General features: G+C 46.0%; 3 protein-coding genes across 4 annotated transcripts; 2 read left to right on the top strand and 1 right to left on the bottom strand.

Moving 5' to 3' along the window:
- Nucleotides 1-30,812: 30,812 nt before the first annotated feature.
- On the top strand, nucleotides 30,813-112,741 carry GALNT10 (polypeptide N-acetylgalactosaminyltransferase 10). 2 transcript variants are annotated; one of them, XM_086851268.1, is made up of 12 exons: nucleotides 30,813-30,834; nucleotides 69,344-69,446; nucleotides 70,313-70,451; nucleotides 73,536-73,702; nucleotides 89,938-90,123; nucleotides 91,633-91,816; nucleotides 92,736-92,853; nucleotides 100,886-100,993; nucleotides 102,743-102,964; nucleotides 104,232-104,348; nucleotides 106,044-106,193; nucleotides 106,914-112,741. In XM_086851268.1, the coding sequence occupies exons 3-12, from the start codon at nucleotides 70,342-70,344 to the stop codon at nucleotides 107,079-107,081; spliced, it is 1,530 nt and encodes a 509-aa protein (XP_086707394.1). In that variant the 5' UTR covers nucleotides 30,813-30,834; nucleotides 69,344-69,446; nucleotides 70,313-70,341; the 3' UTR covers nucleotides 107,082-112,741. The 2 variants fall into 2 exon arrangements, with proteins under 2 accessions (XP_086707394.1, XP_086707393.1); XM_086851267.1 differs by lacking the exon at nucleotides 30,813-30,834 and adding an exon at nucleotides 30,886-31,242.
- A 3,396-nt stretch (nucleotides 112,742-116,137) lies between these two features.
- Nucleotides 116,138-127,788, top strand: SAP30L (SAP30 like). Its single transcript, XM_023935758.2, has 4 exons — nucleotides 116,138-116,589; nucleotides 118,389-118,511; nucleotides 120,144-120,242; nucleotides 122,180-127,788. The coding sequence occupies exons 1-4, from the start codon at nucleotides 116,404-116,406 to the stop codon at nucleotides 122,306-122,308; spliced, it is 537 nt and encodes a 178-aa protein (XP_023791526.2). The 5' UTR covers nucleotides 116,138-116,403; the 3' UTR covers nucleotides 122,309-127,788.
- An 8,654-nt stretch (nucleotides 127,789-136,442) lies between these two features.
- HAND1 (heart and neural crest derivatives expressed 1) lies at nucleotides 136,443-138,389 on the bottom strand. Its single transcript, XM_086852028.1, has 2 exons — nucleotides 137,708-138,389; nucleotides 136,443-137,092 (listed from the first exon to the last, which is right to left on the bottom strand). Exons 1-2 carry the CDS (start codon nucleotides 138,212-138,214, stop codon nucleotides 136,991-136,993), a joined length of 609 nt encoding a protein of 202 aa, XP_086708154.1. The 5' UTR covers nucleotides 138,215-138,389; the 3' UTR covers nucleotides 136,443-136,990.
- Nucleotides 138,390-139,803: the final 1,414 nt, after the last annotated feature.

Genomic DNA, 139,803 nt, shown 5'->3' with positions numbered 1-139,803 from the left:
CTTTTCAGCAAGTTTTTGTCTGAAGAGCCACACTTTACCTTCCCCGTGACAGATCCTCATCCCAAAGGCTTCTTTGCAGATGCACTCCAGATGTGCCTGACATTCTGCTCCAGCACCAAAAGATACCAGCTCTTGCTTAAAAAAATCTCCAGAAGCCAATGGCAAAGAGCCCTGCACAGCACAGAGACCCTGCAATAATAGAGGAGAGGGAGAAGCCAAAATCAGTGTATATGGGCCAGACCAAGGCTTTCTTCAGCCCGACATCCCAGTGCTGGTTCTGGAAGAGTAGATGTAGTGAACAGACAGTCTGGAGGGATATTTCCCTGGCATCCTCCCATCTGGGTCCCAAAGCTTGTCTTGATGCTTAATAGCTCTTGATGGATTTCTTTTCTTCCTAGGATTTGTCTAATCACTTTTTGAAGCCTTGTAAAGTTTTGGCATGTCCAGTATCATCTTGTAATTAGTCTCTAGCTGAAGGACATGCTGTGGGTGGAGGTTGGTGAGCTTTCAAAGGCTCAGTCTGTGACTCTGGGATCTGAGTCATGTCTGAGGGTGGGAAATGCAAACACAGGGGCCAAGAGTTTACTCCTCATCACCACCGAGTGCCCCAGTGGGAACTGATTCTCTGAAGTCTGAATTGCTTAAGAGGAAATAAAACCAATACCAGCTACATTGTCAGAGTTTGTCCTCAGCTCTCTGCTCTCTCCCTAAAAGATGTGCCACTCCCTAGAAGTGGCACGTCCCAGATAAAACAAGACACCAGAACGAGCCACGATTGCTGTTTAAGCATTTTAGATGAGGAAAAAGCCCAAACCCCAGACTTTGACAAGCGTGCCTGTTGGACTGGGGTGAGCAGTGCCTCTGCCTGCCTTCAAAGTGAAGCACATGGTGAGCACTCTGCTGAGAGGGGCAGTCTGCTGAGGCCGAGAGCTGCCACACAGAAATGTGGCCAGCCCAGCAAAGCCTCATCACAGTCCCTCCCATGGCCCCTCAGACTGGCAGTGCCAGCTCAAGCTGTTCTTCCCCATCCCATGGCCACAGCCAAGCTCCAGGCTGGGGCTGTCCTTGGCTTCCCCAGCTCTGCTGGCACAGTGGCTCCCAGCCCGAGTTCCGTGCAGGAGCAGCTCCAACTGGACATGCGCAAAATAAATCCCATTAAGCCACAAACTGCATGAAGTGAAGGCAAATCAGCTGCAGCAATAACCATGAACTTTCCCTGCTGGAGGCTGGGGACAGGGTGCAGTGGGGCCCCCAAAGTGCCCAGCGAGGACACGGCTCCAGGCTGAGCTAACGGCACATGTGTGGCCGAGGGACTTTAGCATTGTGGTTAATTGTGATGAGCAATAAAATTCCAGCTGGGGATGAAGGTCCCAGAGCCTGCCAATTAGTCCTGGCATCCTGAAGACAGGCTGTAATGGGATTATTGAACCAGTCCTATTATGCACTAAAGTGTTTGGGGAAGCTCTCCACAGTGCCTGGAGAGCTGCTGGGAGCAACTGCACAGAGCTCCTGCTGGGCAGGGATGGAAGCAGGCACCCACCCTCCCTCCCCACAGAAGATAAACACTTTTCTTACTCCCTGGCTGAAACATTTATCATGCCAAAGGGGTTTGAGTCAGTGAGTCTGAGCAGTGACCAAGATTTTGCTGTTCAAAATAAAAATGGATTTGTTTTCTCTCTTGAACAACAAACCCAAAGAAGCTGCATCAGACCCCAGCTGAGAGTGCTTAAAAGGCAGCGCTGGTGCAAGAAGCTGTTTGCTTGGCCATCTCGCTGAAATGGCAGGTATTTGTGATTTGGAGCTTTTTCCTTGGCAGCCCTGATGAGATTTCATGTTTATAACATTATGGTTCAGGGTGTGAGGATGGGCTCAGCCTGCCAAAGGAGCCACTTGCTGCCTCCAGCTCACAGAAGACATTTGGAGCCGGTGGGTTCACCAGGGCAGATGATGCAGGAAGCTTCCTGCAGACTCCTCATCTCAGCAGCTGCCAAAAATACGTGACCCTCTGGCTGTGCTCGCTGCAAATGGAGAGATCTCTCTTTGATGCAGCAGAGACCAGAAGGGCTGTTTGGGTGACAGTGCAGATGTGCCTGCTGGGAGTGCTGCCTGCCCAGTGCCTCCCGGGGAGAGCTCAAAGGCAGGGACCACAGCTGGGTGTGTCAGTACCAGGGCACACACAGTGCCACCCTCCACCCCTCCTGGAGCCCTGAGGCCACCAAACACCCCAAACAGCCCCTGGCCTGGACTGGAGCCTGAGTCTCTGAATTGTCACACAGTTCCCACGGCCCCTGTCCCCTCAGTGCCACCAATCACTGCTTTTGGCCAAAATGTGGGTCCATTTTGCATGCTTGGCCAATGAGATGAACCAATTCTGCACTGGGAGAGGTCATCTCCTGATCATGGCTCACTCAGAAACAGCTCCTTCTCTGGAGCAAGGAGCTGGCTGTCAAAGGGCTCTTCCACCTCCTCAGTGGAGGGATCCAGGAGCTTTCTGCTGCTGCTCCAGCCCCTCCACTTGGCCTCATCCCCTCGGCAGTGCTGCTCCTGCAGGACTTTGGAACAGGAGCCCAGACAAGCCAGGGATGGTGCCTGTCCTGGGCAGGACCACCACCATGGCAGCAGATTCCAGAATTGAATCAGACATTTATTAGGCAATAAGGGATCAGAGAAAGTGGAAAATGAGTGAGGTGGGAGAGGATGGGTCCTGGGTTGTGTCTGTAGGAAGAATTAGCAGGACATGGTTTACAGAGATGAAAAGCTTTTTGATTATTAGAGCAATATTTAGTGGCTGCAGGAGAGGAAATGCTGCTGCTTTTCCCCTGCTAAACAGAGCCAGGACTCCTTCAGCTGACCCAGTGGAGGGCAGCCACCACAGCTGAGACTGTGCCTCATCCAGGGAAAAGTTAGGAAAGGTTCTGCTGCCGGATCAAGGCTGTTCTGCCCACGCTGAGCTGCAGCCAGCCACTCTTTAAAGAGCTTCAACAGGGTCTCACTTTTATCTGCAGTTCATAAGGAGCTTTGCTTTTCTGCCTGGAAGCCTAGGCACGAGGTGCCTGGAGGTTGGGATTTATTTCACCTTTATCATCCTGGGCAGACATGGCCAGGCTCCTGGTCTGCATGAGCTGTTTAACTTCAGCCAGCTCAGCCAAGGTGATGTGCACATCCCAGACAGATTCAGGGAGCTGCCTGTGACCCACAGCTCTCTCTGCTGTCCCCACCATGACAAGCAACAGTGACAGCCCACAGCCACACTCCAAACTGACTCTGAATCCATCATTTCCAGTGCATTAATTCCTACTCATTATTGATCACCTTGTAACACACTGGGACTGTGCTGTGCTCCCTGGGCCCTGAGTTATGGACCCATCAATGCCTGGCTGCAGGAGAGGAGAGGAGAGGAGAGGAGAGGAGAGGAGAGGAGAGGAGAGGAGAGGAGAGGAGAGGAGAGGAGAGGAGAGGAGAGGAGAGGAGAGGAGAGGAGAGGAGAGGAGAGGAGAGGAGAGGAGAGGAGAGGAGAGGAGAGGAGAGGAGAGGAGAGGAGAGGAGAGGAGAGGAGAGGAGAGGAGAGGAGAGGAGAGGAGAGGAGAGGAGAGGAGAGGAGAGGAGAGGAGAGGAGAGGAGAGGAGAGGAGAGGAGAGGAGAGGAGAGGAGAGGAGAGGAGAGGAGAGGAGAGGAGAGGAGAGGAGAGGAGAGGAGAGGAGAGGAGAGGAGAGGAGAGGAGAGGAGAGGAGAGGAGAGGAGAGGAGAGGAGAGGAGAGGAGAGGAGAGGAGAGGAGAGGAGAGGAGAGGAGAGGAGAGGAGAGGAGAGGAGAGGAGAGGAGAGGAGAGGAGAGGAGAGGAGAGGAGAGGAGAGGAGAGGAGAGGAGAGGAGAGGAGAGGAGAGGAGAGGAGAGGAGAGGAGAGGAGAGGAGAGGAGAGGAGAGGAGAGGTCATAGGTTGCAATCCTAACACATTCTTTGACAGTACTTACCTGTTCCAGGCAGAGCATAACATGCTCAACACAACTGATCTGTAGTGGATTCATAGGTGGAACACAGCCCTTTGTTCATGCACTCCAGAGGTATCTGGGAGCCAGAGAGGAGAAGAGGTCCAGGGCATATCAGTTGTTTATGCTTTTAAAGATTTTAGGGTTAGCAACCAGGATTTATCCTGACTCACAGGTGCCCTGCAGGGTCCCCTCAGCCTTTGCTGCCTCACTGAACATGCAGGCAGCAAGGGGACAGGGGGCAGGCTCAGTCTGGAGAAACAGTACTTTGATTTCTTAAAAATTAGATGGTCAAAGGCTCATCTCACACTCGGGACTCGGGTACAAGAGGAGTACAGGAGGGGTGACAAGCAGTTTTTCATGCACCAGGGAGCAAAGGGATGCCAAACACAGACAGGGATACTCAGTGAGATGAGGAGCTTGAGGTAAGCAGCCCAGAAAATACTGTGAGTAGCAATGTTGAGTGCCCAGACCCATTGGTTGTAAAAGGGTTTCCTTCTGTCAGAGGAGCTGATGTGCCTCCAGATGACCTGCCTGAGACATGAGAGAGGATGAGAGGCTGGCTCTGCTCCCTTTGGGACCATCACCCCCTGTAATTCACAGAGCTCACACCCAGCTCTGTGGCTGTTCCATCACCAGGCAAAATCTCCTGACTGGAGCAGCTGCTCAGCTCTGGACAGCTGAACAAACACTCCAAGAAAGCAGAAATCTCCGTTGTGGGACACCGTGCTGATCAATGGCTGCATGCACCCGCTTCCTGTAGGTAATATTAATAATTTTTTCTCTAAGTAATTTTCATGAGCTGCAGACTGAGAAATGGCAGTCTTTTGCCTTCGTCAGAAACCAGAGCAGCTCTGCATATGCATTAAAACCCAGCACACGCAGTTTATCTGAAACCACCTGAACTTCTTGTTCTAGTGCAGTGTCTGCCAGCATCCATCCGCCCTGGGAGGTGTTACCTGGCATTTCTCTGCTCAGAGACCTGCTCCCTCAGGGCCTCGGTGGTTCAGATCATAATTCCTCAATAAGACACAAGCTGTTGGAAAAAAAAAGAGTAAACACACCACAAAAATGACAGGGAGCCTGCGAGCACATATGGAGAAAAGGCAGAGCAGGTTCTGGGTTTCCCACCCCTGCTCTCTTGGGTGTTGTGATAAATTCCCAAACCAACGGCAGGCAAAGCCATCCAAAGCCCAGATGTTTTGCAGATGTTCAGTGGGAATTGTTCTTGTCTCCATGCTTCCATCACATTTTCATCTTTAGAGGCTCTTAATTAGCCACTTCATCTTCTGCCAAACCCTCTTCGGTTTCACAGCCTGCGTGCTGGGATGGGGCCAGCCTGGGTGCAGAATCCCAGCAGTCCTGTTCCCACAGGACCATTGCAGTTCCCTCTCTAACCCCTATGGAAATACACAGCAGCACATCCCCCCCAGCACCCCAACATGTTTTCCAAGTAATTTATTTGTATGGAACTTAGCAGCAGGCTTAAAACTTTCCATTTTGACTCCATAGCTCTAAAACACTGATGCTATAAACAAATGGCAGCACCTCAAACCTCTGGGCAGAGGCTCCTCCTGTGGGGTGATCCCCTCTGGAGCCAGGCTGCTCCTCAGGGCTGAGATGTGCTCCCCCAAAAGGGCATGGGGCACCTGCAGAGCTCTGGAGGGCTCAGAAGGGCTCGCACAGCCTCTCTCAGCCCGTGCAGGAGCGGGGATGGTGATGTCCCCTTCCCACCAACATCCAACCAAGGAGGGAAAGCACAGGGATGAAGCAGGACCTGAAGCATCACGGAGCTCCTAAGTGACTCAGAGGAGGAGCAGCCAAACAGAGCTTCCTTTATTGATTTATTTATAAAGAATGAGATATTAATGCAAGACCTGTTGTTTGAACAGGTTTCTCCTGGCTGTGCTGGGAGAGGAGCCCCGTGGTGAGGGGGGTTGTGTGGGGAGGTGTGTGAGGAGTGCTAATCCCTGCCCGGTCCCCTCCTCACTCCATCTGTTCCTTCAGATGATTCACTGCGACTCTTAAAACTTCTGATTCCCCTCTCCCCACCCTGAGCAGGGAGTAGCTGGCAATTAAAATATTAGCAGGGGGGAAACACTTCATAACGCATATGATTATTTCTTTGTCCGAGGAATTTTAATTAGCTGAACACATGGAAGACCAAGTTTTGCCAGTCAGACCCCAACTGATGCTGAAACCTCACTGGCTGCCTTCTCCTGCCCACAGCGTGCCTGGGATGCTCTGTTATTGCTGGGTCAGAGCTTGTGCTTCCAGATTTCCCTGCAACTTTATTATTATTTTTATGTCTTGTGTTTTACAATACACAGGCTTTACAGCAGGGCACTTTTTGTGATGGTTTTTTACCTTGGCTTTGTTTTTTGCTCAGGAGCATAACAAGGTGATTGGATTTATGGGCAGCTCTGGGTTTTCAGCTACAGTTTTTCTTAGCAAGATCATCACTTGTGCCACTATCCTTGCTGGCCTTTTTCTCTGGCTTTGGTCGTCCCCAAGAGTCACAGCCCACATTAGACTCCAGCTGTTGTTCAAGCAACCCAAGCAGGGGTCACACAGGAGCTATTGTAGCTAAATAAAAGTTTCAAGAGCAGCAGGGTTTTAAGAGTCTTCTGAGATATTTCTGCTGTCATGTTAGCACCAGTTTGAGCAAAGCCCTGCTTACTGGGGACAATGGCAAAAAGCACCCCTGGCTGGAGGGCTAAGGATTAATGCAGCAGTCCTGGATGACCAGCTGGGGAATGAGAGAGCAGCCAAGAGCTGCACAAAGCCAGGAGCTATAAATTGGGGGTGGGGGAGGAAATATAAAAAGAACCAGGGTATTCTTTCTTAATGATGCCAAACCCCGCATTCAGGTGAGGAAGGTGTGATCCAGCTCCAGCCCAAGCTGCTCCAGGAGGAGCTGCCTCATGGCAGGGGAAGCAAAGGCTCCACCCAGATGTGAATTTGGGTCTGTGGCTTTGGGGACAGCAGCTGTGAAGGCTGAGAGATCCCCAGAGGCCATCGGGGATGAGCCTGCCTGCAGTTTTCTTACAAAGGGAAGCAAAGAGCATCCTCCAGCTGAGATCATGGTGAGAATTTGGGAGGTCCCTGCCAGGCAGCCAGCAGGCTCTGCAGGCTGAGTCTGGATCCAGCCCCATCTCAAGCAGGAGTCTCAAAACACAGCCTCGTCTGCATTTTACTGTAACTGGGCTAATGAGATTCACCCGCCAGCCACAGCGTGAGGAAGGAGACCCATCAAAAACCTTTACCTCCTCGATTTTGTGGAGTTAACATTTGAGCTTTGTGGGTTTATTTAGTTGGAGTCCCAGACTGAGCACCAAAGGTCAAAGGGATGCTGGTACTGCAGCCTTGCTCCTTCAGCATCTCTCGAAGGAGGACAAGGCCACAGCTCCCTTTCCACACCCTCATTTCTGACAGCTTGCAGAGATGAGGATGTTTCAGTGCTTTTCCTTACACTTTGCAAATATTGCTCCACGTGTTTGGCCAAATAGTGGATGTTTCCCCCTCAAGGGTAAATGGAAGGGATTAAAAACAGGGGAAGCAATATTGATCAACACTGGTGTTGAGAGGGCTGGCACTGCCCCAGAGCTGAGAGGGTGATCTCTGCTAGTCCCTTCCTATGAAATCTGCCTGTGGAAAATAGAAATAGTGACACCCACCTGAGATTCATGGGCAGCACGTAACCTCCACCAGCAAGGTGTTACCACCACACTATAAACCTCCCCAGAACTGTGCCCAGCCAGGCCAGCAAGACATTATTCCATTACATTTGGGAGCAAGATAAGAAATCTTGTATGGTTTCCCAGCAAGGGACAGAGCAAGTAGGGCTGTTTTTTGGGGGTTTTTTTCTGGCAGAGGCACAATAAAGGCCAGAGGAAGAGGGGACCAGCCTTTGCAGGCACTGGGCAGTGTGAGCTGGGAGCGAGGGATGCTGATGGAGCACGGCTGAGGCCATCTCCTCCCCACACCAGGTGTCTGCAGGACACAGCTGCTGCAGGACCAAGGCCAAGCTGGGCTGGTGCAACTCAAAAATTATATCAGGAAAATGACACCTCCAGCTTTAGCAGAGACTGAAGGGAAATCTCAAAGGGGTGCTTGCTATCAGCAAGCAAAAAAAAAATGAGGGCAAGGGTGTGGGATGGAAGCAGAGCTGCAGCTCCTCTGCACCTTCCACTCGGTATTCATCTTTCCCAAACTGTTGGAGGACTCAGTCTGGGCTGGGCACATCTGTCCTTCATCCCACAGGGGAGTCACAGCAGCCCCAGGAGGAACAGTGACTGTCCTCAGCAGCTGTGGTCAAAATAATAATTAAAAAAGAGGCAGAAAGCAATCGAAGCTCAGGTGAGTGAGGTGAATTTCATATCAGGTAGGAATTTCCCATGGTTGCAGTTTGCTGGCTCTAATGCCACTCTCATAAAAATGAACATTTTTTTCCTTGGGAATATTTCAAGATTGATGAAAAAATATGAGTTTCCTCTGGGAGAAAGGGTGGGAGAGCCAGAGACATTCGCCTAGTCCCATTTCTGCCTTCAGGGAGAAAACAGAATTAATGGGCACTGGTTGAGCAGTCACATGTTGAGCTGAGAAACCCCACTGAGCTCTCCTAAAGCTGTGCTGAACATCTCCTCCCATGGAAAAAAAATAAAAATCTGATATTGCATTTCACCCCAATTCAGGCTTCAAAATGGCTTCAAAATCCCATTTATGAGTACTGGGTGGGGTTTCATGTCCCAGCTGGCAGCAGATGCATTCTGTCAGCAAGACCTCTGCTCTCTGCAGAATGCCCTGCCCAGCCTGCCCCAGTGTCACCAGTTTAATTAGCCATTGTTCCCAGTGCCTGTGGCTCAGCTTAACTTCATGTGAACAAACCCTGCTGTGCTCCACAAGCTGGACTCCTGCTCGCCCCAGGGAGAAATCAGCGCCTTTGTCTCTGTTTTTTTCCCTAGACTTCACACCTGGCAGAAATTAAAACTCAGAAACTGGGCCCAGTTGGATTCATGTATGGCTTGGTCACTCAATCCTGTCTTTTATCTAAGGAGGAAAATAGAAAAAAAAAGGGACTTCAGGGAAATGAATCCTCCACTGAAGTTTGATGTGCAGCCTTCCAGGCTGCTGCTGTGTGCCTGGCAGTGGGATTATAACCCATCAGAGGAGCTCATGCAGGGAAGAACATCCTCACCAGATGCAGGAGGGGACAGAGAGGGCCACATGGGGCAAAACCCATGTAGACTGGCTGGAAAAACTGGGATTCAGGTGCAAAAAGAGTTTAATAAAAAGCTCAAAAAGGTTATAATAAGGAGATAATGGGAAAAGTGATGTCAAGAAAGGGAGGGCCTGTTCTTCATGCTCTGCTGGACTAGGCAGGATGGGCTGAAGCAGCAGCAAGAACATTTGGGGCTGGAAATCAGGGAAACCCTTCCAGGACAGCAATTAAAGCTAGGGCAGGCTGGCTGGGAAGAAGGCAGGTGCTGTCACTGTGGGGAGCAGCCCAGCTGCTCTCTGTCTCTGGGCAGAGCAGAGGGAGCTGATCCTGTCTGGACATGTGGCTCTGGACCAGAAAAACTGCTGAGCTTTCAGTGGCTCCATTTTCCACCGGGCCAGCCCCTGCCTGACTCCCTTGGGGATACATTCACAGCCACTTTTTGTCACTTTGCCACCTGATTTCCCAAAAAGCAGCAAGACCCACCCAGGGCTCGGGTGCCCAGCTGGGCTGGGGGGCCACCCCTCCTGTGAAGGGAATTGGATTTACTGAGCTGCAAGACAAACCTGTGCATTCCTGGGTGAGCCAAGGGGCTGGCAGTGTGCAGGGCAGGGGGACAAGGACAACTGCCTGCAAATTTGTCATGGGCTCAGACCGCAGAGGGGATTGGGAAAATACCTCACAAAGATTTGCTGAAGTGGGGTTTTTCTTACTTGGCTCCATGAACTGGATCAGGAATCACAACTGGCGTCCCAGAGCACTAAAGTAATCTCTTTCCCTTTGGATACATGGCCAGAGACTTCTCCAAAAAGGTAGAAGACTGGTGATATTCTTTTTCCCAAGAAGAAGTACAGCACAAATGGGACAGATTGCTTCTACCAGACTGACCTGCATCTCCCTGCCTGCCTCAGCCATGTCCTGCTCCTTCCCCAGGGCTCAGCCAGCAGCCAGACCTGCCCCAACCACAGCAAAGCCCCCTCCCCATGGCAATGAGCAGCAGTGACCCCAGGAACAGGGTTTCATCTCACTCTCAGGGTAGAGGAGGGGAGTGGGAGGGATGTGCAGGAGGGGGTAACCCTGCTGCTATGGAGTTTACCAGCTTTTTATGGTGTCTGATTTTTGTCATCTGCAAAGCTATCAGCTGAAAACGTCAAATTAGTGCTGTTAGTCCACTGCACAGCTCTTATCTGTGTCTCTCAGGATGGAAGACACTTCAAGATGATTATTGTTCCCCACTGCTCCTGAAATGAAATTGGCCCTCCCAGAGTGCTAAAAGGGAACCGAGAAATTGTTTGCCTGAATTTGCATGAAAAGCCCTGGAGACGTAATGAAAGCGGGTGACAAGCCCAGTGTCACCTTCTGCCAGCTAAATAACAGAGAGAAAATTTCCTTTGTGTTTCTGCTTCACTTTAGGGCCTTGGTTCCCTCTCCTGCCCTTTCCCCTGGCCGGTCCCCGAGCTCCTGAGCCCTGTGCCTCCACCTGCCCCATGGGGCTGCCTGTTTGGGAGCCTGGAGGGTATTTTGCCACCTGAGAAAGGATGGTCTGTCCTGCATGGAGATCTGGACCCTACTCCCAGCACAAGAACAGTGTCTGTGTGCCCAGGGCACAGCTCCCCCTCCTTCATCCCAGGCACAAGGTGTGGCTCCCCCTGTTCTGGAATATCCCATTGTGCTGTAGCTTTTCCTCAGTTTAGGAAGTCCTGCACACTGCAAAGAGGCGCAGTGACACAACTTCAAGTCCCGGCCATTGAAGCTCGATATTTTCTTTTTGATCTGCCTATTTGTCTGTGAGTAAACAGAGTAACACAGTCCCTCAGGACAGACTGTGTGCTTCCAGGGCTGCTCCTGACTGCCACGGGACCATCAACCCAAACCTGCTGCACCCTGGATGGGGCAGGAGTGTAATGATGGGGTTCTTCTTGTTCAAAACCCACAGCATCGAGGAAGGCAGTGCTGGGGAGGGGCTCCTGGCTGGGCTCAGGGCAGCATTTCAGCAGCCAGCTCCTGCAGTGCCCAGATGGGGCTCCAGATCCAAGGGTTGGCCCAAGCTTGCTCGTACATTTGTGTGTGTGCTTGCCCAGGCTGGGCAGACAGCTGGCTCAGGGAGAGCTGCAGCCAGCTTCCAGCTGGGAATTTGCTCACAAGTCATAGTTTGTGAAATTGCTAATTCCCACCAGCCTTGTGGTGTCTGCTGCCTTCTCCCTCCAGCGCTGGTTATTCCTTGCCTTGAGGCTTTCCTTTGTAGCAGGAGCACCTTTTGAGATTTCATACTCCAGGAGGAGGCCTGGAAATAACGACACAGACAGGCAGGAAAGCTCAGAAACCCGAAGGAGAATACTGAGATCACAGAAAATGTGAATAAATGTAGAAAGTCACTGTGTGTTCGGTTTGGGTTTGCTTTGTCAGGGCACTGCTGAGCCATCTCCACCCTGAGGACTGTGGAAGTTGCTTCCTGAGGGTCCAGCCTCTTCCCAAAACTCCATCCCAGTGGTTTTTCCCTCTTGTGCCTCCAGCCAAAGGGCTGCTCCAGCACCAGTACAAACAACTGCATGGGTGGAAATGCCTGGAGGCTCAGGGAAGAACTGAGCTGCAGAGACCTTAATCCACTTTGTTTCTCTTCTAATTCCCACGCAAGGAAATGTCTTGGAGGCAGGACCAGTTTATCTGGGACCCCCTCCTGAGTTTTCTTCCCCTCCCATCAGCTGGGGAAGGCAGACATAAGTTCCTGCTCAGCAGATGGGAGGAAACAACTATTGCAAAGATGGAGAGTCCATCAGTGAACCCCAAACTGGTCCCAGGGCAAAGCAGGGACAATCGCCCAGGATCTGTCACAGGGCTGCCACCATGGGGACCGAGTGGGACATCACCATCTCCATATCACATATTCTCAATAACCAATATTCTGATTGGGTTTAAACCCCTGGGGTTTCTCCCTTGCTGTGTTCCTAGTGGTCCCTGACCCTGAACTCCATCCTGGTTCTGTCCATCAAAACCCATCACCCTGCCTCTGTTCGGGGCTCTCTGTCTCTGGATCTGAGTTTGTTCCCATGCTGAATAAATGGTTTCATGGACAGAAGCCTGTCTCGTTGGTGTCCCATGCTAGTTCCTAGTAACTATAGCTTCTCTGGACACAATTCTGCAGTTGAAGAAGGCAACACCACGGGGTGTTTCCTCCAGGTGTGTCTGTCTGCCTTTGGCTCCCTGCAGCAGGCTCTGCCCATTTGTCCTGGCAGCATCCCTGCCTGCACTGGCTCATGGGCACCTCCCACGGGAGGGAACACAGCCAGAGTCACACGAGTGTCTTCTTGATGCCTGCAGAAACCGTGCTGACACGTTTTCTCTCTTCCCCGTTCTCCCACCTCCAGCAGTGGGAGTTCTCTCGCTGCTTCACCTCCCACGGCCAAGCGAAGGTGGGGTGTTGTGTAACAGAGTCCTGGGGAAGGGAAACTGAGTCCCAGCAGGGGGACAAGGGAGGACAGCCAGTGACTCCTGCTCCCCTGGGGACCAGAAGAGCCTCTTGGAACAGGGCTCAGGCACAGCAGGAGCTCCCTGCAGCTGAACTCATTGCCCTGGTGGGAATCAGCGTGCCCAGGGTGAGACAGGAGGATCTGTAAACAGCCATCACAACCCATCACAACCATCACAGCCCTGGGAAGCCTTCTGTGCTCTGCCTCCCTGCGAGAGGAAGAAACCAGATGGAAAAATACACAGCTGGGAATTCAGAGGGGTCTTTCAGAGTCAACAAGGGCTGGTTTCAGGGTCAGAGAAAGAAGCTTGTGGGTCAGCAGTGAAATGAAAGCAGCGATTACAGTGGGAAAATGTACATATGTATATGTGGCCAAGGAAAACCAAATAGTGGTTCTTATGTTATGTTATGGATGATATGAGCTGTTAAGAATTCAAAAAACAATGAAAATACCAGGGAAAAAGCATACCCAGAAGGGCTAAGGGCAGTAAGAATGGAGTTTTTAAAACTGTATTTGTATTGTTACAGACAAATGTTTAATAGAGATGGCAGAATTGCTAATGATACATAACAGGCAGCAAATATTTCTGTTTGGTATTTGGAAATGAGCAGGCAGCTATATTTGTCTCACGTCAAGCTGCTGAAGCACTTTCTAGTTCATTAATTATGTGGCCTTATTAAATATCATCTGCCAGGAATAAACACTGGAGAAGCAGTAGGCCAGGGTGCCTCAGCTCCATGCCCTGCCTGAGCCAGATCCTGGAGTGAAGCCCAGAGCCAGGGATGCTGCAGGAGGTAAAGGTGAGTTGGCTCCTGGGGAGAAAACAGGGGGTGACCCAGATCGGTGCTGCCTGCTCTGCCTGGCTTTAATCCTACGCAAAGTAAAAGACAAGCTGATATAAGATTCAATTAATAAAGAATTAAAGGATAGAAATCTAATTAATGCCAGTCGACATGGTTTATGGAAAACAATGTCTTGTCAAACAAAGCTGGCTCGTTCTGTGGTTAGTTGATGTTGGGTGAACAGAGGTGGTGCAAGGCTGCACCAACCCACAGTTCCTGGGGTCTGGCTGTGAACTGGAGGGTGCCTGGTCCCCCAGATTTGAGGTTGGCACTGTCAGCAAAGGGTGTGCAGTTAGGGGTGAAATGTGGGGTACGAGCAGCTCACAGCATTGCAGGGACTCTCCCCCTGCACAGGCTCCTGCCCTGCTGGCACACTGGGGCTGTGGTGACACACACAGGGACCCTGCTGCCACCCCCTCAGATCCTGATGGTAGGAGTTTCTGAGCTAAATGAGGCAGAAGAAGACCCTGGGTGGCTGCCCCTCCTGCAGGAGGTACTCTGGCTGTCCCCACTGATGATGTGTGAGGTGGAAAGACCTCACCTCAACTCTTGCTCTTTGCACAGTCAGCCCACCAGCTGGTTTCCTTTTTTTTTGTTGTTGTTGGTGATTCCCTTGTTGCTTTTGTGCTGATTTCTTCCTTCCCCTTTGTTTCAATCAGGGATTAGATTTTGGAGGCAAAACAGACCCTCAAACAAGGCACAAGGAAGGGGACAGGCATCTGTGTCACGTCCAGTAGTGTCCTGCACATCTGGTAATCTGTCTTCACCCTCAGTGCAAGGGCATGCAGGGCTCTGACAGGCACTGGACAGGCATCCCCCACGTGCCAGGAGCAGGGGTTTTTTATTCACATTTCTCCCATTCTGCACAGCACTCTGCTTTCACTCCTGAGGAGGAGTTATCCTTAGAAGAAATGCAAAGATGCTCTACAAAGGCAGGTCCCCAAGTAGCTGTCACGTCACCTTGAGGTGCAGCACCAGAGGGGGACTGCGAGAGCTGCTTGGATAGGGGGGCTTGAAAAGTCTCTTTATCAATGGGAAGGAAATGGAGAGAACAGCTTCTGTTCCAGGTATGTGAGCAGAGGAAAGAGGGGAACATCGTGGACATCCCAGTGCCCTGGTGAGCTCTGGTGCCTCGAGCCTGGCTCACCATGAGCTGCAGCGGGGCCACATCGCTGTGCAGCTGTCCCCTGCTGGGCAGTGTCCCCTCTGAGCAGTGTCCCCTGCCGGGCAGTGTCCCCAGATGGGCAGTGACCCCAGGTGGGCAGTATCCCCTCCAGGGCAGTGTCCCCTCCAGGGCAGTGTCCCCTCCCGGGCAGTGTCCCCAGATGGGCAGTGTCCCCAGATGGGTAGTGTCCCCTCCAGGGCAGTGTCCCCAGGTGGGCAGTGTCCCCAGATGGGCAGTGTCCCCAGGTGGGCAGTGTCCCCTCCCGGGCAGTGTCCCCAGGTGAGCAGTGTCCCCGGGTGGGCAGTGTCCCCAGATGGGCAGTGTCCCCAGGTGGGCAGTGTCCCCTGCCGGGCAGTGTCCCCTCCCGGGCAGTGTCCCCATGTGGGCAGTGTCCCCAGGTGGGCAGTGTCCCCTCCAGGGCAGTGTCCCCTGCCGGGCAGTGTCCCCTGCCGGGCAGTGTCCCCTCCCGGGCAGTGTCCCCATGTGGGCAGTGTCCCCAGGTGGGCAGTGTCCCCTCCAGGGCAGTGTCCCCTGCCGGGCAGTGTCCCCTGCCGGGCAGTGTCCCCTCCCGGGCAGTGTCCCCATGTGGGCAGTGTCCCCAGGTGGGCAGTGTCCCCTCCAGGGCAGTGTCCCCTGCCGGGCAGTGTCCCCTCCAGGGCAGTGTCCCCTGCCGGGCAGTGTCCCCTGCCGGGCAGTGTCCCCTCCCGGGCAGTGTCCCCAGGTCCTGCCCCAGCCCCATCCTCGCTCCGAGGCTCAGCCCGCTCCTGCCTCATTGCCATTCCGTGTCCCCGCGGCGTCTCCTGACACCGGATCATTTACAATGCCCAGGAGGCAAATACAATGACTCATTATTATTAGTTAATGAAGCATCCAAGCACTAAACCCACAGTCTGCGAACGGATAAAGAGCTCAGGCTGAATCCGATTGAGCAGCATCTCCCCGGCTCCGGCGGCAGCGGCGGAGCTGCAGCCCCCGGCCCCTTCCCACTGCGGCTGGGGCAGGAGCCGCAGGGAGCGGCGCCGGGAGCATCCAGAGCCCTGCCAGAGCCGGGAGCGCTGCTGGCTGCTCCCCCTGAGCCACCTGGCACAGCAGAGACCCCCAGAAAGGCACTGGGATCCCCTCCTGCAGCCGCAAATCCCCGGCACGGAGCTGGCTTCAAAGCCACCGGCCTCAGGGGACAAGGGGCACCAGGGGACAAGGAAATGTTCTGCATTTCGAGGGGTCAGGGTGGAGGCACGAAGGACATGACATGTCCTTGGCTGGCAGCACGGATAACATGGGATTTCTCAGGCTGCATCTCCCTTCCCAGAAGAATAAATATTTGATAACAAATTACTTTGAAGATAATCCACTTAATCCTTTGCCATGTCTCCAGGTTTCAATATAATTAAAGTGTGATTAATGTTCTAAAGAAAAGCTAAAACCCCATGCCTCTTCTTGCCCCCTCTCCCCAGGCTGCAGGGGATGGGCACTTGACAGGGATGATGGGATCCTACCAAAATCACTGCTGGTGGCCAAGTAAAGTCCAGAACTGGACCTACACACATCCTGCATGGCTCCAACCACCAGGCTTGGAGCAAGGACAGGCAGGCCAGATGTGCTAGTGGCTCTGGGAAGGGCTGACACAGGCATGCACTTCCCAGGAGCTGCTCACACAGATGGATCCCTGGACTGGGAAGGGGCTTTCGACTCACATCAGCTTCCTTCCAATTCCCCACCAGCCTCTCACTTCCATTAACCCTTGTCCCACACTCTGGGCTGTTGATGTCCCTCTGGTGTCCCAGTTTAAGGCTGTGGGGTGCAGAGCTGGTAGGATGCTCTTTTCTGCATCTCCCAAGGGCTGATGCAGTTCTAAACCAGGACTTTCAGCTCCTCAGCCCCATAACCCCACCTCCATAGAGGCAAAAATACATTATAGTGGTGTCTTGGCAGGGATACACACGTGACAGTGCAGAGCTGTGTGGGCCGGGGAGCAGCACAGAGGGGAGATGTGTGGGCTGTGCCCTGCTGATGGAGTGGGATCACCTTTCCACTCCTCAAACACTGAAACCAGGGTTGAGTCAGTTGATTAAAAATAGAGAGTGAGGGGAGGTGTGAAAGCCACGGGAAAAAAAGGAAAACAGGAGAAAAATAAAGAAAAGCCAACCAACCTAAGACAATCTGCATTTGCCTCCCTGAAGGTCCTGGAGCTGGGAGGTGGGGGCCTGGCACCTGGGGTATTTCAGAGCTGAGATACCTCCAGGGAGCCAGGTGACATCTGCCTGGTGAGCCCAGCCGTGGCAGCACTGCTCCCCATGGGGATGGTGGCAGCTCTGACTTGTCACACCTCACAGCACACAGCGAGGGGTCCAAGGGATGGCTGGGGGTGGTGGCAGCAGGTGACACCAGTGGAGTTAGAGGACAGGACCTTCCACTGCTCTTCACTTCCCAGCACAGCTGTCAGGGACTCTGATGTTCAGAAACACCACAAGGTGCATCCTTCATTCCCAGCAGTGTCCCTTGTCCTGGAGCTGTTTGCAGCAAACCCAGGCTGGATTTTCTGGATTTTGCTGATCAGTGTTGAATGAAATTCCCTACAGACCATCACCACAACGTGTCTGGGGCAGCACTGGCAGAGCTTGTCCCAGCCACACGTGTGTCCCCTACCCTCAGGGTGGAGCAGAGGAGAGGAAAGAGGCAGCCCTGGCTTCTGACACTCATATGTTCCACTTCCCCTGTGGGAAAGCAGCTTTCCCAGCCAGCACTGGGAGGATGGATGTTGTTGCATGCAGCTCTGCTCTTGGTCCTGCATGACTGATGCCACCTCCTTGTCATCCCCAGGGAATTCCCCAGCTCTGAGCCAGCTCCTTTCAAGGCTGGGTGCCCTGAAGAGTTCCCAGCTCCAGCAGGGGCTGAGGGGAGACAGACAAGCAGCCACAGTGGTAGAGCTGAACTGGGGTTCTTGTAGGAGATGATTCTGCCAGGGGACACTGCAGCATAACACGGGCACAAAGCCTTGGTGCCAGGCAAGCCGAGCTGGCCGTGCCAGCCAGGGGAACGTCACTCTGTGCCTGCACCTAACGAGGACACGGATCCTGGCTAAAATTAACACCGTGCTTCCACTTAACAAGTCCTTTTTCACTTGCTCCAGCCCTGGCAGGGCTTTCCTTGCTGTGTGCCCTAGGATAGTTGTGTCTTCAGGTCAATCCTGTTAAGAGAAGCTTTGTAGCTCAGGACCATTCATCAAGAAGTTAAAACCCGCCTTAGCTCAGGGAGCGTGGGAGAGTGGCACAGGGCTGTGCTTATCAGACAGCTCAGCCCAATCAATGTGGGCTCTAAGGACACTGATAAAGCTGCAGTATTCAGAATATGAGGTTTAGCTATTGAATGTCAATAGCTGGCCAGTGCTTTTAAGCATCAAACACAGCAGGCATCTCACTGCGAGTCAGGATGCTGCCCTGGAGCTGCTTCTGCAGCCGGCACGCAGGCAGGGACAGGAAAATCTGCTGAAGAGAAGGAGCCAATTGTCAAAGCCTGCCAAACTGTCAATGGAAAAGGAGTTACACTGCTGAAGGATCAGTTATTCAACAGAGATGGCAGTTTCATTGCTGGGATGAATCACAGAGCCGTGGCAGCCGTGGTGGGGGAGCTGTGCAGCCATCAGGGTCCGTGCTGCTGGAAGCTCTCAGCGCGATGCTGGGCACCAAGGGCAGGGTGGGTTTCCAACAAAATGCCATCAGTTTTTGCAGGGCTTACATTAAATGTTAATGATAATGATAAGGAATAAAACTCAGCACGTTCTAAATTTTTCTCTTGCAGGTGCTCAGCACAGCACAGTCTGCAAGGCAAGAGAGCTCTGCTCCGTGTGCTTTGCTTTTGCTGTACCCCGGGGTAGCCCTGAGGAAGGGAAGAAACAATTGCTTTCACAAGCCTTCCTCCCTTCCTCTTTCCTCCTTCTATTTTCCGCACTGAATCCAGACTCCCAAACAAAACCAGGCAAAGAAACTCTCCTGCTGGTCTCTGACAGAGTTCTCTGCAGCAAGAGGTGTTTTAGGAACATCCTGCTGGCCTTTCTCTCTCCCCTTACAGGACCTGAGCAGCCATAGCTCTAGAGACCGGTGGAAAAGGGGTTAAAATCAGCCCCAACCAGCACCTCCAAAAACCACCTGGCAGTGCAGGAACCCCAAAGTCCCTTCCCTGGCTGTCCCTCCCCACTGTCCCCTGAGCCCTGGGATGCCCCTGAGGACTGTGCACACACTGAGGCACCTGAGGGCTCACCTGGGGCAAGGCCAGCAGGCAAGTTTTGTATTTATTTCCCTTGAAAATATGTCCTTAACGGGCAGTTAACATTATGCTCAAGTGACAACGAATTACACATTTCATTTAAGAGCAGGCACAAGGAACAGTGTAATTCCCTATAGACTAATGGTGCATTTCTCCTCACAGACAGTCAATTAAATATTTAATCAGCACAATAGCCAGTTAAGTATTGTATATGGCCATAAATACAACCCAATACATTTCCATGCCACATTAAGCTGAAGCTTGTAGACACTTGTCTCCCCAGCATCAGGCACGACAGCTCGGTCAACGCATCCTTCGAAAGCAGATTCTATTTATTTTCTGTCATATTAAGCAGGCATCATTTCTGTCCTGTCCCAGCCAAGTGTATTAACTCCTCAGCAGCACCATGTGAATAATCTGCATCAAATTGTGGACTGGGGGAAGATTCCTGCCTTCCTGCTCAGCAGCTGTTTGTGAGGTGACTGCAAATTTATTTGAATAATTTCTCTTGGGGTCACATCCTGGAGCTGCAGCAGTGGCTGGAGGGCCACGGCTCTCTGTGCTCCTTGGATGCTTTAGAAGAGATGAAAGATTCAGCAATTAAGAACATAAGCTAAAAAAAGAAAGGGAAAAAGGAGAATTCTGCTTCTCCTCATTTAATAGAGAGGGCTGAGGTTGGAAAAGCATTAAAATTTAGGTTTGCAGACAGGGCACTGCCAGAGGGAGGGAGGGAGGGAGGGAGGGGGCTCATGGAACACTCCAAGGACACAGCAGAGTGCTGGCTGTGGGTTCTTGGTGGCAGCACAGAACGGGCTGTGGGCACAAATGTGCCCCATGGACAAGGCCCCAAAGGAGAGCAGTGCTGGATCTGGGCATGCAGGGCCATTCCAATGCAGTGTCCAGAGAGAAAAACATTAATTCCTCTTTCCCACCGTCTGGGAGATGTGTTCATTCCATCAGTGTCTTCTTTCAGGCTTGGTTTCTGCTCTGCTTGCTTTCAGTCCCCGCTTCCCAAGCTCTCATCGGCTCAATTATAACCGTAAGAATAAATCTATTTACGGGGCATTGTTGCAAAATGAATCAATAAACCTGAAGCAAGCACAAGGCCAAATCCTCAACATCCTGAAAGGTTTTGTGTCAGCTGCAGCAGGGGCTGCCTCCCACATCCCCTGAGTCTCTCAGGTGAGTGCTGTTTGCAAGCACAGGGGTCATTCCTGGGACAGAAAGTTAAGCACATGGAATGACAGATGATTTTCTTTTCTGGCTTCTGAGCAGCTTCAGATACAACTCAAAATCCTCTTTTTAGTTTTGGCAGCCACAGTGATCAGCACTGGTAAAGCAATGACAGGAATATTCTCCTTGCTTGTGGAGTGCTTGGAAAATGGGGTTTTTACTTTATTTCAAGCACATATCAAGGGCACAGCACCTAAACATGGCAGAGCTCCCAAAAATCGGGGACCATGTAACTAGAGGGGTGTGCCACAGTAAATCCTGCAAAATGCTGCTGTAAAAGGCTTTTCAAGGGTTGTGAGGCACCCTTTGGAGAGCTGGAGACTGTGCAAGGAGAGGTCAAACTATGGGAGGAACACCAGATTTTGGTTCATTTTTCCTGTTTTAGAATAGTTTCTGGAGAAATCTGTTACATTACATAAAGGTTTGGGAAAGTAAGGACTGTAACTCGCTGGAGGCCAATGCACAGACAAGGCACCCCAGGCTGAGTGGGCTCACACTTTCCCAGAGAGCTGTGGGGAGCAGCCAGAACTGTGAAAAGCAGCTTCATGACCTCACAGAGCTTCATTCTGACACAATTCCATCCTCAGCCAGCCTAGCAGCATGCTTCTGCTGACTGCATCATCTTGGCTGAAGCACAGTAAGGCTTAAAGCCACATGAGTGCCCTCAGTTCTGTGCCCCTTGCCTTAATTATAACCTGAATTTCATCAGGAGTCAGTTTGGTACTAGGCACAGGGAGAAATGGAGCTGGGAACCTGCCCACAGGTGTCCCCAGCCGCCCCCATGGGCTTCCTATTAATAAATCCCCTTCCATTAGGAAACAGCAGGCAATCACCAAGGGTGGTTTACACTTTTCTGTCTCTGTTGCTCTTAGTTCAACCTCTGCAACAGCTGCCAGGAGCCATAAATCACCAGGCACAGTCCTGGAGCTGGGGATCACTGTCTTGTAAAACAAACATCTTCCAGATTTTGTAGCACCTGACGCTGGTTACAAACTGCTGGCTGTCAAATTCTTCCTCTTCCATTTATTTCCCAGCCCCTCATCTCTGCTACTCCTTTTCTGCTATATATCTTCTGTTTATTGTTATTTCGTTCCCCCCTTTGTTTTAATAACTCTTTTACTGTGGATTCTTATAAAAACAGCTGCTCCAGCCAGTAAAAGAAAAAAAAAATAATATCTGGAAACAGATGCCCTGGCATTGCTTCAGCTGTAATCTGCTAGATTTATAATTCCTCTTCAGTTCAATATTGATTCAGAATAAAGCAACTCAAAACACACTGGCAGCTCACATCTTTTTGTAGTCTTCTCCAGTCTTTCTTCTTCTCTGCCACAACATTTCTTTTCTCTTCCTCCACACAACCAAAATATGTGGAGAAGCAATCCAATCCAAGCTGATGAGATATACCCTGGTGCCCGTAGAGCAGAGGGTTTATGTCTGTGGAAGCTCAGAGGAATTATGTAGCTCATTTTTTATTGTTTTAATTTCTTTCCTCTTGTCCAGCATTATCTGTCTCCTTGCAGCACTCCCCCCGAAGTCACTGCCCTGTATTTCAGGGACTTTGGGAGCTCACAGGGAGGCAGTGGCAGCCTGGCAGCCCCGAGCCAGAGCACAGGACCTGCCAGAGGATACAGCTGGGGCCATTCCCCTCGGGCTCTGGGTGCAGGAGCCCAGGGAATGGGCACTGAGGCTCCTGTCAGCCCATCTGCCACTGAACAGCTCCCCAGGTGGGGAGGTGGTTGTGGGTCTGGGGGTGCACCAGAGCATCAGCACATCTTGAGCAGGTCAGCAGGGGGACAGACACCAGGAATGCCTCCCTGCCTCTGTGCTCAGCTCTCAACAACAGAGGTGGGGTTAGCAGCTTCAGTGTGTCACATCTTCTGTGCTGTCCCCTCCTTCCCACAGGAGCAGCACCAGGATTGAGCTCTTATGTGAGCTCTCAGGTCTGTCAGCCAGAGAGCTGGGGCCTGTGACCTGCCTGAGGTTTGTCACAGCATCCTTGAAGTGTGCCGGTGCAAAACAACTGGGATTTAACAAATTGGCAATCTCTGAGGAGGAAAAGAATAAAAACTGTTCTGTTGAAGCATTTCCAACCAGCTCTGTGGTCACTGTATTTTTCTTTCAAGAAGTGATGCGTTGGCTGAGATGCACAACCCGCACACAGCCCCCCAGGGTGGCCTCTCCCTGCCCTTCATCTCCCGCCTCTCCAGCTCATTTCCAGCACAATTCCCCACTGCTGTCCATCACCACTGTTAGTTACTGTGCCCCTCAGCACTTCCAGGAATGTGCAGCCTTTCCCACACAGTCCCTGATGCCCATGGCAGGGACAGGTCCTGTCCAAGCCCAGGGAGCGATGGGGTCCCATGGGAAGCAGGATGGTGTGGGGAGGGCTTGCTTGCCCTGACAGCCACTGTGCCAGGAGCTGGCAGAGCAAGCTGGGATTGTCCTAATTTGATTATTTGTTGGCTGCCTTCAGGGTGCCAGAGGACAATGCACACAGCCAGGACACTCCCGTGGGCTGGTGATGGAGATTCATTAAGATTATTGCATACCCCATTACAGTTGCGAGACTCTCTGGGGCTCTGGCATGGCTCTCTAGATTTGTAGTCACATTGCTCTTCCTTGGTCTGTATTTCAGGGAAGAAGGGGGAGTTAGGCATGATGGTGGCTGGAGAAACAGTCCATGTGGAACTATTCCCATAGGAGAGTCCACGCTTTTGCAATCTCTGTGCAAGGAGCAGGGAAATGTGATTTCCCAGATGAGAGCATCTTTTCCCCAGTGCTGGACACATTTGCTGTGTTTTCCTTCCCTTCTCCCTTCTCAGACAGCCCAGCAGCAAAGAAAAAAAACCAAAAAACATTGCTGTCTGAACTCTGGCTCACTTGGTTCCTCCCTTGCTTTCCTGGGCAAATCTATGTGTCAGCTTCAGGCTGAAATCCAAGAGCCCCAGAACTGACTTTCTTGTTCAGTTTCCAACAAATTAAGCAAGCAAACACCAGAACTGTACAGGAGAGTTCTGGGGGCACAGAAGAATATGAACCCCTTTGTCTTTGCCCTGGTAATAGGGGGACCCCCGATACCACCCCTCTGACCCTGGCCCACCATGAGAGTGACCACACAGCTCAGGCCAAGGGACTTTTCTGGGTGTTATTTCCTTTCTGCAGTCTCTCTGTGATATGGACAGGGTTCAGCCTGAGGTCTTCCTGGGTGGAAGAATTTTCCTGTCTCCTCTGAAACTTTTTGATGTGTTTCCCAGGAGGGAAAGTCTGAGGGAATCCCATGGGAAGTGCTTTGTCTTACAGTGCTGTGTACTGCAAGATGATGGTTATTAGCACGCTCAAAGCAGCTGTCAGTTATCTTTCATCCTGCTGTATCCCCTGGGAACGAGGCAGAAAGCTCTGCACAGGGCTTTGCTCAAGTCTTTAACACAGGGCTGCTGAATTAACAATCCTCAGCAGCAATAACAGCAATGGGATGTGACAGCCACGGCCTGGGATGTCTCTGGTGCCTCGTGTCAGCCCTGCAGAGTCACCTGCTAAGCAACAGGGATGTGGGACACGCAGGATTTTGCTTCCCAGGCTTCCTCCAAAAGCAGCATCATCCCTCCTCTGTTCCTACTCCCACCCCAGTCCAACATTACTCCTCCCATGTCATCCCCCCTGCAGAAGGAGCCAGGGAGCACTGAGAGCCTGTCACAGTGAGTGTTCCTGATGGTCCCAGGTTAATCACTGCCTCTCACCAACACTGACACTTAAGGTTGTTGTTTGCTGCCCCAGGAGACTCATTACTGGCTGCCTGACAGGGCAGGGGGAGAGGGAGGAGGAGGATGGGAGGGATGAACTGCAGACTACAGGGGGAGGAGAAGAAAGGACATCTGGGATCTTCAGGATGAAGGCAGTGCTGAACTTCACCTCTCCGAGTGCAAACGTCTGGTCCGTGTAAGTCACTGTAGCATCTTCCCAGCCAAGGAAGGGGAAAATTCCTCCAGAGGAGAGGCTGCCTGTTAGAAATGCCTGTTGGGACAGGGCCTCCCAGGGAGAAAACTGCCTCTTCATTAACATCCAGATAATCTCTATGCTCTTTTGTATATCAGAGTTAAAATATAACAGAATTTCAGTTGAATTACAAGATTCAGCTGATGGGAGCTGTACAATTCCTTCCACAATGTCTTTGTGTGTCTCAGAGGCCAAAAGCTTTATCAGGCTCTGAAGAAATAGAAAGAACAAGATCAACCCTGGGGATGTGAATAAGAAAACACGAGGTACCCAAACCTCTGATGTTAAGATACGAATTCACTTCTAAAAGATAAAAAACTGGTGAAACACACTGAGCAGCTGAGCAGCTCCATCCCTGGCTGATGACTACCTGCAGCCACAGGGCAGCCTGGAGGAGTGAGGCTCCCTGAAGATGCAGAGGGCAATGACTTTGAGACACAGTTGAAGGTCTGAGCTGGCCCAGTAGGACTCATCCCACAGCAAGCTCCTGGTGCCACAGAGCTCCTGGCTCCCCTGTTTACCACCATGGATCAGCACCAAAGCTCCAGGGAGCAGCTGCCCTCCCAGTCTCATCCTCTCATCCCATCCCACACCATATCTGCCTTCCTTCTCTGCTTCTCAAACACAGCTTTTTCTGCCTTTCTTTTTAGACACAGAATATAAAGGACAGAGGTCCTGGTTTCCCTCTAGCTCTTGAACACAAGAGCCCTTGGAGAGGATCTATTTTAAGAGAGGAGAGCCTTCTCACTGCTGGCAAAGCAGCCCAGCAAGGGCAGGCTCAGCGCCGTGCCCTCCAGTCGGGCACTTGAGACACCTGCTAACAGCCACTCCAGCTGCCAAATGCTCCTCCAGCAGTGGCAGAAATCAGTGTCTCCACTACAAACTCCAGCAGGATCCATGGGGAAGGTGAAGCCCCCACTGCACACCTTCTGCACTGGCTCATAGTACGGGTGGCAGCAATGCCACCTTTTCCCTGGAGTGGGCAAAAGCACCTGAGGGTGGCTCAGGCCCCCTCCAAGGCTGACCATGTTGTGTTTATCATTCCAGAGGGCTGAAGAAGCAGGAGGCTCCCATGGGAAGAGCTGCCCAGGCTTCCCTTGCTGAGGGCAATCATTTTTTCCTCGATATGAAAAATCCTGAAGCTGATTTTGTCAGCTGCAGAAGGCAGGGCAAGGTCCCACAGAGGCCACTTGGCACATTTTGTCCTGTGCTCAGAATCGTAGAACCATTTAGGTTGGAGGAGACCTTTAAGATGATGGAGCCCAATTGTTAACCCAGCACTGCCAAGTCCACCACTAAAGCAGCCCCAGGCTTGTGCTCCAGGGTCACATCTCATCTTGGAAAGCCCCAGTGTGTCCATTCCAGCCTTTCCTGGTAGGTCATTCCCTGCTTTTTTGTTTCTCCACTTGGGAAGGTGCTACTCGACATCTGTTCTGAATTTGAGTCTCCTCTATTTAGGTTTTATAGCCCTTTTTCCTCTCCCCTTGATAATTCAGATGATATTATCCATATAACTTAAGTTTTTAATCACTTTGCCTAAATTTTCTTCAGATCAGTACTATTTTCCCTTTCCATATTTTTTTAGCAGTGGGTTAAGCATCTTTATCCCTATTTCCCCTTTCCACATGGTTATTTTCTGGTGGTGTAAACAGAGTTTTTCACACTTAGTAAATAATCTGTTAAAAGAAAGCTTGAGCATACAAGCATTCTGATCCACTGCAGATCCACCCTAAAAAAGACTTTGGACCCCAGTGATGCTCCTCTCACCCCAGAATGCACCCAGCACTAGAAGAAGAGCAGACCCATCCTCCAGGTTCAGCTCAGTGATGTATGAATGAATGAATCCTGTTCACAGGAAAGCTGCAAACCTCCACTGAAATCAGCTCTTTGTTGCTCTCACATATTCATTGGAGAGTCTCTTTAAATTCCTCCTTGTCAAAACCATGCAAGCCCTTGGCGAGCCCATTTTAAGAGCTGGTACCTGTTCCAAGCACTAATGGCTGCTACAGGGAACAGAAAAGCAAGGCTGAAGGCTACGATGTTCAAAGCTGCCTTAATTATTAGAGCGTGAGCTTCCAAATCCCTTGAGAAGCCCAGAGAGTGTTGGCCTCAAAATTCACAGTGTGCTCAGAGAAGCCAGGGAGTTTTGGGGACATCTTGACTGCAGTCTGTCTGCCTGGCTCCACCGGACTTGGAATGAGTCCGATTCATTGCAGCAGCTCTGAATTCAGAGCAGAGGGAGCAGACAAGGCTCATTGCCTATTCCAGCCAGAGAGACTGCAACAACATTTGTGGTTTTCATTTTTTCTTTAAAATAAGGTTACTTGAGTAGACAGCCAGGAACAGACCCTCTGTCTCCTCATTCCTAGATTGAGCCCCACTGATAATTATGCACAAACTGTCAGGGCTGCTTTGGAGAAGCAGTTCTAGAACTAAAGCAGCCTGACACAGCTTTGTGCAAAGCTTTGCCTGGAGAAGTGGTGTCCTCGATGACCACCAAAGTCCAGCGGGCAGAGCTGGGACCATTCAGACCCTGCACAGTGCAGCAAGAACTTTTTCTCTCAGCCACTAATTTTCCTGAAGGCTGGGCAGCCTGGCCAAGGGGGGCATGGATTCATGTTACTCCCGAGGAAAAATGTATTCCTGTGCAAAGGAAATTTCTGGATATGTCAGTGCATCTGTTTGCAATGTGAAATGCGTGAGGCTCCCTCCTTGCTTCGTACCCTGCTCCACTATTTATCCACCCAGCAAGCCATCACTGCCTCATCTTCCAGGACTGTGCTTCAACTTAGACATCAGCAATTTCCCCTGCCACAGGCAATCAGTGAAATTACCTGATTTAAGGCCAGAGGAGTCAAAAATGTCACACTTTAGAAAACTCTTTCCACAGCTTCATTGCTTTTGCACATCTCCAGGCTGCAGACAGACGCAGTCACTTCTTCCATTTGCACCAGGCTGGAGGACTGACCATGGGTGATGGCATCACTTTCCAAGCAGGACCCTGAGCATCCTCCTCCAACATCCAGCTTCAGCCACTCTCTCCTGACCTGCACTGCTGGGCTCTGTTTGTCCAAAGTAAATTCAGGCAGATTTTCCTGTTGATCGTAGGGATTTTGCTTGCTCAGGTGGATCACTGGTTTTATTTTATTTATTTTTCTGCTAAAAGTCTGTTCTATGCAGATAAAACCCCAGGTCAGTCACGCCACAGGTAACTCCCAACCAGGGCACAAGGATTCATGGATGTTGGTGCTGTCTTTTCATTTCTTGGGAGGGATGGGGAGAGGGTTGGATGCTCTCCCGCAGTGACAAGGTTTGCAATTTCGTTTTAAAAGCCTGTAATCATCTCACTTCTGTGAGCTATTCAGGCATTTATATTGTTTTTCAGCATCTTGAGTGCTGGCTGGAAGCAGCTCCAGGGTTTGGGGGAGTGCAGCAGGATCGCTGTGGGGGGCTGTGCTGACAGGCACCCCCACACTGAGCAGAGAAGGGCTGTGCTCCTGCCCACAGGTGAGCAGGTTCCTTAGCATTGTCTTTTATCAGAAAAGAAAAAGGGGGGAAAAAACCCCAACAGATCAATTCTGTTCACATGAAATTTTAGCTGAACTTCAACTAATAAACACCGAAGGATAAAGAAATGCCACGAAAACAAAAGTCCTGTTGTGACACAGCCATGGCTGAGGTTCATTCATTTTTTAGAGATTGTTTTTCCTTTTCTCCTCCTGGCTAGAAATGAGATTTTCAGAAAAGAGACAGCATCACCAGCATACAAACACATATCAAAAAAGGAGCTGACTTTCCCTGTGGGTGCAGCCATCTGACACAGGACGCAGGGTGGACGCAGAGACCTGGATGGGAGCTGCCTCACTCCATCCCCCATAGTGGTAATGTGTATCTGCACCATCTGGGAACCCAGGGAAAAAACCTAACAGGCTTTTGGGTGATATTTTCCCCATTTCCCCCTTGCAGATATGCCATCCCTCTGGCAGCGTTTTCTCCCCGTAACCCATGCTGGGAGGCTGGCACTGCAGCTGGAAGCATGGAAAGCCAGCTCTTGTCGCACTTATGACCTTTCACCAGGAGAGAGGGGATCCCATAACCATTCACCTCACTTACAGGGATCCAAAGGACTCCCTGCTTTCCATCAGCCACCCCTGCAGAAGTTCCAAGGTCGAAATGCAGCCCTTCACATGAGTCAGTCCTTGCCCTGAGGAGCTGCAGTCGGAGGAGACCAGAAGGCAGGAGAACACTGATTCCCTAAGTCTGTGCCATCTCGTCTCCATGCTGTCATGCCATCTGTGGGCTTTATCCCAGGAACTCCTGTCACATCCACTCCCATTAGCATTTTTCAATGCTCTCCTGCCCTTTCCCAGCATCTGCTGACCAAGTCCCTCTGGTCAACACTGCTCCTCATCCTTCATCAAGGCTTTTAATTTTCATGATGCTGTTACCCACTTTTGCTGCACTCTGCCCTGCAGCAGCTCAGCACATGAGCTGCAAACCAGGCAACCCAGCTCACTAGCAAAGAGAGCTTCCAGACGGGGATTGAGCTGCTATTAATTTATCCTATATTTGTTTTGAAAAGATGCCTGGGGAAGGTACACCATTTCCCTTTCCAGTTAGAGGCTTAACAGCCACAGGCGTTCTCCTTTCTCAGAAATGTAAATCCATGTTTATTTTGCATGTACCCAATCAATCCCCAAGGAATTGCATCCAACAGGCCAAAATCAGAGTTCTGTCTCCACCAAAACACTTCAGGACAAAGAGAAGAGGTAGACATGCTCTACCTTTACTTTCGCCCTAACAACATCTTTACTTTAGATGTTTAGAAACATCTATTTCTTTGGGACCGAGGCAGCTGCATGGAGTATAAATTATTTTAATTGGTAAGCCCAACAGGACTCACTCCCTCTTAAAGCAGAAAGTGAAGACCTGGAACATCCATTTCCAGAGTGATCACTGAGGAGCAGCCAGACTTCAATTCCCACGAGGCTCTTCAGAGGGCTTAATCATTCAGGATGCTCTCACATATACAAAATACTAATCTACCTGCTGCACCAGCCATAATCTGTTCCCAGTTAAAACTTGTGCAACTCTGCTGATGCAAATTTATGAAGCAAACATTTAATTTAGCGAGCAGGCTCACAATCCTAAATTTAAACATATGTCAAGCCAGCTAGTGGCTTTGTTTTAATTAACTCTCAAACTTTGTGGCTGTCATTTCTTTATATAAACGGGGATGTTCTGCCAAGGGCAGCCTGTGAGCCTGTGTGCATCCCTACGAAACCTCCTGCTATTTCACAGCCACTTTTCAAAGAGCTCTTGCAGAGGCAAGGGGATGTGGATGTTATTATAAGGGTCCATATGGCAGTACACTGGCACTGCAGCATTAAATCAGAGGTATTGTAGCTTTCCAGCCTGGATTCTCACAGTACCAGGTAATGTATATGTAGCTTTATTGTTGTACAATTTTAGTGGCTATGCATTATTCAGGAGCAGCCTAAGTCTCTGCACTGCCGGAGGTGATTCAGTGATGATAAAGGGAATACGCTTTGCTCTAAAGGCAGGAGTGAAGGGATTTCACGGGTCGCTATCTTCTCCACCCACGGAGAAACAATGGAAGCGTTAACACTCCGGGTAAAGAAATCAGCTGGCGACAAATTCTCATCGATAATTAAAATGAAAGCACAAGCTGCCTTAACATGTAGTTAGACTTAGGAACTGTAACCTGCTCTCTAAATTAAATGCTTTCCTTGATAATTTGGCTCTCGCAGCAGACACTGAAATCTGCTGGAAGATGCCATCTAGTGGGTTATGGAAGTTTATTTAAGTTTAATTCCACTCGCTGGTGTGGGGCGAGGGTGGCAAGAGCTGCAAACGTGGGGTGCACAATGGTTTCCGTAGACTTTTTGCTGTTGCTCCAGGAAATTAGGTATTTCCCTGCGGAGGTTTGCATTGGAAGAGAACTAATATTTATTTTACCAGTGCCCAGCAGGGCACCGGATTGTCACAGCTTCGCTGTTGACACAGCCGAGCCTGACGGCTGTTGTGCTGGCAGAGCATCTTCCTGAGCGCCGGGGCTGCTCTTCATTGAGGAAACGGATCTGCTCCCCATTTTTGGGAAAGCTCTGCCGCCATTGTTTGTTTTTTTTCCCAAAAAGGCCCTTCAAACACTATCCTATGCCTCTAAATTATGTGGTTTACGTTATAGTTGAAGCCACTTAATTGCTATCCGAATGAACAGCACTGTTTTTTAATGCGAGCCACGGCTGGGGGTGGATTTGGAGCGGCCGTGGCTGCTGCTGTGGCCGGCGATGGCATCTCCATCCTTGGTGGAGGAGAGCGGACTGTCCCCTCCTGGGTCTTGTGTGCCCCTGGGGCGAACCCCAGCCCTTTGGGGACCACCTGGACCCTTCGGGAAGCAGCTGCAGCGTTAACCTTCATCCTGCTCTGCTTCTCCCAGCCCAGTCCCCGCTCCCATCTAAGGACTCTCCCCCATTAAGGGGTTTTTAGCCAATTAACCACCTTAACTCCCCCCACCACCGGCGGCCGGTTCGAATCCCGCTCCGGCGGCGCCCGCCCAGACATCCCGCCGTGCCGCGGCATCCTCGGAGCGCCGTTCTTAGAGAGTCATTAGCGGGGAGTCATTAGCGGAGGGTCATTAGAGGAGGGTAATTAGCGGGGAGCGGGGGCGGGGTCTCCCCGGGCGGTGGGCGGGGTTTCGGAGGCCACGCCCCCCGCGCGCGCGGAGCGGAAGTGCCGGAGTTGCCGCCCGGCGCCGCCGCCGAGCGCGGGCGAAAGTTGCGCTCCGGGAGCGCGGCGGGGGCGGCGGGACCGCGCTCCCTCCTCAGCCCCGGCTCCTCGGCCCCATCCCGCTGCTCAGCCCGCTCCCGGCAGCCGCTCCGATGCGGCGGAAGCAGAAGCGGCTGCTGCAGGCGGTGGGGCTGGCGCTGGCCGCCCTCGTCTTCTTGCCCAATGTGGGGCTCTGGTCCCTGTACCGCGAGCGGCAGCTGGAGGGCGGCGGCGCGGCCGGCGGGGACGGGGCGGCCGCTGCGGGGGCAGCGGTCGGTGAGGCGCCGGTGAGTGGGGGGGCTGAGCTGCCCCGAGTGTGCAGGGGAGAGCGGTGGCAGCCGCTGGGTGAGGGTCGGGGGGTTCCCGTGACAGCCGCCGGGTGAGGGTCGGGGGGTTCCCGTGACAGCCGCTGGGTGAGGGTCGGGGGGAGCGGTGGCAGCCGCTGGGTGAGGGTCGGGGGGGAGCGGTGGCAGCCGCTGGGTGAGGGTCGGGGGGGTTCCCGTGGCAGCCGCTGGGTGAGGGTCGGGGGGGAGCGGTGGCAGCCGCTGGGTGAGGGTCGGGGGGGTTCCCGTGGCAGCCGCTGGGTGAGGGTCGGGGGGGTTCCCGTGGCAGCCGCTGGGTGAGGGTCGGGGGGGTTCCCGTGGCAGCCGCTGGGTGAGGGTCGGGGGGGTTCCCGTGGCAGCCGCTGGGTGAGGGTCGGGGGGGAGCGGTGGCAGCCGCTGGGTGAGGGTCGGGGGGGTTCCCGTGGCAGCCGCTGGGTGAGGGTCGGGGGGGTTCCCGTGGCAGCCGCTGGGTGAGGGTCGGGGGGAGCGGTGGCAGCCGCTGGGTGAGGGTCGGGGGGAGCGGTGGCAGCCGCTGGGTGAGGGTCGGGGGGAGCGGTGGCAGCCGCTGGGTGAGGGTCGGGGGGTTCCCGTGGCAGCCGCTGGGTGAGGGTCGGGGGGGTTCCCGTGGCAGCCGCTGGGTGAGGGTCGGGGGGGTTCCCGTGGCAGCCGCTGGGTGAGGGTCGGAGGGTTCCCGTGACAGCCGCCGGGTGAGGGTCGGGGGGTCTCCCCTGTCGCACGGGGCGTGTGCGGGGCTGGGTGCGACCCCCTCCCCGTCACAGAGGGGGCCGAGAAGCGGCAGCCGCCCCCATAAGAGGAGGGGGCAAGGGAGGGAGGCCGGGTGGGCTCCCGGCTGGGAAGGAGATGTTTTATGTCTCCTGTGCCCGCGTTGGAGGGGGAGCGCGAGTACTTCCTCGGCAATTCACGGGTGCGGGGACGGGAGGGTCTCCTTGCCTTTTTTTGGCTGAGCGTGGTAAGGAAATAAAGCAAGGTCTTTGCTTGTTGCGCCAGGGAGCGAAGAAGGGGAGCTCGTCCCATCCGTGCACGGAGAGAACGGCAGCTCTGTTTCCCTAGGGAGTGCCTCCGTGCCATTTCTCTTCACCTGCCTTGCAAGGGCGTGGGGCGCAAACATCACCTGTTACTCTGCGTCCCTGCAGAGCTCAGGGCCAGGGCTAGCAGCGAGTACCAGGTGGAGCTGGAGGATTATGTCAGCGATGCTCCTTTGGGAAAAGAGAATAACTCTTCCTGAGAGGCAGAGGATGCCTGCCGGATACGTGGCCTGAGGATGTTGCAACACATGGCTGCATTCCTTTCTTGTGCCACTGGTGTAGTAGTGAATTTAACATCCAGACCTGTGTAGTGAGTGAGTGAGGATGGCTGGATCAGCTAAATTAGACGATTGGAAGCACAGTTTAGCTGCACTTACTTTTGGCTGTGTAATTGCTTTGTCCCCTTCTGGGTTTAGCTTTGTGCCATTAAGAATGATTGGGACTTGAAAGCTTGAAATGTCATTGTGTAACTATCAGTTCAGCTGCCACTCTAAAAGGCTCTGCTTGTTCAAAACCACTTAAAACTCTTAGTTGTCTAAATCTTTCCCTCCTTGGAGACTTCCTGCTGTAACTGCACCGTAAAGGTGGAGAAACCTGCTGTGACAATTTCTGCTCTGAGGGAGAGAAGGCTCTCAAAAAGCTGTACTCAAACTGGGGCTGAGCTCTTCTTTCCCCAAGAAATGCTTTTTCAAATCAAGCTTTTCAGTGTAAGTCTGGATAAAACCATGCTTGTGTCCCATGCTACTGGGGAAAGGGCTGTTGCCTGTCATAAAACATACATTTGCAGCAAATCCTTAAACCTGTGCAGAAGCCCTTTTGATATGATCACACAGTGATCATTACATGCCTGGAGTTCCTGATGTTAGTGCCTTATGCTTGTATTTCTGTGAGATGCAGGGAATCTATTTTGCATGACTGCATGGTGAAAATCAAGCTCTGCTCCATAACTCCATGTGGCATGGTGTTAGGGCAGAATGAAGACCTCTGTAAAATCATGTGTCCTCCAGAGATAACAAGGAGAAAGTTGCTAATTATTCTTTAAGAGGCTTCAAAGTGACAAGTTGACTTGAACGGTTGTGGTCTTCCAAAATTGTCCTTGTAGGCTTTGGGTGGGTGTAAGCCAGGCAGTATCTCTCTGCTGATTTCAGTGTCCTTGCAGTGTTCTCAGTGTTTAGGTATCCTGAGCTGCCCGTGTTGTACACAATGCCTGCTCCATTTTTCTTTGTGTCTCTGTAAAGTATGGCAGCTGTCAGTGAATTGAGATCTGCTTTTGTTTTGATGGTGTGTGGAGCTGGGCAGAAAACGCCTGTGCAGCTCGCAGGAAAATTCGCAGTAAAACCTCTGCACTTGTGTAAATCAGAGTTGCTGGGTTTTAGGTTGAAGGCTTCATCTTCCAGTCTAATTAATGTGGAGTTATGGGCTGCAGGGGGTCTGTGAGTGAAGATGTATTTGTGTCATGTGCTTATTTTTTGAATGATTTGGCCCTGCAATGATAGCTCCAGTTGCATTGAGCAAGGAAAAACATAGCCTAAAGGACAGCAGGCTGTCTTGGTAAAAATAATTTCAGATGAAGCAGAATAAAAACAACTCGAATGTGATTTTGTTTTTCTGTTTATTTGTGTGGGTTTGTTTTACTGTTGTCATAGAGGTATCTGCCAGCTGATTGCAGAGAGTTTTTTGGGCATCCTCACAATCAATGGTTCCAGCCTCTCTTCCTTGGTCCCAACAAGCATTCATGGGTTTTGTACTTAATAATCAACTTCCAGCTTGTAAATGAATATGCTGTTTGTCTGCTTGTTCCCGATGCCGTTTGAAAGAGCTGACTTCTTAATACAAAAACTCCAGATGATAGGAGAGAATATAATGAAAAAATATATTCAGAGCAGTCAGAAAAGATTTTCTTCTGTTTCTGGCTTTAATTTGCCTTTTTGTGCAGGCTAATCTTTGAATTGAGGACATTTCCTATGTACTTCAGAATTGAGCTTTTCAATGAAATCTCTGTCCAGGCTCATTCTTTCTCTTTAAATGGTGTCTGCTGTTTCAGTCGGTAGTTTTATCCCTCAGAGTAACAGCAGAAGGGGGAAGAAGGTTTTAAGAAACAGCTGAATTAAAGCTATAAAACAATCCTTAGAACCTTGGCATGATGCTAAAATTTTGAAGTTTGAAACCATCCAGGAGTTTTTGTTGTCAATATGTGCTGCATGTTACCTTCAGTAACATGGTAATATACATCACTAAAGGTGATTTGGCTTTATTTAATCTTTCTAGTGCCTAAAACAAATGTGTCAGAAAATTAAGCAATCAGAAACGATGTAAATATATTCTAGGAAAGATTATTCTAAATGGTTTCTGCGGAAGTGCCTAGGCAGCTAATTGCTTCTGTATTTACATGTTCAGGGGAAACATTATGGTGGCTGAAAATAGTGTCTTGCTTTAATAAGGAGGGTGAAGTTTCTGCTCTTTGCTTCTGCCTTTGGGTTTGCTCTTTTGCAGCTCTGTGGGTGCTTCCTGCTCCACGGAGGAGAGTTGGAGAGAAGTCATCAAGGTCTTGGCCTCAAGGTCGTGCTGCAGATCTCCATAGAAAAGCTGAAGCTTTGAGTTAGTCCTCATTTAACTGCTGTGTGCTCAGAAGTGGCCTCTGTCGCTCTGTACAGTGGCTCGGCAGAGATGATCTGGGATGTCCTTTTTTCCTGGGGTGTGTAACAGGTCTGGCTTCAAATAGGGATGGTGGCATCGTGGTACTGAAGTGTTTCTGCTGACAGCTTAGAAGCTGCTTTCACTTCATGACTGTACTGTTTGCTCACCACTACGTGTGTCTCGGTGTGCTCACGGAATGCAGATTGACTTTTCTGTAGATTCATCTTTTTCTTTTTTTAACAACTATTCAATAAGTAAAAACATACGATCTGTGGGTGTGGGGGTAGGAAGAAGCAAAAGGAATGCAGCTATTCCTTTTGTCTCTTGGATCTCTGCTGTCTGCCTCAGAGGCTGCTGAGCATCCTCAGCCGAAATGTTTAATTGATGTGGATGTAGCTTTGCAGTGTGTGAACCCTGGATGAGTTAGGCTGTGGGCTGGTGGTTTATGCTTGGGCTAATGCAAGTATTTATGTGGCTTCCAATGCTCTGCAGAGCTACTGCTCTGCACTTCTGTGTTCAGGCTGGAGATGTGCACTCTGTGTGAAACCTGCTGTTCTGGGAATGTGGCATTTGAGCTCGGAGAGATACTAAGCTTGAAGGTTTTTCTTTGAATTGCTGGCTAAAAGCACTGTAGCAAATTAGCTGCCTTTCGTAGCAGCGCGTTTTTATCTGATATGATGAATGCTTTATGGAGTCACCCTGTAGCTTGTTGTAGCAGTAATTTGTGCTCTATAAATTAACTCGGGAGCATGATGGAAGTGTATAAATCACATCGGTGATTGTGTGGTGCCCTCTGCTGCCGGCTGGCTAGAGTGATGTGGGGTACACCCTCCTGCTGCTTCCTTGGCAATAGGAAACCAACTGCAAACCTGGGATTGAAAAATGGCTTGGGAGGATGCTGCTGTTGGAAAGTTTGGGGCGATAAACTTTGGCTTCAGAGTCATTGAGCCTAAAGTTTGCAGCCAGCATGGCTGAAAATGCAGCCCTGGTGATGATCTGAGAGGGGAGCTATGCTCTGCCTTCCAGGCTGCCATTGCTTGTGTCCTTCTCAGCTGGGGAAGGGGACAGGCTTTGCTCTTCTGGCCTGGGGGCAGCTGTGAGGTTGTCAAGGTTTGTCACCATCATGGTGTGGTTGGCAAAAAAACTAATAAGGAAGAGGATGTTTGTTAAAAAACAGGGTCAGGGCTGAGGAGGAGAGGAAAGGGGCTTGGGCGAAATTAGAGGAAAACCTTTTCTGCTCTCTGCCAGCCAGAAGGGAATTGGACAACCAGCCCGCTGTATTTGACAGGCAGAGTCCTCTGGCAGGTGGACTGGTCGTGTCCTAGACCTTGCTGCTGCTCCTGTTGGGGCCTGGCTCTCTGCAGACCTCCTGGGCACTGCTGTGGTGGCAGCTGTGTTTGCCAGCACTCATCAGCTGATGTAAAGGGAGACTTTGAAAAGCTTATTTTTGTAAGTATAGTGTAAAACAATTGGCATCAAAGGACTGGAGTGCAAGTGCTACAGCTGAACAAGCCTGTTTTAATTTAAGAGTGACTGGTTGAATGTGGGCTGCTCTGAAGTTTATCATTTCAGTGAGTGCACTTGTAAAATGAGCAGGGCTTCCTGGGCTAGGTAAGCATGTCCTGTACTTGTGATTGGCAAAGAGAGCTGAAGTGAAGGTGAAGTTTCTAAACCATCTCACAGCTGTAAAGTGCAAAGTAAAATTTGAAAATACATTTATAAAGAAACTGGAGTTTTCAGTGGCCTTTACTCAAGGTCTCATTGTGGTAATCACCATTGTAATGGCAGCACAGAGTTGAATGAACAAATGGGCTGTATTGTAGGTCTCCTATGCTGTGTGAAAATAAAAGGTTTATTATGCTTTTTTATTCTTCATCCCCAAGCAGGTCCTTCTGTTATTGGAAAAGTTTTTCTGTTTCACTGTTCAAACGTGCTCCATATGCACTTAATTGCTGCAACAGTGACCTTTCTTCATGGAAGGAAGATTTCTACTGCAAAACTTTTTGACTCCTGGCACCTGGACTATGCTTTAGTTCACTGGTGAAAACCATAATCATGTGGTGATCTCCAGAGCTGTGTGTTTTTCCTGAAAGAATATGAATCAAATTGCAAGAGACAACTGATCTAAGAGCAACCACAGTTATAAATCTCCTGGCAGATAAATGCCAGGTATTTAACTTTAGAGGATTGAAAAACTAACGGGAAGTTACTTATTACCAGTGAGGAGAGTTGGTGAAATTAGGCAGAAAACTGCTATCAATCAGACTTTGTTATATAGTGCCACCTTCCACTAGCTGTTTGAATACAGCTACAGGCATCACTGGGAAAAGATAAAGAACTGCAGTTTACCTTCCTGTCACTCTGTATTTGCTTCCTTGTGGAGCCAGCTGTAACCCTGCTTACTTTATGTAGGAACAGACCCTGTCTAACTCTGAGGAAATTGTATCCAGGTGTTAAAACAACTCTGCATGCTGCTCCTGTTTGTTTGCAGCCTTTTCCTGCAGCAGGTGAAGGCAGGCAGCCTTCAGCTTCCTTCTGGGAAGTACAGAGCTGGTAGGAGGGATTCCGCTGTATGCTGGAAATATCAGTAGAAGAAAAATTGTGCTGCTGGAATTTGTTTTGATTCTTCATGAAAGCAGCCATTTCCACCTGTGAGCTTGTTATCCCGTGGGTTTTAGTGGAGCTGCCAGTGGTAGGTTTTATGGAGTGCACCTCAGCCAGAGTGCAGCGAGTTCCCTGGTACTTCAGCACTGTGTAAAAGCTGCTGTGATATCTGCCATCAGGACACTCTCTTTCTCTAGTGTCCATCCTGTTTCATGCTTCCATCCTGTTAAATCTGGGGAGTAACCTGAGTTAACAGTGCTTCTGTTTAATAGTAACATGAATAATGCACAATTCTGTGTACACTCGGGGAGAGAGGTGGCTGCAGTGATTTTTGTGCATATGAAATTTTTTATTAGTAATAGGTGTCCTCAAGTCAAGTGACCTGAGTGTGTGTGTGTAGATTTTTCTTCTGGATTACATTGTCTAGAAAACTGGAAAGGCTGAATGGATTAAAAACTGTCTGCTGTGATGGCAAACAGACATTAATGATTATTTTAATAATCACTCATTTAAGTATTATTTATATGTTGCTTCAATCAGTCTGAGCTAGATTGGGAATGGTTACTTTCTGTTAATTTAATTTGCTCTCTGTACTTATTCTGAAATCAAATTTCTGTCTGACATTTGCACTTTGTCTAAACTTGATCTGTCCCTGAACAGAAAGATTTTGGTCAGTCCTAGACCAGGCTGGTCACTTGCATATTCCTTCTAGATGCAGCTTGGCCTGGGATTCCTCTGCTTCTAGAGACTTGTATAAATGACATTCTATCTTGCCTTCAGGCCCCAGATTGTTTGCAGAACCAAAAGCTGTCAGTGGAGATTTTTAGCGGTTCAGGGGTAGTGTGAATCTGTTTATCATGTTTCACAGACTCCTGAACAAATTCTGGTGCCTGAGTCACTTTCAGGAGTATAACAGTGTGATGCTTAATTTCCAAATCCAGGGATAATAGCTCCCACTTTCTAATTTTAAAAATCCATGTTCTGCTTTCAGACTGCCTTTTGTCTTCGTGGAAAAAACTTAAATATTGTCTGTTATCTCTTGAAGAGCCTGCTTGTGGTTTTCCCTTCAGGTCATGACTTCTTACAGCTCAGGGAGCCAGTAAGAGCTACTGGTCCTGCTTTACTCCACATGAAGCCTGGCCTCTCAGCCGCAATGATATCTTTTCTATCGGTGTAACCAACACCCCTGGTGGTATTTCCTGCATTTGTGTTATCCTGCGTGGGTGATGGATAGGCAACAAGGAGTGGAGTGTTTATCTACACAGCTTTGTTAAGAATATAAGTAGTAGTGGATATCAAATTATGGCTGACTTGTCAGACTCTGCCTCTTTTGTTAGATTTACAGGGTCTGGCAAACGATTGGAGAAAGCTACAGATCAGTAAATCAATATGAGTACAAAGAGTTGCCAGGCAGCCCTCCTTTTCAAATGCCTGGTTAGAAGAGTAACTTTTACTGTGTCTGAGATCTGCTGGCAGCTCTGCACCCCCTAAAGTACAACATATGGGTTGTTTGACACGTCTCCTTATTGTTCCTTGTGTAAACTTGATAAAGCTTTAACTTGCAGCTTCAAAGAAAGGAGGTCCACCATTTTTTTGGTCCTTAAATTTGCTTTTCTTTTTAAATAATTACCTCTCTTCTCTGGCCTTTTGCAGTTCCTCCATTTTCTCTAATCTTAGCTCTGGGTTATAAGAGAGCTCCCCAGAGTATATATCTATAATTAAAGCTTTTAAACCACAGTTAAAGTGGAGCATCAGCGGCGCTCTGGTGCAACCACTATCCAAGGGAGAAACTTGCTTCAGTAGAAAAGTTGTTGATTTAATTGCAACCAAAGTCTCTCCTATCCCACTCATGGAGTTTCCTCTGATACTACTTCATGCCTTCCTGCTTTGCTAAGTTTTCTTTCTGAATCTGATGACCATTAATGGCACATCTTCTGTAGCTCACAAGAATAAAAAGGTTTTATTTAGTCCGCCTGTCATTTTCTGGAAACACAGGCTGCCAGCTACTGCAAATCATGTCCCTCACGAGTACATTCAGAGGCCTGGAGGGTTTAAAATGGAAACCCTGTTTTAATGAGCAGACTCGTGTAACTCATGTGGATATTTTGATTCTTTCCTTGGCCAGAAATAGAAAGCAAAGGGAAGGAGGACAGAGTCTACCAAGGCTTGAGTGTGTTGTGCTTCCCGGCTTGGTGGAGAAGCTCACCCTTAATGTCACCAGATAAAATGGCTATATTTTCCAGCCTCAAATTCTTATTAATTTTCCAGCTTTGATAGCTTTTTCCCTCTCAATTAGCACACATAGCAGAAAGCAACTTCTAAAAAATGTCTTTCAGAACAGTGAGTGCTGACATCCTTCCCTGTTAGGCTGAGAATTGCTTCTGCCCAGAGGTAACTAATTTCTGATCAAAGCATCTCCCCTTGCTACTAATGTGTATTTTTCATGTGCATGCCATCTGTAGCTGATCTGGCAGTGACCTGACACCTTTCCCTGATGGAGCTTTCAGAAAGAACTTGTCCTGTTCTTTGTGGTTGCAGATCACAAGGCAACTGCTAAAGTGAAGCTTCCAAAAGTCAGAATATTTTTTAAAATACACAGAAAATGCAGCTGCTTACTGAAACAATGACCAGCAAAGGGGTTAAATTTCAAACAAAAAGAACTCGTGTCTTAAACTTGGATGCCTGTAAATGAAGCCTGTCTTCCTGCTGTAGAGCTATTTGGTCATAAAAAGATTCACAGAACAACAGTAAATCAGTCTGTCTCCTGCAAGAATTTAAATTTTCTGGATGCATGAAATGTTTTTGTTTGAATACTCTCCCTTTCAAAAAATCTGATTAGACTGGCATTTTGTCTTTGTTAGTCAAGGTCTTGTGATGTTTTGTGACTTTACCAGATCTTATCTGTAAACACTGTCAGCTGTCCCTCCTCCACACAGAGCTGCCTTGCTTCAGCCCTCCTGAACAACTGGGGTTTTTTTAAAAGCTTAAGTTGCTATGAAAAGTTCTGCTCTGTTTGATCCCTAAAGCCTGAAATCCTTTGCTTGCAGCTCTGTGTGCAAGCTAAGGTGACTTTTCAAAGGAAAGTCATTTTGTTCTCTATCTGGATATGATTATTCAGAAGATCTAATATTTTAATCCCTATCGTAGCCAGTCTTGTTTTTTTTCTCAGTGGAAGATCACATAGGCTTGTTTTTCTATAAGTTGCCTTTACTTGTGTTCAGATTCATTTGGGAGGTTACTATTACCTAGTTGATCAGTCTGGGAAGGAAACAATTTTTCTCCATGATGGCAAAGAACTAGATTTTTCTTTCTTGAGCTTCCCCAATGCTTCCCAGCCTTCAGATGAAGTCCAAAGAAGAAATGTTCACAGGGACTAGTAAGGATGAGCTGTTTCTTAATAAATAAAACAGGTGAAACAGTTTGAGTGTTCTTAACACTTAGACTAAAGTTTTCAAAGATGTCTTAGAGTATGATGTTCCTTTGAAAAATAAGAGTCTTATTGACTTTGATCTAGGGTATGGTATAAAAATAACCACAACCAGTACTGGCATCCCATAAGATTTTTTTGTTTGTTTGTTTTCTGGGGGTTTTTATAATCTTTTTAAAAGACTAAGAAGCTCCTTCACTTCTGCTCAGACTGACTTTAATCTTAACTCTGCTTCCTTGGAAGCGGCTCTCTTTAGAGACTGTAATTTCAGCTCAGATAAATACAAGCAAAATATATTCCATCACTGAAGAAAATCAGAACCCCAAAAACTAGATAAATACAGACATAATGATGTTGTAAAAGGCTCTCATTGGGCAAGTAAGTAATTTTCTTTAACATTACAGAAGGTCACTGAAATTTAGCCTGTCAGTCCATGTTAGCCACTGTGTAACAGGCTTATTCAGGGTCTCAAAAAGAAGTGAACCCTGTAATTATCTTCTGTCTTCTCATTTATCTCCCAGGTGGCCTGTTGCCAGTGTTTTATGTGTGATAGCCAAGTAAGAAGGAATAACTCTTTTCTTCACTCCTGTGCATGTTGGTTTTGCTGATCCACCAAATACTCTCTGGGCTGCCACTTCCCTTTGATTCTCAGTCTGTGGCTTACTGTGTCAGAAATACTTCAAACTCCTATGGATATCTTGCTGTTGCGTGCTTCCTAATTTTTTTATGTGTGTGACTGTTTTGGAAACTGATTCAAGGCACTAATTTAGCTTAGGAAAAAAAGTCTCCCTTCAGAAAACCAGCATCTGCTCACAGGTCTTATTCGCAGCAGTGAAGAAGTTATATTGGTACAGTTAAAGTGTTTGGAGTGAGATTTCTCAAGATTATTTTGCTTGCTTGGTACTGAGGGCATGGAGGTAAACTGCAAAAATATCTGCAAAGTATTAGAGGACCTGGGATTTTAATGTAGAAACTGGCAGAATTGTATCTGATTAGGTGTCTGGAGAGCAGAGAACTATCCAGGTTATCATTGTTGCTGTCGCAGCTGATTTTTGGAAAGGTGATTCTTGACCCATTGTGCCCCAGGCTGTGTCTGATCTTTGGATGTGAATTGTGTGCTCTGCTGATGAGGATATGGAAGGTGGGAAAAGTCTTATCTGCAACATGTGAAGGTCCTACTTGTGTTGTCCTTGATTTTGACTGCTGCAGAGAATCTGTGTATAAAAGATAACAAATTTTCGTTTATTGTACTGTCATATTTTCTGCAAATAGGAACTTGGACCTGCTGATTACAGAAAAAGAGTCCTTGGCAAAGCAATTGCAAACTAACAAGTGTCTTGAACCTCAGTCTGTACCAACATGATTTTACGTGCATCTTGGCCAAATCTGTTATCAGCATAAACTAATACTGGTCACTCTGGGTGAAAGGCCTGAACTGTGGAAACAACTGATGGCTTGTGGCTTTTCAGGTGCTGATATTTTTATAATAAGAGGCTGCTCCTGGTAGAAATGCATCTGAGAAGCCATGAATTATCATGAATACGTGAGCAGAGAGCAATGGCATTGCTGATAAATTAGCTGGGAATTGTCAGTTGTGTAGAAGAACTCAAATATTGGTTTAACCTGAAAATGTGAAATTAAATAGAAAAGAACAGATTTTCTCTCTGGATACTTGAAAACAATAGCAAGTCATGTGATAACTTGTTTTAGAAATTATTTCTAGAGGGTATGAGTTTTCAAGCCTAATGCAGTGAAGTCTATTTTTATAGTCCTTGAAAACAAAACCTGACAGACCATATTTGCCAGCACTTATATTGCTCTGGTGACAGTGCTTCTTTTTAGAGCATGCCAGAGGAAATACTCTGTGCTGGAGCATATGTCAGTGATTAGTGGGACCAGTGCTGCAGGATGAAGTGGAAGAAACATGGTTGTGTGAAGAAAAAGCTGAATGGACAGAATGTGAGAAATGTAGCGGTTTATGGGTCGGGTTTAGGGTAGGAATGGAAAATAGCTATTTTTAGGGATATCTGTATGTATCTGACATGCTGTCTTCCAAATCATTGAGGTTTAACTGAGAGGATAACTGCTGTCTTTCTCTGTGTGTTCCCCTTAATTTCTTCCTCATGTAGAGAATGGTTTTCCCTTTGAATTGATCACTGTATTATGCAGGTGTTTCATAATGCAGATATTTGTATGCTCAGGGTGAACTGAAAACTTCAGGAAGTCAAAGACTTTGGTGCCCAACCATTTTGTGAATTTGTGGATTTAAGGCAGAGGATGATCCTCAGAAACCAGCTGAGTCCTTCCAGAGCTGACATCCTGGGCCCAGAATTCTTACCAGTCAAGCCCGTGAGGTGTGTGCTCATGTTTGGGTTTGGGGTGGCATTTGTCACCTCCTTCTCCCCCAGGGCTGTCCTTGGCATTGACCACCCTGTGCAGGATGCTGAGGTCAGAGCACAGCTCTCAGCCCAAGTCCTGCACAAGCCATCTGGGACTCTGGGTGCTTGTGTTCAAAGTCCTGGGGTGCAGGGAAGAGGATGGAGCCCTGCTGCCCTTCTCAGGGATCACTGACAGCTCTTCCTCAAGAGCTGCAGGGCAGGAGCTGCATCCTCAGCTGACTTTGCCTCCCTTCTTTGACCATATAAAATAACAAATATCCGTGTTCTTTGCGTGCAGACAGGCACAAGTGATTCATGTGCAATATAGAGGCACCACTGTACATAAGCCATGCACCAAAACCTGGGAAATCAGGTGAAAAGCCTGTCATACCCAGTTGTTTTAATGTGATCCTGAAAGTGCCCACAGACCTCACTCAAGGACACAGACCCCACTGTGGCAAACACAAAGCTGCAAGTTGTGCAGCCTTGTGATTTTTCAAGTTTCTTGTATATTTAGCCCTTGACATCATAGGTTAGTCATCAGTCAAGTGCTGTAAAAATGTTCTGCTGCTTCACCCTGTTTTTCCTATCTTGTCACTTATATTGGAGTGCTCCAAAATGTTTGCTATTCAACATAAATGGGAATAAAATGGAAATGCTCTGTTCTCTTTATCACAATTGATGCCTGTACTTGAACTTTGCCAGTATTTGTTTATGAAAACTGCTTGTTTTCCCCTCTGAAATGTTTTTGTCAGAGCAGCTCAATACAACTTGTATTAGGGGAAGTCAGAAGAGGCTGGAGAATCCCTGAAAACCAGGAAAAGGATAGATTAGACTGCTACATAGAATGACCCAGCTGGTATCAAAATTAGACTGCTGCTGCAATGTGGACATTTGGCTATTAATATTCAAAGAAATAATGCAAGAAGCCAAGCAATATTTAATTAAATGCAAGTTATAAAATAACTGTCTTGAGCTCACTACACTTGTGATTTACATTAGATTTCTTTTTGCAGATTTTTCCCTCATATTTAAGTGTTTTTAAAGCTGTTTTCAGTCTGGTTTTTTTGCTACCCTGGAAAGTTCTTGCTTTTGAATAACTCTTGAGATAATTGGAAAAACAGAACTAAATTATTTGGGCCCTTTAGGGAAAAGTGAAGGCTTCATGAGATTTGATTTGTATTTCTATAGCACACAGGAGGCCTAGTCAGAAATCTGCAAGGAGAAAGTAAAACACCCAAAGGCAGGCTGCTTCACATAAAGTAACCCAAACTGAAAGTATATATTTATTTTCCTTCCCTGAAGTTGCTCTGTAGAAAATACATTAAAAATTGGATTGTTTGCTGGTACTTGTACCAAAAAAAGGAGTTTTTCAGCAGTGTAATAATTGGATTTTGTACTGTGTCACCAGTACTGCATGGAGTTCTGAAAGGGACATTTGGGTTTTCACTGGTGACTGAATCCAGTGTTTAAAGACCTTGGTGTTTTCAGTCTGATGTGTGGTGTCTCTCAGTTCTGTAATTGCTTCATACTTGAATCTACTGGCTCAGGCATGAGATTTATGGATCCAGTTTCTTCTTCCTTAGTTTGTCAGAGCTGTGAAAGGAACTAACTTTGAAAACTCGATTATAGTTAATCTTTGTTTTCTTACAGCTCTTAAGGATCTAAACATTTAAGAGGAGCACCAGTTTACCTCACTTGGGAGTCACAGCTTCACAATGACAGGGTGTCTTGAGCAAAATGTTTTCAAGCTCATGGAAGCTGTGTTTGTTGATTTTTTAGATAGGAGTTTTTTCTCTTCTGCTGGAGGGTGTTGAAAGCTGTGGCTCTTGAAGTGTTGTGATGTTACTGTGGACTTGTTCATCATCTGCAGTGATTTTTACTCTGGAGGTGGAAGAGAATACCAAAGGAAATTTCCTTCCATCCTGCTTAAGAACTTTGTCAATTTGACATGAATGAGTTTGGGTTTGTGCTCAGTGCTGCTGGATTACGCAGTTGGGATTCTGTTCTGGCTTCCTAAACGAGAGCAGCATGTAACACATCGCCATTCTGTGTGTGCAGCCTGCTCTGGTTCTGTGCTGTGTGCCATCAGCAAGAAGGGTCAGGATTTAAATAATGAGATCAGATCATGCACCTGGGTCTTGTTTGAAATCACAGGGTAAAAAGCCTCTAAAACCTCTCAGCAGCTCCTCAAAAGAGGAGACTGGTTGGCAGACAAGACCCTGAAAACTGATTGGTTTTCATGTACTCTTAAAATTTAATGAAATGTAATCTACGGTTTTAATTGCATGTCTGGGTTTACGCATTTAATGTTGACTTTAGCAATTCTGCTTAGTATCTAATGAGGCTGAACTGTTTGTGTAACAGTGAACCTCCTTCAAAAGATCTTAAGATTAAGAAATACTTAAAAAGCAGGGAGGGAGAGACGGCAGTTGCGAAGATATCACCTAGTTTCTTGAAGCTTCTTGAGTTTTAAGTGTCCTTTGTGGTTCAAAGTAATCTTGGCTTCAGTTTGTTATGAAAATTTCCTCCTTCCTGGTCTGCAGAGTGGCTTGGGAGATCCATGGCGAGTGTGTAAGAGATTGCTGTGATCTGCAGCCACAACAGTGGAAGCATCAAGCAGGCTCTTTAGCAAACGTAGTGCAGAACAGCTTTCCAGAGGGATGCTAGAAACATCCATTTCTTCATCTGCTCCTCAGGCAGCATCCTAATCCCAAACCCAGCAGACAGAGTGGGCTGCAATGGGCAAACACTTGGCACTAACTCTAGGAAAGCTGATGGGCTGTGAACTAGAAGCTGGCATCCCGTGGATCTGACACAGTGCTTGACATAACTCTTAATCTGTGTTAATGGAATTTCCTGAGCAGCCTTAGTTCTTTCACTGTCAGCAAAGGCAGATGTTTCAAGTCTGTGGGGTTGAATATTTGCTCCCAAGGTTCCCACCCAGCTCCAAGGTGGGAACTGCATTCTGGCTCAGCAGCTCAGTGTGCAGCTGATGCAGAAGGTGGTTGCAGCACTCTGGGGTGGTGATTATGTGTCCTCTCTTGCTTTCATGTGTCAGAATAGCTCTGGTTTCTCTCCTGGTCTGCACCTTGAAAGGAATGTAAACATTCCTGTGTATATATAACAACCTGTAAACACTGAGGTGTTTTGGTATCTTGCAGTGTAAGGGACCATTTAGAAACAGGGGCATTGGTTGGATGGGCAGCCTTCAGAACGAGAAAGGTGTCTGCTGTAGCTTTTGCTGCTCCATCTATTTCTGTCATCGTTTCTATTGCTAGAATGGGACTGGCTGTACTTCAGAAAGGCTATAAGTTGAAACAAGTTACAAAACAGCACCCAGCAGGGTATAATCTCCTCCAAATAAGTACTTGATAAGGCGTTTCAAGACATAAGCCTTCTTTAAAGAGTAAAGGAAAGTTCATTGGTATCCAGACAAAGACCCTTTGGCCATCTGGACTTGACTTACTGTTGTCTGCTCTGGCTCTTGGGTGAGGAAGTGCTGTCTGAGCTGTGGATATGAGGTGCTGTGCAACACTTAAGCTCCTTTGACCTAATTCACTTGCTTTTTTGCTGGAGCATGGATTAGCAGTGGCTTGCTGGTGCAAAAGTAAGCAGCAGTTAATTCTTGTAAGTCAAGTATGACTGTGATTTGGGTAATGCCATCTTTGTGGAAAAAACAGGACAAATTCCTCAAATGAAGTGATAGAAGAGTGGCAGGGGCGATCCTGGAGGCAAATACTGACACGGCAGATAAGTTGTGTGTTCAGGTTTGGATGATGCTGGCTGCTTCTGACTGCTGCTTTCCCTTTCTACATCATGACTGATCTCAGCTCAGCCAGAACAGGCTTCCTTGGAGGCCTTAACACATTCCACAGGATTCCAGATTGTTCTGAAAATGCTTTCTAAATGCTCTCTTAATTAAAGATTTCTCTAAGTCAGAATTAAGTTATTAAAATGTTCCAGGCATTTTCTAGAAGTCTTTTGAAAGCTGGCTGTACATTCCTTTCAAAGTTGATCTACTGCCTGAGCTACAGAGTAATATTGTACTGCTTGTGGGTTACAGATAAGTTCAAATAAACAAATTATTAGGGGTTTTTGCAGTAGTTTGCCTTTTTGTGAACTGACACTGCTACTGAGTCACTCTTTAGGATTTTGCAATTGTGTAGTTGTGGTTCTTTAGCAGTTATGGAAACAAATGTTTCATGTGCCTAGCAAGGCATTTCTAAAATCCCTGGGTATGTCAGAGCAGGTAGTGCTGCATAAGACAATACACTAACAGCCATCTAAAGTGCTTTTGTTTTACAGAACCTGTGTCCACTTCTTAAAGACAGGGTGATTACAGATGATAAATTTTGATAATAAATCATACAGAAAAATTGCAGTGTGGCAAGTTTGCTCACCCAGCTGTGGTGCTGCAAGTATTCAATGTGCTGCTGAGGTGATCTGAAGGTGACAAGTGCCAGAGAAAGAGAAGCTGTGCTGTTCTTGGTCTGTCCCTGCCAAGTTCTGTGAGAAGAGATGCTTCTCTGCCACCAAAACAGTGGTTAGAGTATCAAAGCCAAATCCTGTTCTGGCTTCAGATACATGTACTGACATGGATTGAGTACTGTTCTGGGTTTTAATTAGACTTTCAGTGTTTTAAAGACACACTGCAACCAGAAGTATTCTGTGTATCAAACTGAAAAGGGTGTGTATTGGAGGGAAGTGGATTTCTGTAGCAGTAAAATGGAGTTCTCAGCTTAAAATAAATGTTTGTAAGAGAGCTCTGGTTCTGCTTCCTTTGCAAATGCAAGTTCTGCATAGATTATATTCTTGCACTTTGCAGGTAGCTTGGAGAAGCTTCAGTGGAGTTGTCACCTTTTCCTGGCTAGCACAGTTAACTTCTGCAGGAAGATGATAATCAGTGTCCCCTTGACTCAGCCAGTGTTAGGAAACCTTGACTGCTGGTTCCCAGATAAAGTCAGTGTACAGGTCTCTTCCTGAGCTTGCAGTTGGCTTTGGCATTTTGCTATTCAGCTCTATGAAGTTGCAAAAGGTTTTATAAAAAATTAAATCAGAACCTTGTCAGTTTATGTTGCTTCTGCTGGGAGTCATGAGCAGCTGTGAAAGAGCTGATAAAGTTGATGTTCCAATTCTGACTGGAATTTGGAAGAACATTTCAGGTTAGAGCTTTGCCTGAAAACAAATGTGTGGTTGTAGAGAGCACTGTTGTCATGTACATCATCCCAAAATCTTTCACAGCAAATGAAATGTTAATTGTTTTCTGTTTGCTCGGCAATCTTTTGGTGAATCAAAAGCTGTGTAATTATCCTTCCTTATTAAAAATTCAGCCATGGGAATGGATGACTGTGTCTGTTTGCTGTGCAATTTCTATTAAGTAACAGGAAAGCCTGCTGAGGGGTCAGTCAGCAAAAGCATTTCTGGGAAACTGCATCTACGGAGCACATGGGAGCTGAAGACAAATAAGTGTATTTTGTGTTCTGAAAGAAGGATGAGAGGCAGCTCTTGCAAACTTTGCACTGAGATCAGAGTCTAAGCAGTGAGGGTAGTGAGTGCATTAATCTGTGGTGCTGAGAAAAATGTTTCTTTTCCTAAGATAACCAAGTTTGACAGGGTTGTTTATCTCCCTTAAGTTTCCCGGGAGGTATGAACACAAAATATGTTGTGCTCTGCCTCCTCTATCACTGTGCTGGATAATTCCTTTGTGAAACATCTTGCCCAGAGAGGTCAGGTTTTTAGTACAAGCCTTGCTCCTCTGTTCCTGCTCTGTTTTTGAGAGTGTTTTGCAGATGTGCCTGGTTTGTGAGAGGTGCTTTCTCCAGGGCAGCAGAGGTAAAAGGAAGTTTAGAGCTGCTCGCATTTAAAAGACAAGGCAGCATCACGGCTGTGTGAACCGTTGCTGCTCTCTGACCCACAAAACAATAATCATTGGGAAGATGGAGTTTTTGGGGAAGGTTTACAAAGTTTTTGGACCACTTCACTGCAGTTTGGAGCACAATTTGTGTGTTTGTTTAGAGGATTTCCATTTGCAGCAGTCTCCCTGTGCTCTTCGTTGCTCTTGGTTTGGGTCTGGCTGGTGGAGTGTCCTTAGTGATGCTGAGCTGTGCTCACAGTCCATTTGCTATTTAAATTGAACATTTTTGCCTATGTGTAGCACAAGCTGTTGAAGCTGGCTTTAGCCTTTACATTCAGGAGTGCCTATTTGGGCCATAGGAGCAGCAGCTAAAGAACCTTTGCAGCAGGAAAATCCTATCACCTTGTTTGAATAGCTTTCATTCAGAGAGAATGGAAGACCTGGGTCAAAACTGAGTTCCTGACTGATTTAAAATCCCTGCTCTCATGTACTTCTTTTGAAGCAGTAAGCCACTATTTATTTGAGATGAAGTTGAAATTTAAAATCCACAATGTAAATTACTTGGGAAGGGATGTCATTTATGCACCCATAATGGTGATAAGCTGAATAAAACAATTGCAGGAAACTTATTTCTGGGGGAGAAGCCAAGGGAGGTATTTTAGCCGTGGCACTTTTATGATAACTTCTGGAGCTTGCTCCTCTTAACAGAAAGATTATGGATGTTTTACTGGTACAATCAAAACCAGCTGGGTTTGGAGAATTTTAAGGAGTTGTTTTTTAAAGCATTTTTATAAAAACCCAAGAAGTCCAATTAGTAGAATTCAATTCGTAAGAGTTTAAAAATTAATGGTAACTTACCTTATGAAATATGGATCACTTGAGACTAAACTAAGAACAGACATATGGTTTTGATTTTTTTTTTTTTCTTCTTTAAACACTGGCATAGTGCTAAGGCCAGACAACTTTATTTTCCTGATGCATTATAACCAGCTGCAGATGTTTTAGATGTTATCGCTTCTAAATGGGCTCTGACAAATGTCTCCTGGAAGCCAGCAGCTCTAAATATTACATACACTATTCTGAGGAAATGTTGAAAATAAAGTTTTAGGAATTAAATGTTCAGTGTCTGAATCAAGAAAATTTACTTTCTGCCTTTCTCAGGGGGATTTGCTAGCTGAAAACATTATTTTGTGAGACAGACACAGATGTTAGTCAAGACACATGTGGAGACTGGAACAAATATTGCCACAGATGGTCTTGCGTGGTGTTATTTACTGGCCCTCTACTGCTAATACTGGAAGGTGGACACTTGAAAAAGATACCTTGACGTATAGCTAAATGCTGACCTAGAATTTGTAACAGGTGTACAGCTATTCAGCACTAAAGCAAAAAACCAACTGAAGTATTTATTAAAACATATGGAAACATTGTGTTTTGTGCATCAGTGAGCAGGGCATGGCCCTCTGCTACAGAAACTTTTGTGATATTTCACTTACTCTGTTCAAAAAATTAAAGTAAATAGTTTTAACTAAAGATTTTTTTGTGCTTCTTGTCTTCTGCATGGCATTGAATCCTTTGAATCACCCAGAAGGACATTATCACATATATATGGGATACAAAATGTTGCTTGCATATGAGATGTGTGGCTTTGTGGGGGGAGAGGGACCATGTGAATATTGATATGGGAATTACACCTGATGTCCTTGACTTGCAAAACTCAGGCAGCTTGATTCATCACTGCATAAACCATTCACATTCATTTTTTTCATTCCCTGAGAGTGGGAAAATATCTGTGCTTTGCTGTAGACACCTCATTAACATGTGATTCCATATGCAGCTCTCAGAGTTCTCAGGTCAACACAGGAGAGGAGGAAGGAGGTGTCCTGAGGGGACAGGCTGAGTGACTAAAGGCTGCAGGCTGAAAACTGAGTAGTAGAAATACCTCTTCAGGCAGGGATGTGCCAAACAGGCACTACATCTGATAGGGCTTGTTCATGTGTTAACAGTTCACCAAGTAATGGTGGTCCTAATCACTTGAAATTTTGCTGGTTGTCTTGCCAAAAATCTTTATAAAGTTGTAAGGGAAAATGGGGATTGCTGAAGTGTTACCATAACTTTTTCTTTTGTGTGTGTGTGAGAGCTCCTTTTGGTAAAAAGGTATTTTAGAACATAGTATGTGCTTATGATATATATATATAAAAGGTTAATGATGCATCTAGTTTGTACCACACAGGGTGACCAAAGGGAATCTCCTTCCCCTCTGTGTTACCCCTAAAGAGCCTCGCTCCAGCTTTGGTCTGGTTTAAATATAAGCCAGCTTGTGCTCACTGGAATCCCTGGAGTCTGCCTGGCACTGGGGAGCAATTCCAGGAGCAGATTAGGGCTGGAAGCATCAATGGGTAAGTGCTTGAGCAGGGACCTGCATGCTTTGCTGGGAGGGACATGGCACAGTGCCCTGGGCAGGAGCCGAGCCCAGCAAATGCAGGTCTAATGATTTGGATTTTGCTATTTCACATTAGTGTTTAAAACTGCTTAGATATAATCCCCCCAGCAAATCTCTCTATGCTCTGGGATGGTGAACATTTGCTGCTGCACACTGATTTTTGAGTATGAACTGGTTACACTGAATTCTTGTGCAGTTGAACAAAGGCTCTCTCTGGTGCCTGGCAAAGAAGAGAAGTTTTCATGTCTGATTTTGTTTGCACAGGATCATAAAATGGGTCTTTGTATTAACATGCTATAACAAATGAAACATTCAGGCAGAGGTTTGGTTTGGTACTTGCCAGTTGTGGTGGCTCTGGAAAATCACAGAATATATGTATAAAATCCTTGGAAAGGAGGAGAACTTCCACTGAGTTCAGAGTCCAGAGCTACTGGTTGCATGTGTTGAGTTGGACGTTTTTTCTTGGCTTACAAATTACTACAAAGAAAGTTTATACACTGAAGGCTAATGTTCATAATACGAATCTTTTCTTAGTGGTTGTTCACCTGAGCCACAAAGAAGTTTCTTCTTCCAGTCACCCAGGAAATTTCCACTATCTCTTGAACTTGCTCTGTTTTCTTGCCATAATTTCATCAGAAAAAAAAAATCTCAAAGATAGTACATGCCCCTCAGCTGCAGCTGTCTGAACATACTTAAGCTCAGAGGTCCTTTTTCTTTACTGTGCATGGAGCCTGAATCCTTCACATTCCTGATTAAAAGACAAGCCACAGTTCATTTTTTGAAATATCAGTCAAGAGCATGCAGTATTTTTATGCAGCTCTCAGAAGATTGATCTGAATACTCTGAAATCCATAGAAGCTATGAACTTTGGCTTGCATCTTCTTAAGGAAAAGAAAATTATCCTACCTTTGATGGAATTTAGCAGAAAGTTGGCTTCTATTTAACTTGAAGGAATTTAGGGTGGTTTCTCATCTCTGTGGTCTAAGTGGAATATCTTGGCTTGTTTGAAACAACTGCTGCTTTTTTTAAATGCATTTAAAGGAATTTTGGTGGTTAAAGTATTTGATTTTCCCATGTCACTCATCATGTACTGTGGTTTCTTCATTTTCCCCCTCTTGGAGGAAATGTTCAGTGAGAGCTGCTGCAGAAAGTGTTCCAGACGGTCAGGAGAGTTCTTAGAGGATAGAGGATTAAGTGATGAAGGCTTTTATAACTGCATGAGTATTGGGTTGGGGTTTTTTGGGTTTTTTTGTTGTTTGGGGTTTTTTTATGCAATGTTTTTTCTGAAGCTTGCAAAGAAGATTAAATAGAACTGTGTTACTGTGGAGTTGTTTAATCAGGCTCTTCTTTGGCGGTCACTGAGATTAAAATGTTAACACAGGCTTGATGCAGTTCTAGAAGCTAAAGCAAGTACCTGTTTAAAGTTTTATATATGGAAGGTGGCTTAAATTGCAGCAACTAATTAGATTAAACTGTTTGGAGATGTTAAAGTAGGTGTACTAAGCAGACAAAAATGTGTGGAATTTCCCACCTACTAATAATTATTTTTTGATTCCTTTAAGGCTGGCACTGAGGTGTCCCTTCTCTTTTGGCAGAAGCAACTTTCTGCTTTAAAACCTTTTAAACCTTGAAAAGGTTTTTAAACCTTGAAAAGGTTTTTAACCTCTTTGGTTTGATAAGCCTGAAAGTTAGAAGGAGGTAGAGATTGATACATGTTCCTGTATGAGGAAGTATGAATGTGAATTTGACTTTTGGAGTGGTAGTTATGGCAGGAAGAATAGTAAATTAACTGCCTGAATGTGCTTTGCTGCCTGAAAAATAAGGATCCAGTAACCAGGCCCTGTTAAGGAGGACTTTGACTGGAGTTGTCTCAGTAATAGAGGCAATTTGATGATCTTGCCCCCATTTTCCAGTCTGCTTTCTCTCCATTGTGCTGGTACAGCCCTGGCTGGGGACTTACTGCAACCAGATCGATGAGAGAAGTTGGATTTGAGACAAGAAAAAAGCCTTTAAACTGAGCTCTACTTCCGAAGATGATGTGTGTAGAACAGCAGTGTAATTCAGCAAAGTGTTTTTGCTCTGCTGGTCTCACCTCTTCAAAGAACTTGCAAGGATTTACTTCAGACCATGGACAAAAGTATCAGGATTTATGAATCTAAGATTAGCTTTACTTGAAAGTACAGAGCAGCCTTGATTTTTGTTCTTTTATGCAAATTGGAAATGAATTCCACTAAATTGCATATAAGAATCTTACTTTTTACTTTTCGGTGAGATTGACATCTTGTTATTACAGTAAGTGTTCTGGTCCTCCCTCCTGTTCCTGTAATTTGTGAAAATCCAGTCCTACATAGGCTCTTCTGAGCAGCTGTCCTAAATGGGATTACTGAAACAGACATTTATCTGAGCTTTTTGCTTTTATAATTCATAATAGCCAACTGCTCTGGCTTAGGCTTTTTGGGACAGTGAACTTGTCTTGCCTCTTTGCACAGTGGTAAATTTATGGAAATACATAAATATTTCCTAATCTGGGAGCATCATGTGGACACTTAAATCTTCAAGTCTCTTTGCTTAATTCAAATTTCAAAAGCTGTTCTTAGAAGTAAAAAAGACTAGTTCACTTATGTGTGGCCTCTAGTGTTTTGTAACATGAGGCATGGGAAAATAGGTCTGGTTGAAGTCATCTGTGAAGAAGTACTGAGAGAGAAGTGACACTTCTCTCTGAGGTAGATACTGAGGAGGGGTGAAAGTGTTTCCTTGCTCTGTCTGCATGATGAAGTGATTTTAGATGCATCTGAAAGACCATTCTGGTTAGCAATTTGCTGTGAAGTACCAAGGCTGATTTTTAGTATGTGTTAGATGTGGGTTATATATATGGGTCCTCATTCAGTGTGCATCTCTTAATAGCATAAAATTATTCAAAGTTGACTTGTTTCCATGCATTAAATGTCTGGCATATTTATGATTCTCTTGCCTTGCTAGCAAAGATGGTAACTTCCACATCTAACACTTAGCTCGTGTTCCAGGAAGGCAAAAAAAAAAGGGCTTTTCTCTTTTTTTCTTCTTTTTTTAATATTACCTGAAAATATGTAGCTTGTCTCCCAGTGGTCTTGCATGTGCTGACACCCAAAACTGGCACTGTATGTAATGGATTTGGGATTCAGACAAATGTTCTTGGGCAGAAAACACTTGCCATATAGCATCATGTTTCATGATCTCATGGGGTGAGACTGCTCACAGGATTAGGTGTGGCTGCCTGTGGTTTGGGCTAAATAATCTGCCTGCTTATTACTGCTAGTTTTGGTAACCAGTGTGGTGTTTTTTTTCCTCCCTGAAGCTTGGCAACCACCCTTCCTGTGCAGTTCCACCTTTACTTAAAAAGCCATCCTTCTTACCACAGTCCATCTCATCTATGAATCCTTACCCTGAGAGCAGCACTGCAGAGGGGATGTTTTCTACTAGAGGTTAGCTGATTAAATGCTATGAGAAATTATTACAGCTACTTGAAAGCAGTTGCTGCTGTCTTTAATTTTACAGTGTCATGTTACTCTGTCTTACTTAAGTGCCAACACTCTCCAGCTGCCTTTTGTCGAGGTCATTGTACATGGCTCACCTGTAAACACGTTCTCTTCTCTGGGAGGGCAGAACAGATGTTTCTGCCTCCAGAAGATGCTCCAGGCACTTGCTGCAGGAGATGGTCAGCAGGCTGTCAGAAGCAATCTTTATGGGCAAGGTGGTCTTTCACAAGGAGATGTGTTTACAGAGCATGAAATGAACATTTTTGCACAGAGGCAAATAATTGCTTACAACGGAGACTTTAGTAGCAGATTTGAAGCTTGAATGATCATTAGTAAGGTCAGCTGGAGCATGCACAATGTCCATCTCCTGAGCAAAGTCATTCAGGACTTTTTAGCTGTTCTTTTGTGCTGGAAGGTTTTAAGATGTAATGTTCACGCCATGAGCTTGTCACTTTTGATAATAACTTGTGATAGGCTGTGTTGCTACATCTGTGTATATAGTATAGTTTCTTTGTAATCATTCTTGAATGAAAAACTAGTTTTTGACTTGCAGGAAGAGAGGAAGGAACCCCCATGCCCATTATCTCAGTCTTGAATTATTATTTAATAGTATTCCAGCACTGGCAGGGTTTTTAAGATTCTCTGCATGGAGTGTGTGTGTAACAGGCTGTTGTCACAAGCAAAAGGGATCTCTGTGAAAGCTTTCTGTGGTCAGGAGATGGGTCTGAAGGGCAACAGCTCTCAGGCAGTGTTGGCTGCCCAAAAATGCTCTGGGTTAATGCTCTCACTCCTCAGGTCAGAGCTCTTTCTTGGGCTGTAATGAAAAATGGTTTCCAAAGAATGGCTATTGGCAAAATTAACCAGATTGATTCTTCACTTATGACACAGATCAAGACTTGAACTTCAGTCTTCTATGGTAATAAGACCAGTTCATCATCACTAATTGCATCTCCTTTTCCCGGCAGTTTCTTCAGCCTCCTTACTCTCCTCCAAGGTCACTTCCTCATTCAACAGATGTGCAAGTCTGACAGAGCATTTAAAAACCACAGAGCTTGAAGGAGATGAAGTTTTTGTTAAAGCAGTTCTGTGTGGTTGCAATTCACCACGTCACAGAATTCGGGAAGTCTGACTGCTGTTAATTGTGAGTGCAGATAAACGTCAGGGCAGAGGGAGCCTCTCCTCCCTGCACACCACAGCTGGAAATGCTTAAGGCTCAGAGTGCTCCATTTTCAAAACATCTGTGCTGCTTCAGGGAGGGAGGAAAAATTGCTGGTGTCACAAAGGCTGTTGTGAAAGCCTCTTTAAAATGCTGTGTGTTACACCCATGATCTTCCCATTGCTTTTCTGTAGGACATCATTCTCCAGAGGGCAGTGGCTCTTCCTTCATTCACATTGTGCAGAACAGCATTAACCATAACCCCTTTCTGCAGAGTTATCCTTGTCTGTGCTGAAAGCCAGAGAACGTGGCTCTTAAAAGGAACATCTGAGCATTGCCTGAATACTTCCAGAACTGTCCTTGAGTCCAGGGAACACACAAAATCTAGGATACAAGTTGTGTTCCCATTAAAAGGAGGCTTTAAAACAGTTTATGCTGCTCTGTACAAGGCTGAACAGAGATTCACCTTCAGAATTCCTCCAAGGAGGTGAAGTGGAGCTCCCTGTGTGAGCTGAGCAGCCAGCACTGTTTTGCCAGTGCTGTTTTTGCCATGAGGTGTTACACCATAAATTTTCAGAGGACTCGAGAGAGATGAACACACAATGAATTAGTCAGGCTAACACGACCTGCTAACAGCCTGCCCTCTCTGAAACAGTCCCAGCAGTGGGAACTTAATTCTTTTTTCCTGTTTAATGAGACTTGGTAGAACAAACACCTAAGCAAATCTGAGAGACTGTAGCTGTCATTCTCTGCTGCATCTCATGTATAACCATGCGTTTTATTTCTTTATTGATTTTTTTCCCTTTTTGTTGATGTTTAAGCATGCTTGCTTCAATATGAAGCAAGACTCATAAAAATATTATATATAACATATTCAAGTCAAATTGGGTACTTCTTTATTCTGGTATGAGAAGCTACAAAAACTATTTCAGAGAATGTCCTGCTGTACAACAATTTTTCTCAGTCCCATGGAGCTTCATTACAGCGAGGTCAGACTATGCCGTAGAGAAGAGAATTTATATTTTATCATAGGGCTAACTTCTACACTCTTGTAATGACCCTGAAGGACAGTAAATGTTCTAAATAATTCAGCTTCTTTGGAATTCAGTTCTACTGTGTTATAGGAGCTAGAATAGATCTAGGAAAATAGAGAATATTGTGATATGTTTTAATGTGATGCCTAAAGGATGCTCATGAGGATGTTTGGCTGCTATAACCCTATCTGGGAAGTGGACACTGAAAATTTCAGGAATTCAGTGTGTTCTCAAGGGAAAGACCTCCCTTAAAATCCTTGTGGCGAAATGAAACTCCTCAAAATCTAATTGCCTCCTGGCCCAGGAATATATTAATTTCACGTAGTTGAAAAGCCTCTTCCATAATTTCATGTGTGGTACTTCTCATTTCATGTCTTGGCCTTTTCTTCTTTGCAGCAGTGTGGAGAAGTGAGAGGGCTGTTTGTAATGCATGCCCTTCCTTTTCTGCCCAGTCATCTCTGCCCTCATCAGCATCCATTATTTTGTATTTTTCTGTGTGTGATGTTTTTGTAAATATCTCAGGATGAAATTAGCTTTTTTCAAACAGCAGGACAGAGTTCCATACAGTCATGATGATAGAACAGCTGCTGAACAGCTGCATAAAAAAATCATTGAAGTCTCACATTTGTACAGCTAATGTCTTCTTTACCCTTTGAATTGGATCCTAAATTTTTGATGCTTTTTTCTGTGGCCAGGACTGCTTTTGAATTTTAATTCCATTCTCCAGTTAGCGACATCAGCAGATTTAACAAGCCTGTTTTCTATTCCAGTATTGAAATCGATAGATAATTTTACAGGGTCTAGAAAGATTCTGGCAAAGATTGTTTTGACACATGACCTGAGTTTGCATCAGAATGTGTAAGTTTTGATGAGATTTGAGTGAATTCCAATTAGGATATTAGCAATAACAAGACTGAGTATGCTCAGTTTTACATCACTGAGTGACACGTCTCTTTTCTCTCCTGTCTGCCTGGTTGTTACATGTCCCACAAAGCAGCTGCTTGTTTCTTCCTTTTTAATCCTGACACTGCTGTAGTTAGCAGCAGTTTGTCACTTTTAAGATGCCATCCAAAAGTGATTTGTCACCTTCTAGACATATATAATGTTTTGGTGTCTGCATCCCCAGCCCTGCTCTTCCTCAATTCCCTAGAAGTGTTCAGCATCTCTCAGTTATTGGAAATACTATCTGCCTTCCACAGACAGCCTAACACTGTCAGCCAGACTCAATTAATTTGTTTATCCAGCCTCTATTTTCCCCTATTGCACCCAAATCAGTGGTCACTGCTAGAGGGCATCTCTAGAAGGGACCAGTGGTACCCACACAGGGTCTGGCCTCTAGACCGAGCATTCCAGTGTGGATTATGTGGTCCTTTCCTGGCCTTGGGTCACCCCAGGGTGCAGGCATGGACAGTTAAGTCTTGGGGGGCACAAAGATGTGTGATATTCATAATTTCATGCAGTGTTTGAAAGGGGTGGAATGAAGCCTCGTGAGCAGCTTGCTTGGGAGAGGAGTATTAAACTTGGGAAGTGTGAGGAGATGATGCACATACAGTGCCCAGGAACAGGAGTGCTGCAGGGAGCTCTGCCAGTGCTTTCCCTGTGCAGGGAGGAGTGGGGAAAGGGTGCCAGACGCTCTCCCTTGCTGGGTACATGTGCTTGACACCTCAGCTTTCAACTGCTGAGAGAAGCCTCTAAACATTACTGTAAATTCAAGTTATTTTTAAGGTGCACAAAACTTGTCCATGGGATAACCTTCCCCGAGTGGTTCCTGGTGGGTTTTTAGTCCTTAGTTGTGTGATACGTGTGTTCTCTGAGTCACTTTCACCACCCATCAGTGGTGACCTGGTCTCCTAGGAGAGGTTAATGACTGAATTTGGGATTTTTGTGCAGTAACTCTGATTTTTGAGAATGTGGGAATTTTGTGCATTTGCTGGGTACAACATACTAGTTGTGTGAGCAAAAGTTAAATAACTCCTTGAGAAGAAGAGCCCTGTTAAATGTTGCTTTTTAGTGCTGATGTCTTCAGTTTAATATAACACCATCAAGAAGCAATAAGTTTGCCAGGAAGGTGGTAAGGAATTGTCTTTAAACAGCTAGAAGGGAAATAGGGGTTTTCTGTTGATGAAAGCCAGAAAATTATGGTATTGCTGCTAAGAAAAAGCTGTGCTGAGACTGATGCTGTTGGTGGTAATCAGGCAGCAAACCTGTTTTGGAGCACCACCTGAAGTAATAGTAAAAGTTTATTGAAAACAATGATTTTTTTGATTTTTTTTTTTTAATTTTTTTTTCCCTAAACTAAAGCTGTCAGAGTGATTGTTGATTTCCCAGTGTCTGCAAGGCAAATGAGCAGTGTCAGCACTGAAGTTACTGCCTGAAGAGTGTGGAAATCAAAACAAAACAATGTTTGTGGCTCTTTTTTCTTTATTGGAATTAGTGGGAACGATTTGGTTCAAGATGTGGGTGTTATGTATGCAGGCTAATTGTTCCTGGTAGCAGGAGATAAATGGGGGAAGAGTGCACTCTGAAAATATCTGTAGGCCTCTTGATGGCTTAAGTTCCCCCTGAAATCCTTTTGGCTGAGTATTTATTGTGTGACCTGTGTGCATTTCCAGGGACAGTTCAGGGTTAAGCTGCAGTCATGGTCTGCTGAGCAAGGTGAGCTGGCAGAGCATGTCTGGGCATCCTTCCCTGTGTTGGTGGATGCTGTTCATAGATGTTCTGACATCCTCTGCTTTTGGGTCTGACTTTTCCATAGATGACAGTCAGATTGTGCCTCCTCTCAAATATCTGGCTAGAGATACTTCATTAATTTTATATGTAACTCCTAATGATGGGTGAAGGCTCAAAAAAAAAACCCCTAAAATACAGATTTTTATTTTTTTTTCCCCTCCTAGTAGCTTTCAAAATTCAGGGAAGAAACAGTTTTTAAGCATGATATGCAACTTGCTGTGGGAGGCTCTGTGCTGACATAAAACACATTCTCAGTACCTGGCACACAATAAAGTGGCAGCTACAGTTCTTATTCCAGTTTTTGAGTCATATCTGTCATGTAGGTTTTGTATGGATTGAACATATTTTTCCATTGCGCTGAATGTTGGGTATTTTTTCACCTTTTTGGAGATTTCAGGAGAGTGTTATTAACCTTTCTGAAGCCAGTGTACTGTGCTTGCTGACAAATCTTTGCCCCTCACCAGGCATCAAACCTTCCATAATGTGCCCTTGAATTTTGTTTGTGTAAGTTTGGCAGCAGCCCAATTTCCATGAGGAAAGGTAAATATCTGATCTACACTGTCAGCTGTTGCAGACTGCAGCAGCTCTGTCAGGCTTATGGATGCCTTATGGTGCTCTGCCTGCTTTTTTGGGCAAAATCCTGAGCATTTCTGTTTACTATTATGAACTATAACTGTTGGCAAGCTTTCAGACTGCCTCGCTCATCTTACCTCAGAAAACATGTTCTCATGCAGTCTCGCTTGTGCCTTTATCACAGAGTGCAGGGTGTCCTGGTAGTATACTTTGCACATTGGTAAATCCCCCAAATTAAGTGTTTTTCTCTTGAAATGTCAGTCTCTGCGGAAAGTACTTAGAATTCTTCTTTTGCATGTCTAGCAGGTAGGTTTTGTCCTGTCCTTTCTTCAGTTGGAGCATTAGCAGCCTTATCTTTTTATTATAATTTGATTTCTTTTTTCGTACCAGTTATGCCAGTTTATACCAGGGTTTCTCAAGGACCTAGCACCCAGTCAGGTAGATTCCACTGAAAGAAAGGCACAAATTGCCATATTTTATCATTCAAAAAGTTATAAATGCTGTACATTTTTTCCTGTATACTGAAGAAAGCCAAATTTGCAGTCACACATTTGCCAGGTCCACATACATGCAGCACCACCTGAATTGTCATTTTGTATTGGTTGAGTACTGGGAATTTCACCTCTGTGTCGTATTTCTGTACTGAGGATATTCAGGATGCTCATTGTGAGGTATTTTTAATGAGATTTCTGCTAATATTATACAGAGTTTGCCTCTATGCTCGTGTATAAAATATTTGGAAGTTGTGTTCATCTGAGCAGTCGTTGATTGGCTTAACATCCCTGTAATCTGATCTGGAATTTATAGCTCGAGTACAGAGAATTCACCAAAATAATGAATTAATAGGTTTTGTGTCCTGCATTTTTATTAAATCTTAATGCAGATTATTCAACTATTTTTGCAGATGCAACATAATCTGTAAGTCTTACTGGAAAGTCAGGTTTCAGGATCAAAGTGCTCCAAAGTTTGCCCTTGTAGGAAACCTTGTGGGCTGTTCAGTTGAGTTAAATGGAGTGTGGATATCTGCAGACACGTGCCAGGTTCTGCTTCAAATGGTCACTTCTCAAACTGATCTCCAAACCAGCTTGCTCCCTCCTTCTGTGAATGGAAGGCTGTATTTTAAGAGCTTCAGCTAGCACTAGATCCTGTGGAAAGCAAAGTGCATCTCTCTGGATTTCAGGCCCATAGCTTCTGCCAGGAGTTGCAGTCCAAAACCAGCTCTTGGACATGTGATAAACCAATAAATGTACCCTGGTTCCTTGGGAGAGCTCATCTAGTTTTATATTTCCAGCAAGTTGTAAAGAGAAAGGGAACATGGGAGGGGTGAGAAGTCCAATCTTATTTGGAATGTCAGTTCAGAGATTACTTTTGTGTACATCTTCATTTTGTGTGTTTATTGTCCGAGCCTCTCCTGGCTCTTGTACCTCAGGCGAGGTGAGGAGCAGGCTGTCTCCATCTCAACCAGAGGCTAGCCTAGGGCCTGATATATTCTCTGGGAATTTTGTAGGGTGTTGCTGTATCTTAGAGCAATGTTCTTATTGCTTGAGGGGAAAACAAGGTGGTTTACCCCAGCTAAATGCCTGCAGGAACTTATTCCACAGCGTTCAGCAGATTCAGAGACAGGCTCAGTGTGGGAGGTGGAGCAGTTCTGTAGATGGAAAGGGCTGTAAACATTTCAGTGAACAGAGAAGATGAGAGAGCTGTTGTGGGCAAATGAATTCTAAAACTAGGCCAGCTGGGGTTTTAACAGCTGAAAGGAAAGTCTGAGACTGAAACTGCTGTGCTATCACAAGATGTGCTTAAATTCACGAGGAACTCGCTGCTTGGTGCTCTGTGCTGACCTCGGAAGGTGCTGTGCCTCTGCAGGCCTGGGCTGAATTAGTCAAACAGTAAGTTCAGAACAGCAGACATCACAAAACTATAATATTATATCTAAAGGTAAGCAAAGAACCAAGTGTGAGATGTTTGGCAGAGATAGATGACTAAGCTGGATGTCATATCACTGTCCTCAGCTGATGTCTGCAGACTTTAATCCACTGGTGAGCCAGGACTTCTTGCGAGATGAATTTTATTTTTTTTTTGTGCTAAGGGGTTTTCAGCAATTGATGGTGAATAAAACTCATTAACTGAAGGAATTTAAAGGGAGGGGGGAGTTTCAGTTCAAACAATTACTGTTCTAGCACTTGATACAAAAAACTTATTACATTAGAAAGCAGAGTCAGCTAAAAACAGCGGGATGTCCCATCCACCAAGGAGCTGGTTCTGCAAGGAATATATTCTTTAATAGCTCTACAGCTCCCAAATGTCCCTGGGCATTCTCCACAAAGGCTCTGCTTTGTGCCTGGCTGCACTGATCCCTTCAGCTGGTTCTGGTCCAGCTGTGGTTTCATTCTCTGACACAGGGTAAGGACTGATCCAGGAGTGCCCACAGTTATCTGGGCTCTACTGCTGAAGTAAACAGACAGGATATTTCCATGCTCCAGAGTCTGGCCTCCTCAAAAACAGAGCACAGATCTGAATTTCAATATTACTGCTGTTATAGGTGGGAAAGAAAATGATGGCCAAGGGATAGCATTCTGCAGGAGAAATTCAGGTCTGCTTGGATGTGAGTCCCAACAAGCTGTGAAGATGAACTTGGCTTTTTTGTCTTTGAAAGCACTTAAAGATTCTGCATGATGTGGTGCCATTTAGTCCTGTGTTTCCTTTTAATAGTTCCTGAAATGTTGAAGGTATAGATTATGTTAATGTACCTTTTAAATTTTTTATGGACTGAAATAGCTTCAAAAATTAACCTTTTGAAAACACTTGGGTAGATCACTCAACAGGCTTTTAGCAGCCTTTCTTTCCAGTATCGTGCTGCCTCCTGTTCCAGTAAACGAGGAACTTTGATTGACTGAGGTTATGTTCAGCTTCCTGGCCCAGGAGCAGCCTCCAGCTGATGCTGGTGATATTTTTATTTTTCATTAGTTCATCTGAAAGTCTCAGCTGTTTTCCTGCCAGTAAAAAGGATGAAGTCTGTTTATGCTGCGTGAGTGCTGTACCAGTTTGTTGTTCAACACTTGCTAATAGAGCTCTGACAAACCAAAACAAGAATTTCATTTCTTCATGGTGCAATAATGCTGTCTATTTATCAAAGGGTTACTTACATTTAACATGGATAATCCCACCATCATTAAAACCTGAGTTTTCTGCAGTGAGAGGGAGGATTCCTCCTGTTTTCTGCTAGACCTGGCTTCCCTCACATTTTGCTTCCTGAGCCACCTCAGGTACTGTAGGCTTTGGAAGACTGGAAAGAATCTGCCTATGGAAGTTTTCTTTTTCTGCTTTACTGTGTCACAGAATGTGACAGTTGGGTTGTACCCAAGTGTGTACTCTTGAGTGTTCCACCGAGTTCACCTCAGGTTGCAAGTTCCTTTAACAAACAGAGGAATGGGTCTTATTTGCTGCTTTTCCTTTCCCTGTTGTTTTTCTTGAATTGTTTTTGCATCCTCAACATCTTGTTGTAGCGTATAAGTGCAGAATAGACTTACTGAGGTGCTGGGGTAAATGAAGAGGTCTGGAGTGAGCAGATGCCCAGTTTAACACTGCTGCCAAAAATCATGGGTCTGATTATAGCTCCTTGGTTTGAAAGAAAACAATAAATCAGCATTTGAAGAGGGTTTGAGATCTGTACAGCGTTATGGTTAACATATATGCTTCAGCAAATCTTTTTTCCTCATGTGTAGAAAACTCTTGGCTTATGTCTTCATCCACATCTTTTTTTTTTTTTTGGCTGCAGCCAGGCACACTAAATAGTGATTAAACAAAAAATTAAATTTCCATTTTTGTGCATTTGGCATTTGAACGCTGATCAATTGCTTTGGCGGCGTGTTAAGCAACAGTGTGGTAGACAACAGAAGGGGCTTATTTACAGCAATCTGTCTAAATCCATTTTCAATGTATTGCTTAATATGCCTTTTTACTTTAGTTCATTTTCAGTTTTTAAAAAATGAAGGCTGGAAACAGGAAGGAGAACAGTTTAAGATATTGCTGGAGAAGTAATCACTCCTTAGTGGTAAACAACTTGCAGCTCCTAAGGAAAAGAGAATGTGCTTGAGCTGAAATAGAAGTTATGGGCTTGTTGGAGGAGTTAATGGATGGAATTCAATGGCTGGTGCACTTACACAGCCTGACTACATGATCATAATGAAGCCTTCATGCTTTAAAATGTGCTTTTTACATGCTGTTTACAATTGACCATTTAAAAAAAAAAAAAAAAAGCAATATTTTTGCAAAATGCAAAGCTAACGCAGAGCAAAAGTGAAAATTGCTGACCTCTTTTATAGGGATAGAAATTCACGTCCATAATGTGAATTTACCCTAACCATGCAGAATTGACAGCTCCAATGTTCAAACAATGGTCACTGCTTTCCACAGATAAAATGCACATAAGGGGGGGATATGCTGGAGGGTTTGGACAAAAATGTTCTACCTCCTGCTATGCAGTTAGAATTAATGAGAAATTAGGATGAGAGTGGCAATTGAGATGAAATACAGCATTACACATATGACATAGCTCCCCATAAAGGAGATGCTCATTTAAGACTTAAAGCAAAAATCAGTCCTAGGAAACTTGCTGTGTTTTGCAGATTGCTCTGATATCACAGTCTAGAGCATTTGTTGAAGGAGTATCATCAAGTTATGTAATTTGCATAATTGAGTCAAATCCCATGCAGCATCCCTGAAGGAAACCACTAAAAAAAGCAACATTCTGGTCCCTGTATGCTGTGTCTGGATTTCTAGAGCTCAGACATCTTTTACAAAGGTGGGGGGGGGAGCAAGAAAGAAGGAAAAGAGCTTCCAAAATCACATCAATGTCAGCAACCTGCCCATTTTCCCAGGGAGAGGGACTTTGAGGACATATGTGTGCATCCTTCTTCTGCCCGTGGTGGCATCGTGCCTGCAGCCTTACACACAGCCCTGCTGATAGTGGTGCCATGAGATAAGAACTGCAGTTGAGGAGGGGGAAGGCAAATGTTTTATGGTTCATTCTGACTTCTTTTGGTGGTCTGCTGAGATTAGGTTGGCGTTGCAAGTGTGGTTCTTAACCAGAAATATGGCTGTGATTGGGCTGCTGCAGCTCCACCTTCCCTCCAGGGCTGTGTGGATGGTGAGGGCTGGCAAGGTCACCGAGGCAAAGACACTGATACTCCTTTTCTAGCACTGAAAATCACTTCAAAATTAATGTTTAGACACTGTTGACAGAACTTGTCAGTGACTCACAGCAGACTTTTCAGTTACGCTGTTTTAACAGCGACCTGCAAAACCAGTGTAAGCATTGTATGTTTGTTTGCAAGGGATACAGTAAGAAATAGTCTAACCTCTTAACATTTACCCAAGCTGAATTAAATGTAGTGGAGGACTCCAGTGTTGGATGAAGTAAGGTAACTTCTCTGCCCAAGACCAAAAAAAGCTCCAGAATGCCGCATGTCTGCCATGACCTGGAACTGCATCTACTCTTCAGGATTCTAAAAGCCACTTGGAGGTTTATGTTGATCCAACAGAGGTTCATGTTGTGCTTATCCTGTGTGAATCTCTCTTGGTGTTCAGTTGTCCAGGGCAGAAACACCATGAGCACTGCAGGCAGAGGAGCTGATAATGACTCACCCTGCACAGTCCTCATTTCATTTTGCCGATGCCAACATGAAGAAATGTTGATCCTTTTAAGTCTCCAAGACTGAGACTTGTACTGAGCTGTACAGAGCCTGTTCCCAGGACTCAGGATCAATAGCTCTTGCTCTGTGTACCTCTGAAGTCCCACACTGCAGTTCAGAGAGGTCTGAATAACTGATACATGTGCTTCATAGTTTTCCCTCTTGCTTAATTTAAAGCTTGTGAATTGCTGACATGTGTGGCCCTGACAGGATTAGCTTAACCCAGCTCAGATATTTTTGTGTGTAAATTTATCTGGGACTGAGAGAAATACATCTGTGTGCTTGACTTTCTACTGTCCATCTGCCTCATTGGTGCTGTGTGTAATGCAGTGGCAGTCTGTGATTTTTTTGTTCTTTTTGTTTTTGTTTTTTGTTTTCCTTTATTTTAACAACCCTGGAGGATGGTGTGCTGCTGCCTCCTTTCCCTCTATCTCAGAGTTTAAATTGCTTGCATTAGGTTGTTGCTTGCTCTGAGGATGTTTACATGCACATTGCTGACCCCTCTGAAGAATGGCTTGAAGCTGTGCAGAAAATTTACTTCCCGGTACACATTATCCTACACTGGGCACACAAACACAAGGATCACTCCAGCCCAGAGCCTGGGGATGCACACGCTGAGCAGGGATGGCTGCAAATGCTTTTTAATGGCTTTTAGGCTGCTGCTGTGGTGGGACAGCTGTGTAATGGTGAGAGATGCCCCTCCTGAACCAGCCCAGTGCTGTGGCTTCCCTCAGAGGGTTCTGGAGATGTCGGTGTGAGTCCTTTGTGTGTTTGAAGCATCTCTCCTGTCTCCTGGGAGCTGTTGTGGAGGACAGCTCCAGATCCATCCAGTTAGTGTGTTCCAGAAGGAATGAGTCGTGGTTGTATCCCAGCTGGCAGCTCAGCCCCACGCAGCCGCTCGCTCACCCCCGCTGTGGGGTGGGGTGAGAACTGGCAGAGTAGAAGTGAGAAAACTCATGGGTTGAGATAAAGAGTTTAAAAAGTAAAGCAAAAACCCCGCAAAGCAAAACAAACCAGGGAATCCATTCCCCACTTACCGTGGGCAGGCAGGTGTTCAGCTTTCCCCAGGAAAGCAGGGAAGATAAATGTCATCACTCCAAAACATCTCTGCTTCCTCCTCCTTCCCCCAGCTTTATGCACTGAGCTTGCCACCACATGGTCTGGGATGTCCCTGGGGTCATCCCTCCTGGCTGTGTCCCCACCCAGCTTCCCTTTGCTGAGGGCAAAGCAAAAAAGCCTTGACTCCGGGTAAGCCCTGTCCAGCAGCAGCAAAAACATCCCTGTGTTATCAACACCTCCCAGCACAAAGCCAAATCACAGCCCCATACCAGCTCCTGTGCAGAAAATTAACTCTGCCACAGCCACAGCCAAGAGCAGCCCCCATAGGTACCTGCAGCAATGGGCAGGTATTTTCTAAGGGATGTTTTCAGAGGGAAGGGAGGTACCTCTGCAATTCTAGTTTAAGTTGCCCAAGTCCCAGGAAGAGATGGGATTTAAATACTTTTAGCAATGCTCTATTAGAATGGATGTCTGTTTGCTGGTGGGTCTCAGTTTTCCCTTTTTTCCCCAGGTTGCCTGAATTCCCTGCTCACTTTGTATGGGTTTGACTTGGGGTGCTGGGCTCCCAGAAGCACAGTGGGTGTTGTGAGGTTCAGAATTGCACTGTGTGTTCTTCCTGCTGGATTCCCCTGGACACTCTGGCCATGCTCTCCTCTGCAATGGTGGGTGGGGTTTCCAGAGCAACTGTTTTTGAGGGATTTTTAAACACATGTTTAATCCCAGCAAATGGCAGGAGGGATAGTGGTGTTGTCAGTGATTCTCCTGGTGTGTGCAGTCAGTCCAGAGCACTATAAAAAAGAGACAAAAGAGACTTAAAATACAGAAATTTCAGACTTGCCAGTTGTTCCTGTGCCCATTATGATACTCTTGCAGAAGACTAGTGCTCAGAGAGCTGGCGAAACTCTCCTGGCAAGGAGGTGCTCTGGTCTGTGAGAGCTTTCCAGGACTTTTCCTGGCAGAGGAGTATCCTGGAGAGGAGACTGGTCAGTGAGCTGGTCTGGCAAAGAATTGTTCTCGCAAAACAGAGGCAAAAATTCCACAGGATGGTAGTGTGCTCTAGTGTGGGTTATTTAGTGGGAATGATTAGAAGGGGTGGCATTATCACCAGGTAGGAATTCGCAGGAGAACAGTGGTGCTTAATGGGACAGCTGGAAAACCCCAAGGCAGGTTAAGCAAATTAGCTTGATATTTATGTTTGGTGAGTTCAGGTGAGCCCTTCCATGACAGGAGTGTGTGGTTTTTCACCAGCTCAGCTGCTTTGGGGCTGCACTTGCCTTCTCCTGCATGATGTGAATCAATAAACCTTTTGCAGTGCCTCTCATGACTCCTCTTTCCTTCAGCAAATGTGAGTCTGCATTGTGTGCAGTCAGAGGTGAGCTGGAGCTGTTGGGTTACTGGGGATCTTCATTTGCTGACTTGTTTTCAAAGCGCCCGTGGCTTTTGAATTTCAGGAACAACATAATGAAATGGAATCTCTAATTGGGTTCAGCAGCTAGAGTCTTAATAAATGACCTTTTAAATCTTATTTTGATTTTATTCAGGTATGGTAGCGTCTCATTAATAATGATCCTGCAATAGATCTCCCATTACATCTATTTAATTAACAAAAAGGCTGTAAGATGTATTGGATGTTTTCAAAATGAAAATGGGAGTTTTTAATAGATTCTCTGATTAAGAAATACTGTTCTGCATATGGATGGTGCCCTGGAAAAATATCACTTAACAGACACAGATAAAGTTCTGAGACAAGCAAAACTCACTTCCTCCTCACCCCTTTCAGGCTAAAAGCCACTCGCTTGTGATGATCTTGCCTTAAGGGAGATGTTTAATTTCCTCTTACAGGAAGGGGAGGCTTCTGAGGAAAGGTTTCATTTGTTGTGTATTTATTATATATCCAATTTTTTGTTTAAAAGGCATCTTACGTGAGGCAAAAGAAAGACTCTTACTATGCTGATGGACAAAGGAAAAAGGACTGGCATAACAAAGAAGCCATAAGGAGGGACTCTGAGCGTGTAGGTATGTAAGATTGCTAGAAGAATATTTTAATACAGATTGTAACCTTGATTTTATTTGGTAGGCTGAGTGTAGAACAACGTGTTCACCTTCAGGGTCAAGGTGATGTTCTTGACATGATTCAGCATTAAAGAAAATTCATCTGTTAATCATCAGCTGTATTAATCCAAATTAAATTCCTTTTTCCTCAAGTCCACAATAACTATTTTTAAGAGCACACGTATCACATAAATCTTGGTATTTCTGTGGCAGGTGAAAAATTGATTTTTAAAAAACTTACAGTCACCCCCCCCATCCCCCTCAAAAAAAGCATGCATGCACCTCTCCCAAAAATGGGAGATCCAGACAGGAAGAATAAGAAAAACATTCTGGACTATAACGTTCATGCAAGTCTATTCCATAATTCTGGGGTTTGTCTTGCATTGCAAATAAGGCCCATTTTGAATGTCACAGCTTTACACTGATGTGTTTGCAAGGGCTCTGCCCCTCAGTGCAAGAGCACAGATCCATCTGTGCTGAGAATTCCAGCAGTGCTGAGACATTCAAACCACATGGATTCTTCCCACGGTGAAACAAAAGGCATTCTGTAGATGCTCCACAGCATTGCTGAAAACCCTTCATCTGTTTCTGGTGTCAGAAGGAAGACTTTTACCTTCAATTTGCACAGCTGAGTGGTTTGTAGCAAAACTGCTTATCAGATAAAATTGTTAAATTGATGTGGTTGACCTGGTGCTAAATATGACAGCACAAAACTAAGAAATGTTCTAAGGACACTAAGATGCTCTTTTTTTTGCTATATGGATTAGTTTCTGGCCCATTAAGCACTAATTAGCAGCAATGATCTGTATTTACTTTCTGTCTATCCACAGGAAATGGAGAACAGGGAAAACCTTACCCAATGACTGACGCAGAACGAGTGGACCAGGCATACAGGGAAAATGGCTTTAATATCTTTGTGAGTGATAAAATTTCTCTGAATCGTTCTCTTCCAGACATCAGGCATCCAAAGTGAGTATACAGTTTGCATTTCTAGGTATGAAGGTTTGCAAGATCTAAATTACCACCTCTGTGTTCTTTTTTATTATAGACTCTTGTGCCTTTGTTCATTAAATACAATCATTGTTCATCTGGGTCCTGGTATTTCCTTAATAAAGGACGGTGTGTAGTAATTTCAGTGGGAAATAGAAGATATCAAATCTGGGGAAAAAAAATCAGGTTTTGATTTCAAAAGATTTAAAATTACCACAGACTTGCAACCCTGTTCAGAAGAAATCTTTAGTGTAACCCAGAGGTTCCAGTTCTTATGTTAGCCACTAGCTGAAAATGACTGTGGAATGTTCAGGAGCAGAAAAAGATGTGAGTAGCTTCACTCAACTACGTATGAAGAGTTTTACCAGGTTTATGAGTTGTTTTTGTGGAGTTCTTCCTCATAAAAGCAGCCACATCAGGGTCTACCAGTAGAAATTAATTCCAACTGAATGCTGGCTTTAGAGTTCATCTGATTTTGGACATTATACTGTAGGATGGTGCTGTACTGGATTTTGGTCAAGCTAGAAGGTTTTCTCTAGCAAAAGTGCATCAGTTAGGTCTTAGGCCTTGTTTATAGAAAGCTGAGAGGTTTTTAAATACTGTTTCTGGAATTCTTAATCTTGAAAGCATTGTTAGACATTTGAATCCAAGATTCTTTTGTGTAAAACTGTTTATTACAATTCAGTAAATCTGAATTCAACATCTACTTTATTCATGAGATACAAGTTCCAGAAGTCAGTTTTTATAATTTGTTAACTTCACAATTGAGATATTACCTCTTCAGCTGTCACAGCAAACTAATCAAATACACTGGCTTTGACACCCTCTCTCAATATAAACACATAAAACAAAGTAGTGAGTGTAGCTCCATAAATATTTTAGGCATGCAGCTGAAATGTTTAAACACAGAGATAAATCAGGTAACTGAAGATGTTTGTGGATCAGCCAATGCTCAAGTTCTAGGAAATACAGTTTGAGTTTACGAACCTAAATTCCACCTGGCCTCCATTTACAGGGTCTGCCTTGGGCTCTGAGAACTTAAACACCAAACAATGCCAGTATTTCATTACCTGAGGGTTTAATGTGTTACCTCCCATGCTCCAGTGTTTCCTGAAATTACCGACTCAGTGTTGCTAATTCTGCTATTTAAACTTTTTTAAAATGTGAGACTTCAAACTCCAGCCCCAGATAAAATTAATAAGTGAAATGTCTGGTACACCAGCGACTTAAACTGTGATTAATGGTGCTGCTGCAGTGGTTTACTTGTTCCTTGACACATCCTTTCCCCCAGCACAGCAAACTGTAATTGTGGGGGCCTCGAGGAATGGATAAACAGCATGTGCCTGATGGGTGCTGGGATTAGTTGGGCAGGGAGCAGGGTGGGGATGTGCAGTGAAGGAATTCACGACTGGAAAGATCTGCTGTGCAGTCTCTGTGCCCATTAAAAAAGATATACATGAAATGGTATGGTTTGTGTTACTGGAGAGGTTGATGAGAGCACTTTATAACAAAGTTAGGCTGAGACTTTGTCATAAAGCCACAAGTCCATAAAGAGTATTCCAGAAAGAAGGGAGCTGTGTTTTACAGCTCTTTACTCTTACATGCAGTAAACGAATAGAGAGTTTGGAGACGTGCCTGCAGACAGCAAGGAGTGTGAGGAGAAGGTGTACTGTGGAAAAATGCATCATCTGCCTTGCCCTAAGCTTTGGAGCCACAGCTGGGCTTCTCCCCAACAGCTGCCCTGGGTGGGGAAGGGCAAAGAAGCAGCTGTTGTGCGAGATGGTTTGTGTGGACGTTAATATACCAAATAATGTGTCACCTCTTTGTTAATTGTGGGACTCAGGGAGCTGGGGCACGGCATGTTCTGGATCTGCCTGGTGCACACATACAATTGTTTGTTTCAACAGTCATGTCTTCCCCTGATAACATTTCCTTTAAGCGCCTCTAGGGTTTTTAATATTAAATACTAATTTTGCAGGTCTTGTAAAGCAATTGTAGATACAGTAGCTGGAGGGAAGCAATTTCTCTCCACGCTTAATGGTTAAACTTAATAGCTAAAGTTTCCCACTTGTTAAAGTTAGTCAGAAAATGAGAATTCTAGTTTAAGAAGAGTTAGGAACAGTTCAAGGGCTCTTGGCTCATATTGGAACAGAACTGGAGCTAGTAGCTGTTGGAAGAAGGTTAGGATGGCAATGCCAAGGGCTGGATGAAAGCATTCCCTGCAGCTTCAGTTTGCATCTGTGCATTGCAGCCACAGCCTGCAGGCTCCTGGCAGCACCCCAGGACAATTCATTGCACCCAGAATAAGTTACTGTCCTCTCACACAGGCACCAGAGTAGCTTCCTGTAGGCACAGATGTATCGAACTTGTATAACATAGGTGCATCCTTCTCCGTGCCCTGGGAAAGGTACCAAGAAAAAGCTGCCAGAGCTGCTTTCATTCCCATCTGCCCTTCTGGGGGCCAGGGGAAGGAATTACTGCCTGTGTGCATGGAATTGTGCACAGTGACAGCCTCCCAGGGCCTGGCAGGGCACAGCAGCTTGGGGGCCGTGCAAGGGACAGGGAGCAGCGTGGGACACACTGCTCCTGGACATAGGGCAGCTTGTCCTGCTGGCACTGTCATTGTACCCTCCACACACCTCCATTCACACAGCTACCTCTGGTTTGTTCTGGACACAGAAGGCTCTAGGGGTGGAAGAGGTTTTTGACCCCTATTGAAGAGCTGCTGGTTGTTTTTTAACTACATTGGGTCTCTGTGTGGTCTTAGAGGTTACCTGTTCAACAAGGTCTAAAGTCCACTTATGGCCACACCTGCAGGAAAGTAAACACTGCACTTTATAGTGCAGAATTTTATTTATGAAACTACCTTGAAACCATCCCTACAAGGAAAAAGTTTATTGCCCCTATTACAAAATTAGAAAAATTAATGCACTCTGCATCATTCTGAGGAGTAAAGGACAAAATAATTTGCTTGCTGGTAATTAATACAGAAGTGCTGGTGTGTTTTGGGTGTTTATTGGTGTGTTCTGGCAGCACGTTTTGACTTGCTCTGTCTGTGTCCAGCTGCAAGAACAAGCTGTACCTGGAGAAGCTCCCAAACACAAGTGTGATAATCCCATTCCACAACGAAGGATGGTCCTCCCTGCTCCGGACAGTGCACAGCGTCCTGAACCGCTCCCCTCCCGAGCTGGTGGCAGAGATCGTGCTGGTGGATGACTTCAGTGACAGAGGTAGGATGGCTTGTGTGTGACATCCCCTCCAGGCTTCCCTACCTAAGGGATCAATGCACTTGCAAATATGTGTGTAATGACCTGAGGTTTTTTACTTGCCGGCAGCAGAGGAATGCCAGCTCAGGGGAGTCCTGCTCTGGTACATTTGAAAGCAGAAAATTCATGTTCTATATTCAGGGTGTGCTGGTTTAGCTGCTGCTGACATGAGCTGTGCTGTGTTCTGGGCAATATGAAAAGCCAGGGAAGCTGGTTTTTATATTCAGCTAAAGGCCTGTGTAGCCATTAATGTAAGATGTTAAGTGTTGACTCTTGAAATAACAAAAAACAAAGCGAGAAGAAGGGACTAGCTCACTCCTTACATTCAGCTTTCCTGACTTTTTTTTTTTTCCTTTCTTGATGCAGAACATGTAAAAGAATCCTTGATAAAAGGTTTCCACCTGGGACTACCTATGTTTTGGCTTGCATTTCTCATGAATTTTGTGCTCCTGAAAAGTATATGTGCAGCATCCAAACCTTTTTTCTCTTGCTGGGAACTTCCTTGAATATTTTGTACTGCACTGCCTGGAGTAGTCACCTTGGATTGGGTTGAAGTTCTGTCTGCAGAGGTGTGGAGTCACTGGCACCCCACATCACCACAAATGGAACAAGCATGTGTCATGGCAGCAGCAATGTGTGCACGCAGCCGCTGAGATCTTTTTCTCCGAGCCATTTAAATGGTGCCTGATGCAAATTAAACTCTGCTTTGCCTTGTGTTTTGCACCCTTGCTGTGGTAGAAAGGGCAAGTGAAGGAGGAATCAATGCCTCTGTTACGTAGACATAGCATAGGTGGAGAAATCTCATGGAAAAATTCTCTGACTGGTGTTGAAGAGGGCACAGTAACTTTGAGGGGTTATGGTCAGATCTAGTAACTGTTTTTTCCTTTAGAGTTTTACTAAGACTATTTAGCTTTATAAGTTGCAAAGTTCAAGCCACTGATATTACTCAAGTGAGGCAAAAGAGCTTTCTATACAGATCCTAAAGGATACATCACCAGAAATCTGACATACAGGAAGCTCCTAAATGAGCTCGGAAACAAGTTTGTGAATATTTAGTGTTCTGACCTATACTGGCTTCCAAGTACCCAACAGCTGTAGTGCTTGATCTGAAGTTCTTCTCTCATTAGTTTGCAAGCAAGGTGTGCTGTATTGAACAAATCAATGTTACATGAAATAAGTATTTCTTTAGAGGATTTTCAGGTTAAGGTGAGAAGGAAAACCCACCCTCCTGACAAGGTCTTTTTATTGCTACTCAGTCTAGAAGCAAATTAGACAAGCTCATGGTGTAACCACAAGTGAATTGTACAAATGGATTTCTTTTCAAACATGTGGAAGTAATGAAATCTAGTTTCCTGTGGATCTGTTTTCCTTGTTCTTTAGATGTGCCCTGACCAGGTGAAAAAGAGCCCTCCTGGCTCCACCCCTGCTCCTCAATCTGCACCTGTGCTGTTTGTCCAGCTCACTCTTCTGTGTTCCACCTGCCTCTGATAAGACAGAAACTCTTCTCCCTTCGTCATCCATTCATACAAAGGTTGCAAGATGTACTTGAGATTCATTTGTGTACAGCATCTATTTATAAATGGAAATAAAAGACTCCAGGTGCTGGACAGTGAGCTGAATTGTCAAGGGAAGAGAGTGTGTTAATAAAAACTGGTGTAGGGGTTCTCTGTGGGGGATTTTTCTTGGTTGAGTTTTTTTTAAACCAGTATTTTCTTGCTAGCACAGTTGATGTCTGCACACTGGGACAATTACTGATTAGGATGAAACATCTTTCCTTCAGTGCTGTCAGTTCTGTATTTGCACTTTTCTTCCTTAACCACACTGGGGTTGGCTTACACATCCCTCAATTGGGCTTAGATACATCCTTGGTCTTAGGGGGCTCTTAAATCCTTGCACATGATCTTGACTTGAAAGGCTGATGGTTACAAATTTCTGGTTGTAATTTATCTATTGTTTAAAAAAAAAATAATTAAAACCTAAACAACAGCACTTCAACCCAGTAACTGAGAATTGATAGTTTAGTGCATCAAACTGAAATGCTTGAAGGAGCAGAAGTTCCAGGAAAACTTTTACTTACATGTTACATGTTTGAAAAGAGCACATTCTTGGATTTGGACTGTTGGGCAACTGCTCTGGTTATCTGTTCCTTATGATTAAATTGGGCAGATAATAAGAACTTCATGTCCAAGCTGATCATCATCACAGCTGTGCCACAGAACTGGAGAGGAGTAAAAAGAATGAGGAGAAATTTCTTGATTTTTCTTTGCAAATCATAAATGATTGGTCCTCTGTATTGTCTGAAAAGTATTCTGTATTGTCCTCAAGAATTCTGTGCTTCTGTTTGAAATAATAGTTCCCTAAATTTGTAGCAGCATCTTTCTTTTAAAGTTGCAGAATCACTGTTGGATGTAGTGATAGTAGGGGCCACGTCTGAGATCAGAGGGGCACAGTACAAACAGTAAATGTCATCTCCTTCCCTGAAGAGATCAGTAAATAGTCGTCATAAACTCCAGTGAAAAGCCAAAGATGGAAAGGATAATCACTCAATAAAAATCTTTTATTAATTTTTTCATCGAGATGTTACTCTGACAGGATAAAACACTGGATATCTCTGCTGTATCTCATGTTGGCCTTTCACTCAAGGGTTATCTAAACAGACCTCAAGAACTTTAATAACTCCTTAAAGAATAATCTTCAATAGCTTGACCTTCCCTGGCAAGGAGACACTCTTTCTCTCTCTCTCCTGCCAGCATTTCTTGTGTGCTGACCTGTGCTGGGGTTAAATGTGCTGGGGTTTGCCAGCTGCCCTTGAGGTACAGGGATGCTTCTCTGTTGTTCTGCTCTTTCACTGGTTTCTGGGAATGGTGATATTGGTCCTGATCCATCAGCCTCTTTCATCCCTGTATCTCATGCATGGAGAATCTTTGCTAAATATGGAGAAAAGAGGACTTTGGTAACAATAGAAATTGTAAGTGTGGAAACCTGGCTACTGCAAACAGTGTTTCTCCTGACAGATGTTATTTCATATGTTTTTCATCTGGTTTCAAGCTTGAGAGCAAGGAATTTTTGGTGTGTCTACGAAGAGGGCTGAGAAGTTGGCTAACAGACTGACAGGAGAGTGAAGACAGATTTCTGGGTTAGTTGGTGGCTGCTGTGGTCTGCAGCAAACCTGAGGGGCAGCTGTGGCCGTGTGTTATTGGAGCTCCCAGACAGATGAATCATCATCTGGAAGTGTCAGTAGCCATTTATTTCTTAATTTGTTTGAAACAGACAACTCTGTGACCTTTAGCAATAAACATTTTTCATCCAAAAAATGCTGTCCTGATGACAGCAAATCTTAACAGGGAGCAGCAAAAGCTTTACGAGTCATGTTTTTTAAATGTTTCCTTTGCTTTGTACTTGGAAAGTCAAAATGTCCTGGAACAACTTGCTGTCTGGAGTGGTTTGGGGTTTTGTTTTTTTTTTTGTATGCCTGCAGTATAATACAAATGCTCCAGATCTAAAAACAGGCTAGAGCCTTACCTCACCCAAATTTTGTAGGATTCTGTGTCAGCCAGAGTGCTGTGGGAAATGCTGCCTGTCAGTGGGGCCAGTCGGTGTGGTGGTTCCATCCCCTTTGCCTTGAGCTGCAGACAATGTTGTCACCTCCAGCAGCTCCTTCCTGACACTTAAATCTTCCCCTGTGGGGATTCCCTTGGTAGGTTGGGTTGATTTAAAAGGAGCTGCTTTCCATCATGTGCCATTGGTCACAGCAGAGTGAATATTGCAGGGCTATTTTTTACTTTATTTACAGTCTCTGCTGTCAGTGTAGCATTGCATTAAGACTGCTATAATGCTTTTTCTCCCCATGAACTTGATTGAGAGTGATGTAAGAATTTTCTCCACAGTTCAAAACATTCGTGGGGATTTTTTGTGCAGAAGAAAATAGTTTATATTGAAGGGGGAGACACCAATTCAGCAAATTATTGTTGGAGAATAAGAATCAACCTGCCCAGCATTGGCTGCTTCTTGGTGCAGAGAACTGCTAGAGAGCCACAGACTGATCTCCTGGGTTTGATGAACCTCTGCTATTGCAGACTGGTCCAGAATAATGCCTGCCCTTCCTTATAAGCAGAAATCAGAATGCAACACATGTGAATTACCACTCTAGATTTCCTGATCATAAAAACTCCTTGCTGTGGCAGTCCTGTGTGGATTTGTGGCTTCACTTTTAATTTCTATAGCTATTCTTTAGGTCTGATAGGTTAAATTACACCTTTTCATATGCTGGCTTGCAGGGTACTAATTGCATCCCTCCAAGCCTGTTGTTACCAGAATGGCCCTAAGTAAACTAAAATGTTTTTTCCATGTATATGTCTCCTGGTGACTGTCATGTGAAATTTGTTTGCTTTGTGAATATCTAATTACCATGCTGCTGAGTGGAAATTTGGTTCTATTCTATCATAGAAATGGGAGGAGGAGAACTGAAGTGGAATTGCAGGTCAGTTTGTAACACCACAGGTTCTTCTATCAGCTCTGATGGCATTTTGTTATTGGTAGCTGGCAGGAGGTAACAGGCAGGCAGTTCATGGTTCTTCAGGGTCTGCTTCAGTCCCTGGGCCTGCAGCCTGAATTGCTGTGGTGAGAAATGGAGCTGTTCAGCTCTAGTCTGTCTTGTACAAAATGAATTGTTGGTCTCCACCTAATTCTTGTAGCTTGTGGACACCTCTGCTGTAAAAGCTGTCTCTGTGTCTGTATGAACAGATGTAAAGCTGTCCTGTCTCTCAGTAATAAATGATCAGCTCTCATCTGGAGAAGCAGAGGATGGCACATCCCTTTGCTGGATGCTTGTCAGAATGTTCTTCACCTGCATATTTGGTAGCCCAGCACAGCAGTGGAACATCAAATACTCCTGGGGAAAGGCAGAAGGCAAACTCCTTTGTTTTGGAAGAGAGGTCTCTTACAGGTGCAGGTGGGACTGGAACAGGTACAGAGTCAAAAATAGTTGAGTTTGGAAAGGACATCTGGAGATCATCTAACCCAACCCCTCTGCTCAGCTACAGCAGGTTTCTCCAGATCTTATTCATTCAAGTTTTGAAAGTCTCCAAGGATGGAGACTCCATAATGTCTCTGTTCTGCTGTTCAGTCTTTCTGTTAGTGACCTAGTTTAAAAAAAATAATTAAAAAAATACCTTCTGCTTAAACAGCATTTCCTGTGCTTCAGTTTGTGCCCAAGGACTCCCAGGTGCTTTTCTGCAGAGCTCTTACAACTTATCTAGGAAACACCTGTAAAAGAATACCTCTAAAACAAACTAATTGTTTGCATTTATGTGCTTCTGGGAAAAACTGATATCATGGATTTTTCAGCCTTTCCCTTAATGTCAAACATGGTAGGATTTTTACCTTTTCACCCTTTGCAGCAATGGAAATTCAAAAATTATTCAAGACATTTGAAGCTTACTGTGTGCAAGAGGCTGTGACTTAATTGCTGAATGTCATTTAAAGGAATCATCTTGTGGTGTACTTGGGGCTGGCTGTGTGCACAGAGGAAAGGGTACACACCACACAGGGTTCATCTTATTTTATGTCTGAGCTTGACAGAAATCAGTGATTGTGGCTAAGTGCTTGAATTTCACATAAAACTCACGTTTCAGCATTCAATTATTTGCATATTGAGTGACAGCCTGTTCTTACTTGTTTTTAAGATTACTTTGGTATAAATGACAGTGTTTTAGAACAAATGCTGTCCCTTGTTGAGGAAGAGAACTGCAGCATCAGTCATCTCCAAAGCATGAGTTACATGCAAAGCACTGTGCTGGTACAATAATAAAGCTGGATGTGGCAGCACTGAAAATACTGCAGTCTCCAAACATCAGGATTGTTCTGGAAGTGTTAACCGAGCTGGGCCCTCTGCCTTATGGTGTTGCATGTCCATAAAGTGGCAAAGCTGAGCATCCTCAGAGTAACCAGGCAGAATCTGCACCTGCCACTGGGAGGTAACAGCAGCTTTCAGCCCAAGTATTTGAATATATTTGACCCAATATGACAATGGCATTTGTAAAGTGAACCTTCTGGCTTTTACGTTAAACACAGTCTGGTTTAGGGAGTGGCTGTCCAGGAGGCTGTGTAAATACATCATTGGCTGCAGTGGATTTCAAGGAGACAATTTTGTTCTGAGGAATATCTATGGGAACTCATTTTCCCTTGGGTGGTCATTATGGAGATTTTGGCTTTCAGCTTCATCTTCCAAGATTACCCTGTTACCTTGAACCTCATCTTAATTTGTGAAAACTTTTTTTAAGGAGTCTATTCTATTTATATGTTCAACTGTCAAATTTATTTTTTATTCCTTCCCCATTTTCACTCCCTTTTTCCTTAGCTGTGTGTGTTCAGCAGGACTTTGTGCAGTCAGACTTGGAGCTGCTCTTTGGCATCTGGGAGGCACCGTGAGCCTGGAGTGTGTGTGTGGCCACTGCTCATCTTGGAAAGGCAGCAAAGGGCTTTTAGGCCTTTTAACAGAGGAGTCCTAGGAGTGTTTTCCCCAAGCAGTGTCACCTCAGCCCTGGGTTTTCACCAGCATTGTTTGCCCTCTCCCCTCATGCACCACTGCCATGGCCCCGCCCTGGAGTGGCCCTGGATATTTACACACTCTTGGAGCCCGTCCTTTCCCAAATCAGAGGGGAGACACAACCAAATCCTCCTTTTTCCCTTAATAAATAAATCCCTGTGACATTTTAAACCTCTCTTTATATTGCAGTACAGGTAATTCTGGAGGTACAGGACAATCTGAATGGAAAACCAAATGAGAGTGAGGTAACTTGGCTGAACCATGAGCAGCATAATTTGGTCTGGAGGGCAGAAGTCACAAAGTAATGTAGTGAGAGAGAAGGCAAGGGGTGATTAATGTGTCATTTGGTGCAGCAGCAGGTATATAGCAAATACAGCTCTGTTCCATTAACCACATCTGCCAGGCCTTAATTGAAAGAAATCATGTTCTTAGTATCTGAAATAGAAAAAGGTTTAATACTTGAATTCTTTTTGATCTTTAAATGGAACAGTAAAGGATTTATGCAGCTAAAGAGATTATCTTTTTATCTTTAGGTACATGCACTGTAAAAGTAATTTTTTTTTTCTCTTAAATGCACTAAAGTGCATCTGGAATAGTACATCTCAGAATATGGAGTGACTGTGCTGGGGACAAAGTGATGACAGACTTTGTTGCTGAATTATCAATATGTTTATCTTAAAGCTTTTTACCATAAAGTGTGGAGAAAAGAAGACAAAGCCAAGCTCTTTTGGGCCAACTGTGCTTTTCCACAACCTTTTTTAAAGTGTTGCTTTCAGGTCTCTCATAGAAGTTGTGGTAAATACTGTCCCAAACAAATGATAAAAAGATTATTTTTGTAAATTAATTCATTGCAGACCATCTCAGGTCTGTTTAGACATATAAAAAATGTCCTTGAAGTAACAGTCAGAGAGACAGATCTCCCTTTGTGTGAGTGGAAGAAAATTGGTTCTTCTGGGTGGAGAGATGGGAAATTTCTGTCCCAAGCTGCAGGATGACACCCAGGTAGCACAGCAGAGCAGGGACATGGGTGTAGGAGTGAATTTGTGCACTCACCAACACTCTTTCCCAAAGGGAGCAATACAATAAAAGGTGGTGCAGATGTCCCATTTTTGCTATTGAGAGGAGAGTAATTTGTTATTCTCCATTTCTGACAGTGTCTTGTGGGTGTGGGATACTTTAGATAACAGTGACAGAGTCTGCTTTGGATCAGAGTGAGATGTGGATGAGATTCAATTTTATGTTTTCCCTTTTTTGAGTATTCATTTTTAATGTGTCTTTAATGTCTGTACTCATGTATTCCCTTCATAAAGGGATTCCTAAAAACCTGCACTGTTCATTAGGCAATGGCTGGGGAGCATTAAAAGTTTATTCTCTAGTGTTTTAAGAGGCATGAGGGCCTATTGTAGTTGTTTACTACAGCTTTGTTTGTGACAGCCTGGATTAACTTAACAATCATCTTGTATTTATTTCTCTAAGATCAGTTGCTGTGGCTGAAAGATTCTTCTAGAAAGGAGAAGAGGTGGCCTTAAAAGGTCGAGTTTACTGTGACCTCTTTCTCAGCTAATTATTGTGTAGTGAAGGATGTCTGGCAGTCTAAAGTTTAAAAAAAATAAATAATTGAGCACAGCTTCCATTACAGCTCATTAAGTAAATCTCAGTGCATTGCTTGCTACTAAGAAACCCTACACATGTAGCTTCTGTTAGAGGAACTTTGCAGGAAAACAGCTTAATTTTATTCTCCTCACCTTGAAGTACATGTCCTCATCTGCTAGGAGTCAAAAATCTAGATATCTGCCAGCTGCAGTGCAAATCAGCATTTTAATGCTTTACAGCTGCTTCTCTATAGAAGTTAATTAGAAATGTGATTCAAACACCCTCTGCCAATATATGATATCTATTACTGGTAATCATAGTTTCTGCTATTTAAACCTGCATTTGGAGTGGTATTAACAAAGCAGCTGTTCCACACAGGGACTTTGATAAAGGTGGAAACTTCTTCACTTTGAGAAAATTGGAAGCTAAATGCTGCTTCAACTGAAAAAAATAAAAGTGGATAAACCAAACATTCCTTTTCTAGTTTTAATTGCAGTTAGCTTTTCTTAGTAGAAAAATGCCACACAATTCTCTCAGTGTAGCATCAGTTCCTGGGGACCACTGTAGTCTGTTACCCACAGCAGGGATGCACTGATGGAGCACAGGAGTTTAACTGTGCTGAGCAGGGGGAAGCCAAGGCTCCAGATTTAAAAGCAGGTGTCAGTCCTGCCCTGTCCTCTGTCTTCCAGATAAAATTAATGTGTTACTTGAGAATGGTATTGCCCACAAGATGGCTTAGTTTTGATATCAGTACAGCTGTGAACAGGCCTGGATTTGTGCTTCAGGATTTAATAGATTTATTGATCTTTCTAGCAGATGTCACTGGCTTACTCTGATAGCTGCATTGCTTGTGAGTAAAGTAAACCAGAGTGCTGGGAACTGATGGTGAAGAGGTCTAGAAGAATAAAGTGTGAGTTGGTAAATTATACTTCTGGCATGGCAGAGTTTGTTACTGCAAGTCAATCGAGTGTGTTCTCCCTGCAGCTGTATTGCTAATTTTTTCTTTGCCTAATACATTTTTTTCTGTTCTCTGACACACAGGCTACAGGATAAACCTTCTTCTGCTTTGTCATTCATGGTTCTTAATGTTTAAGCATCATTGTAGGACAAAGATTATCAGTTAGTTTTCCAATATTCCAGTTTGGCTGCAACCCCAGAGCAAAAACTTTGTACTTCTCTGCTATTAATTTTAGGCTTCATAGTTGTTCTTCCTCACTTAGACACTTGAGATCAGAGCCTGTGGGATCTGAAGGGGTGCATTCCTACCAAATCAAAGGCACTTTCAAGTGAGTTACATCTCAGGCCTAACAGACTGTTCTCTAACAAGACAAAAGTTTGGAGCAGATTTCTCTGTCAATCCTTGTGCTCTTTCTGGAATATTTCCTTTTTTGATGATTTGCACAGAGCAAATACTTTCAGGCCAATAAGTTCTTTGCCTCTATCAGCACTATTCATGTACAAAGCCAACTCTCTGAGGACTGGTTTGTTTTGGCTTCTTCTTTTCTTTTTTTCCCCAGCAAAATTCAGTGACTTTTAAGGCTTTAATCTTGCAGCTTTGATACGTTCCAAAATGTAAGTAAGTTCTTTCAGTAAGAACTTAACACTTCATCTGCCTGCATCTCTTCAAATGATGGCAAGCTTTGCCTTGCTGTTGGTTGTAGGCTTTAGGTTCATGTCACAATACACCGTGCAGAATGTCACTGGCAGCAGTGGCTGTATCCTGACACCCTCCCTGGGCACACAGGAGGCTTTGGAACAAACTTGTGAGATGTTTTTGCTTGTCTCTCCAGTGCCCAGAAAGCAGTTGATGGTGTAGGTTCAATGCAATTAAAGATTTTTAGAGTGCAGGTATTCCTTTGATTAAACAACTGGACAGTCAAAGCTACTGATGTGGCCTTAGGATGATTCATTGGGTTGAAGGCAGTATTTGGGACAGTAATGCCCTTCCTTACCAGTCACCATGGATACATCAAACTTGAGCTGAATATTAAGTGTACTGCAAGGAATTCACCCCTGTTTTGCAGCTACAAAGGCTGTGTAGGCCAAAACCTGCATCTCTCCAGTGTGTGTGTGCCAGCACAGCAGCTCTGAGGTTAAAAGCAATCAACAGGAAATGACTGAGTCACAAAATACCCTCTTTAGATGAGATGTAGTCAACAGAAGAGGGAAAAACCTAAGAGGGTGCTTTAATCTTGATACATATTTAATGAAAGGGGAAGGGAGAGGAGTGAACTAATGAGAATGACTTGACTGTTTCCCCTGGGAGAGATGGGTTCTGGTAGAGGGGGGAAAAACTGGTCTTGTGGGTTGGCCAGGAGGTCAGTGTGTGGGAATTACAAAATGATGTATACACCACAGGTTGGCTGCACTGCTCCCAAGGAACAAAAGGTGTTTAAACCTTTACAGCATGAGGGAAAGATAAGTAAATGGATTTTTCTGGATTCCCTCAGAAAGCAGCAGTTGGAATAGACTCCTTTACAAATTAAACTTTGCTGAGAGATTGAGAGGTTGTGCTGTCAGTAAGATGAACACTCCCTGTGTATTTCCCTGCTTGGAAATGCAGCTTACTACCTTTCCTTGGGGTCTGGGTGTATTTATATACTAATGCCAGTAAGTGTGAATTTTCCCATTTTAAAATCACACCTTTGTCTCTGCACTGAGTGCTAGTGTCTCCTGAAGGATACCTGAGCAGGGTTGGGATATCTGCTGTAGGGAAGAGGAAGCACTGAGAAAGTTCCCTTTGCAAACTGAGGGATGGACTGATGGCACAGGCAGGACAGCAGAAGTTTATGCACCTGAGTTTATCACAGCACAGGCTCACACCACTGGTCTTTTCCCCACTAACTCACAATCTGGCTTATGGCTTGGGCTCCATTCTTCCACTTTTCTGCACTTCACTGTACCTGAAACAGGAGTTTGGTTTGAAACCATTTAGAAAGAGAACAAAACCAGTAAGGTTTTCAGCAAAGCCTTTAAATCTCTGTTGAAGTCCAAACCATGCTATGTTATTGTGTGGGGTGGTATACATTCAGCCATTGTCCCATGCACAGAAACCCTTTCCCCTGACAATTTTTTGTTTTCAAAGTTGTGCTGAGACCCAACACTGATGCAGAATGGGCAGTGGGAACTGGGCCCCCTTTCCTTTTGGAGTCCACTCCAGAACTGTAATCAGTGAAGCAACAAATATTAATTCTCTCCCTTCTCAGGCCTTTTCCTCTTTGTAAGAAGATTCAGCTTGGAAAGCTGTGATCAGCCTAATCAGTTTTCTATTACTGAGGCTGGTGCTCATAGTGCAATTTGTTAAATCAATTTATTATCCTCCCAACGAACTTCAGTGATCAGAGTGTGAAAACATTGAAAGAAAATTAAAACTAGTGGAAGTGCTGCCTGTTTGGATAACAGCACATTTTCCTGTTTCAAAGGATTACTCATCTGCACCAAAACAGGGAGAGAAGTTAATTTCAATGATTTAGAATCTTCTATTTCAGGGAGGCCTGGCTTCCACATTATGATGAATTCAGGAAGAAGTATAATTCATTTTTAAATTGTTAAACAGCACGTTAGGGCCAAGTATCCAAGTAAAAATGAATGGATTAGTTTGTAATCTTCAGCAAGCGTGTCTGTGTGTGGGAGGGTAGGGATGGCAGGCTGGGGTAACCTGTAAACAAATGCTAGATGCATGCTGGCACTCCAGGCTTTGGCGTTGGAAAGCAGCCAAAATAACCTGCAGAGAAGAGAAATGGTTCTTTTCTGCCTAAAATGGAATTCTGCAGATCCTCCAGTCCTGTCCTCCTGTGCCCTTCAGTGGGAAGAGGAGGTTCCTTGGATTTTCAGAGTCCAGTGGCTCTCCCATCTCCACATCTTCAAGCTTCTGAGTGTAAACTCAAGCAAAGCAGCTCAGCAGGTGCCAGAATCCTGTAGGACAGAGGGACCTTTGGTGTTACCAGTGGCAGCTGAGTAACGTGGGAAGGTGTCTGGGAATGTTCCTGATTTCTGCAGTGCTGTTCCCTCTGGACTGGGTTGATGATACACATATGGCAAAGGCACTGGAGCTGCAGATGTGCTGTACAGTGTAAAATTCAGAAACCAAAGCTGATGGTATCATATGAACCATGAAATGTTGCACTGGCAGGACAGAAGTGTTTCATTCATAGTTCTTTCTCAGGACATAAATCACTTTAATAGTTTCAAGTCATGGCTGATATTTTAAATTTGTTGGGTTTTTTCTTTTCTTATATGGCAAATCCCTTCCCTGCCAAATACTGCAGAGCTGTTACAGGGACCATAAACTATTTAAAAAAAACCAAAAACTCCTTGGACTCTTCTGTCTTCCTCCAGCTTCTACTTACGCTTGTTTTTGAATTTCTTAGGTGCCTCTTCAGGTGGCAATGTTGGAATGAAAAGTCAGCTGGATATGAGAAATTCCAATTTGGGAAAGTCCTTGCCATGCTACAAGTGGTCACCAGATTAGAGGGATCTGAGGCCAGTAGGAATACAGTAAGACCACCATAGAAATTTGACCCTAGGGGGAAAAAAAATGCCTTATTTTGGCAAGTTTAGGGCTGCTTTTGTAAAGCAGGCTGCCTGTTAAACTTCTCTGTCAGCTTTATTTACAGTTCAAAGTAAAGAAAGCGGCAGTTTTTGACTGTACTGTTAATGTATACACTGTACATCAACTTTATTGCAAAGTGTTTTAGCAAACTACCAGAATAGTTTTTAATCTGCAGATAATCTTACTCTCATTTCTATTTTTGGACTGTGTTACTTTGCCCAGCATAGGCACAGCCATTGGAATCCATCCAGTTCACCTAACAACTTTCATTAAAAAAAACTGCCCTTGTAATAAAAATTACTCAGTGTGACAAGATTCCATAATATATTTTCTTTAAAGCTTCATTAAATTTTGTAGCAGTTAATGGCACTTTTTGGGTTTTTTTTCATTTTATTTTAAAAGCAAAATTTGGCTTAATTGTGACAATATTTGAAATAGAATTAAATAACTATTTTCTAAATGGGTGCATAGAAGCCAAGCTGTGTGGCAGGAATAGCACAAGGTTAAGGAAATACAAAATCTATTTAAAAACCACGTTTTACTGAGTTTTGTATATTGTGAGGTTGCTCAGAAGTCTGTGACTCTTCAGTTAGGCAAAGCAGATGCAATAAACTCTGCCCACTTGCAGTTCATGATAGAAAAGTCTTAATCTTACAAGATGCAGTGACCAAAAATGGATTTTTCTGCAGCAGCTGGGAGGAGCAGCTTACCAGAGCATCATCCCTCTGATCCCTGCAGCACCTGCAGCTTTTCCTTGTTCTTCCAGCCATCAGGGACATGATTCCTGATGTGTGAGGCACTTGACCAGTGCAGCAAACTGCAGGCTCCTCACTGCAAACATGGAATGCTTTGGTAGTTTCTTACTGTGGAAATGTAGTAAAGAAGTGCTGTGGAATCAAATCCAGCTTTTGGGAATGCAGTGAGAAGTCAGTGGATTAGACTCTCTGCTGACTCTTTGCAGAGTACTTACCTGAGGAAACTCCAATCTCCATTTTTAGCTGCTTGTTCATCAATAGATACAAATCACCCTGTCCTCAGTCTGTGTAGCAGAGCAGCCATCATCAACATCATCATCACAACTGATACAGCCGAGTGCAGTGACTCTGTGTTCACCTTCTGGGATGTGTGTGAGACCCCAGGACATTCCAGTGCTTGGTAGCAGGCTGAAGGAGTCACTTCAGCTGCACCAGGTGTCACCACAGATGAAATTGCACCACAAACCAGAACAGTTCAGAAAGGCAAGTGATGCTGAGATGGAAATGACCAACACACAGGTGGTAGACTAACCTCTGGGATCTTTCACAGTCTCATTTTCTCATTTTAATCAAAATAAAGAGCTGAAGAAAGTCTCTTTATATTTTCCATTGGTTTGGAGCTTTGGATTTTTTAAGACTTTCCAGTGCTTTATAGGTTTGGCTTGGATAATGTATTGTGTAGTCTGATCTTCCAAGTGTCTTCTGCTATTATCAATCTCTGGCTGTTGTTAGGGAAATCACACCGAGAGTGTCTGTTTGACTGTTCCCTCCATTATTATAACGAGCACCAGCAGCCACTCTCATGTTTATCTTGTCTTGGGTACATTAAGTAAAGTCTGCATCCTGGTCTGGGCGTAGCTGATTTATGCTTGAAGTGAGGATTGTTTGTTCTCTGTGATGAAACAATCTTTTGTGACAAGCTAACAATGGCAAGGGATGAGCTCTGATGTTAAACAGTGGGAGCTTTTCTTTTCTTTCTTTTTTTTTTTCTCCCTTTCCTCTTCTCGTTTTAAGTCTACCCACTGCCTCAGGAGGAAGGCTGCTACACTAATAATATGTCTAGTCTCTGTGGAAGGCCCTTATTTGAAAAATCTGTAATTGAGTGGACAAAATTTCTTGTTGCTTGAGAGGATCTATTCAGAAGAGACCTGAAAAGGATGAGGGAAAAGCACACTAGACATCAAGAAGTCCTAAGGGCTCTATTGAGAGGGAAACCTGTGTAGGTATTGTGGGACAATTGCACTTGTCAGGCAAAACACTAAAATGGATCTGTGAAAAAAAAAAAAAATCCTGGGGAATGTTAAACAAAGCTTTGAACAGGGCAAAGAGCTTGCTGGGAATACCTCAAAAGCAAGGAGGTGTATTTGGGTGATGTTTGAAGGAAGGCACATGATGGCTGCTTCAAAGAGCAGGCACAGAATGTGCGTTACCACAGGGCTTCTGACCGTTCTCACAGTTGCCAGGTCAACACAAGGCTGAGAGCTCATAACTAGGTTAAGTTTATTCACTCCTTTGCTCTTTTCAGTGAGCTGTTCCATTGCCCAGCCTCCCTGGTGCCCTGTTCAGGGACACTTTCCTGCTGTTGGCTTTTCCAGCCCCAGCCTTTCATGCCTCCTTTGGAAGCTGAGGAAGATGTGCTGTACAGAGTGGAGAGGATGTGTTCCCTACAGAAGGCAAATAACCCCGTGAGGGTATTTGTATTTCAGTGATTGCCTCTAGTCAAGTTTATTGTGTGAGATTTTAAGAGTTGCCTGCTTAGATGTAACATACTAAGTTTTGTCTAGTGAGGCTTCTTTCCTGCATCCATTGCTGGCTGCAGTGGGGCATTAATGAACAATCCCTGGCACCCTCTGAATGGGCTTTGCTGTCAAAACTTCAGATGCCTAAAAGATCAACCCATTAGTGATGAGACCAGCATCAGCTCAGCCTATTTTTAGGTTTTTCTTTGCTTGCTTCACTCTTTGATGTAAAGACAGCTGTGTTCCCCTCTCTCGTTATGCAGACCAAACTTTTTATCTCCACTTTGGAACAAGCTGTCCATTGTTTTGATCACTCAGTGATCTTTCTCTGCAGCTCTCTTGTTTGAGTTCTTGTTAATCATGGTGACTGCCGCTGCCTGTGTTAATTCAGATGTGGCAGCAGTCCATGTTCAGTAGTGTAAATATTTCCATATTTAAATGCAAATCTCTGATAAGCATTTAAGGAAGCCATCCCCATACACACTGTGGCTGTGCCTCCCTTGCAGCTTGGATGGGTGTCTGACTAGGCTTTTTCCTGGTTTTTATTTATGCATGAATGGATTGTTATGTTGTGTGTTTTGAAGAAACCACACACAACTTAAATGCCCTGAGTGTGGTTTACTTCTGAAAATGAATTCCCTTGTGTATTTTCTAAGTTTCAGTGGTTTTCCACAAGTGTCCAAGAATCCTGACTCAGGGTGTGACAGCTGTCTTTTTATTCCTTTTGCTTTTCCTCTGTTGCTTTCTTTCTCATCCTATACTCTTTTTTTTTTTAATTATTTTTTTTTCTCCTCTGTTTAATTGCTTCTTAAGCTTTGGAACATCTTCAGAAGTCTTGCTTAGGCAGTTATTTTTAGACCTTCAAAAGAAGTAATTTTTACTTCCTTTTTCCTGTCACTGCATTTGTTACCTGTCGAGGCCATACTTCCAAAGACATCTCCTTCTGGTGAAGCTAGAACAGCATTTTTAAGAAATTGGTTGTTCCAGTGTCCAGATATCTCCTTTTCATACAGAACACCTGAAGAAACGCCTGGAGGATTACATGGCGCAGTTCCCGAACGTGCGGATCCTGCGGACCAAGAAGAGGGAAGGGCTGATCAGGACTCGCATGCTGGGAGCCTCGGTGGCCATCGGGGACGTCATCACCTTCCTGGATTCCCACTGCGAGGCCAATGTCAACTGGCTGCCACCTCTCTTAGGTGAGTGGGAGTTGTTGGAATCGCTGCTTTCCCCTCGTGCTGTAAGTGGATAAAAGAGGTGAAATATAAAAGAGAGAGCAAAGCAACCACAGGACTCAAGTGAATTGTTGGCAACTTGTAGTGGTTAGTATGAGATTTTTTTTCTGTTCTGGAGTCCTGCACTGTGCAGTAACCTTGTCATATGCTTTTGTTAATTAAAGAGCAGAAATCATATTCTTCTGTTTCCTCATTAAATGAAATCTTAAATAATTTACAGCTTGCTAGAAGAGTAAACTATCACATGGTCATGCAACAGCTTGCAGAGAGGAATGGCTTTATGATACAGAAAAGATCTTCAGATATAGTTTTTGAGTAGCTTTTAAGGGTTTTATCTCCTGTATAACTATATTTAACTTCAGTCTGCAAGGCTGTGAAAAACACTTCTTGTGAATGAGAGCTGCTGGTGTGTATTTGTAGAACATGGGCACCCTTTCCCAAGGCAGCACTCCATCTTTGAGGAGGTGTCAGTTCTCTCCAAGGATGACTAATTGAAGGGACAGTGCCGTCTGGTTCTGGTACCTGTCTGCCTCCAGCCGGTACCAAACTCCTTCCCAGCCCTGCTGCCAGTGACCTGTCAGAGCTCTCTGAGGTGTGACTTGCTCAAATAGGCTGTGGCAACAACAGCCAAGCGGAGCTTTAAGAAGAGAGTCAGATTTTCCGCCAGGATTGATGGATGGTTTATCCTGTTGCTTTCACTACACTTTATATCTGGCAGTAGTTTGAAACATTTGCAGCTTTACGAGCCCCAGGGAGGGAGGACAGAATTAGCTCCAATGCCATTTAAATGAGAACACGAAGAGGATGCTTTGATTTTTTTAAAGCACAGAAAGGATTTCTGTGAGATGTGTTTTGAAAGCTGAAACATCATTTTATCGCCTCTACTCTGAGAGCTAACTTCCAACAAGAGGCCATCTCAGCAACAAAGTATTTAAGAAATTCCAGATGTTTATGCAGGAATTTACCCTGTGTTGTATTATTTGGTTGGAAGAAAAGATTGGAGGGGAGGATGTAACACTTGCATTTCTTGACCCTGCTGAGAGCACTTACGCTATTAGTCTGAAACGCTTCCTGCCAGGTTCTGGTGTGGCAGTTAGAGCTGGGTGGTGCAGTGGGTTATTCCCTGGATTTGGATCTGCACAGAGGGGGTTCACATCCTGGTCACTTGTGGAAGTGAGGATTGCTCATCAAGTACAAGAGGTCTGGTTTTAGCCTGGCAGTCAGTTCTCTGTTGTAGCGTGGCTGTGTCTTCCCATTCTGCTTCTGGGTGATGGGTGCCTGGTGTTTTTCTCAGGGATTGCAGAAGTAGCAGATAAATTGATATAAATTCAAGCATCTGCTCACAAAAGAAAGAACAGGAAGAAAGCTCTGTCATTCTTGGACAACTTCATATTTTGATGCTCTTTTTTTGTAATTTCATGGTCAAAGGAACTGTCTGGTGCAGGTTTTCTAACATATTTCTCCAATCTTCAGATCGCATTGCCCGAAACCGCAAGACTATCGTTTGCCCAATGATTGATGTTATTGATCACGACCACTTTGGATATGAGACTCAGGCTGGAGACGCAATGCGAGGGGCCTTTGACTGGGAGATGTATTACAAGAGGATCCCTATTCCTCCTGAGTTGCAGAAACCTGATCCCAGTGATCCCTTTGAGTAAGTTACTGAAATGCAGAGTGCTAAGAGCCAGCTAATGAAATAACACCCTGCTGCAGGGCTGGTTTACATCTCAGCACAGCAAAAGCCAGAAGCTGGTGTTAAGCTACTTGCTTTTTTGGCAGCTGTTTGCTTTGCTGGTTTAAAAGAAAAGCATTGTATAGTAGCTGTGAAGCCTCTCCTTTTCATTGCTGTTTTTTGCCACATTAATTCCTGCAGAAGTTAACATTTCATTGAAAACTCTAATGTGTAACAATTAATGTGGTCATTTATTACTGAGATCTTTCAAACACAACTTAGTATCTCTAATGCTCTGCCAAAACCAACAAACCAATGGTGGGTTATGTGTCATTCCCAGGTGGGGGAAGAAGAAAACCTAGGAGCATAATTATAGCAATTTTGATTATTACAGTGCACTGCAGAAGTAAATCTGTGATCAAGTTGTGCTCTGCTGTTGCTGTGCTTGCCAACATTGAGACAGTTCTGCTGTGTTTGTACTCTGCAGTGTTTAAAAGAAAAAAAAAGGAAAAAAAAAAGAAAGAAAAACCAACAAAACACTTTTTGAGGTCAAACTCAAAGACTCAATCCTACAACAGAAGCAGAGCACCACGTGTGAAGCATACAGGTCCCTTGGGCCCGAGGTGGTGTCCTGTCACTTAATGGTCAATTGCTGCCTGCTTGGAGGAGAGGCATTGGCAGGTTCTGAAGGGAGCCTGGTCTGGTCCTCCTCGATTGCAAGTGGGAAATCAGGAGATAACACCAAAACAACTGTTTGATGTGCTGATGTGGCTGTAAAGGCACTGGGTATGCTGGGTGGTGAAAAGAATATTTGTCAAATCTTGCTTTGTTTTTTAAATGTTTAGCTAGAGATCTGTGTCTTTGAATATGTTTGTAATATGGAGTCTGGTTTTTCCTTAAGGTCTCCTGTAATGGCTGGAGGACTGTTTGCAGTCGATAGAAAGTGGTTCTGGGAGCTGGGAGGGTATGATGCAGGTCTGGAGATATGGGGAGGAGAGCAGTATGAAATATCCTTTAAGGTGAGCCATGTTCTCTGGAAATTCCTTTTGTTTTGAAAAGTAAGAATTTGTTCTGAGGCGCAGAATGTGAATGATCTGTCTTGTCCTTACTGTTGCGTGTGACTGAAGGTGAAAGAGTTGGGAGTAGTAAGACAGTGCACAGAAGAATCAGCACTGATGTGAGCAGTGACTTGTGAGGGCCAGTTTTGGAGCAGGATGAGCTGGGGTGGCCCCGTTCTGTGGCCACAGCTCCGATGTGTGCGCTCTTCCCAGCAAGGGTAAGTCAGCTGCTGTGGAGCTCTCTGCCTCTGGGGCTGCTCAGTGCTCACCCTGGCAAGATGGTGAAATATTCTCCTCCTTGAGGGCAGGAGGATTCCAGTTCCAGCTTGAGTTCTCAGAGAGGAGAACAACTTTGTCTGTAGTCAATCCAGCTGACCCCTGGCTGTGAGGAACTCAGGCTGTTACTTACCCGGGAAGAAATCTTCAACAACTGGAGTCATTACTGTTGCTGGCAGTGACTTTGGATTATTATCTGCCTGGCCTGGGGACAGTTCTGCTACTGACTGATTGAGCTGGTCAGTGGAGGCCTTTGAGAGTTAGCCAGCTGACCAAAAATGCTTACAAAGAGTAACAAGTCACTGTAACTCACCAAGACTGCTGGTACCTGTGTTAGGTTGGAATATGGCACTGTGAAATCCAGTTTGGGAAACCCACCAGAATGTCCCAAACCCCTGGAGGCAACTGGCCAGTCTTCAGTGGGGGGATTCCTTCCCATAGCCTGGACCAAACTGAGTAAAGATGTCTACATTAAACTCCTTTTGAGGTTTCTTTCAGAGGTTGAACATTTAATTTTACAGGTGTCTGGATGCCACTGATCTAAGATAGCTGACCTTGGCACAAGGCTAGAGGATAGCAGGGATGTAAGACACAGTTTGGCAATTCTGTCATGGCTGATCTCTTAGAAAACAGATGCCTGACCCTCCATGCCTCTGTGCAGTTCAGAGATTATCAATCCTCAGCAAGCCACGCTGCCATACACACCCTGTGTGCTACTGGACAGCAAACAGTGGGAGAAAAGACATTGATTTTGAGACAGCCTTTGCTTCCATCATTTCCTCACCAGAACCCATAAGTCATCTTGGATGTCCCTTGTCCTCTGTAACAGTGTCAGGAAGGGAGGGACGAGGGCACCCTCTTTGGGGGTGTCACTGTGCTCAGAGCCATTTCACCTTTGTGTTGCATGTAATGAAATTGTGTAAGGCGCTCATTCTCTGCAGGAGGGGCAGCATTCAGCCTCTTCCTCTCTGAAAATGCTGGTTTCCAAGAGTGATGACAGTAGCTGGGCAAGCCTTTTGTCTCCAGTGCCACAGCAGACAGTCACACTGCTTGATCTGCAGGAAATAAGACTGCTTCATTCATCTGTTTGCTTATCCCCTCTGAAACACGCTGTGTTTTATTTCAGTCCAGAGATGGTAATTTGTGGAGGGATAAATTTGCTTTAATTAATCTCTGCAAAGACCCCCTTTTTTCTTTCATTGTGCAACAGAAAAATGAAGTTTTCACTGAAAGAGGCTCAGTGTATTTTCAGAAATTAAGATAAATTGATACATTCATCTGTGGCTGATAGATTTAATAATTCTGCTGGAATTGCAAGAATAGAAGGTTTGTTCATAGAATTTATGAAGCTATGGCATTTCCTGGTGAGCTTAGAGCTACGTTTTTACCTTTAGAAGCAGACTGAGATTTTGTAGTTAAAGGTGCACTGTCAAATAATTTAAAGCTCTGGCTTTAGGCATGGGGTACCCGTTTTCACATTATTTATCTCATGGGAATTCAGATTCTAAGCATGCCAGATTTACAGCCCATTTTTATCAAAGAATCTGTTGCTGTCCCTGGTTGTTGTAGGTGCAGGTACTCTTCTGTACTGCTGGTCTCTGATCCATTGCATTGATCTGGCCTCCTTGAGCCTCACCAGGAGTACAGGGCTTCTTGGGGGGTTACTTTGTGCTTTGGAATTTTTTTTTTCCTTAAGCATATTCTTTTTTTGCCATTTATGGACTGTGCCTTGCTGGTTTTGTCTTTATTTTAAAATACAGAGCTCTGTTGCCGAGAGACTGGAAATAAACAAGTTTATTTAGGAGCCTCTTGCCCTTGTTTTTGGAAATCATACCTATTTCTGTTATCAGCTGGCTCTGCTTCCTTCTGAGCAGAAATTTTCAAGCAAGCCAACACAGAAAGCATCAATGTTTAGCACCTCAGAAAGCATTTAGCTAGAGGGTGGATCAAACTCTTTCCAAGTGAAGCCTTTCACTTTGTATGAAACATATGCATCAAACATCATTAGGAAACATTGTATGTAGGAGGGACAAAAAAAATTGAGGTGAACTTTCTAACCTTAACTTCTGGTTTGTCATTTTCTGGGCCTTAGCAATCCCTTAAAACAGAAATTTCTAGTTTAGAAATGAAGGAGTTGATGTATCCATTCCGTATTCAAGCAGAAAACAGGCACTGCTTCCTTCTTTGACCTGTGTGTATCCAGAGCTCAGCATCTCACAGCCAGCACTGCTGCAGCTCAGGGTGATCCTGGTCAGGTCACCCAGACACAACAGACACATCACAATCTCCAGTGGTAGTTACAGGTAAATCATCAGGTGCTGACCTTGAAGTGTGTTCTTGTAATTTGGAAAAAGGGTAAACAAGCACTCACAGCATTCTCTGTGGGGCATTTGTCACCTTTTTCTGCTGCCTCGTGTCTCCTGTGTTCAGCAGGCTGAGGTGGGGTTCTTTGGAATCACTCTTTTGGAGTCATCTCCTTACCTCTCCTCTCTTAAATTTTCTTGGTCTTTTTTATCTTCCTGATTGCGTGAACAAAACCCAGTTCTTTACCCAAAGTTATAATGGACCTTTCCTCTTCTAAATGTAATAGCTGCCTACGTAACTGCTTCATTTTTTTGGACATAAATGCATTTAATTTGGAGCAGTATGTGTGAAGCATTTAAACTGTTCCCTTCAGCAAGTGCTACTTTGTACAGCACTTATCTGCATCAGTTTTGAGATGGTGTTGCCTCTTTTCCAGTATTTTTGTGGCTTCTATTCTGTTTGGCTTACATAAATCTCCACTAAACTGCTTCACGCCTTTCTTCCATAAATACATAGTCTCTGATTTTTTTTTAGTTATGGGGAAACAGAAGAGTAAAAAGGGATGTCTCTGACTTGTGTAGGCATAAATATAGATGTACTTTGTATCTCAGATCTGAGTGGTGTGGTTTTCAGTCCTTTAATTGCACGCTGTACTTGAAGAGCAAAGAATGAGACTCCAGAATGTCCCTCTCTAGGTGATAAATCATTTCAGTTTTAGAAACATTTGCCTTGTAATTTGGAGATTGTAAAGCCTTCACAAAATGCAAAGGTTCAGTGCAAACAAGCCAAATTGATAGTTGCCCTGAAAAGAACAATTAGAAGGGAGACAAAAGAACCGGTCAGTACTTGTGGTCTTCAGTTCTTGCTTCAGCAACAGGAAAAGAGCCTGGTGATTGTAGGTCATTGCATTTTTCCAGATCCTTTTCCCAAACTGTCAGCATGGACTACTTCTGATTTCCACAGCATAAAACATGTTACATGTTTTCCAGTAAATCCAAATGCTGCACAGCTTCTGTTCACATGCCTAATGCCTGCCTCTCCTTTGTCCCATGCCAGCAGCATGTTTCTGATTCCCATTTTGCTGCTGGGCTCTGGCAGGTGTGTAGTTCGGGTGCAGCTGCCAAGGGATCCCTTCTGACAGCATTTCTACTTGTGTTGCCGAAGTTAGTGCTGATTGTGAGCCTGCACTGCTTATTCCAGGCACATACTCACTCCACTTTCCAGCAGCTCACGTTTGCCCACACTGGAACAGGCTGGGCATTCTGCTGCTTTTTTTGTGTTTTTTTTTTTTTTTAACCAGCACATGCTGCTTAATTCTAAGGCTCTCAGCTGCAGTACAGGGTGGCTTCTTTCTCCCTTCCTATCTGGTGACGCACAGATCAGTTTCAGACCATTGACTTGAATTTTTTGCCTCTGTTCACCCTCTTCTTGGTTCAGGTTCCTGAGCAGCCTCCCACCAAGCAGCAGCAGGGAAGTGCTCCCCTCCACTCCATGAAATGTGATTATTAGAAAGTGCTGTCATCACTCTCAAATGCTCCAGACAGTGAGGAGGGGCTGTACTGGTGTGTGGTGTGTGAGAAGGTGCTGTGCACACACAGATCCCAGTGCCTCATGGGCTACCTTAATCTCTCAGGGAGCACCGAGACCCAGCAGCAGGAACAGCTGATGCTTCCAGTATAGAGGATTACAGTTTTCCTGAGTTATTTGCCTTGCTTTCATCCTCTCACCTATTTTGTTATGCAGAGAACCCCCATGACTTACCCTCTGTGTCCTTTTCTTCCCCCCTTTCGGTGTGTGCTTACACAACTAGCCAGCTGCTCTCTGTTGATCCATCCCATGGTCTTCATTTCTGTTGTGTCCTGCAGAAGCAGCTTTATTTTCAAGGCTTAACTATCCTTTGTGTTTTTTCCTCTCTTGGGAAGCATTGGCTCATCATGGTGCAGTCTTTGGAAACCATAAACCTTGTATACCCAGATAATTTGTGTTCACACACCAACTGCAGCATTGTATTGTATGTTTGAGAGGAGAGGTTCAGCTGTCTTACCTGACATTGTTTTCTGAAATTGCAGAAAGGGAATTGGATCAGCGTAACATTCCCATGTAGAGAATAGGTGGCATATTATCTGCTGCTTTCACAGCATACTGACTGAATCAAAGGCTCTGGAGTCGCTTTATGAATATGGAGTTACAGCTCTCCAGGTCGCTGGGAAGATGGAAGCAATATCACCAGTGTTATTTTATTTCCCTTGTGTAGTTTTTTATTATTAGGGTGAGATTGTGGCCTTAGCTAAATCTGCTCAGTGTGCCTGTTGACCTCAGTGTAGCCAGGTTTTCTCTTCATTCTAGCAGATCTGTCAGCTGCTGGATTCCAAGCCCAAAATGAAGATTGGCAAAATTGTGCCTGAGGAAGAAGAGAAATTTCCTGTTCTCTCTTGATGAGATCTGATTAGATTATTGTAAGAAGCACTGTCTGCCTGACCAGCTTTAATTCTTGTTCTTACGGCATAAATGGCTGTTTAAAATCAGCTGCAAGTTCAGGCTCTGACGTTTTCTGTCACGTCAGCTGAGGAGTGAGGCACGAGCTGTAAAACACCTAGAAGAAACTGGCTCCTGTGGCTGAAGGAGAAGACAGTAAGGGACAGTCAGTGATGTGGGGAAGGCATGAGGAGCTGCCCTACAGCCCAGCACCGTTTCAGCTGTCTGACAGCACGGTATTTTTAGCAGTGTACGTTCTGGTGTGTCGTGCTGGGAACTGTACTCTTGTTTAAAAACAACCAAATATCAGTAACTGAGTGGAAGCATTCCCTCAGCTAGCACACAGCTATTTTGGGTTTGCTTCCCTTGCATTTACTCTTTGACAGACCCCTGGATGAGATTCTCTGACCTTTAGCTCTGGCTTTCTAATGCTTTTGTTAGCTGTGTTTTACCAATGCATATCACGCTCTTTCCCTCTCCCCGTTCTTCCAGTTGTATAGATAAGGACTGGTAATTGTCTTTATGGAGGTTGTAATGAGTTCTGTCACCACACAAAGCAGCTCACTAATAAAATAAATCAAAGCAGCAACGAATGAATGGAAAGCATGCCTTTAAAATTAGATTTGTACTGCGGGTGCCACACTGTCACTTGCAGCAGAAGGCAACGTTAAAAAGGCACAGAGGTGGCAGAGTGCCTTAAGAGGTCCCTACCTCTGCTGGTAGGGATTAGGAAGCTTTCCATTGCCTACATTGCAGCATAGTTTGCAAGTAAATATTTTAAAGCATGATCAGGAAAAGAGCAAGTCAAACTGATGTTAGGTTTTACTTATTAAGCAGCTCAATTAAGCAGCTTCTCTGATCATACTGCATGTGTTTGTGTAATGCTGTCTTCTATGCCTGGAGTCTTGTACCAGCTTCAAGCTCCTGGCCCATCAGTTCTGTCCAGCTTCCCACTCCTGCTGCCTCTCCAGCTCTGCAGCACAGGGACAGCTCTCTCCTCTCCCGCTGTACTGACTGCAGGGCTCTGCTGCTCAGCTTACACAGGGACATCATGCTCCAGAGAAGAGTAATTGTGGTGGCCTGGCTGAAAGCCTTTCCTTAGAGATGGGGCAGCATCCTGTGGGTAGGCAGCAAGGAAAACGGGCTGGTGTTTGCAGCCAGGCTTGTGTTACACTAAATTGCAGCTGCTGTGAACCTCTCAGGCTTCTCACTGCAGGGTGCAGTGCAGAGTAGTGCAGGTTGTTGTGTGTGTCTGCAACTGAGCTCGGGGCTTCTGCTGCTGCTCCTGCAGGTTTTTATGGTTCCCAGATCTGCTGCAGCCCTCACAGCCTTCCTAGAAACACAAACCATGCCCAAATGCTTGTTTTCTCAGCCTGTTAATTTCCCAGCAGCGAAATCATGCTCTGGCCCTCAGCAGCCAAAAGCACAGTCACTGCAGAATAAAAAGTATTGCTAATTCCATCAGAAACTTCACAGAAACTGAATGCTAGTTGCTTTTTCATCTCTTCTGCACCAGCCTCTCAGGACACAAAAGGGACAAAAGGAATGAAATTCTGTAGGAGTGTTTGTCAACTTTCTTCTTGTCTCTCTCACCATAACGAAATGTAATTAAGTACCTTGAACTTTAGAAAGTTGCCTGTGAAAAATATTTCTCTAACTGAGAGTAACCAACCTCCATTAAGTTATACACAGTCAGCAAATGACTGTAATTATTAGGGCCAGCAGACAGAGCTGAAACTCCAGAGGACTTTAGTGTCAGAGCTAATAATTATGCAGCAGCCTTGGCCAAATATTTCTCTTCCGAGCTAAGTATTTAATATCGTCGCTGTAGAATATTAATGGAATTGCCTGCTATGTGTGAAGCTGTTGACTAAGCTCATTGTACAGTGAACTGTGGTGGCTCAAATTAGCCCCAGTGAATGGGGAGATCAAGAGCACTGCACCAGCCTGCCCAAAATCCATAGCCTTTGGGGCACTCCCATGGGATCCAGGGACAAACAGAAGGGCAAAGGCAGTGCCTTGCTTCAGGAATTCAGAAAGTCATTTGTTTGGCATTCTAAAGGGTATTTAAGTATTGATTGGATATTTCTGTGAAGCACAGAAATATTTCTTAAACCTAATGAGGTAGATTGACTGGTTTAGAAAATGTCTCCTTTTGTTTCACTTGGACAAAATTACTACATCCATGTTTTAAATAAAGAATAAAAGAAAGTTGCTGCAGAGTGCTGGCACAAAATGAAATCCTCCCAGATGGGGAAGGAAGCTTTTGAGCCCGTTCTAGACATTAGCCAACCATCAAGGTAGTCATCTCCAACTAGCAGTGTGTTCTAGTGACTTCCTGAGGGCTTTTTTAAAGCTATTTATGTGTTCACCAGGCAGAAATTTCCACTTAATTGTAAGGCTGCAAAAGCAATGAATGAATGTCAGCAATGAAACCATAAAAGAGCAGTGATAACCACGGGAAAAAGTAGCAGTTTCTTCTGATTTCTGGCACTGGAACAGGCTCATGAATTCCCTGGAGCCTTTTGCATAACACATGACCACCTGTACTAGGGAGATGGCCTCCCTTTTACGGCCTCGTTACACAACCTACACCCAGGGCTTTTTATGGCAGCCCAGTTTAACTATTGTGGTTACTGTTGCTGTAATAACATATATCAGTTTAAAGCAAGGTGTGTGCTGTTTTCTCAGTGCTTGGATTTTTTTCCCTGTTCTTTTCTGTATAGAAGGCTTGAGAACACTTGTGCTAAATCAAAGCTTGCTGCATGGCTCTAAGCGGGTTGTTATAGGATTTGGGACTAAGGCAGGGAGGGGATTTGGGAAGACTGTACTTTAATGTAAAAATCTGGGTTAAGTTTTTTTTATTCCTTGGAAGTCTTTTCTTTTTCATTTTCCTCCATTAAGCCAAAATTGAACGTGTTTCTCCGCTGTTCCACAGGTATGGATGTGTGGGGGTCGCATGGAGGACATCCCCTGCTCTAGAGTTGGTCATATCTACAGGAAATATGTTCCATACAAGGTTCCCACAGGAGTCAGCCTGGCAAGAGTAAGTGGCAGTGACATTCCCACGACAAGAGTCTGACTGCAACATGGCCATGCTGTTGTCTACTCTCACCCCACAATGGGAGACAAATGTAGGGGCTTTTGTCTGTAATTTGCACTTGTTGAGTGCAAGCTGAGCAGTTTTGCAGTGCTGGATGTGTAGCACAAAGGGAGAGAGCTGCAGATGTGTGTGTGAACAGCTGCCATGCTCCAGACATCAGCCACTGCTGGGTGCTGGGCAGGGACTTTGTGATCAGGCGCTGGCTATAAAAACAAGATATGGCTTTATTTGTATAATACTTCAGTCATTTTATAGCTGTGCTTTCCAAGAGCAGCAGGCTTCAGCGTGGTGATTGGTTTTGGTGATTGAAAGACCTCTCAACTTCAAGCATCACAGACCACTGAATGGGCAAGCTGTAATTTTCCACAATGGAATGTTCCGTGCCATCTTATTACTTAATCTAGTGTAGCCCAAAGAAGAAAGAGATTTTGTCTATCCTGCACTGGGTTTCTCTAGCTAATTTTTAAATTGAGGAGGGATTGTATTGCCCTCTGGTGGGAGAAAAACATCCTAGGAGCAGGAAGGCTGCAAAACTAAAAACCTCAGAGAGATGCCCTGCTGTTCTGAAATCTTAAGGCTTGCAGAGCCTTACAATGCTTCCCAGGTTAGTGGCATCATCCCAGTTATAGATTTGGATTTATTCCTCAGCCCAGCAATGACCTGTCAGAACAACAGCACTCTTCTGTCTGTGCTATCAGGAGGGAGCTGTATTTCTTTTGATTTAGTATTTGGCTCTTCTGGACTCCCACAGTGCTGGAAGGAGATGGCAGAGAGGTAGGAAAGGCTGTTTCTTGGCATCTTAACAGACATCTTGAGGTAAACACCTGCTCCTGTTGAGTGCATGCTGCATTTGGGGCAGGATCAGCACGCTGCTCACTCTTCCTAACTTTTCTGGTAGTAAGTGTTAACTGTTGGACTGAGCAGCTTCATGCAAGGAGTCCCAACTGCACATGGCACATTACTGAGGGGCACCAAGAGTGTGCCTGATGTTGCCAGAGAACAGCCCAAGGTCCAGCACTCTCAAGGGCACTGTGACAAGCAGGTTGTCTTGAGTGGGTGGTGTTTGTTTCTGTCTTGGAGGTGCACAGGGAATTAAGCTTTATAGTAATACATGAAATGTGCTGCTGCCACGAGGTAAAACCCTTTGCTTCTGTTCTGAAGGGTCATCACCTGAAAGCTCAGTATTCCTGAGGTATCTCAGAGTTTTACCCAAGGAAATGGAAAAATAGTGCTAAGAAAGAGTATTGTGAACTGGAGCTTTTCAGAAGGGAGTACTGCAAATCCCATTCCTAGATGGATATAAAAGATGCAATAAGAAGGATTTAAGAAAGCAGCTTTTTGTCAGAGACCTTTGAATGTCCAGTGGTATTTACCAGCATCATGTTCTGACTAGTTTCCTTACAGAAAAAAAGGAAAAAAAACAACTTTTGATTAATGTTGTTTTTCTTAGCCACAAGGAACTAGATATAATGGCCAAGTGCCAGGATTCTGTTTTGACCTCAACTGAAAATATCTTTCTAAAAGTCCCTTGGAACTACAGAGTAATAAAAATAATCTTTGTCCTGAAGCTGGAGAGAAAGAGTGGATGTGAATGAAAATCCTTTCTGAGCAAAAACATGCGAGCTGCTCTGAATGCTAATGGTGGTTTGTGCAGCACTCTCAGGTGGTTTCCCCTCTCGTTCTGCCCCACAGAACCTGAAGCGAGTGGCTGAGGTGTGGATGGATGAATATGCGGAATTCATTTACCAGCGCAGACCTGAGTACCGGCACCTCTCCGCGGGCGACGTCGCCGCTCAGAAGGAGCTCCGCAACAACCTCAACTGCAAAAGCTTCAAGTGGTTCATGAACGAGGTCGCCTGGGACTTGCCAAAGTTCTACCCACCAGTGGAGCCTCCAGCAGCTGCCTGGGGAGAGGCAAGTTTGTGCTCTGACATCTGCAGTGGGCAGACAGGCTGCAGTTTGGTTTTTTAAGGTTGCCTATGTGCCTCAGTTGCTGTGTGTAAGGTGTGAGCAAGTGTTTAAAGATCTGCTTGATGTTTCAAAATCTAAAACTCCTCTACCATTGCACTGGCCTGATCAAAGCAGGCAGCTGCTTCTATTAGTGCACAGCTCCAACGAGAATAGAGACTTGGCTTGTTCTGCATGTTGTGTATTTAGTAGAAAGCAGAATATGCCAGAGGGAGGACTAGGGAGAGGCAGCAGCTGAGCAATAGTGAAATCTTGTATTTCCAAAGGGTTCCACAACTGTGTTGAGCTACTCTTGTCCTTAGCTTTCCCATGTGAAAGGCAAGAAAACCATCCATATTTTTGAAAGTCAGCTGTGTTCTGGGAATAGACTCACCCCAGGAGCGAGGTTGTGAGTTGTTAAACACAGCTCTCATGGCTGAGTGTTTTGGGTTGCTTAAAGAATCACTGGCAAAGGTGTTGACAAAAGCAGGTGTAATATAAAAGTGAAAGCCTGACAAAGTTTATTGGTAAGCTTCACACTGCTACTTTGTAGAGGGTTAAAGCACACAGAGAAAAAGCAAACTAAAATCAATCAACCTAAAATTGAAATCAACCAAAAGTTACCTGTGTGAAGACTGGGAATGGAAAAGGGTAAGGATAAAAAAGAATAAGGGAGATCTTCCCATGGAGTCACAAGGTTCAGAGTGGACCCCATTACTAAACTTCGCTCTGAACTCAACAGTTTAAGCCTAAAAGTTTAACAGCATTTAATCTATAGTAATAATTAAATAGCTGTTAAATATAATCTCTTAAGTTAAACAATTGAACAAAAGATTCATGTAGAATTTACTATAGCACAAGAGTAACTCCCAAATCTAAAGTACTTAAGAATCCAGAAGAGCAACATTCATTGTACATTTGCTATAGCATATTCACACTGGCACAGACTTAAGGGAGGATATATAAGGTATAGACATGTGGAAAATGGCACCACCAGAGACAGCCCAGCCCACAGTGGGCTCTGCAGTCCTGTCACTGCTAAGTTTTGCTGTGTGCTGGAGGTACAACTGGGCCCCATTTTGAATTCTGTGCTTTCTTCCAACTGTTACTGGCCAGCTCAGACTCACAGCTAAGAGAGGAATCTTAAAAACTAACTTCATACAAATACTGCAATTTGAGATAATTTGAGCCTTCTTTCCTGGTAGGAGATGCAGTGACTAATTAATTATTTCAGATACGCAATGTGGGAACTGGACTGTGTGTGGATACTAAACATGGAGCCCTGGGATCCCCACTGAGGCTGGAAAACTGTGTGAAGGACAGAGGAGAGGCAGCATGGAACAATGTGCAGGTAACAATCTGATAAATGATTGGCCCTAAATCTGGGGAGGGCGAAGTTCCAAGGACCAGTGTTGAAGGAAGGCCATTTAGAGCTGTCAGGTGCACCCCAAGGCTCACATGATGATTGTACTTTGGTACAGGATGTGGCTTGTGCTTGTGGCACAGGGCGGTCTGGAGCCTGGCAGTCTGTAGAGCTTCTACCTCTGCTTTGAAGTTCTCAGAGTGAACAAAAGAAATGACAAGAAAACAGTGTGCCAAAACAATAAACCAGTAACATGGCAGCTGTAATATGTAACAAAGTGAATATTAACTTCAAAGGTTGTGCTGAAAGAAGTGATAGAGGAGCATCATGCATATTAATGAACCTGCAGGAGCATTCAATAACTGTTCACTATCATCCTCCTGACAGGAGGCAAATGCATTATAAACACCCAACCAATGCTGGAGAGATGAAACCAGCCAGGTTATAGATTCACCCTCTCAACATATGAGGTGCCAGAAACGACAGCTTTATTGTAACAGAAGGGAGGAAAATATTAGTTTGTCTAAACTGTAGCAGCTGAGCTGAGAAAGGATCAAGAAAACAATGCCTCTATTACAGAGCCATGCATAACTCTTCAGGGAATGGCTTCAGTAGTAGGGAGACAGAGGGTTGTTGCATATCAATTTGATGCGTGAAAAATAGAAACAAAACCAATTTACTCAGACACAGTCCAAAACTAAGCCTCTGTTGTGTCAGGAGGATCTTGAAAATTAGTTTTGGCTTATGTTTAGGAAGAGAATGCGGTTTCTGAGTAGCGTTGAGCCTAAATGATTGTGGTAATTTCTCTCTCAAGAGGGATTTAAAAGACAGCCAAGAACAAAGTAGTTTCTTTGTGCAAAAGTTTTTGGCCACAGTGCTTCAAATAGCAGCACCCTGATCATTACTTGCCTTTCTGACTGCCCCGTGAGAGATCTCTGAGGAGAGCTGTTCCTCCAGAAAAGCCTGGCTAAGGATAAGGACTGAAAGGGAGGTGTGCTGGCTGGCAGCCCTGCAGAACCTCATGGGCCACTGCTGCCCTTTCAGAACCTTCCAGCAGGGCACTGCATTGCCAGGCATAAGGTGTGCTCAGTTACTGGAGTTAAAACTCTTCCCTTATCCCTCCCTCGTTTCACCTGAGAGTGCTGAGAGTTCATTGCAGGGTCAGTAGAAGGAAGAAACGCCCAAGTGTTTGCCCTTCCTGTACTCGTGTGGGCGGGGTGGGAAGCTGTGGCTCCTGGTCTCTTGTCCCAGGAGTGTGGGACAATTTCTCAAGGTGACTGCAGGCTGCCTGTGCAGACTCCGGTGTTCACTGCCAGCGTTAACTCGAGCTGCTGGAGCTCTCTGGCTTTTCTGCTGGCTGGGAAGGGCTGTAATTGGTCAGCTGCTCACTTAATCCTGGATGTATGTCTGCATTGCAGAGACATCCAGGGCTGCTCTAGTACCCGGGCTGACCAGCATGGCTGGCTGCAGCAGCTCAATCTTGTTTCATATGCTGTGTGACAGCTGGTACAGGGTCCCCTGGTCAGCAGTCCCTGTCCCCAGAGGTGGGAGGAGTTTTCTTCTAGAAGATACTATCCTTTCCTTGAAGCCATCCCCACCCTGTGGGCACAGGGAACAGCATTCTGCCAGTGAAAGTATTATGCCCAGTGCCAGCCATTGTGAGGGTCCTGTTTGTCCTGACAGGTATTCACCTTCAGCTGGAGAGAGGACATCCGTCCAGGGGATCCTCAGCATACCAAGAAGTTTTGTTTTGATGCCATTTCCCACAGCAGCCCTGTGACCCTCTATGACTGTCATGGAATGAAGGGGAACCAGCTCTGGAGATACCGAAAAGTGAGTCTGTGTGTGTGGGCGTATTCTCATCTAAGGTGTCAAATTGCCTGAGGCGCTTACGTTTCCTGAAAATGTCACCACTCGTGTTTATTCCTTCTCTTCATGTAGCTGTAATAAGAGAATCTGCAGACAGCTTATTGTCCTTGTACCATTGATTAAAAGGAGGTGACTCCCCTGTGCCACTGGTTAGAAGGGTGAGGACCCCAGGGCTGCTGAGCAGAGGACACTCTCTGTGCAGTGTCCCCACAGCTGACAGTGAGGTGATGCAATGCCCTTGTGTTTGCAAAGAGGTGTTCTGAGAGTTGGTTTGTTCTGAGCACTGGAATGTCCTGCCAAAAGCAGATAAGGATTTATTCATCCTCCTACTAAGCAATGCTATTGTGGGCCACAGGTAAGTAAATTCTTGTCTACGTGCCCTGTCCTAGACCTATCGATCTGCTGGCAGGTGCCCAAGAGGGATGCAGAAAGATTCCAACCTGGAGAGCCCCTGGGAAGCTTTAGACAGTCCCAGTGCAGGTGTGAGGATTGGGCTGCATTCCATTCTGTTGGAAGGGGTGGGAATGAACCCAGACACTTGTCAACCAGTTAAGTGTGGAACAACTTCAGATACACCCAAGTGGCATAATAGCTCACCTTGGTTTTTAAGACTTCTTTCTGTTGGTTTTAAAACAACTTTTCTTGTTCACTTAAGCAACCTCACATCAAATTTCTCTCCTCCAGGACAAGACCCTCTACCACCCAGTAAGCAGCAGCTGTATGGACTGCAGTGAGAGTGATCGAAAGATCTTTATGAATAGCTGCAATCCTTCATCTCCAACACAGCAGTGGATATTTGAACACACAAACTCAACCATCTTGGAAAAATTTAACAGAAATCTTGATCTTTAAAAGACTCAGAGAAAATATATATATATATTTTACAATTATAGTTTTTACTGGGGAGGGTTACAAAAAAATTTTTTTAATACTTTTTTTTAAACACTTAATGAAAGTAAAAGGGAGAATCTCAGGAGAAGGTTAACTAGCAGGCCAGTCTTTATTGTGAAGATGCTGCATCCTTCTCTTCTGGGGATGGTGGAATTTTAAAGGCTTTGCCAGAGCCACTTCTGTGCTAAGACTGAACAGAAACTCTGTTTTTAGAGGAGTCTGAATGTGTTTCAAATGGCTTGTTTTGGTGGGTTTTTTTTTTGCTTTGTTTTGTTTTTTGGGGGTTTTTTTTTGCCTTTTTTGTTTTATTTCCCACTGGGGTCTGGTGTTAAATGATTTTGTTATCCAGGACCCTGCAGGACTTTTTGTAGCTGCTATACCACGCACTGAAGCATTCCCACATAGGTGCTTTATCTTCCAAACTCCATTTAAGTAAAATATTGAAGACAAGATTTAAGCCTCCAATCAAAAACAAAAAAACAAAAAACAAAACACCAAAACCCCATTTTTGTAATATGAAATGAATATTTTTTTGCCCTGAACCAAATACATTTCAAATAGGTTGAGTATTATTACTTTCCAAATCATAGCTCTGATGAAGGAATGAGCTCTAGTGGAAGTGCAGCCAAGTGTTGGGAATATAACTGTTGTTATTAGCCATGAGGAATCTGGGTTTCTGGTCCATTCACTTTGCAGTCAGTTTGTCACTCACTGTTGAATATTCAAGGTGAAAGATTAGCAGAGGGTTTTTAAATAATTGCAGTTCTTATAGGTGAAGACTTTATTCTAAAAGCCTTTGGATATCAGGTTCCAAATTTGCTTCTTATAACCTTTTTAGCACAGACATCTCCAGGATTTCTCAGAGTTAAATCTACTGTGTGAAGACAATTTCCATTCTTCCTTTAGAGGTTTGAAGGCTAAGTTAATTTACAGTTGGTGTGAGCAGATTAATTCAGGATAATTAAATCAGGACTGAGATTAGCCATTGGTCTTTATCCATTTGTTCATCAGTCTTTAGTTTCTCGAGTCCTGTGGTCAGTGGTTGTTCTAGCCTTGTGGAAACGTGCTGTTAATCTCTTCTCATTTCCCAGCACCCACAGCACTGTTCAGTTTACTGTGACTGGAAATCTGTTTGCTTTAGCAGAGATGTGGGACTGATGGACCCATTTTCCTGGTATCCTATCCCTTGTGCAGTGAGTGAGCAGTGCAAGGTGTTACCCCTTCAGGTTTGGCTGTGGGATCTGCCACACAATGAACCAGGATTGTCTAATCCCAGGAGCTGGAATGTACTGACATTAAAGAATGAATAGAGGACCATTGGTTCAAGTTTATCTGAAGCAAGTATTTAAAAAAAAATCTGGTTTAAAATGAAGTTGTTGCAAAAGTACATTTACTAGTTCTCCTGACTTAATCTTGTACTGAAGGGAGCAGTGGCATTTTCTGGTAAAAGCTGTGAAAGGTGAAGCAGTGAACAGATGCTGTGTAAATTAGTAAACAGGATTCCTTTGTCAGGAATTGCCCAGCTCCTTGGATTGCCTAGCTGCCCACAGGTGTTGCAAGAGTAGGTAGCATGCAGCCAGCTCTGGGGTGATGGGACCCCTGTGGGATGCTTGATGAGCATGGTTAGTACATTGCCCTCCTCAGAGGGGCAGGGAAGCTCTGCTCTGGGATGTCTTTCATGTGAAGGCAAGGAGGTGCTTCCCTCCCAAAACGAGCAGGATGGCTCCCTCTGCAGAGCTCCAGAAGCAAGAAGCCCTTTTGTTGCCAATTGTAGGGTTGTGTCCCATGTTTCAGATGTGTTTGAGGCCATGTAGTGCTGTGCCTGGCAGCTGGGAGCAAACAAGGACACAGCTGTCTGCCCCCCAAACTCCCCAGTCTGATGGATTGAGGAGGAGGCTCAGAATTGTTTCCACCTCTCTCATCATCACAGCTGAGGCCATGTCTGACCTTTTCTGCCAACTCAGCTGGTCCATGCAGTCATGGAGAACAGGAAACATGGGCACTGCATTGCAGCTGGGACCAGGCTTCCCAAATGTTCATGTCTAAGATTTTGGAGGTGAAGAAAGGAAAAATAGCCCTAGACTTCCCTTGTGACAGTTCTGCAGCAGTATTGGATGGAAGTGACACTAGTTTCAAGCAGAGTTGACATCTTATGTTCTCAGTTACTGCAATATGTCTGTCATGAGGATCCCTTTGTGTTTCTGTGGGAGACAGAGTCACCTTCCAGTGCTTTGTGTCTGACTGCTGCTTTTCTTAAGTTATTAATGCTCTCATTAGCCGAGTAGTGCTGACTGTGGAGCCACTAGATGGCCTGACTGGATGTCTTTATGAATGTTTTAATGCCTGTGGAAAAAGAAGCTGTTTGTCCATGAAGAGTGATAGTTTTTTATAACTGGGACATAATCAGCATATTCTATAAATGGACTGTAGGTTGTTCTGCTTGCAGGTTGCAGCTTTGTGTGTCTTAGTTTTCTAATGAGAGGATTAGCTTCTGTTTCTAAACTGCATGGCTTGCTTTGTTCTTGGGCTCACCTTGTGAAGGGAGCCCTCGCTTGGCTGACTGGATTCTTGCTTCAGAGAGACCTGCAGCAATGAACAGGTCTTTTACCACTTGGTGATCTTAATTTGGAGAGAAATGTCAGCTCTTAGCAGCTTGCACCAACAGATTAGGCAATAGTTGAGGCAATTCCTGTTTGACAAGCCACTACCAGTACACAGAACCTGGAGATTTAGTGTCAGTGGTTGTACCAGGTCTATCTCAGCGTGGTTGATCTCTTTTCTGAAGGTTTGGGATCTGAGTGTGGTAAGAGCCTCACCAATTCTGTACACTTCTGACTAGCTCACTGGGCTTTGAGCTATTAATTATTTGCATCAGTTATACTTTGCAGTACCCTAGAAGCTTTGTTGACCAATGCATAGACTTCATATAGCCAACCATCCACTGATTGAGAAATGTAAGCTGTATTTGATCATCTGCATCTTTAACTGAGCCTTTGCTCAGTTAAAGATGCAATCTAGTTAATTATTCCAATTACTTTTGGTTATTTGTAAGCAAAATCACTAAAGCATGAATACATAATCAAATCTTCACATCTGCATGCAAGTCAAGACTGGAGATTAAATACTGGTGATTATCTAATGCCAAATACATGTTTTCATATTTTTTCCCCCCAAAGTATTGAAACACCCCTCTCTTTGTGGCTGCATAAGTTTTGCTGCTTTTAAGTATCAGAATCCCAGACAACAGGGTGTATGTTGTGTTGCATAAAAATACTTTGATTTGCTCTTGAAGCTGTTGATCTATACTGGTGCTAATCTCTAAGGCCTACAGACAGTAAATAGGTTTGGGGCTCTCATGTGTGCAAGGTGTCTTTTCTTATACCTAGGAAATTAATTTTCTTTTTCAAACCACAATAGAAGAACGTGTGAGCCTTCCTGAAAGGGGAATACAGCATCATTAAAATAAAGATGTGCCTTTTTAAATGTAAATGTACAGCAAATGCTTAAACTTGAACCATTTCCTAGTGCCTTGCTGGACAAGAGAGAGGGGTTGGGGTTGGGGGATAAGGATATAAGAGAAAGCTTGACTCCTGCAGTGTTTGTGTGTGGGGTTTTTTTTTTAAAATGTCTGATTTTCAGTGCAAAATTTGTGTGAACGACAGTAATTCAGAAGCTCTTGGGTTCCCCCTGTTAAATCGATATTGTTAATGACTCTGGGGAGGTTTGTCACTCCTAATAGGAAGACTTGGAAAGGTTGGCAGCTTCCTCTGGGTGTGCTGTAACAGCTGCAGCTGCACTGGAAGATGCCTTGGTTAGCTGCTGGATGTTCCATCTCATGGTGAAGGCTCATGATTTCACTGGCATGTGGGATCCTGCATTTTTATTTTCTAAGTATGCAAATCAAAAATAGTCCCAAAAGCATATGAAATCTGTAGCAGAAGTGTCTTTCAGAAGAATTCGATGCCTTCCATCACTGGGAAACTTTTTCACACAGGAAATACAGAGTGTATTAAAACTCTAATACAGAAATAGCAAGAAAGCGATTTCTCAGACTAACTTTCCTCGTTGTTGGTTTTACAGCAGTCTGGGCACAGGGCTTTGCTTTCCTTTACTACTGAAGTGTTCCAGTCAACAAACCTTCCTTTTCCCTGCTGCACTGATATCAGTGACCTGAGAGTCAAACAGGCACCAGCAGCATTGCAGGAGACAGTGCTCTGGGGCTGCTGCAGGGCTGTGACAGCAGCTCTGCTGGCTCACATCACCCAGGGGAGACATCTCCTAAAAGTCAGACTGGGCAATCACAGAACTGCCAGGTGAAAAGGGAGAAGATTTTATTCTAAATTGTCTTTCAGGATACAGACAGGGACTTGAATTGATTGTGGAGAACTGCCAGCCTCTGGCAGTCAGCCTGTCACGCTTGCAGTCAAAAGAGCCCTGGTAAAGCCATGTGTGAAACAGCCCAAGTGGTGCATGTGTACCTTGCATTCCACCTGCACAGCTGCTGGGGTTCTTGCATTCACTGGGTGGTTTCACAAGATACACAGCAAAGGGGGGAGCTGCCTTGGGAGTCAGGAGCACTGAGTCCTGCTCCTCGGCTGCCATGGCCTGTGAGTTGATCTTAAGCAAGGAAAGTCTGTGTGCTGCAATTTCCCAGCTTGTGTAGGATTCACCTTTAAGTGCTTTATTTTCTGACCTAATGAGTGCTGAGTCCAGATTTTAAACCAAGCTGCAGATCCTCACCTGATTCAAGTGGAGAGAGATGGAGTGGGTGGAGAATGGGAAATGAGATCTGAAATTGCCATCAGCATTCAACACAGACTTGTCAATTCATTTCATATTCCTCATTAATAAGTCAGATTGATTTATTCACATTATAAATTTGAAGTTTAACCAAAACAAGCTCACCTCCTGCTCTGATTTCTACTTTGTAGTGTCATGCTTTAGCTTGGAGAGTCTTTATGGAAATAGGCAATGACAGATCATGGAAACCGTAATAAAAAGCCTGTGTCTGTTTTTGACTCTGCTAGTACACTCCTTAGTTGACTGCATTTGAGCTTTCTTGATGCTTCTGTGTGACCCAAAAAGCTTCAATGATTCCAGCAGTTGTGAGTGATTTGGGAGTTTTATATAAAGCCACTGGATCTATGTGGTTTTAAATATACTAGTTCAACTCAAGGAGAAAAATCTTAATCCCAGGTAGTGAGCAAACAAATGTGAACTTCAACCACAAAATAAGATAAAAACTGCTCAAGCTAACAGCCTGAAACCTTAGCCCTTATGGTAACAGCAACAAATAGCTTTAGCCTCTAGGGTGGAGAAGGGAATTGGTATTGAAATGCATTCTCTAGGATCTCGGTGATTAGGTCTAAGTTTGTCTGTACCTTGTACTGCATGCATTTTCTCTGTAAAACTGGATGGTGCCTCTTGAATCAGTGTGTATTTATTTTGTGCGTATTAGGACCAACAGCCTAATATCTGGGGGTGGTAAAGGACTTGTAGCACTTTAATGTAGTAGCTTTCATAAATTGGGAATCATTGATAGAATGCCTAGTGTTTTTAAAGTTGAATGGACTTCCTTTTATAATATATTTAAAATAAATTTTTAATGTGTTTTCTGAAAACTGTGTGTGCAGACATGACTGTCCCCGCCTGCTTTGCTCCAGTGATTGATTTCTCTTCTCCTTGTGAGAATAAGCTCAGCTGTCCTGGTATGGTGTTTCCCCAGGACAGGTTTCCTGTCACTCCATGTCCAGTGGTGCAGTCCTGAAGGAACCACAGCTGTAGTGGATGATTTGTACCCAGGTAGGACACCCCTGAGGGATGGCAGGCACGGACTGTCCTTGGTAGAACACACTGGGAAGCACAGAAATAGAGAAAAGACGGCTGTGACTCTTCTTTGTCTGTTTGCCTTGGGAGCGACTGCTGGGAGATCCATCCCACCCCTTGGTTTGCATGGGAGGGCTTTAACAGCTCACGGCCTTGTTTGTGTTCTGATCTCCTGCTGGGGAGCACAGGTTCAGCCCAAGCCAACACAAGTGTATCAGCATTGCTCATGTTCCCACTAGGACCCTCTACTTCCTGCTGTCACCACTTCATCTCTTCAGTGGCCTTCTCAATACTCCTTTTTACTTTGCTCCATTGGGTGAAAAAGAGTGGGGGGAAAATGGATGGGACGGAGACAATGAAATGTGTGAAAATCTGTGTGTGGGAAAAGGAGTGTTTCTGGGGGGACCAGCAAGGCATGATCCCCAGGGAAAACTGTGCTGTGATTCTTGGCCACTGGAACGTTGCCCAGGGTAAGTATGTGCCAAAAGCTGTGACAGTTTAAGCGTTTTAGCAGGTTCAATATGTGCCACCCTAGAAAAGTGCTGAGGAGAGTGGGAGTCTGGAGGAAGGTGCCAGAGCAGTGTTTTCATTGGCCTCTCCAAGGTACTGCAAAAGGAAATGGTCTGATTTCTGCTGATGAAAAGTTTAAAAAAACCTTCTTCCCAGGACATCTCAAACCGCTGAGAGAGAAGTATTTCTGTCCTGAGCCCCCTGAATGGCTCCATTAAAATAGTAAGTTCCAGATGACAGCTACACCACTGACTTGTCTTTAGAGGGTAGTGCTGCTCCAGGTGAGATTTACAGGCCTGCACAGGCTCCCCTAATTTGATTAGAGGCTGACTTGGATGGCCAGGCTATTACTGCTTCAGAGGCACTAAAACTGCCTGGGTACTGATGGGTTTATGAAACATTGTTTCTCACTTCATTGCAGCTCCCACAAAGAATTATTGGATCAGGTTAGTGATAGATACCTAATAAAGAATGTCTCCATGAGGCAGTTTATTTTGCAGCAAGCTTGTTCCAGACTAGCAGACTGTGAAATCTGGAGGTTCCCATGAGGATAAATATGCTGAAATAAACTCCAATTATAAAAACACCTCCATGCATTTTTTTTTTTTTTTTATTTTGAAAGACTGAAAAAAGGTGTCATCCTGTTAACCTGAGCAGGAGGTAATTAGCATTGAGTTAGCAAACAGACAGTGACAAAACCTGGGTTTTTCCTTCTAGTGAGCATTGCAAAAGGCCTTAAAACCTTTTTATCTGCAGGGATGAGAGGTTGCAGCGCAAGATGAAATACAATCTGATGGTCAGTACCAACCTGTTCTGACACTTAAGGTGCCTCTTTCTTCCCAAAATATAGTCAGGGAGCACCTGCACAATCTCCTCCTCAAGGGGACAGGAAGAAGTTCTGCTTGTTAGGGCTATGTTCCCTTTTATCTCCTTGCTTGCTGTTATTTCATCTGTCCCTACAGTCTGTGGTTTTGGCTTCCTGAGTGTCAAGATAATCCTTCTGCAAGATTTCCTCAGCCAGCCATTTGATTTTTATTGCTAATGTTAAGATAAAGCCAGAAAGCTTGTTATCAGCAGCTCTGAGATCTCTGTCGGCCTCTTGGTGTTTTCCCTTTTCCCAAAACAAGGGAATATCCGTATGGCTTTGCCAGGAGGGTATTACTTCAGGCAGGCAGATTCCAATCAGTTTGGCCTGGGGCTTTTATAAGCCGTAGTGTTTTACTCTGTTTAAAACCTCTTTGCTAACTGCTTGTTTGGTCTGTGGGTAAAGTCATTAGTTTCCACCAGCCTCCCGTGAGAAAGGCCGGCTCCAGGGAGCGTGTACCCAGGAGGGTGCACTGTGGTTCTCTGCTGGGCACATGCACAAACACAAATTACTAATTGCCCCAGGGCACCCGCAGAAAAAGCCAAGAGAAGAGGCGGAGCTGATGATGAGTATTAAGTCTCTGCCCTCTAGATTTATTCTGAGGCTCATTTGGTATTGTAAGGAGTGCTTGGAAAATATAGATTTTGAGTTTTCTCTGTTGTCCTGTGCAGAGCATGCAGAACTGGTTGCTGTGTGGAGCAGCCTGAGCTGATGACCTTTAAGGGCTTCAAGGAGTGTCTTTCTTAGGAAGGTATTTCGTGTGATTCAGCACAGTTCACCCAGTGCTTGCGCACATTGTTCCACATGCAGGATTTCAGGCTTTGAAGTCATTTTAGTCTATAGAACCTTTCTTCTTTCTGAGCAGGAACTCCTTTCTTCAGGAAGATGAAATCCTTTTCCTTTTATAGCTGCTCAGGAACCTCTGACAACAGCACTTGCTGTCTGGTATTACAGAAGTCACACCATTTCCAGAAGTTACATCTTTTCTTCACAGATCAGAAGGAATTTCATTATTTGCTGCCCGCCACCCCCCCTTGCCGCCTCCTTTTTTTCTCCCCTTTTATATTTTTGGGGGAGATTTTGGGGTTGAAGTGGGGTTTTTTTTTGCTATTTCAGGGTTCTTTTTTACTTTTTTTTTCCCTGAAGATACAATTTGCGAAGCTTAAAGTTACATTGCTTTGAGGAAACACTTCTCCAGGTCCCATCTTTTCACTATCCCTGTTTGGTAATTGGGGGAAGAAATCTAAATCCTCTATTTTTTATAACATTAAAAAAAATAAAAAAAAATAAAAAAAAATTACATTTCAGCCAGGAACTCCAGCCCGAGTGACGACCCAAGAAGAGGCATTTGGGGCTGTGCCACCCTGAGTTTTGTACGAGGGCCGGGTGAGAGCCGCAGCTCCGGCTCTGTTACGGGCTCAGGTCCGTCACAGGAGCGGTGCCGGTGCAGCTGCGGGCGGCTGGAGGAACCCGCGGTCCGCGGCTGCATGCGGCTGTCCCGTGCGCGTCTCGGCAGCAGGGGAAGCCCGAAGGCCGGCGGGGCCGGACGGCTCCCGCATCCTGCGGGCGGTCCCAGCCCGGCACCTGCTGAGCAGCGCAGGGAGCGGCCGGCTCCCCTCAGGCTCCGGGGGGGCCGAGCCGCCGCTCCCTCCGCGCGCCCCTCACGGCGACCTTCCGGCTGCGGGGGCCGGGCGGCGGCGGCGGACTGGCAGCTCTTCCGGCCAATGGGAGCTCGGAGCGGCGCGCTGAGCTCCGCCCCTCCAGCCCCGCAGCCCAATCAAAGCCGCGCCTGCGAGTCGGGGGGCGGGACTTCCGCGGCCGGGGAGGCGGTTTTGTGTGTGCGAGCGCTGCGCGGTCCCGGCTCCCCGCGGGCGGCGGCGCTTGGGGGGCCCGGCCCGGCCCGACCCCGCGGGCAGCGCTGAGCGGCGGCGGAGGAGGGGGGTCTCCTCCCCTGCCCTAGTGGGGGGCCCCCGCGGGGGCGGCGGGGTCCCCCCGAGGGCGCGGTAGTGACGGCGGCTCGTCCCCCGGTTGGTCCCCCGGTTGTCGGCTCCCCGCGCGGGGTGAGGGGCGGGCAGGTGGGCGATGAATGGGTTCAGCACCGAGGAGGACAGCCGGGATGGGCCGCCCGCCGCCCCCTTTTACGGCCAGAGCTGCTGCCTCATCGACGACGGGGACCGCTGCGTGCGCCCCGCCGGCAACGCGTCCTTCAGCAAGAGGATCCAGAAGAGCATCTCGCAGAAGAAGCTGAAGCTGGACATCGACAAAAGTGTGAGTGAGGCCTCGGCCGGGGCTGCCGGGCGCCGCCGAGCCCCCCGGAGGGGCGGCCGGGCCGGCCCCAGCCGCCACCGCACTGCGGTGCCTCCGGGGAGATGCGGATCCGCCCGGCGAGTTGAGCTCCCGGGCGGCCGCGGGGCTTGGCGTCGGCCCTGCGGGCTGAGGGTGCGGGCTGCGGGGCTGTGTGCGGCACACACGGTGCCTCCGGACCGCCTTTGCCCATCCTCAGCCTTGCAGCGCTCGGGAAGAGAAGGACGTGCCTGGGTGGACCCGGCTGTTGCCCGGGTGCGGAGCCGGCTTTTCCCCGTGGCACTGTCCGCCTGCTGAAGCATAACGAAGCTAAAGCACTAAACCCCGTGTTTGGGAGGCAGGTGCTGTGCAGGGAAGCAAAGGAGCGAGCTGTCAGCGCTTCGGAGGCAGGAGTGCTGTTCCCATTGCGGTTTCAGGTTGGAAAGGCTGGTGCTGTCAGGTGAAAACAGCGCTGTGGTTGCTGCTTCAGTCAGGCGGCACTGACGTTACTTCTTTAATTTGCAAGAATTGGTGTTGTAGTGAAGCAGGTTAAAAATCGAGCTGGCAGTGAGATGTGCTGCCTCTTCAGCAGGGTTTATTCGCACACAGAACAGCCCGGTTTGCTGCCTAATGACATTAAGTGACAGCTGTCAGCTCGAGATAGAAACGGGTTATTTGCCCAGCAGAGAAATAGAGCTGAGCAGATCACAGAAGGAATTTCTCAATTTCTCGGAAGTGACTTCGTTAACGGAATTCAGGTCTGCACGCTTTTCTTGCCTGATCTTTAAAAATCAAAACCACTGAAAACAAAGCAAAAGAAAAAAAAAAAAAAAAAGGTGAAGTTTTGAGTCAGTCTGTTTGGCAGCTCCCCCAGTTGGTTGGGTCCCTTCTACACAGCCAAAATGCATCGTGTCACGGGAGAAGTGACTCAGTTTGAAACATATTCTTAAAAAATAGAGTATTTCTCCCAGTTGTAGTTCTCAGCAGATTTGTCTAGTGGCGTAGTAATTTCTTGCATTTTAGAAATGAGTCTTTGTTGACAGATGCCAGGCTTTAGAAACAAAAAGGGGAAGTCAGACTAATGCAGTCAGAACAAAGGGAAAGTGTAAAGCAGGCGGCATGGAGTGATTTTTGGATGTAGGGTGCTTATGTTATCTGAAGATATTTTGCCTTACAGATACCAAATAATTTTCATCATGTGAAGTCCTTTATTTTGCTAACTCTAGTAAGGTAATATTTCTTAAAAGGGAGGTTCCATGGCTGAACAAGCAATAGGAAGGAGGCTATTCTGCAAACTTGGTTTGTTTGTTTTAATTGAGGTGATAAGGCCAAATTTTATTTGGTCAAGGTTTTAAAACACTTGCCTTAATAATCTTCTGTACTATTCAAGCGGGAGTGTTCAGAAGAGTGGAATAGAATAATGCATTTTTTTGGTAGTTACCTTCTAGTAAGTCCTGAAATAAATGCACTTCCTCCAGACAATCATCCGTTTTTTTCCTGACATATGTTTGCAGCCATAAAAAACAAATATGTTATCTGCAAAGGTTCAAGTTCAGCTGGAACTTGAGTTCTTTGTTTTCTTTGCCTTTAGTCTTTGTAAGGTAAGTTATCTCTGAATAATGAGTGTGATATCAGGGCTGGGATTTAAGATCAGAAATTCCTTGATGTCAGTCAGTCTCAACAGTCTGGAGGGGTGCACCTGACGCAGGTGTTTAAGTGGCTGCTGTTGGATGCTGTTTCACAGTATCTTTTTTGATTGCTTTTTCGCCACTTCTGGTTCTCAGGTGAGACATCTATATATTTGTGATTTTCACAAGAACTTCATTCAAAGTGTTCGGAACAAAAGGAAGAGGAAGACGAGCGATGATGGAGGTGATTCTCCTGAGCACGACACGGATGTTCCGGAGGTTCGTGGGCCGCTTTACCAGTTCTTAGCATGTTGAAGTTTCACTTGGATGTTCTCATATATCAGAAAATGTTTCTATTTAAATTGCAATGCCATTGAAGCTGCTGTGGAGTTGCGTTCACTTTCCCGGAAGAATTTTTTTTAATGTGTGGTGTCCTAATTTTCTTCATTCCCGTATGGATTCTTTGCCCATGTAAAGTTTTCTATAAAAAGAGGTGTGATAAGGTAACTGCACAGCTTCATGTATACAGAGTTAAAATTGTATTTGATGCTAATTTTTTTTAAGTCTAAAAATTGGTTATTTTTGGTAGTGGCTGATGCCCTGACATAATTCTTTGTTACTTAGCATGTATTTTGCAAATACACTACAAAATTCAATAGGTCACTCTCTTGGATTGGGTATTTGATACCCAGGAATATTGAGCTGCTCCAGTTATTTGCATATATGATGTTTCTTAGCACTATTTAAAACTACCTTTAAATAGTTTGTGACACATTTTTATTTTCAGGATATAGGCCTGGGGGAAGTTTTCTGTGATAGAGAACTCTAGAATAATCCCTTCTCTGTGCCACTGCGTGTTGCACTTGCATCAGTGATGTTTCTGGTACTGTTGACACGGCAAAAGTTGTGCAGAGGTGATGTTCAGAGAAGCAGAGCGTGGCCACGTCAGCAGAGCCCTCTGCTGGAAATGCCAACCCTATTGGCAAAAAGCCTTTTATTTCTGAAAGGAAAAAAAAAAAAAAAGCCACCAAGATTGATTTTGCCTGCAAAGCTGTCTTGGTGCAAAGCTGGTGCACACACCTCCTGTGTGGAGGTGTTGAAAGAGTAGCAAGTTTTTGGTATGTTGTTTTTTGGGGTTTTTTTAAGATAACCTGACCTTTTGTTATCACTGTTCATGTTTCCATTCTACAAGGTTCTCCATCAAAACTTTCCTGTTCAAGCTTTGCAGTAGTTGCCAGGGTGATTGCTGAAGACCCAGTTGGCATCTAAAAATGTTGGTGCTGTAGAGCACACAGAGTATTTGGTGACTGAAACCTGCTGGATGCACGTCACCAGCTGAACAGGGAACTCTGTACCGTGTCAGTTTTCATGTCATTTCCCTCTCAGTTTTCAGCAGAGATTCCTTTTGTCTTTGAAACTTGGCATTTCCCACATGATCTTCATCTTCCCTGCTGTAACCTTGCCACCACCCCCTTTGCTTTTAAACTGTGCACTTCCTATTTAAGTATTTGAATTTCATTTCATCTTTGTACTCTGTTTTATGTCACAAGCCGTTTGTTCAGTGCCTGCTAAATTGTTATTTCATGTGTGAGCTTTTTAAACCTTGTGGGAACAAAAGGTTCCCCTTTGCTTGGAGGTTGCAGAGGTGTAATTGAGAGCAGAAATTGGCCAGCAATTCTGTTGACAGCATGTGAACCAGAACAAAAATTTCTATTTCCCTGAGGCTATTTTGGTCCTTTAGCATTAACAAATACAAAATATACTTAGCTTTGTCAGTAAGACAAGCCAGTGTGGTTCTGAATGCAAGCAAGGAGAAGTCCTGTTGAGGAAGAAGTAGTTATTTTTAGATAAAATAACTATTCATAGAAGCTAAAGGTAGTGCTCATGCCCTCTTCCCTTTATCACTTCCAGGTTGACTTGTTCCAGCTCCAAGTGAACACCCTGCGACGTTACAAGAGACATTATAAGTTGCAGACTAGGCCTGGACTCAACAAGGCTCAGCTTGCAGAAGTAAGTGATGACAGCAGTGGTGTTATCTCTGTTACAAGAAAACTTTTTATCTGCTCTGTTCAGGGGCACATTCTGTGGGCACTCACACCTGTGTGACTCACTGGTACAGACTGAGTGCCCTCTGAGAGGTTTCAGCAGGAAAGCTGCCTGCTTGATTTCACCTGGGACAGGCTTGGAAAGCACAGACACTGGCTGTTGAAAGCCTGTTTTAGTAACTTGCTTGTCTCTGCTTCTTTTCCCACTCTTTTCATTGTCCCAGTTGGTGCCCTTTAGGGAGCAGAAACAGGACCCAGTTTTGGGTGTTTCCTGGGGATGGCTACTCAGCTGAAACTCAGACTTAACCCACTAATCATCTCCCTAAGTGCTCCTGTTAGTTTTTCTTTCCTCACAGGCACTCTAACTGATTGGAATTGCTTATTATTAAAGGCAACATCACTGTCCATGGATTCAGATTCTTTTATTTCCCTCCTTAGTCCTGATGATCCTGTATTATAAAAGGCTTTTTTCTTAAGGGCCTCTGCTGCTTTCTCACCATATGGGCTACTTGTTCAGAAAGAACTCTCTGTATCTCTGGTATTTGGGCAAGTTGTACTTGTTGTGCTTCTGCTCTGCTCTTTCCTGACTTGATCTGAAGTCATGCTATGGGGAAAATCTCCTCTAAACTTGAAAAATCTGTAGTAGTTGCTCATCAGTACTGAGGTTGATAAAAGTTGTGGCTTTCACAACTGTCTGCCTAAAACTGTCTGGTTTTCTTTTACTTTTGTTTCAAAGAACAAAAAATCCTGACAGACCAAAAAAGTCAGCAAGACACTGTATTTCTTTCAGAGTCAACCAGGGAGTGAATATACAGAATATAGAGAATGTACAGTGTAGAGCATGTAGGAATAAGTTGAATGAAGTAGGGTGGGGTGGTTCCTCATTAGCAGTCCTGATTTGTCATGTTTTAACCAACCAGTTCATATCTGTCAGCTGTCTCCTGCCATGAAGGACTGCCTGTTAAAGGAATTTATCATGAGTAATTTTCTTTCCAAGAGGAAAGAAAAGATCGATTACTGCGCAGGCGGAAAATAAAGGGAGCCTAACTTAAAGCTGTCACACACTTCCCAGATTTCCTGTGAACCAGGTGAAGCAGCTTTGACTCTCTGGCAGATCTTCATCCAGCTCCCATGCTTTAATCACTGCTGCCTGAGGCTCTTACACTCCTCATGCTACCCCACCATAAGGAAAACTCAAGCTTCCATGAATCTCCTTGGAGTGACTTACTGCTCAACCTGCTTCAAAATCCCATTCTAGATCTGTGTTAGGTACCAAAAAAAGAGTTTCTTCTGTGTGAGACGTAGATCTTGTCCAGCTCCAGCATGTTTTCTACATTCACTTTCTGAGGAAAAAGCAGCTAATGTTTCAGGGCTTATGCTGCTGTCAGAGAGGGGTAGTCCTAACTAAACCCTAACTCTCCCATTGCAAATTCCTTGATATTCCTTTCAGTGAAGATTTAAGAGTCCAGAGGAAATAGCTCTGGATAAAACTTTGCTACACCTGATTCACACAGCGAAGTGCTGCAGTGTTTCTGACACTCCTTTAAAACACAGAGGTGCAGGGAAAACTCGCTCTCCAGATAATCTCAGCACAAAAATGTCGCTGAGGAGAAGCTGTGCTGCTTTGGCAGGAGGACGTTCTGGCTTCCAAATTCCTCTTGTAGGTTGGCTGCAAATCCTGCTGACATAGCAAGGCTATGCTATGTTCATACACACATTCCAGCTGCAAAGAGAGAGGGAGGTAAATGAGGACTGACAGTTGGAATTGGTGCATGTTTCACTCAAAGGATAATGTGCTCAGTGGCCATAAAATCGTTTTTGGAAAGTGAAGAGAAACCCTGTTCTGATTATTTCTAGTTTTTAATTCCAGCATTTCTGTCTCTTTACCTGTTGTCCTTCTAGACTGTCAGTCGTCATTTCAGGAATATTCCAGTGAATGAGAAGGAGACACTTGCATATTTCATCTACATGGTGAAGAACAATAAGAGCAGGCTGGACCAGAAATCAGAAGGCAGCAAGCAACTTGACTGAAGATTAACAAGCCTTGGAACAAGAGACACCTTGAAGGAACATGTGGTATTGTGCATTTTAGGTTTATAAAAACTGTTAAAGTATATTGTAAATTTTTTTTTAAATGCAGTGTCTGGATGACAGAAAAAAAATATAGACATTCTTATGAGGAGTATTTGAAAACATGTGCCCAGCATGTTTCCGAAGACTTCTTCCCCTCATTTCAAAGTCATATTGGAATAAAGAAATGAGGATAATGGGGAAACCAAATAAACCTGTAGAACTGTGGAGTTTGTCAACTTGGTGTTTTAAACCATTTCTGGAAATCTACATCTCAGTGCAATTCAAATGCCAGATGGATTTTTTTTCACTGAATTCAGGCTGCATCACAAACCACCATGCAGTTTGTCTTGGTACAGGACTGGAAGAGCAGCAGAGATAAAATTCATTATCAAGGTGCATGGGTCAGAAGTTTGTCTGAAGCTTGCTGCTCACCTACACATGCTCTGTCTTGCCTTGAGTCAGTGCTTCAAGTCCCAAACTTCTACAAATGCTCCAGCTCACCAGATCTACTCCAGTGAACACACTTGACCAGTCTGAAATTGATGGGGTTTTTTTGCCATTTTTTCCTCATGACCCCATCCGACACAGATGCCAACCAACTCTCTGCAGTCTGTTTTCTAATTTCTTTTAAGAACTCACTAATTAAATTTTCTGTAGGCATTTAAAAATTCCTGCATTTCTCTGAATGTGGTATTAAGGCAAACACAACCTATTTGCTGTGTCTGATCATGTTGGTAGAAGTGCTTATTTAATTGATTTATGCATATTTCAGTGATGGTAGGTAAAACAATGGCTTGAGACATCAGTCTCTTAATTTCTGTGTCAGGTCAGTATCGGTCACAAGTGATGTGCATTTTATACTGAAGCTTTAGCAGGTGTCACAAAACTGCTGTGTATATTCAGGGGCTCTGTTTCGTATAAAGCAGATTTATGGGTGAGTCACCATAACCAGGGCAGTGATCTGACTGGAGCATTTCATGATTACATTTCATCTCCCTTTGCAATGTGTAAGAAGCATCAAAGCATTTACCTTTCACAAATGTTTCACAGACATTACATGTGCTTTCATGAGAGCTGTGTGAGTGAGGGTGGCACACTGGTGCTCCCTAACAGGGCACTGTAGGAGGAGATCACCCTGATTTTATTTAAAGCCGAGGTGTCCTTACAGATAATACAGTGATTATTTTGGCAAAAGGAGCTTTTAAAAGTGTTGGTTGTGACTGACTGTTCTCCAGTGACCTCAAATTCTCTTCAGGGGATCTCATGATTAAAAGCACTGCTCTGTTTCTTTGCTGTCCTGACCAGTGTCTCCATTCTGGTACAAGACCAAGACTCCACATAGAGAGGATATTCTTAACAAGCCTTAAGCAACGAAATGAACAGTAGAAAACTTCAGCTAGCATTTTGTAAATGGCAGGTTTTATTATTTCAGAACTGGATGAAGCTTTGTTTAAGAGCTAAACACACTGGTCATGGTCTCAGCTTAGTATTGCATTGTGTTTTGTAAGGCATGAAGGGTTCACTTAGTGAAGCTCTTGTTGAAACTCTCCCAGGGTCTCTTTAAAATTGAAGTCACAGTTTAAAGCAAGTTGTTCACATCACTCTGAATTGTTTGCTAATACTCCAAAAAACATGTTCAACAAACTTCAGCATGTCTTAAGTCCTGTGTCGTAGGCAGAAATACTCTGTTATGGTACATGTCCCATTTGTGACATCTGGGGAGTGTGATTGTTTCAGCATTTCCTTGTTCAATTCCATATGGATTTTTAGAACATCATACAAGAGAGAGGTTCAAGGAATGAGGAGAGAATGTCTTGTGTCGGTATTTCATGAATGTTTAAAAATTTCCTATTTGTGCCGATCCTTTCCTTATTGAAAGGGTGGAGTAGTTCCCACATCAGTCAACGTGATCTGGCTTTTCTCATTCAGGGCAGATGGTTAGACGGGTACATTCTCTGACTGCATGTTAACCTTCCACGTGCTCATGTAATCAGAGGATGTTACCAAGGGAAAATGAGTTTCTGAGTTGAGAGGGTTATGCCTCATAGTGATTTTTCCCCCGTACTGGGCACTGGTGAGGCAACACCGCAAGTGCGGTGTTCAGTTCTGGTCTCCTCAATTCAGGAAGGACATTGAGGTGCTGGAGCAGGTCCAGAGAAGGGAAATAAAGCTGGTGAAGGATCTGGAGCACAAGTCCTGTGAGGAATGGCTGAGGGAGCTGGGGTTGCTCAGCCTGGAGAAGAGGAGGTTCAGGGTACACCTTCTTATTCTCTGCAACTCCCTGACAGGAGGGTGGAGCCAGGTGGGGGTTGGCCTCTTCTCCCAGGCAGCCAGCAACAGGACAAAGGGAAATTGCCTCAAGCTGCACCAGGAAGGTTTAGGTTGGACATTTGGAGGAATTTCTTCACAGAAAGGGTGATTAAATAAGGGAATGGGCTGCCCAGGGAGGTGGTGGAGTCACTGTCCCTGGAGGTGTTTTAAGGAAAGACTGGCACTTGGTGCCATGGTCTAATTGACACAGTGGTGTTTGGTCATAGGTTGGACTCGATGATCTCAGAGGTCTTTTCCAACCTAATTGATTCTGTGATTCTGTGATTCTAGACCAAAACTGTAAAAATGTAGTTTGTTTGGGATTTACTTTTTTTGTGGTTGTATTTTATTTTGTTTAATTTTTAAGAGTAAATAAATCTGTTGGGGTGTTTTAGTAGCCAGCAGCAAAATGATTCTTTTCAAGGAAATATGGTGGCAGGTTCCATCTGTTCAGGTGTATTCACTGGAATGCTTTTGCGCCGAGGTGGTATCCAGGAAACTTTTCTTTTCTTTTTTTCCTGAAATAGTCAATTGATGTTAAATGTGATCCTTGTTGGTTTCACTTCTAAAGCAATTATACTTTTTTGAAAAAAAAAATTCTTAGTGAAGTGTGATGATGAAGAGATGTTTACCAGCCATTAGCAGTTGTTTATAAGGTGGAAAGCTTGGAGGCAAGACACCAAAGAAACAGAAGAATCTTTGGCTGTCAGACCCCATGGCCTTATAAACCCCTTGCAAATGCCTTATTACCTTGTTCTCAACTTAGCTAGAGCAAAACACCTTGAGCAACAGAAAGCTGATGGTCTTGATGGAAGGGTCAGCCACTTGCTGGCTCCCGTGCTATGAACTGAAACCACACGTCAATTCAGTAGCAATATCCATGTTCAGGGTGCCTGTGATTCTTGAAAAGCATTTAGTGTCTAATAACCAGAAAACGCAACAATGCAATTGTCGTTGTGTACGATACCGTGCTGTGTGTTTGATTCCTTATGCTGCATGCCAAGTAAAAAAAAACAAAAAAAAAGACTTTCCAACTTTTTATTTTAAATGTCAAAGTAAATGTGTTTGAACCTCACACTTGTGAAGCCATGAGGTGGGACATTTTCTCAGCACTTTCAGAAGGGACTTGTTGGAAAGGTGTAAGACCCAAATCGCTTTGGCTGGTATGATATTTTTTTTGCATTTTGCATTTTGCTTTTCACAGATGGGCCTTAAATTCTGTCTAGCTTTGAACCATGGAGCACAAGCCTTGGGGGCATGGAGGATGACCAGATGTCATCTTCTATTTATAATAGTGGAAGCTTATTTCTTACAAGCCTGCATAGGTGACATTCACCATGGGGCAGAGGAATTGTCTCTGAAGGTCTCCAGCCATTATATAGCCTAATGCAATTCCATAGCCTAGCTCAATTCTCATTGCAGAGTTCCATTAACTTAATTAGAGTTCTGAATAGATCCAAAGCCATTAGTATGCAATCCAAATAATGCAGAAACATCTCTTCTGGGTTTAATTTCATCCTGTATGCTGACCCTCTGCTCACTTCAAGGGAAGAAGAAGAAATCATTGCTGGTAGTTATTGGCTTGAGCTCAACTCAGGGGAGTTGGTAGCATGCAAAGACTCGAGTCAGTAGCAACCTGATGGCTGAAAAGTGCAAACACATCCAAGGAGGCTCTGTTAGAATGCAGTTTTCAATATTTTATAATCTGAAAGATTATTGTATATCAACCTGAAGTAAACTATTGCATTAAGAAACAACATTTCTTTTGCCAGGCACTTTAGATGCTCAGCCTGAGAAAAGCAGAGCTTTGTACCACTTCTCTCCACTATTCTGGTGTCCCAGTTTTCCTTAGAAATGTGGCTGTAAACCACTAGATACCCCAGGGGTGTAAAAATTGACCAGAACACATCAAGCCTGGAATTTCAAGTGAGTCTAAAGTGCAGGCTGGGTTCAGAGAGGCTTTGAACACAAGAGCCAAAATAATCTACAGTAAATGGGAGTTTTCATGCGGGTCATGATGGCACAGGGAGGATGAACAGGACATGGCCCACAGGGAGACTGAACAAAACACACTTCCACAGCAGCAGCAGCAGCGTGGAGGGAGATTTGTTCTGCCTCAGCTCTTGTGATGGATGTTTTATGAGAGGGGGAGGAGGGCGAGCTGTGCACTTTACATCTTTTGGTTGAGCCAAATGTAAATACCAATGGGAGATCTTCAGCAGGAACTGTGGTTGGAGGGGAGAGGAGGGGTCTGCTGAGGGACTGTTTGTTTAGGTTCCCAGATAGTTGGACTTCCCTGGAGCACTAGAGTCACTTTGTCTCTACAGTTTAGAAACGTGGGTAAAACAAGGTGGCCTCCCTTCCAAAAGGAGTCCTTGTGCTGCCCAGAGTAAGGACTGAAGAGTCCCAAAGGTAAAGGAATGTTATTGATGCCTCACTTCTCGTGTCACTGATGCCCTTTAACCGTCTCTAGCTTATCAAGTTAGGGAGTTCTCATTTTCCACTTTCAAAGTGCAAATGAGCTATTAGGATGTAAGATACTCCTTGCACTTTTCACAGCTATCCCTGGTCTCGTGTTTTTGACTTGCTTGTGAACACATCTGTTTGGGATGAATTAATGCTTGAACAAAGTGTGGGGAGAGGGGGAGGCTCCTGCCTTAAACCTGAACTTCCCTTGCAAGCAGCTCTGCAGGCCATCCTGTACATCAGCAGGCTCCAGGAGCCTCTGGCTTACCTGAGTCTCACCAGGGCTGGGTTTACTCCTGTCCTACCCAAACCTCTGCTCCACAGAGTCTGCTGCAGGAGAGGTGGGTAGCAGGTAACTTGCAGAATGGTTTGGAGTCTTTTGGCAGGCTTACTGGGAGAGAAAACTGTGTTCCCTCTTCTGTTTCTGGCCTCCATGTGTTGTGCTGATCTTATGCCAAATGTTTTGGACACCTTGTATTTTTAACTGTGTAATATAGCTGTGTATTGTTAAAGCAACTTAGTAACTTATAGCAAAAACTGTAGAACTCATTTCTCTGAGGTGTAGGAAATGTCCTGCTTCCACTGTGTATGAGACTTAACTCTGTACTGTCTGAAAAAGATAAAATTCTGAATTTCACTTTAATAAATGATCTATCTAGCAACCAGGCCCACATTCCCTTGTTTGCCTTTCTGACCTCAGCACTGATGGTTCCAGAGCCAAGGGAGTTTTGGTTTGTGTGGATGTTTTGTGCCAGGCTTCTCAGATTCACTGCCTTTTCCCACCCACCTCCCCAGGGCTGAAAACACTGCAGACATGGAGCAGCGAATGGCACTGCTCAGTGGGAATACCAAGCCTGCAGCAGAAATCTCAGGTGATGAGATTATTTTCTGGCAAATCCATGTGGGTTTCATGGGTGCAATTCATGGAATTTTTTGAATGCAATGAAAAGACAACTTGCAAGAATGATGGAGGCTGTTGAAGAGCCATGTGCCCTTGCATTTTGGGGAGTGTTGAGCTTTTCTATGATGGGAATTCCTCCCCTCCTGTATCATGAAGAGTCTGTCAAGTGCAGCTTCTCATTTGATTCACGCTTTCTAATGAATCTTCTTTATGTCTAGTTCAACCCTGTGCTTCTGCTCCTTTCTCAAGCACATCTTTGGCTTCATTTCATGCATGATTTATAGCTCCTGTTGTCCAGAGTCAAACCTGCATGCCCAGCTGACAAGGTGGGCACTGCTCCAGAGCAATAATGACATGGACCATCCCAGCATTCAAGATCTTTTCCCATGAAATGCTTTGTTTTATTTCTTTCTCTGATACTCCTCCTGACCATCAGCCTTACAGACAAAGGTGCCTCACTTTTTTGCTGCACTGAGGAAGCAAGTGAAAAAAACTGAGACTTGAGTACTTACTCATCTGACCTCTGTCATGGTGTTTTTATTTGCTGGCACTGAGTTGTGCTTTTAGCCTTGATTTTTCGCCAGGAAAGAGGTTGTAGTGTAGCTTTTCACACACTTGGGTTCTCACAGAAGGGGATGATCAGATGTCAAAAGCTTTACACCCAAAACAGACCCCAGTGTCCCCCAGTGCCTGCCTTTATGGATGTGTCTGGAGGCCTTAATGAGCCAGGCTAATTTTGGAACTTGCTGCTGTACTACAGGAGGCTGTCCCTGACTCAGGGGGCTCTCAGTTGAGGAAGAGCAGAGGTGACACAGGTGGGCACCATGGAACAAGGAGCAGGGGTGGATCACGTCTCACAATCTCTGTGCTGTCGAGGGTTCTCAGGAGGTGTCAGGGGAGAGTCTTCAGGTGAGGACAAGGGCAGCATATTCCAGTGGAAGGGGAAAACTCTCATTTGCACTCCCAAATTGGTGAGTGGGGGCTCTTCTGCCAGCCCAGTGAGGAGATGCACCCGGGCTAAAGGAGGACAGCTGTTAGCAGCAACCTGTTGTGCCAGGTGCTGACTTTACTACAAGAGGGTATAATGGAAACCTTTGATAAACTGCCAGTTAATCTGTTATGTGTATAGAAATGCTACTTAATCTCATGTTTGCTCCCTGCCAAGAAACCCACAGAATATTTGAAGCTCGAAACTGAGGTGGAATCTGCTGTCTTTTTGACATGTGATGTGTGACCAACAGAGGAAGCAGCAAATTGACCTGATGGGCCGAGAGCTGCCCATCCCTCTCTGCACTCCTGGCTGCCGTGCGAGGGCAGTGTTAGCTCAGGAACCCAGAGGGGGGATCACTGCCCCTTGGAACCCAGGGCAGCTGCTGGGGCACCGGGGCCGTGTCCCCGTCCTGAAGATGCTCCCTTGGCAGGAGCTGGCTGTGCCTGTCAGAGACCGGAAGCGGGATTATGCTGTGCTGGGATGTGGAGATCATAAAAACGGTTTATTTGGGTTTTGAGGGTTTTCTCGCCGGTTGGACATTGAAATTGAACACGTCCGATCCTCTGCGTGAGCCGTCCTGCGGCCTCCCTGCAGCCTTGATGGAAACCAGGCGCTGCTTCCTCGCTCCCCAGCAGAAAGGGCAGCACAGAGGACCAGGGAAAAATGTGAATGTGGATTTAATGGCTTTGTGTCTTAGAGATGTGGCTGTGCAGGAGGAGTGTGGAGGGGAGAGACTCAGGACTTTCTTTTGTTTTGTTTCTCCCTTTTTTGAAAATTTCTCCTCTATCCAATAAGGAATAACTACTTGGCTCTATCAACACTCAGTGTCACTTTGCCAGGAGCTGGAGTCTATTTCACATCTCTTACCCTTGCTGGCAGTGCTGGCTTTTTTCCTAAGTACCTGAAAACCCTGCAGTGTGCTTTTACTTAATTACCTTTGGAACTTTCTCCAAGATCTGTTCACTGTTGCAGGAAGTTCTCCGTGATCACCCCAGCACCTTCATTAGGAACACCCTGGTGCTGTGGGGAAGAGGGAACTGTCAGGTAGCTGAGGTGGCTCTGCTGCTTCTTCCACAGATACAGGCTACCAGAGAGCCCAGTGACAGGCACCCCTGTGTCTCTTCCTGGCCTTCACACCTGTGTGGGCAAAGCCTGTTGTATCCAGCTCCTTTACACCTCACTTTGGGTTCTCAGCAGCCATGGCCTGGGGGGAAGCCCAGGTGAGCAGAGGAGGGAGTTTCAGGGTTCCTGCAAGCTTTGTGCACTAGCTCAAACTCGTAACTCCTTCACAATCTCAGCTTGGGAAGGTGCTCTTGGCCATTTACCCATGCTCTGGCCCCTGTTTTCCCCAGGGCTGCTTCTGCAGGTCAGTCACAGGCCATGACAATTTTGTCAAGGTAGCTGCAGTTGGAGTGGGGAAAAATCCGCTTTTCCTCTCAAACCCTCAGCTTTCAGCTGCTGGTGATGCCATAAATTCCTCTACTTCTCTGGTTACTGTAAAGTCTTTCAGGGTGGTCAGGACCTGAATTCCTCACACAAAAGAAGCAGGGGGAAAGGAAACAGCAAGAAGGGCCTTCCCTGCCTAGGGGATCTGTCACAAGGGCTCAGCGAGGCTCCAAGTGTGTGCTACAGCTCTGAAACCCCTCTGCTCTTAGGTAGCTGCCTCTCACTCCCCTCTCACCAGTGCACACCCTCCTCCCACTCTCTGCTTCCCACTCATGTTCCAGCAGCTCCATCTGGCTCCTTGGCCTGTCTGATCAGCAGGCTCCTGGAGCTGCAGCATCTCCAGGTTTGTTACTGACTTCAGCTTTGGAGTAACCAGGAGAGACAGAGCTCATCCAGCATCACAGGGCTGTGGCTGCTGAGAAAAGTGCCTGGGTGGTTTCACTCCCTGCCCTGAGCTGTACAGCACTGGTCCTCTGCCAGTCCATCCTGGACTTAAATCCAGCTGCTGCATGAGACACGTGTGGGCTGCTGTGCCATCCTACACCACCCACCCTCACCTGAGGGCTGTGCTGAGATGTGGGAGATCACTGGGGAATTGGCAGTGGTGTCAGCACTGCCAGAGAAGGTGTTTGCTGTGGCCACTGCCCCAACACTGAGCAGGACCAGAACAGGTAATTCTGCAGAAAGCTCTGGGTCTCCCAGTCCTCTGCACTGGACAAAGCCTTCATGGATTAAAGGAGCAATGCAGGTTGACTTTGGAGAGGTAGGAATGTGGGATGGATGATGAGTTTGTCCATTGTTTGAAGGATGATCTTGGGAAGGTTGGCCCAAGGTGCAGGGTTCTTGGTCTTTTCCCAACAAAGGCAGCTGCATGGAAAAATTTACCCTGAACAGAGCTCAGTGAAAGCAGAGCCAAGCAGGAGCTGCCACAGAGGTGAAAACCCAGAGTTTGAAATTGATTTGGAAAATTTTTGGAAAATTTTGGAATTTTTTTATTTGGAAAATAATTTTTTAAAAAAAAAATAAAATAAATAAAAAAAAAAACCTTATGGCTGCAGAGTCTTCCCGTGCTTGAACATCATTTCCACAGCTATGGATAAGAAATGCATGGTCTCTTTAGATGGGCTCACGTGACTGGAGGAGCATGGAGATTTGAGGAAGAACTATTGAATGTCATGAACTCTGCAGCTGGGCGGGGCCTCGGTTGGACAGAAAACCTTCCCACCTGAGCAGTGCTCCCAGGAGAGTCTGACTTAGGAGCCAGCAACTGGCCTCAGAGGCTCCAAGTGTTGGGAGAGGATCAAAAAGCTCCCCTGGCAGTAAATCTTTCACCTGCCATGTGACTCACTGGGGCTTGTGGCCATTCCTCCGAGGTCGACCCCGGGTCAGGATTTCTCCTGTCTCTTTAGCCTCCAAACCTGGAGATTTTTGTCTTATCTTTGACGCCATCTTGACACCGAAAACAAATTATGGCCCAATTACCCTTACTCCGAGGGGCTGGGGCTACCTTAAATGGCCACAACTACCAGGCGCTTCCTTAAGAGCGGCAATTAGTGGGGTGTGGGATGGGGAGGGGGCAAGGACTGGGGGTACCCCTGGCATGAGGCTGCCCTTGCTCCCTTGTTTCCCAGGACGGGAGGGGACATCCCATCCAGCCCCATCCCCTCCTATCCCATCCCTGCTGCACTCTGGGCTCCGCCAGGCCGGGCAGAGGTGGGGCCGCTGTGGTGTCCGGGCTGGGGGCTGCCCTGCCCCCGGTGTCACGGCTGGGGCCAGCCCAGAGGGGCCCCGTGACGGGAGGCAGCAGCCCTGGCCCTGGCCGTGACCTTCGGGACGACCTGGAGTGAGTCCCTGCCAAGGGCTGGGGACCGGCTGTGCCTCCCGTTCCACGCTGGGACATTTCCGTGCTCACCCCGAGAAACACGGGACAGCAGCATCGCAGCTGAACTGCCGTGACAACCGACCTGAAACTTTCCAAATTCATTTTAATTCCCATCTTTCAGCCTCATTACACCGCCCTCTCCTCTGCTCTGTCCCTGGGCATTTCTTGCCCAGAGCTGTGCTGTGTGCCTGAATCCAGCAGCTGTTTTGGGAGCTGGCAAATCCAGCCTGCAGCCTGGACAGTGCTCATGGGTGATCGCGTGGCTGGGTCTGGGTGTTTCTTTCCCCCCCTTTTTTTCTTTTTTGTCAGATTGGTATTTTATTTGGCTCCATCCTGTCTACCGAGCTGTCCAGTGTAACCCTTCCCTTGCTGCTTCTGAGATAAGAATAGGCTCCCCCGAGATCAGATAAACAGGCCCATAAATACCTACAACAACAAGAAGCAGGGTCTGGGCTCGGCAGAAAAGGAGGAGGGGGGAAAAAAAGAAGAAAATGTCAAAAAAGGAGCCATTGCTTTGCACACCAAACCAGGGGTGCAGAGCGAGGGATGGGAAGCGCCCCACATCCTCCTTGCCCCCGTGGCCAGACAGGGAGCCAGGGCCAAGCAGTGTCCCCTGCAGTGTCGCTCGTGGCCGGGTTGCAGGCAGGGAGCCTGGCACGTAAGATGCTGCCCCGGGGCCAGGCGATCCCTGCGTGCGTGTTCCCCTGCCCGGGCAACTGCCGGGCCCCGAGCCAGCTGCTGCCCAGCGGCATCAAGTTCACGGCAGGGTCGAGACGAAGGTATGTGCAGGGCCACCTCCCCTGACCGATGAGCTAGGCGCTTCCATAGCCAAAACCTCCAAGCTGGTGGCCAAAGCGTTCTTCCAGTGAGTTCTGGTGCCGGCGGCGTGCGGAGCTCTGCTCCCAGCCCTGGCTCGCTGCCTGAGGAAGGGAGGCTGTCCCTGTGCGGGGCTCCCATCCCCCTGCAGCTCCTCTCTCTTTGGGGGTGAAGGGGTGACCCCATCCGAGGCTGGAACAGGCGCTGGGCTGGGAGCTCAATTTCCCTTCCCGACCCTGGAGTGGAGGAACCTCCTGAGCGGGGCCGAGCTGGGCACGGAGCTCGCTGCTTGCAAATGCAGCTCTTCCAAAGCTTTCCAGGGAGCGAGGGAGCCCGGGGCTACGGGAGATGTTTAGTGCTTTTTTTACCCTCTCTCCCCCCAAATGCTGAGCCACTACCTCATAGGAAAACCCCTTTGCTGGGCAGGAAAATCCTCTGCAGCCGTGGAAACGGAGAACGCTTTGACTTGCAAAAGCCCGAGGAACAGGGGAGGCTGGCACTGGGGACACCTTCCCCAGAAGTCTGTAGCCAGCAGGTACCGCCACCAGAAACCTGTGGTAAGAAAAGAAAAAATCCTGCGGATGCAGGCAGAGCATCGCCCTGGCTGTGCGGGGCGTCCCTTCCCAGAAGCAAAATTTGAAAGACGTAATGTAAAAACCAGCGGAGTTTTTTGGTGAGGTGAGAGGTGCGCAGGCTACCAGCGATGTACCATGGTGTGGTGGCACCGAGGACAGGATTCCCGTGCATAGTCACCTTTGCCTCACAGCAGAGCAAGTGCCGAGTCCCCAATTAACCCTTTCCTTCATCCGCTGCCGAAGGGCAGCCCCGCTTGTGCTGTATGGAGACTGCATGGATACTGTATGGATACTGTATGGATGCTGTATGGATACTGTATGGATACTACATGGATACTGCATGGATACTGCATGGATGGTGTATGGATACTGTATGGATGCTGCATGGATACTGTATGGATACTGCATGGATACTGTATGGATACTGTATGGATGCTGTATGGATAGTGTATGGATAGTGTATGGATACTGTATGGATACTACATGGATACTACATGGATACTGCATGGATACTGCATGGATACTGTATGGATGCTGCATGGATGCTGTATGGATACTGTATGGATGCTGTATGGATGCTGTATGGATGCTGTATGGATGCTGTATGGATACTGCATGGATACTGTATGGATGCTGTATGGATACTGCATGGATACTGTATGGATACTGTATGGATACTGCATGGATACTGTATGGATGCTGTATGGATACTGTATGGATGCTGTATGGATGCTGTATGGATGCTGTATGGATGCTGTATGGATACTGCATGGATACTGTATGGATGCTGTATGGATACTGTATGGATAGTGTATGGATAGTGTATGGATACTGTATGGATACTGTATGGATACTACATGGATACTGCATGGATACTGCATGGATACTGTATGGATGCTGCATGGATGCTGTATGGATACTGCATGGATGCTGTATGGATACTGTATGGATGCTGCATGGATGCTGCATGGATACTGCATGGATGGTGTATGGATACTGTATGGATGCTGCATGGATACTGTATGGATACTGCATGGATGCTGTATGGATACTGTATGGATGCTGCATGGATGCTGCATGGATACTGTATGGATAGTGTATGGATAGTGTATGGATACTGTATGGATAGTGTATGGATACTGTATGGATACTGTATGGATGCTGTATGGATGCTGTATGGATGCTGTATGGATACTGCATGGATACTGTATGGATGCTGTATGGATACTGCACACATTTATGGGGCGCTGGATTAGTGTTAGTGACAGCTTGGGAGCTTTCCTGTAAGAACCCAGCCTTTAGGTGACTGAAACTTAGACATAAAATAGGATCTTTGTGCCTGACTTTCTGTACGTCTTTTTTTTTGTTTTTTTCCCCTTGAATCCGTTCAGGTTTGGGAGTGCTCTACTCTACTCCACTCATGGAAGTGGTATCATGCTAAGCTTCTTATAGCTCAAACAAAAAAAGTACCACTGCGGGCAGACATTGCTCTTCTCTGGCAGTCAATTTTCATCTCAGCCTCGCTCAAAGGGATCAGAAAATAGATCAGGGACAGGGAAGGCAGCGGTGCAGCGGCTCTGGAGCGAGGGAGAGCTGATTCACTCAGCCGGATTCCTCTTCATCGAGAGTTAATCACGACTGGTTGTACCCCCCACTGTTTGTGTGTCCCTCCGTCTGTGTTTGTACACATGCACAAAGTGGTTATGAAACCCAAGCTGCTTCCCCACGGCTGAGCTGGGGTATTCTTGGTGCGTGTGGTTGCACAAGCACAGATTGATCGATGTGTCAGTATTTTACGGACGTTGCATCATTAGTTCTGTACCTTTAATCGCAATCAAAAGCTTGGTTTCAAACAGAAAATGTAAACGTCCCTGCTGTGAGCCCTCAGATTAGCCCTAGGATAATGCACACGTTTTCCCATGCTGTTTTTCTTTGCCCCGTGCAGCCGCACGAGTGTCAGGGTTTATCCCGGTGTCTCTGGGAGCGGCAGCGTGGCCAGGCTGGGAAGGCAGGATCAGGCTCTGAGCCCATGCACACACGTCTCAGACCTCTTTGGTAAGAGCACCGTGTGTGCACAGTGATGAGGATTTGGCTTTCATTGTTAAGGATTGTGAAGGATTTATACCTGCGTGGTGACAGAATTTGGGCTGCGTTGCTGTGTCTGGGGCTGGTGGCATCCATCGTGTTCGAGGAGGGGACGCTGCTCCTTCCAAATGTGGCCGAGGCAGCGCCTAACAGGGGATCCCTGTGAGAAATCCCTGCTGCTCCGGCAGGACACGGGAGCCGAGCCCTGACCCTCTGCATGGCAGCAATAAAACCTGGGGATCCACAGCCCTCTGGTGCCATCCAGACACTGTAAAAGCCTGATCCTGCCATCCTTCCCCAAGCCAAATACGAGTCCAGTCCCTCTAGCCGTCTCCTGGGTAGGGAGGAAAGGGGTTGTAGGGCAGGGACAGAGGCGGGTACGCGTTTGCAGAGCTCCACCAGCTCCTGCTGCGAGCAAGGTCGGCATAAACAAGTCTCAAAGCATCTCGAGCTCCCCAAGGAGGAATTCCCTCACAAGGATCGGCCCCACAGCATAGTACTGACTTCAGGGATGTCTTTAATCCCGCAGCATCCCAGTGGGCAGCACAGGGGACCCGGCCAGAGCAGCGCGATTGCCGGAGCAGGAGAAAGCAGAGGGCTCGGACCCGAGGCCGTTTGCATAAAGTTTAAATTTTATTTTATTAGATTTTTTTTTTTTTTTGTTTAGCTATTCAGTTTTAAATACGTGGTGTGGCGCGCTCGGTCCCTCGGGAAGTGGTGATGCAGATCTGAGGTAGAAAACCCGGCACAGGAGTGTTCCCAAATGCACCTCTAGGTAGTTTCACCGCAGCCACACGTCGGTCAGGCGGCGGTCGGGGACAGGGGATCGGGGGCTCCTATTTACAATAGCAAACGAATCGAACCGTTCCAGTCCGGCCCGGCACGGCAGGAGCAGCCGGTGGCTGCTGGCAGCGGGATGGAGCAACGAATACTGCAAATTCGGGAGGGGACAGGGGGAAAGGGCCCGGCTGGACCCCGCTGCCGATGGGGCGAGCAGGACCCGCACCCGCAAAGCGCTCTCGCCTCTCTCCCGCTCAGCATCCGTCCGGGCGGGGGGCAGCCGGGCCGGCTCCCCGCATCCTGCCCCTGGAGGGGCTCCGGGGCCGGGCTGGGCTCTCTCCGACATTGCACATGGAGGGGCGGGCGGGGAGCGGCGGCGGGGCAGCTCTCAAGGGTTCAGTTCCAGAGCCCAGACCTGCTGGGGCCAACCCGTCCGGCCCTTCAGCTTCTTCTCGCCGTGACCCAGAGGATGCGAATAGACCTCGGGCTGCTGCGGGAGAGGAGATGGGGAAAGGAGGGAGAAAGGAGCGGTCAGGAACGGAGCGGGGTCCCGGGCCGCCCGCCCGCCCCTTGCGCCCGCAGCAGGGCTGCAGCCGGGCCCTGCAGCTCCGAGCGGCTTCGCCAACCCGAGGACAAAGAGGGGCTTTAGGGGTCCCCACCCCGTCACCCGCCCGCTGCAACACGGAAAGAAGCGGCCGCCCTTGCTCCGAATCGCTCTTGTGCCCGTTCGTCCTGGGAGAGCTCCCGGAGAGGGGAAGGACAGACCGGGGGACGGCCAGTCCCGGACCCGGCGGCTGATCCCCAGCGGAAAGTGCTCGGAAACCCACCCGGCCCTTCGGGCGGGATGTTTCTCGACGAGTTTCCCTCCACAGCACAGATTATTATTATTATTATTATTATTATTATTATTATTATTATTATTATTGTTATTATTATTATTATTACTATTACTATTATTACTATTACTACTACTACTACACTGGGAAAAAAGGTTTCAGCGAGGCCGAGAGAGTTTAGAGCATTTTCTCCCCCCCAGCCCCGCGGTTTTTCCCTCCGGCTCTTGGCCCACGGAGAGCAAGGACGCGAGTCCCGATCCGCCTCTTACCGTCTCCCTTTTCCTCTTGTTCTCCCTGCCGTCCGCCTTCTTGAGTTCGGCTTTGAAGCCCTCGGTGTCCCCGGGCTGGCTGTCCTTGGCCAGCACCTCCATCAGGTAGGCGATGTAGCTGGTGGCCAGGCGCAGGGTCTTGATCTTGGAGAGTTTGGTGTCGGCGGGCACGTTGGGGATGCACTCGCGGAGCTCGGCGAAGGCGCTGTTGATGCTCTCCGTCCTCCGCCGCTCCTTCTTGGGACCCCCGACACCTTTTCGCCGTCCCAGGCGGCCGCTGAGAGCCTCCAGCCGCCCCGGGCCGGCGGGGCCGTACTCGGCGGGGCCGTAGTTAGGGCTCTGCCCGGCGAGCTCGGGGGTCGCCTCGGCCGGGTTGAGCACCCAGCCGGGGAAGTAGGCGCGCTCCTGGTGGCACCGCGCCGCCGGCCCGAAGAGGAAAGGGTCGTGCAGCATGTGGTGGTGATGGTGGTGGTGGTGGTGATGCTGGTAGCCCCCCACCAGGTTCATGATCCGCTCGGCTGGCCCCGGGGGCCGCTCAGCAGCGCTCCATGGCCGGGCGGGAGGCGCTCCCCGCCGGGCGGGCGCCGCGGGCTGCGGGGAGCGCGGCTCCGGTGGCGGCTGTGGGGTTTGGAGTGGGGCGGTCGGGGTTCGGGGTTTTGGGTTTGTTGTTTGGGGTTTTTTTAACCCCTTCTGGAGCCTCCCGACCCTGCCTTTATATAGGGCCGCGGCCCCCCCGCCGTGGAGCCAATGGGCAGGGGAGGATGCGCGGAGGCCCCGGGGGGAGCCAAGCGGCGGAGGGGGCGTGCGCCGGGCTCGGGGGTTTGGGCTCACACCTCCGCCGCTTGCCCTCGGTCCCGCCTGCTCCTCGCTTTCAGGGAGAAGGGGGTGAAGAAGAACCGAGGGGCACCCCACCCCCGTGCTTCGAGCGCTTCGATTCCCGCTGCCGGAGCGGGGGTGTCCGAGCCCCCCGAGAGCCGGCAGCGGGCCGGGGGAGCGGCTGTCCGGACCCCGCCGGCCGGGCCGGGCCGTGTGCTCGCTCCGGGGCCGCAGTGCCCCGGGACTCTCCTTGCCGAGCGCCGAGCCCCCATGCGGGACAGGCTCGGCTCCGTGCGAGCGGAGCGCGGCGGGGCCGGGCGGGCACTGCGGGGCGCTCGGGGCCGCGCTCGGAGCAGCGGCAGCCGGGGATGGGGAGAAAAGGGGGAGAAGGTGTCGGAGTGAGGCGGGCCGGGCACCCCTGCGGTTGGGGGCGGCAGGGATGGGGTGTGGGCTCCCTCCTTGCACAGGGGGCTCCTGGCCCACGCCCGCTCCGTGCGTGGCACAGCTGCACAGGGATGTGTACTGCACGCGTGTACAGCACACACCCGCGCTGTGCAATGCACAAATCCACACTGCACTCGTGTTGCTTGCACCATGCGCTGCTGCTCACGCAAACACACTGCACACGCTGCCCATGCACCCCACAACTCTGTGCTGTACACACACTCCACAAACACACATGTGTTACACGCCCCAGCAGCACGGATGCGCTGCACCACCATGTCATTATATACGGGTATATAATATATATATATAATGTATATCACACACACACGTGAGCCATGCTCACCTATCACACACATGGCTTATAAGCACGCGTGTGTGTGCTGCTCACCCCTGCACAGACACTGTATAGATATATAAATATATAAAAGTGATACTGTCCATGCACACAAATGTATTTACAGTAGGGAGGTGGGGACCTGCCCTGCGTTTCTCTGTCCCAGCCTGGCCACCAAAGGGCTGGGGGGCACCCTCTGGGGCTGGGATCTTGTACATCACCACAGCCCCAAACCCAAGCCCAGGGTGGGGCACTGAAGTGGGCAGCCCATCCTGCTCGCCTCTGCACCCCCGGGACACAGATCCCCAGGAGGATGTCTGTCTCCCAGAGGCCGGGCTTCACCCTGCTGGGTGACATTGGGGCTGACCCCTGCTCTTGCTGCAGTGAGTCCCAGGCTGGGCACGGCCGTGGTGCTCAGAGCACGGCGGGGCAGGAAGGGGCTTTGGGCCCAAGGTATGTTAGCGATTAGCGGCGCTTTCCAGCGATTCATCTTGCAGCG

Source organism: Cyanistes caeruleus, chromosome 15 (genome assembly GCF_971803275.1).
Source record: "Cyanistes caeruleus chromosome 15, bCyaCae1.hap1.1, whole genome shotgun sequence".
In the NCBI taxonomy this organism is placed as follows: domain Eukaryota; kingdom Metazoa; phylum Chordata; class Aves; order Passeriformes; family Paridae; genus Cyanistes; species Cyanistes caeruleus.
This window is presented reverse-complemented; position numbering and strand designations above follow the sequence as displayed.

Excerpts from the sequence above, each read along its gene's own strand:
- HAND1 (XM_086852028.1), bottom strand. The coding sequence starts at position 138,214 with ATGAACCTGGTGGGGGGCTACCAGCATCACCACCACCACCACCATCAC. Across the intron at positions 137,093-137,707 it reads ACAAGAGGAAAAGGGAGACG|CAGCCCGAGGTCTATTCGCA; the intron begins GTAAGAGGCGGA and ends CCTCTCCCGCAG.
- GALNT10 (XM_086851267.1), top strand. The coding sequence starts at position 31,069 with ATGCGGCGGAAGCAGAAGCGGCTGCTGCAGGCGGTGGGGCTGGCGCTG. Across the intron at positions 73,703-89,937 it reads GGATGACTTCAGTGACAGAG|AACACCTGAAGAAACGCCTG; the intron begins GTAGGATGGCTT and ends CTTTTCATACAG. Across the intron at positions 102,965-104,231 it reads CAGCAGCTGCCTGGGGAGAG|ATACGCAATGTGGGAACTGG; the intron begins GCAAGTTTGTGC and ends TAATTATTTCAG.
- SAP30L (XM_023935758.2), top strand. The coding sequence starts at position 116,404 with ATGAATGGGTTCAGCACCGAGGAGGACAGCCGGGATGGGCCGCCCGCC. Across the intron at positions 116,590-118,388 it reads AGCTGGACATCGACAAAAGT|GTGAGACATCTATATATTTG; the intron begins GTGAGTGAGGCC and ends TCTGGTTCTCAG. Across the intron at positions 118,512-120,143 it reads ACGACACGGATGTTCCGGAG|GTTGACTTGTTCCAGCTCCA; the intron begins GTTCGTGGGCCG and ends TATCACTTCCAG.